Source organism: Capra hircus, chromosome 17 (genome assembly GCF_001704415.2).
Source record: "Capra hircus breed San Clemente chromosome 17, ASM170441v1, whole genome shotgun sequence".
Classification (NCBI taxonomy): domain Eukaryota; kingdom Metazoa; phylum Chordata; class Mammalia; order Artiodactyla; family Bovidae; genus Capra; species Capra hircus.
This window is the reverse complement of record NC_030824.1, coordinates 30345560-30489738: the sequence shown is the minus strand read 5'-3', so window position 1 is coordinate 30489738 and position 144179 is coordinate 30345560. Positions and strand designations below refer to the sequence as shown.

General features: G+C 39.6%; 1 protein-coding gene and 2 pseudogenes across 2 annotated transcripts; 1 reads left to right on the top strand and 2 right to left on the bottom strand.

Moving 5' to 3' along the window:
- LOC108637862 lies at nucleotides 26641-34565 on the bottom strand (annotated as a pseudogene).
- TMEM144 (transmembrane protein 144) lies at nucleotides 92634-139936 on the bottom strand. Of its 2 annotated transcripts, XM_005691302.2 has the most exons (12): nucleotides 139756-139936; nucleotides 129902-130073; nucleotides 126962-127084; nucleotides 123817-123916; nucleotides 121704-121784; nucleotides 114456-114537; nucleotides 112033-112115; nucleotides 109903-110021; nucleotides 106947-107066; nucleotides 104682-104779; nucleotides 99937-99990; nucleotides 92634-94378 (listed from the first exon to the last, which is right to left on the bottom strand). In XM_005691302.2, exons 2-12 carry the CDS (start codon nucleotides 130008-130010, stop codon nucleotides 94295-94297), a joined length of 1053 nt encoding a protein of 350 aa, XP_005691359.1. In that variant the 5' UTR covers nucleotides 130011-130073; nucleotides 139756-139936; the 3' UTR covers nucleotides 92634-94294. The 2 variants fall into 2 exon arrangements, with proteins under 2 accessions (XP_005691359.1, XP_017916972.1); XM_018061483.1 differs by lacking the exon at nucleotides 99937-99990 and having other exon boundaries at nucleotides 92710-94378.
- Nucleotides 116633-117094, top strand: LOC102189059 (annotated as a pseudogene).

The following is a 144179-nucleotide window of genomic DNA, read 5'->3' as shown; positions in this document are numbered from 1 at the left end:
GAGTGCTGATAAACCAGCCTCAGTTACATCCTTAGAAAAATGAAGGAATTCGTGCAGAAGTATATAGTGTGGCTATATAGAAAGTACTAATAAAGTCAAAATTGGGAACTCAATTAGACAGAATAGTGATATCATTATTGTCACTGTTTTTTAATATTGTTTACAAAAGTGTCTGGGTAAGAGAATGAATTATCCAAAATTTATTACTATTGTGGAGTGAGTGAGTGAGTGAGTGAGTGAATGAAGTCACTCAGTCGTGTTCGACTCTTTGCAATCCCATGGACTGTAGCCCACCAAGTTTCCCTGTCCATGGGATTCTCCAGGCAAGAATACTGGAGTGGGTTGCCATTTCCTTCTCCAATTACTATTGTCGAAAAACAGCTAAAACTTCACGGTTCCCTCATTTAATGAACCGTTGACATATCTGACTAAGCCATATGATTATCTCAATAGATGCAGAGAAGGCCTTTGACAAAATTCAACGTCCATTTATGATAAAAACTCTCCAGAAAGCAGGAATAGAAGGAACATACCTCAACATAATCAAAGCTATATATGACAAACCCACAGCAAACATTATCCTTAATGGTGAAAAATTGAAAGCATTTCCCCTAAAGTCAAGAACAAGACAAGGGTGCCCACTTTCACCGCTACTATTCAACATAGTTCTGGAAGTTTTGGCCACAGCAATCAGAGCAGAAAAAGAAAGAAAAGGAATCCAAATTAGAAAAGAAGAAGTAAAACTCTCACTGTTTGCAGATGACATGATCCTCTACATAGAAAACCCTAAAGACTCCACCAGAAAATTACTAGAGCTCATCAATGAATATAGTAAAGTTGCAGGATAAAAAATCAACATTCAGAAATCCCTTGCATTCCTATACACGAATAATGAGAAAGTAGAAAAAGAAATTAAGGAAACAATTCCATTCACCATTGCAACGAAAAGAATAAAATACTTAGGAATATATCTACCTAAAGAAACTAAAGACCTATATATAGAAAACTATAAAACACTGATGAAAGAAATCAAAGAGGACACTAATAGATGGAGAAATATACCATGTTCATGGATTGGAAGAATCAATATAGTGAAAACGAGTATACTACCCAAAGCAATTTACAAATTCAATGCAATCCCTATCAAGCTACCAGCCATATTTTTCACAGAACTAGAACAAATAATTTCAAGATTTGTGTGGAAATACAAAAAACCTCCAATAGCCAAAGCAATCTTGAGAAAGAAGAATGGAACTGGAGGAATCAACTTGCCTGACTTCAGGCTCTACTACAAAGCCACAGTCATCAAGACAATATGGTACTGGCACAAAGACAGAAATATAGATCAATGGAACAAAATAGAAAGCCCAGAGATAAATCCACACACATACGGACACCTTATCTTTGACAACGGAGGCAAAAATATACAATGGAATAAAGACAATCTCTTTAACAAGTGGTGCTGGGAAAACTGGTCAACCACTTGTAAAAGAATGAAACTAGATCACTTTCTAACACCATACACAAAAATAAACTCAAAATGGATTAAAGATCTAAATGTAAGACCAGAAACTATAAAACTCCTAGAGGAGAACATAGGCAAAACACTCTCCGACATAAATCACAGCAGGATCCTCTATGATCCACCTCCCAGAATTCTGGAAATAAAAGCAAAAATGAACAAATGGGATCTAACTAAAATTAAAAGCTTCTGCACAACAAAGGAAAATAAAAGCAAGGTGAAAAGACAGCCTTCTGAATGGGAGAAAATAATAGCAAATGAAGCAACTGACAAACAACTAATCTCAAAAATATACAAGCAACTTATGCAGCTCAAGTCCAGAAAAATAAACGACCCAATCAAAAAATGGGCCAAAGAACTAAATAGACATTTCTCCAAAGAAGACATACGGATGGCTAACAAACACATGAAAAGATGCTCAACATCACTCATTATTAGACAAATGCAAATCAAAACCACAATGAGGTACCATTTCACACCAGTCAGAATGGCTGCAATCCAAAAGTCTACAAGCAATAAATGCTGGAGAGGGTGTGGAGAAAAGGGAACCCTCTTACACTGTTGGTGGGAATGCAAACTAGTACAGCCACTATGGAGAACAGTGTGGAGATTCCTTAAAAAATTGCAAATGGAACTGCCTTATGACCCAGCAATCCCACTGCTGGGCATACACACCGAGGAAACCAGAATTGAAAGAGGCACATGTACCCCAATGTTCATCGCAGCACTGTTTATAATAGCCAGGACATGGAAACAACCTAGATGTCCATCAGCAGATGAATGGATAAGAAAGCTGTGGTACATATACACAATGGAGTATTACTCAGCCGTTAAAAAGAATGCATTTGAATCAGTTCTGATGAGATGGATGAAACTGGAGCCGACTATACAGAGTGAAGTAAACCAGAAAGAAAAACATCAATACAGTATACTAACACATATATATGGAATTTAGAAAGATGGCAATGACGACCCTGTATGCAAGACAGCAAAAAAGACACAGATGTGTATAGCGGATTTTTGGACTCAGAGGGAGAGGGAGAGGGTGGGATGATTTGGGAGAATGTCATTGAAACATGTATACTATCATGTAAGAACTGTATCGCCAGTCTATGTCCGATGCAGGATACAGCATGCTTGGGGCTAGTGCACGGGTATGACCCAGAGAGATGTTATGAGGAGGGAGGTGGGAGGGCGGTTCATGTTTGGGATCGCATGTACACCTGTGGTGGATTTATGTCAATGTATGGCAAAACCAATACAGTATTGTAAAGTATAATAAAGTAAAAATAAAAATTAAAAAAATAAAAACAATTGCATGGCAAATAAACAAATAAAAGAAAAAACACATTGGGAAGGAAATATTTCTATCTTGTATTTCTAATTTTTAAAGGGGGTACTAAAAACAGGAAAGACAGATACCAACAGAAATATAAAAAGGGGTAAGTAATCTGACATTTCAGAGGTAAAACTTGAGTACTGAACTGAAAGATCCTTAAACTCACTTACAATAGAAGAAATGCAAATTAAAACTATATTGAGATGCTAGTTCCCATTTATCAGGTTGACAACAATCCAAATGTTTGGCAGCACATTCTGTTGGCAAAGTTTTGATGAACTAGACACTCTTATACAGAGCTGGTGGAAATGCAAAATTCTTGTATTCCCCTGGCAATATTTTTCCAAATGAAACATTTATTTATTCTTTGATCCAGTGTCCCAATTTCTAGGAGTATAATCCAAGAATGAAAGTGAAGTGGCTCAGTTGTGTCTGACTCTTTGCTATCCCATGGACTGTAGCCCACCAGGCTCCTCTGTCCAAGGGATTTTCCAGGCAAGAATACTAGAGTGGGTTGCCATTTCCTTCTCCAGGGGATCTTCCCAACCCAGGGATTGAACCCAGGTCTCCCGCATTGCAGGCAGATGCTTTAACCTCTAGCCATTGATATAAATAGAACTGGTGTCAACAAAAGCTTATTCACTGTTATTTGTACATATAATATGTGTTATGTATGTGTAATATAGTAAAGAATCACATATACATATACAAGTAAATAGATACAAATACAATTGCATATATACATAGTAATAGTAAAAAAGAAAAAACACAACCCAAATGTATGGTGTACCTCACTATGGAATCTAAGTAGACATAAAGGAATGAGGAGAATCCTCTACACACCAATGTTGGACGCGACTTAGCACTAAACCACAACCTCTGGGGGAGGGGAATTCCAAACAAAGAAATAGCTGGAGCCGCATCATGGAGGTAAAATATATGATGTGATCTGTGGGCCAGTTAGCCCCACCACATCCACCTACCACAGAGGAGACACATCCTCACTGTATAATAGGCTCTATGTTCATCCACCTCACTTGAACTGACTCAGATGCATTCCTTTTTATAGCAGGGTAATATTGCCTTGTGTATATGTACCGCACCTTTATCCATTCTTCTGTAGGTGGACATCTAGATTACTTCTATGCTCTGACTATTATAAATAGTGCTGCGGTGAACATTGGGGTATATGTTCTTTTCAGTTATGGTCTCCTCAGGGTATATGGCCAGTAGTAGGATTGTTGAGTCATATGGTAGTTTTATTCCGAGTCTTTTAAAGAATCTCCATAGTATTTTCCATAGTGGCTGTATCAATTTACATTTCCACCAACAGTGCAAAAACTTCCCTTTTCTCCACACCTTCTCCAGCATTTATTGTTGGTAGACTTTTTGATGATGGCTGTTCTGACTGGTGGGAAATAATACCTCATTGTAGCTACGATTTGCATTCCTCATTGGAAAAGACCCTGATGCTGGGAGGGATTGGGGGCAGGAGGGGAAGGGGACAACAGAGGATGAGATGGCTGGATGGCATTACCGACTTGATGGACATGAGTCTGAGTGAACTCCAGGAGCTAGTGATGGACAGGGAGGTCTGGTGTGCTGCGATTCATGGGGTTGCACAGAGTCGGACATGACTGAGTGACTGAACTGAACTGAACTGAATAACAAGTGATGTTGAGCATCTTTCATATGTTTATTAGCCATTTGCAAGTCTTTGGAGAAATGTCTGTTTAGGTCTTCTGCCCATTTTTTTGGATTGGATTGTTTGTTTTTGTGGTATTGAGCTATAAAATGTACAATGTTTAAGGTTGATTAAATTCAGCAAACATGAGCTATGGAAACCCTACCTCTTGACAAAAAGTAAACAGACTAAAGAAGATTGAGTTAAAAAAAATGACTTAGGAACTCATCAATGATTTCTTTCTAAGAGAAAATAAGGGGGAAAACAAGGACATTCTGGGTTAAATTCTCTGACAACTGAAGCAGAAAACACACACAACAAAGCGTCATTATTCTGAGCAGCATTTGAGGCAGGTGCTTTCTTGGTTTTGATTAGACACTCTTCTAGTTGATTCTTTCTGTCAGATGACTCATTGGCAATGTTTTTTGTACCACTTAATAGAAGTGAACAGTAATAGCTCTTCCCAGGTGGTGCTAGTGGTATAAATGTGCCTATCATTTCAAGAGATGCAAGAGACACTCATTCCATCCCTGAGTCCGGAAGATCCCCCGGAGGAAATGGCAACCTGCTCCAGTATTCTTGCCTGGGAAATCCCATAGACAGAGGAGCCTGGAGGGCTACTGTCCATGCAAAGAGCAGTAGAAGTGAAACAGATGAATTACTCTTTTCTATTAAGATTTCTAAAATGTTACACATAACCTTGGAACTGCTGAACATCACTGCATGAAAATAACAGAACTGTGAAATTAGCCTAAGTCAATCATACACATTTTCAGCCTCAAACTGAAAAGAGATTAAGCCAGGCTTCAAATAAATAAGGCATTAACGAATTAAGTACAATGGTGGTCCCTCTGTAACCCAGAAGATAAGTTCCCTGAAAACACTTCTGGAAAGAGTTGAGGAATAGAGAGAAAGCAAACAGGATTTGGAGGGTCAAATTAAGATGGATAGTTTGAAAAGACTTCCAGATACCTTTAAGTTCATAAAAATGAAATGATACAAAGTATATTAAAGAAAGCCACAATGGCATTTTGTACATATAAATCAGTAATCGTGGTACTTTTCAATTAAGGCTTCCAACATGATTTCCTTTTTAAAAAAATTCATTGGATATAGTAGCTTTACAATGTTGTGTTAGTTTCTGCTATACAGCAAAGTGAATCAGATATATACGTACATATAGCCCCTCTTTTTGGATTCTTCTCAGAAGATTTTTAGGATCTCCATTCTCTATCTCAATGAGACTGTTGTAAATTTCTTTTTTTTTTTTTTTACAGATAATATCAATGATGAAAGATGATATTTTAGTGTTTGGTCATCCTTGCAAATGTTGAATACCATGATGGTTTTAAGGACATGGATTTTTTTTCCTTCTTCCTGCTTTCCTGGCTTCATTGCAAGCCCAGAAACAGAGTAAATTGGGGTCTCAGGTGCTTTGAGTCATTTCTGTTGAGCCAGCACAGTGATGACTTCCCAGTCCTTCCCAGTACACATGCACAATCTTGTTCCCGTCCTTTGTGCTTCATGCCAAGGTCACACTGTCACTTGCTCCTTACAAGGTTGCACTCCCCTCCAATCGCACTGGTGTGGGCATGCCTGGGATCCAGCCTCAGTGTCCAGGACTGTTAGTATGTTGTCGCTTTTGCTAATTATCTGCCCAGAGAATGTCTGACAATTTGTATAGCCACAGTGAGTATAAATTAGAACCCAAGTTCTCATATTTGATGGAAGGAACCACATTTAAAAGGATGAACATGGCATTGTAACATGTATGCTATCATGTAAGAATCGAATCGCCAGTCTATGTCTGACGCAGGATACAACATGCTTGGGGCTGGTGCACGGGGATGACCCAGAGAGATGTTATGGGGAGGGAGGTGGGAGGGGGGTTCATGTTTGGGAACGCATGTATACCCATGGTGGATTCATGTCAATGTATGGCAAAACCAATACAGTATTGCAAAGTAAAATAAAGTAAAAATAAAAATTAAAAAATAAAATAAAATAAAAAATAAAATAAAATAAAATAAAATGACCAAAAAAAAAAATAAAAGGATGAGCATGTATGCTAGAATGCCACATAAGACATTGTGGTTAGGAAGAGAATACTGTAAAATTAAAAGTAATGGAGTCTTATATATAGTAGTTTGTATTATATCTGCTAATCCTAAACTCCTAATTTATCCCTCTCCTTTTCCCAAGCTACCATATATAAAATGGAGAGACAACAAGGACTTACACTCAATATCTTATAGTAACCTACAATAGGAAAGAACATATATGTATAATACATATATGTGTAGGAAACTAACACAATATGGATAAATCAATGATACTTCAATAAAAAGTAGTCTTTATTCCTTTCAGAGCTGCACAGCTGTGGAATCTTATGGCTTCCTTCTTCGCCTCCCTTCCCCTCAATTCGCTGAGTGACTAACTCCTCTTTATTTCACAAATTCTACCATCATCCTGGAAGGTATCAGTGCTAACTTTTGCAGCCAAACTCAGATTCAGGAAATCATTAATGCCATGCAAACCCATATCTAATCACCTTCAGCTTCCAACACCTATGAGTTTGTCCTAGGCCTTGTCAGCTGAAAGTTCCATACCTCCTGGATTCTAAAAAAAGAGAACAAACTTGTCATTGTTGAGAGAAAGGATGGAGGAAGGGGTAGTCAGGGAGTTAGAGATGGACAGGTACATACTACAATAGTCAAAATGGATAACCAACAAGGACCTACTGTATAGCATCTCTATATCTTAAGTGATTCGGAGAATAATTTTGGTGTTTGTCTTTATTTTTATTTTCAATAACATTGAAAAAATTATTAAAAAATATTAATTAGGCAAGCAGTTTTCATTTCAGTATGTCAACACTTTTTCAATCTTTTAGAGACATAGTAAACATTTACAGGCTCCTCTGTCCATGGAATTCTCCAGGCAAGAATACTAGAGTGTAGGGAAGTGTTAACGGCACCCCACTCCAGTACTCCTGCCTAGAAAATCCCATGGATGGAGGAGCCTGGTAGGCTGCAGTCCATGGGGTCGCTAAGAGTCGGACACGACTGAGTGACTTCACTTTCACTTTTCACTTTCATGTATTGGAGAAGGAAATGGCAACCCACTCCAGTGTTCTTGCCTAAAGAATCCCAGGGATGGGGGAGCCTGGTGGGCTGCCGTCTATGGGGTCGCACAGAGTCGAACACGACTGAAGCAACTTAGCAGCAGTAGCAGCAGCAGGGAGGTGTTAATTGTGTAAGAGATTAGAGTAAAAGGTTTGCAAATAGTTGATAATTGTTCTTGCACTGATGACGACAAGGACTCATACTAGTTCTCCTATTGTTTTTAATATATTTGGAGTTTTCCATCATAAATGTTTTTAATAAAATGTTTTTAAGGTATTTCAACATCTTCCTGTGATTTTTCTCACTGGACCTATTTGCTGGGGCTCCCTTTATCTGCCTGCTTTCTTCTCACCTATCAGTCCCCTTTTACTGTCATCACATGTCACTTTTTTCCTCTCTTAGACTCTGTGGAGCCATTGGAGCAAAATCACACAATGTTCAATAGCAATTGATTTTGGTTCCCTACAATATTCTGGGCAGGAGGTGGGCTATAAAAGAGGCTGGGAAGGTTCTTGCTGCCATGGAGGGTAGATTCTGGTGGGGACAAAGCAGACAGGAATGATTTTACCTGTAAATGTTTTGATATGTCTCTAGAAGACTTAAATACCATTGTCATGCTACAATGAAAACTGCTTCCCTAATTGTGATTAACAAGCAAGCAAGGAGGTGTTAAGAGAGAGAGAGAGAAATTCTACAGAGAGCACGTTGATAGTGAGTCCACAGGCTATTTTAGGTTGATTGAGGAAGATCTCTCTAAGGAAGTGACATTTCGAGCTGGGGCCAGAATTCCAGGATGCTATCAGTCAGGAGAAGGTCAAGGAAGAACTGCAGGGAGAGGAAACATCTGTTGCCAAAGTCTTGAGGCGAAAACCTGCACTGTGTGCTGGATGGCCAGTGAGAAGCTCAGGGGGCCAGAAGGCTGTGCAGAAGGCCATGTGTGCTAATTCATGACCGTCAACCTAAGCTGGACCCTGATAAGTCTGACCATCAAGTTTCCTTCTCCCAGCTCCTCAGAGGGTGTTCAAAATGTTCATCTTTGATCTCCACCCTCTTGGAGCCTCCTACACTTAAAAGCCTAGCACAACTTTACAGACAATGCCATCTTTCATTTGGAAAGTTCCTCAACTTATAAAAATATAATCAGTGCATCTAAACCTACTCCTCTTTTCCTTCCCTCTCAGGAGAAGAGTCAGAAATCTTCTTGCTCAGACTAAAATTCAGCCAGCCCCTGGGCTCGTGCCCTCCTGCTACCTTTTGCTTTCACAAGGATCTTTTCTCTCTCTGAAAATGCTCTTTGTTCTGTTTCCTTCTGCATAAACACACAGACTCAGTTCCATCCTCAAGCCCCCAGATGCCGTTTTCTTGGACCATCTTCCCCAGCCCAGATTTAAAAAAACAGACTTCATATCTTAGAGCAGTTTTTGGTTCACAGCAAAATTGAGGGGAAAGTATAGAGATTTCCCATAAACCCCTCCCCCTACACATACACAGTCTCCCCTATTGTCACACCTTCAGAAGATGGTACATTTGTTAAAATTGGTGAACCTGCTTGAATACATCATCTTCACCCAGGGTCCATAGTTCACATCGGGCTCACTCTGTATATTATATAGGTTTGAACAAATGTATGACAGGTAGCCACCACTACCGTATTATACAGAATATGTTCACTGCCCTAAAAATCCTTTGTGACCTGCCTGTTCATCATCTTTCTCTCTCTGAACCCTTGACAACTAATGATCTTTTCATTGTCTCTGTACTTTTGCTTTTTCCAGAATGTCATATAATTGGAATCATACAGTGTGTAGCCTTTTCAGATTGACTTCTTTTGCCTAGTAATACACCTGTAAAATTGCTCCATGTCTTTTCATGGCTTAATAGCTCATTTCTTTCTGGTGCTGGGTGGACCACAGCTTATTGGCCCATTCTCCTACTGAAGGTCTTCTTGGTGGCTTCCAAGTTTGGGCAATTATCCTGGACCTGCTATAAACATCCATGTACAAATTTTTGTATGGACAGAGATTTTGAACTCTTTTGGGAAAATGCCAAGGAGCATTATTGCTGAATTGTATGATAAAACGTTTAGTTTTATAAGAAACTGTCAAACTGCTTTCCAAAGTGGCTGTGCCATTTTGCATTCCCACCAGCAATGAAGGAGAGCTCACTGCTGTTGCTCCATGTCCTTGTCAGCATTTGGTGTTTTTAGTGTCCCAGATTTTCGCCATTCAATTAGATGTGTAGTGGGATCTCATTGCTTGTTAAATTTGAATTTCCTTGAAGATATAGCATGTGGAACATCTTTTTGTATGCTTATTTGCCTTGTATATATCTTCTTGGATCTTAAGATATTTTCTTCTTTGGCAAGTTGGGTTGTTCTCTTATTGTGTACTTTAAAAATAATTCATTTATTTATTGGCTGTCCTGGATCTTTGTTGCTGGGCAGGCTTTCCGTAGTTGTGGTTCAGGGGCTCTAGAGGACAGACTCAAGAGTTGTGGTGTACCAGCTTAGCCGCTTGTCAGTATGTGGGATATTCCCAGACCAGGGATTGAAGCCGTGTCTCCTGCATTGGCAGGCAGATTCTTTACCAGTGAGCCACCAGGGAAGCCCCTGATTGTATACTTGTAAGACTACTTTGTATTTTTTGGATAACTGTCGTCTTTATCCGATATTTTCGTCCAGTCTGTGACTAGTGTTTCCATTCTCCTGACAGAATCTTCTGCCGAGCAGAAAATTTAAGTTTTAACGAAGTCCTGTTTGTCAGTTCTCTCTTTCACGGATCATGCCTCTGGTGCTGAGAACCAGCCCGTCTTTTTGGAGGTGTGCTTCTCTCTCCAAGTTGCTTCCTTTCCTTACTTCCTGAGATGATCAGTGTAAGGTGGAGCAGGCCCTACGCACCACTGAAATAGCTCTGACAACTGACAAACTTAACAATGATGTCTTTCCCCTAGCTGTCAAATCCAACTGTCCTTTGCAATATTTCCCGACTTGGCCTTTCTGCTTCATTCTATCAGATTGACGGATCATTGCGACAACTCTCTCCTCTGCCTGACACAATGACCCTGTGGTGGATGTTCTTACTCTGGCATCTTTTTCCTGGCATCACCCACAGACTCCCTTTCCTCTGTCCGTCCTTGATGTCAGTCCCATCCTTCTTCCATGTCACTTGGTATCCTCTCATCATTTGCTTTGATCCACCTCTGTGGTTTTAGTTACCAACTATTGATTGAAGACTCAAAAATATTTAACCCTGCCCTGGTACCTCGTCAGAGTTCTAGTTGGTTATAACTAAATACCTAGAAAATATTCTAAGAAGAACTTCACCTCAAACTGAATGGGAGCAAAGCAGAACTCATGTCCCCCATCAACCTGGTCCTCCTCCTTCAGTCTGTCCTGATGGAGCCTCCGCCTCCCAGTCACTCAAGCTAGAATCCGGGCAGTTGTCTTCAACTCTTTCTGCCTACCCTTCACCTCAGAAACATCTCTGTGAGTTTTACTTTCTTAGTATCTCTTGAATTAATCATCTCTCCCCCTTCACTACCAATAATATCTTACTACTGTGCTGGTTCCTGTTTTATCTACCTATAATTTTCATTGTTGAATGATCTTTTTGAAAGATATCAGATAACATCAATTCCTGCTTAAAATGCTTCAGCAGCTCCCCATCACTTTTGGCATAAAATTCCAAACTTCTGAACAGGATTCAAAGCTCTAATGACCTGACACTTGCCTACCTCCCTTCTTTGATCTTCCAATCACCCCTAGGTCCCCCTGTATTGTAATTTTAATATATAACCCTTGCATTGTTGCCTTGGAAATAAATTCTTCGGTTTGACAGAAAACAGCAAAATTCTGTAAAGCAATTATCCTTCAATATATTCCCCTTGCAGTCTCTTGAGTACATCCTGAACTCACTATTGCATAGTGCCTGGGACATGGTGGGGCACTGTGAATATTTGTTGATGAATCAGTGTTAACACTTTATCAAAAAATATCCCTTCACCTTCTCCAGCTGTCTAGTTCCCACCCACCACCTTTAAGACTTGCTTTAAGGTTCCTTTATTCCTGTTGCTTTTTTTGTTTTTTTTTAACTCTGCTGTGCTCTTTCTTCCCTACCAGTTGGAGGTAGTTAGAACAATGCCCTCTTCCTCTAAAAACGTGTCTTCGCCTGAATCCCTGGAGCCTTTGAACATGTTACCTAATATGGTGAAAATGACTTTGTGGATGTGATTAAGGCTGCTGACCCTGAAGTGGAGAGTTGCTCCTGGCTTATCTGGGTGGTCCTGTCTAATCATGGTCCTTAAAAGTAACGAAACTTCCTGGCAGTGGTCAGAAAGAGGATGAGGATGGAAGAAGTGTCAGAGAGAAGCTGCTGATACCTGTCTTTAAAGATGAAGGAAGGAATCAGGATTAGAGAGCAGAGAGAGGATCTGGAGAGGGCAGGGAATTGGGTTCTTCTCTAGAACTGCCAGAAAGGAAACAGCCCTGCTGACATCCTGACTTTAACCTGATCACACCTGGGGTGGGCACTGAGCCTACAGAATTGTAAGATAACACCTTTGTGTGGTTTTAAGCCACTAAGTTTGTAGTGATCTGTTGCAGACATCTTTAGATAGCCAAATATCAAAGTCCTCTTTATTTTAAGATGTAAAATCAGAGGAGGAAGGTCTGAGGACAAATAAAGAAGATGGGTCATTTGTTCTTTCACATAAAATAGCAAGTAATTCCACATAAAATCAACACTGAATGCAATTATATAGTTATCTTGTTTCCAGTCTGTGCATCAGAGTTTCGTTGCAGTGGCACCATCTTATTTTACTTAAATAGCTATGGGCTTTTCTTCCAGACTGTACCAGTGACATTGAATGCATTGACTCACTGTTTTAGTATAACAGAATCACATAAGGGACTATTTATATTTGAACTCCTTACCACTGTCTCAGGGCCCTGCATCCCCTGACCCTTGCCTGTCACTCTAGCCATAACCTCTTCTTTTGAAAGATATAAATAACTTACAATATAGTATTGCTTCTTTGGTGGCTCAGATGTTTAAGAATCTGTCTGCAATGCGGGAGACCTGGATTCGATCCCTGGGTTGGGAAGATCCCCTGGAGGAGAGCATGGCAACCCACTCCAGTATTCTTGCCTGGAGAATCCTCAGGGACAGAGGAGCCTGGCGGGCTACAGTCCATTAGTTTCAGGTGTACAACATGGTCACTGGGTATTTCCATGCATTACACAGTGATCACCATCAGTTCATTTCAGTTCAGTTCAGTCATTCAGTCGTGTCCGACTCTTTGCAACCCCATGAATCGCAGCACGCCAGGCTTCCCTGTCCATCACCAACTCCTGGAGTTCACTCAGATTCACGTCCATCGAGTCAGTGATGCCATCCAGCCATCTCATCCTCTGTCGTCCCCTTCTCCTTCTGCCTCCAATCCCTCCCAGCATCAAAGTCTTTTCCAATGAGTCAACTCTTTGCATGAGGTGGCCAAAGTACTGGAGTTTCAGCTTTAGCATCATTCCTTCCAAAGAAATCCCAGGGTTGATCTCCTTCAGAATGGACTAGTTGGATCTCCTTGCAGTCCAAGGGACTTTCAAGAGTCTTCTCCAACACCACAGTTCAAAAGCATCAATTCTTCAGTGCTCAGCCTTCTTCACAGTCCAACTCTCACATCCATACATGACTACTGGAAAAACCATAGCCTTGACTAGACGGACCTTAGTCGGCAAAGTAATGTCTCTGCTTTTGAATATGCTGTCTAGGTTGGTCATAACTTTTCTTCCAAGGAGTAAGCGTCTTTTAATTTCATGGCTGCAGTCACCATCTGCGGTGATTTTGGAGCCCAAAAAAATGAAGTCTGGCACTGTTTCCACTGTTTCCTCATCTATTTCCCATGAAGTGGTGGGAACAGATGCCCATCTTCGTTTTCTGAATGTTGAGCTTTAAGCCAACTTTTTCACTCTCCTCTTTCACTTTCATCAAGAGGCTTTTTAGTTCCTCTTCACTTTCTGCCATAAGGGTGGTGTCATCTGCATAGCTGAGGTTATTGATATTTCTCCCCGCAATCTTGATTCCAGCTTGTGTTTCTTCCAGTCCAGCGTTTCTCATGATGTACTCTGCATAGAAGTTAAATAAGCAGGGTGACAATATACAGCCTTGACATACTCCTTTTCCTATTTGGAACCAGCCTGTTATTCCATGTCCAGTTCTCACTGTTGCTTCCTGACCTGCATACAGATTTCTCAAGAGGCAGGTCAGGTGGTCTGGTATTCCCATCTCTTGAAGAATTTTCCACAGTTTATTGTGATCCACACAGTCAAAGGCTTTGGTATAGTCAATAAAGCAGAAATAGACCATAGGAAGCCTAATTATCATTTGTCACCGTACAAAGTTATTACAGTATCGATTATATTTCCTGTGCTGTACATTCATCTGATTATTTATCTGATTTATATCTAGAAGTTGGTACCTCTTAATATTCTTCATTTATGTCACTTACCCCTCCACACACTTTCCCTCTCACAACCATCAATCAGTTCTCTGTTTCTTTGAATCTGTTACTGTTTGGTCATGCTTGTTCTTTTGCCATATTTTCAAAAAATTCCATAGATAAGTGAAATCATATTTCTCTCATCTCTGTCTGACATTTCATTAGCATAATAGCCACTCAGTCCTTCCATGCTGCCCCAAATGGCAAAATTTCATTGTTGCCCGTGACTGACTGACATTCTATTGTGCATATACATACAATAGAATATACATGATATATATTATCTTTATTCATTCATCTGTTGATGGATACTTAGGTTGTTTCCATGTCTGGCTATTGCAAATTACACTGCAATGAACATAGGAGTGCATATATCTTTTCGAATTAATGTTTTTATTTTCTTTGGAAAAATACACAGAAGTGGAATTACTAGAATATATGGTAGTGCTACTTTTAGTTTTTTGAAAAAACTTCATAGTTTTCCACAGTGGCTGCATCAATTTACATTCCCACCAGCCATACCTGAAAGTGATTCTGATACAAGTTCAAGTTTGAGAACCAACCACTCTTCTAGCATGCATCATATGATCATTGTCTCCAGAGTGAATCAAAATACAGATTGCTGGGCCCTGCCTCCAGAGTTTCTGAATGAGTAGTTTGGGGTGGACCTGAGGATTTATGTACTTAACAAGTGCCCAGGTGATGCTCTAGGGTGAGGGTCAGATATCTCTGCAATAGCAAGATGGCAAGTATTTTAGGTTTTGTGGGTCCCTTGGTTTTGTTACAGCTCTCCAACTCTGCCATTGTAGGGTGGAGGTATGGAAACAGCCCAGATGCTTTGTAAATAGATGAGTCCCCATTGCTGGGATGAATTTGGCTGGAAGCCATGGTTTGCCAGCTCCTGTGCAGGGCCTGGGACCCAGGCATCTTCTCAGACAGTGGTTCTGAGTCTCGGATGCACTATGGTAAAATCACCCAATGAGATTTTAAATAATCTTGATTTCCTCAGATCAATTTAATCGGTATCTCTGATGGTAGGGCCCAGGCATCCAGGATTTTAAAGCTCCACATTATTTGTGATATGCCTCCAGGCTTGGAAATTACTGGCTTGAAATGTTGGTTAACCCTCTGAATTCTAGCACTGATCTTTCTTTGATTGGATTCACTGGAATCTCTGATCGTTGCTTTGTTTGTGACCCTGACTCCCTTAGGGAATGTTAACTAAATATAAATCATGTTAGGCAGACAAGTTGCAAAAAAGACATTAGAAACAGCGTGAAGCACCCCAAACCATGAGCTTTTAAGATGAGCATAAGTGGTAAATAATATGTATTGTCAACAAAGAGATAACTTATGAAAATGGACTGAGTCCTAGTGGTTTGGGGTCTGTCCAGCTGTTCCCTATTGTCTCAGGGTAGAATTTCTGTGGGTCAGTTTTCCAAAGGCTCATCTTACTCATTCATAAAATATATACAACGTTAGAATGAAAGGAAACTAAAGAAGTTAAGGAAGAGCAACAATTCTTGGAACAATGAAGACCCAGGAAGCAGGATGGTTCTAACCATCATGAGTCCTTTGGTTTGTAGGAAAGAACACAATCTTCTGTTTGTAGAAAAGGGACTGTGTGTATGTGTCCTCGTGGTTTATAAGAGTTTGTTTTGGTGGATATTTTCTTTCTCCTGTTTGCTTGGTGCTAACAGTCACTTTATTGAAGCATATTAGAAGCAAGGATGCTGTCAAGTCAGGATTTTCTTGTGAAATTCTGTGGGCTCCTGAGATGTAGTGGACTTCCTCTAGAAGGAAGTTGACTGCATGCTCATGTGTGTGTGTGGGTGTGTGTGTGTGGTATGACATTGTGCATGCATGCTCGGTGGCGTCAGTCATGTCCAGTTCTTTGCAACCCTATGGACTGTGCCCCATCAGGCTCCTCTGTTTCCATGGTATTCTGCAGGCAAGAATACTGGAGTGGATTGCCATGCCCTCTTCCAGGGGATCTTCCCTACCCAGGGACTGAAGCCACATCTCTTATAGTATGACACTAGTCCAGTACTATTCAATAGAATTTGTGATGATGGAAATTTACTGTCCAGTGCATTAGCTGTGGGCTACATGTGGCTAGTGAACACTTGACATATAGCTTGTGTGAGTGAAGAACTAAAGTTTTAACTTTTTGATAGCCACATGTGAAAAGTGGGTATTGCATTGGACACTGCAGCTTTTATCCAATGCAGCACAGATTATTGACATTTGATCTTCCCACTGCTCCTATGTGAGAAATAGCCCCTTGGGCTCAACATCACCAGAGATGGGCTTGGGATACAAAAGCATCTACTCCTAGGGTGAGGAGAGCACATGCCCTTGGCTTAGTTATACCTATTTCAGTTCAGTTCAGTACAGTTGCTCAGTAGTGTCCGACTCTTTGCAACCCTATGAACCGCATCACACCAGGCCTCCCTGTCCATCACCAACCCAAACCCATGTCCATCGAATCGGTGATGCCGTCCAACCATCTCATTTGTCCCCTTCTCCTCCTACCCGCAATCCCTCCCAGCATCAGGGTCTTTTCCAATGAGTCAACTCTTCACATGAGGTGGCCAAAGTATTGGAGTTTCAGCTTCAACATCAGTCCTTCCAATGAACACCTTCAAATGATCTCCTTTAGAATGGACTGGTTGGATCTCCTTGCAGTCCAAGGGACTCTCAAGAGTCTTCTTCAACACCACAGATCAAAAGCATCAATTCTTCGGTGCTCAGCCTTCTTCACAGTCCAACTCTCACATCTATACATGACCACTGGAAAAACCATAGCCTTGACTAGACAGACCTTTGTTGGCAAAGTAATGTCTCTGCTTTTGAATATGCTATCTAGGTTGGTCATAACTTTCCTTCCAAGGAGCAAGCGTCTTTTAATTTCACCTATTTATTTTGTGCCAAGTATCAAACAAAAATCAGTAAGGACTATAATGGTGTCCCACCAGCCACATGGTGATTAGGCTGGAGAGGTGACAAGCACCATTCTGGGAGGAGCTAGTTACTCTTTGAGAGGGAAACTAGTTGGTGACATGATCACAACTAGGAAAGTCTCAGCGGTGAGGGAAAACTGCCAGTGAAAATTCAAGGACACAAAAACAAACTTTAGTTTGGTGAACCCAAGAGTTCCTGAAACTTAACTGAGTCTAGAGCTCATCCTATGCGCTCATGTGTAACATCTCCTGGCAACCACAGAGCTGGTGTGCTATGGACGTGCTCTGGAGAAGAAAGCTCTCTAGTGGTTGCTACTTCTGCTGTAAATCATATTTCCAGTCACTCCACTGGTGAATTTTTTTGCTGCTTCCCCGTTGCCTTCTTCCTATCTGTATCTGACACTATGTCAAGGGCATCCCGGGCACTTGTGATGAGACAATTGTGCCATAGGATTGACGACGTTGCTCACAGCACCTGCCTTTGGCTTTAGTGCCTGTCTGAACTCCATCGAATATTTGCAATGTCCTCTTGGTGATGGACCACACATCCAGTCTGATGGCTCAGTGAGTTATAGAACACTTGGTTTGTGATGGATATCTCAGGTAACTGAGTGTTTACCCACCCAGGTTGATTTCCGAAGCCCACAGATTTCTAATCTTAGTTCATTTCACTTAAAAACTAAACAGAAAAAGAGTAAGTGTTGCCTTTTAAATGTGCAAAACCAAAGATGCCAGTGAATTCCACTTCTCTAGTTTGTAATCATTTTATTATTTCACAGGATAGTCAACTAAATGGAGCATAGTTTTTCACATTAATATCCAGCTTTTCTATTAATATCCAGCATATCTTCTCATTTTCTGTGTTTAGTTTATCTCATGCATGCAGAGCAGTTTCTTTCTCACCCTTGTTCAGCCAAGCAAGATAAGGAAATAAAATTATAGCGAAATGTATCCTTTTTAGAGTCACAGTGTCCCCTGCATTTTTTTAAATTCAGAAAATAGATGCAACTACAAAGTAAGCCATTTACTGTTAACTTTACGAAATTATTTATCAAAATTTCAAAGACCATGCTGGGCTAAACCAATGTGAAAATGAATTTGATTTCTCTTTAAAAAATCATAGCTTACATCAAAAATAAACAAAATTTATTGTGTTGGAAGAAATTTTAGTACCAGTAAAATATTTTTTTTGTTTAGCTAAAGTTAAGATTAAAGCTATGATTATAATAGAATACTCACATATTTTTATATCTCATTATGCTTATGAGAGATTAAGCAAACGCTTTTCCTTCCCTAGTGGCTCAGAGGTTAAAGTGTCTGCCTCCAATGCGGGAGACTCGGGTTCAGTCCCTGGGTTGGGAAGATCCTCTGGAGAAGGAAATGGCAGCCCACTTCAGTATTCTTGCCTGGAGAATCCCATGGATGGAGGAGCCTGGGAGGCTATAGTCCATGGGGTCGCGAAGAGTCGGACACGGCTGAGCGACTTCACTTTCACTTTCATGCTTATGAGCGATTAAGCAAACGCTTTTCCTTATTTTCCATATTTACTTACATTTTTTCCCTGATCACCAATAGCTCAAACAAAGAACTTCCTGACAAAGCTAGCAGAAACAAAATTCTAACTTTATCTATGTGCAGATTATCCAGAAGACTTATTTTTTTAAGCTTCTCATTTGTTTCTTACATGTTCTTATGATGTTGATATAGCAGGTCAGAATTCATGCTTAGTTGTCATAAGACTCATAAAAGATTTTAGATTGTCTTTTTACTAGAGACAGGGCTTCCCTAGTAGCTCAGACGGTAAAGCGTCTGCCTGCAATGTGGAAGACCTGGGTTCCATCTCTGGGTGGGGAAGATCCCCTGGAGAAGGAAATGGCAGCCCACTCCAGTACTCTTGACTGGAAAATACCACGGATGGAGGAGCCTGGTAGGCTACAGTCCATGGGGTCGCAAAGAGTCGGACACGACCAAGCAACTTCACTCACTATTACTAGAGACCAACTTTTTATTTACCATCAATCTTGAACCCTGATAATTTTGTGATTTAAAATTTTTCTAAAAATTTAATTTCAACAGTGTCTATATTATTTTATGGGACTTGGCAACCAAGTAATATAAAACATTAATGAAATCTTTCTTTATGAAAAATGTGAAATAATGTAGATTATGTGTAGCAGTTGAAAACAGAATAATTTTAAGGCTGTTCTGGCAAGTGACTTGCAAATGATGTTTACACTTCTGCCACATGGTGGCACCAGTTCAGCTGATAAACAGAAATGCCCATTAGGTGGGCTTCCTGGGAGCCCAGCTCCCACGAACAATATGTTCATGCAATATGTCCATGAACGATAGTTTATGCAATGGGGACTTTTTTGAGGGACTGTGGTGACTGCTTTGCTGTTATTTTACCATTCACTGTTACCACGAATCAAAATATGTTTAGATTACACAAAAAGCATCCAAATACTATTTAAGTGGTGATACTCTTTAGTGATGAAAAACAAGCTTTACTATCAGTAACTTTGGAAAGGAAGTTAGAAGTGATGAAGTCCTGTGAAGAATTCTTCATAGTTGTTATATGTTAGGCATATTATGCAACATTAAGTCCTAAAAACATAAAATAGAAGAGTTTTTTTACTGCATTGACAATAGAGTGAATTCTTTAAAGGGAAAGATGGATGACAGATCCAGGTTTATGAAGCCAACAACCCCATTAGACAGGCATGCAATACATAAAAGGAAATCTCTCAGAATGTGTTTATCTTTAACATCTGGATTACTAAAGATTGACTTAACCTTTCTTTTATGTGTTATATGCAATTCAAGGGGTTTCCTGGTGGCTCATTAATAAAGAATCCACCTGCCAACTCAAGAGACACGGGTTCGGTCCCTGGGTCGAGAAGATCCCCTAGACAAGGAAATGGTGACCCACTCCAGTGTTCTTGCCTTGGAAATCCCATGAACAGAGGAGCCTGGCTGGCTATGGTCCATGGGTTCACAAAAGAGTTGGACATGACTTACCAACTAAACAACAACAAATATGCAATTTAATGACTCAAAATGTGCATTGCTAAGGAAGAGTAGAAGATGGCAGTGAATGGAAAGTTGGTATCTTTACTGTCTTAACTCAGTACCCTCTTTATCAGCAAAGGCTCTTGTTGAATCTGATTTGTATACTGGAAAAATAATGCTTGTGAAATCTTTTGGCTACTAAATATTTGGAGTTATTTATTATGGGTAATAAAACAAATTGACCCTTTAGATTTTGTTCTGTTTTTATGTTCTTTTCCATGAAATGAAAAACAAAGTCCATTTGGCTATACTCTGTGGTATAAGGAATGACCAGTGGAGACAGTCAAAATACATTCTGTCACAATTATTCCGTCTCTGAAGCAGGACACATGCGAGGCCTGGATCTTCTTTTCCCTATGGTGCACCATCACTGAAGCTGCTACTTAGCCAAACCCCTTGCTTGTGTTGTTTTCCATTACTATTCACATAAATGAGGCTTCCCTGGTGGCTTAGACGGTAAAGAATCTGCTGCAGTGCAGGAGACCTGGGTTTGATTCCTGGGTCAGGAAGAACCCCTGGAGAAGAGAATGGCAACCCACTCCAGCATTCTTGCCTGGAGATTTCCATGGACAGAGGAGCCTGGTGGGCTATGTGTGTGTGTGTATAAAATTATCTGTACCATTGCTAGATTGAATTCCTTACCTGCTTTTAAAAATCTTATTATTATCAAATTTAAGAAGATAAACACTATATCAAACCCTCTATGATCTATATGATTTTGCCTCACTTATCACCCAGTCTATGTCCCTACAAGATTTTGGCCATTCTCTTTCCAGACTTTTCGCATTGCAGGCTTGTGCCTTCTTCTTTTTGTCTTCTATCATTTTGCTTCTAAAAATCTGAAAGGAGCATCCTCTTCTGTCTGAAGTTTCAGCTTAAGTTCTCTGTTTTCATTGACAACTTCTGATATCAGCCCGTACAGATTTGTCCTCTCTCAATTTACTTCTTGGTTATTGTGCACTCTGTATACTTACAAGAAGCATCTGGTACTTTTCCTATCTGCTAATCATTTAAATGAGATCCTCAAATTTTAATGTGCATGACAGTTACTTGGGAAGCTTGACTTGCTCACTGCAACGAGGGAAAGCTTGCACACAGCAAAGCAACCAAAATAAAATAAATAAAATAAATATTTAAAAAGTTTCATTAGAACAGAACAACAACAACAATATGGCAGCAAAGCTTCATCTGTGTTGTATTAATTCTGTAATTTTTGTGTAACATTAGGTCTTTTGAATTCACTTTTTTTGGACCATGTGTTCTGATTTTGTGAAATTAATCAGGGAATTAAAGTCTTTTGCTTTTAGTCTGGAACAGCATTGGCCAAAGTATTTGCATCAGAGAAGATTATGTACTTTTAGGTGAAAGCATTGCCCCAGTTTGCTTGGTTTGACAGCTGACATAAATCATTCTAGGCTGGGGCTGGTTAATGACACTGTGACCAGTCCAGGCACATTCATATATGTTGTGATTTATGAAAACAAACGGAAGTGGGGTTAGCCCAGTAATTCCCGTGTCTTCCAGCAATAAAATCTGGAGTGGCTGCTTTGTTTTGTACGATCTAAGCACACACACACATGTTAAGTACAAGTCCTTATTAGAACCAGACTGAAGCAATAGGCCAGGAATTACTTACCAGTTTTTTAAAAAATCACAATAAAGCAAAACAAATGATACATTAAAGGCATTCCAAATTGGTTGGTCTTGAAAAAGTGGACCAAGTTGCTTAGGGACTTTTAAACTAAAATGTTTATGTAATGTGAAAAGGGTTATTCAGTGATGACATCATCAAGAAATGTATAAGTTAATAAAGCCACCTTGACATCTTTGGCAGGACAAACCCGTAGACCTCTGAGGAGCTATGATTAAATAGCAGCTCCTGAAGTAGTGGGCATCCTGAGGCATATTTAACAGGAAGAAAAAAAGGAATAATAATCTTCTTCCTTTAGCTTACATTTAAATAGTAATGGAAGACCCAAGGAAGAAGTAATACTTGCTCTTTCTTTTTAATACTCTTCAAATGAACCGGTAAAAAACCATCCATCTTACTTTTGGAGGATGGTGCTGTTTGATGGGCACAATGGGCATGAACTTGGGTAAACTCCGGGAAATGGTGAGGGACACGGAGGCCTGGCATGCTGCAGTCCATGGGATCGCAGTCGGACACGATTTGGTGACTTAACAATAACAAGAAGGAGCAAAAGGTATGACTTTTCCAACCTTCATTCACTTATTCTTGCCTGCTTCTTCAGGTGTCTGTGCAGGAAAGAAAGCTGGTGGGGTTTGAGATCAGCGAGCAACACAAAGGCTAACTGGCTCACTTGGGATTCAGTCTATGAATTAGACTGAAAATAATGCACCCCACACAGTGATGGCAGCCTTGGTGGAAGCACATCCAATTCCTACCGAACTGCTTCCCTCTGTGGTGAAAGCTAAGTGGAGGAGAAGCAACGGTGGGATGGACCCTGCCGCCCCCAGGACCACATGCTGCAGGATCAGTTAGTGATTTTAATGAGCATAAGAGAAAAAAAATAACGTTTGCTGAGAAGCAGGCAGCCTTCCCAGGTGGCTCAGTGGATAAAAAATCTGCTTGCAATGCAGGACACACAGGAGAATTGAGTTTGATCCCTGGGTCGAGAAGAGCCCCTGGAAGAGGGCATGTCCACCCACTCTGGTGTTCTTGCCTGGAGAATCACATGGACAGAGGAGCCTGGCAGGCTACAGTCCATAGGGTCACAGAGTCAGATATGACTGAAGTGACTTAGTGCACATACAGAGGCTCACCCTAGCAGAAGAGTGTGGGCCAGGAGAACTATAGCTATCCATCCAAATACCATCTTCTGTGTGCAGTGGTAGGGAATCCCTGCGGCAGACTTATCATATGTATTTGACAGTCCTCATGTTTATTGAGCATATACTGTATGCCTGGCAGTATTTCAGACACTAGGGATAGAGAATTAAGTAAAACATAGCAGAAGTTCCTGACCTTGAGGAGCTAAAGTATACTTGCAATGATTATTTGCCCTCTGTCTTCCCTCTGGTCAATATACAATCTGAGAGCAGGAGCCTGTCTCAATTATCCTTGTATTCTTTGTCTGGCCCACAGCAGGAACTGAACAGCTGTTTACGACTTCTTAATGAATAACCTTGAACTAGTTTCCAAAGAAGTTGAATCCAAGAGAAATGTAGTAAATGTCAAAGGATAGGCTTTGTTTCAAAATCCTTGTATCAAAGATTTCCTTTTAACATGAAAGTAAAATATTTCAATGATCACTTACCCTAAATCAATCTCTACATGATATTTTTCTCTTTCTTCACATTTATATTACTTTATCTCCTTTCCAGAGGAATTCATGCATCATGCTGCTATTTCTAGGAAGAAGTAGAACTTCTAAGCAGAGACGGTCTCAGGAAAACCATGAAGGAACAAATTCTATCTTGCACATCTCCAAACGCTCCTCTATCCCAAGCAAGCTATCTTTTAGAGACCAGTATACCCCTTCCTCCATAGCTAGATTTGTTTTTAGAGAAAACTCTGACATTTTTATACCAGCTGATTATTCACACTTCAGTGAGAATTTGTGAGTATATTAAAGTACGTCACCTCTTTCACTGAACTTGTCTTTTATTCTAGTGGACAGAGGGAAAGCTGTAATTCTAAGATACTTTCAACCAATGAATGAGATGTGAATTTTGATAAAAATTCTCCCTAGTTTCCTGAAATTACAAAAGATAAATGTTGACACACATATGCTTAGGACCTGCCTATTTGACTTTAGTGGTTGCTCTTGGCAATTTTGAATATGAGTTGGTGGCTGCTGCTGCTGCTAAGTGCCTTGAGTTGGTGGCTGGTGGCACCTAAAAAATTAAACAACTAAAAAAACCTACTCCATCTCAACATTGAAATGCATAGACATACACATGAGAATTGGAGGCTTGGGTGGAGTCAGCATGTAGCTGCTGAAGGAGAGAGGCAGGCGGTGGTCATAAGAATCGTTATAAGTTACTATAGTTGTCTCTTTTTAGGAAGATGTACACAGGTTTGATTTGCTGAAATGATTCTAAATATTTTTAGAGAAGAAAGATTTAGTCTCTCCTTGAACAAAACTACTGTGGGGTTATTGTTTCAAAGTTTTAGATTGTAATGGTTCCATCTAGAGCAGAATTTCTGGAAGGAAATGGCCATATAATCCTTTTCAGTGCTTTTATTTAGTGATGCAGTTTTGTTGTTCAATTCACTGCAGTTTATGACATAAACCGCTATAGAGCTTCCATCGTATAAAACAATAGCTATTAAAATTTGACTTGTTGAGCTCCTATTTTATTTTCTTTCTGTGTTGGGAATATTGTTTATTCTTTGAGCTCTCTGTGTTTTATCAGAAACAAGTACATTGATTTCCAAAACTGAAAGTACATAAAAGCATGTACTTTCTGGGCTCAGCAGGTGCAGTCTTGCTGAGAACATCGCAATGGTGCAGCTGTCTTGTAGTTATCTTGAAGAGGGTGATTTCAGTGTCCTGTGACCTTAAGAAGAACTGGAAATAGACATCCAAAAACAACTAGTCATTCATCCACCAGCAGATATTGGTTGAGCACTCATGATATATGAATAGATCTTGCTTAACTTCCAGATAGTCAGTGGTAGATAAGATAGTCTCCTTCTTACCCTCATGGGCTTCCAGGGAAAAGGCAGATGTGAAAAAGACCCCCACTGGCATATAAAGTATATAATAAAGTGTAAAATAAATACTATGAAGAAGATCCATATAGTCAAAGGTCCATAGCTAGTCAAGCTATTTTTCCAGTAGTCATGTATGGATGTGATAGTTGGACCATAAAAAAGGCTGAGCGCTGAAGAATTGATGCTTAAGATTCTTGAGAGTCCCTTGGACTGCGAGGAGATCAAATCAGTCTATCTTAAAGGAAATCAATTCTGAACATTCACTGGAAGGACTGATGCTGAAGCTGAAGCTCCAATACTTTGGCCACCTGATGTGAAGAGCATTAGAAAAGATATTGACTCTGGGAAAGATTGAAGGCAGCAGGAAAAGGGGATGACAGAGGATGAGATGGTTGGATGGCATCACCAACTCAATGGGCATGAGTTTGAGTAAGCTCCAGGAGATGGTAAAAAACAGTGAAGCCTGTTATGCTGCATCCATGGGGTCACAAAGAGTCAGACACAACTGAGTGACTGGACAACAACAACAAATGAAGAAAATACAAATATAAAAATATTAGCGTAGATTCTCAAACCATCACATAACCTGTTTCATCTTCTCCTTTGATCTTGGAACTATTTGACATTCGTGTGTGTGTGTGCATGTGCACACACACTCCTTTGTTTTCTTGTTTCTGTCTCTAGTCCTGGAAGGTAGGTTTCATGAGAATAAGTATGAGCCCACGACATTTACCCAAGAACCTAGAATAGCATTTGGTATGTGAACATTTTTATGACTCTATCTAGAACTGTCTCTGAACCATATATGCTAGGTATAGCCAAACTTGGCCAATACTTTCTTAAAGTTTACCATCCAGCTTGAATCAATGATCAAGCAGGAGATTTAGCTTCTGACCGATATCAATTGATAACTTCTTGGCCAGTCACATAATCACATTTTTAGGAGATGAAATTTAGTGTAAAATCCCAGTAGTGCTAGATCCACTCAGGAAAAGCAATCTCCAGAACAAGCAGCAGAGTTATAATGTGGTTAAGACATACATTCAAATTGCACTTTCAAAAAGAACATTCCAAAGCATCTCATTGCAAGTTCTAGTCTGTCTTCCCAAAACTGAGCAAGGGAATTACATTCTGAGCTTAACCTTAAAATATAGAAAAAAACTTCATATGAAAAATTCCTAGAGTTTGCTCTACAGCAGGACATGCTAATTTCTCTAGAAAAATTACTTAGTTCTTTATATATTGACTGGTATTAAGAACAGCAGCAAGAACAAATGCTATTTTAACTTTGATGCATTTGTGTTAGTGGTGTAGTCCTTAATTTAGCTTTATATAAAGGTGGCTAAAGTATATCTACCACCATTTTTTAGACTGTCAGCACACCTGTCAATGGACCTGTAGCTGGTAAATGTCAAAACAAAGAAACTAATTTTTGGGAAAAATATTCTCCAGTTTCCCTGTCCATCGTGTTTTACTTGATTCTAGCATTTTTAGAAGACCAAGAAGAAAGAGTGAGCTAATGTCTACAAAGAATGAAAAGAAGAACAACAAAACAAAATCAGAATAGAAAATTAAGAAAAAAAATCTGTAATTTAAAACCTTACTATGTAACTTGCTGCAGACACATGGATTAACGGTAGAAAGGATGGATTATTCCTTCTTCTTTTTTTTTTTTTTTTACTTTTGAATTCTTCCATGTTTCAACAGTCGAGCAGCAATGGGTCTACAACTCAAGCTGGAAAATTAATCCATAAATTCCAAGTTCTGATAGAAAAGTCTTTTCTTAAATAACTTAAAACATACAGACACCCATACACTCCCAACTTAAAACTATTCAAAAGTTACAAAATTTATAAATAAATCACAGGCAAGCTCTGCCTTACACGTACCACGAATTCACTCCAGACACAGACCAAGATACCATGAAAGCTGATTCATAAGCAACGGACTTAAATACTAGATGACACGTGACAGACGATACCAGCAGGAGATGCAAGCGATGACCTAACCGCACAAGCTCCAGGCTCTGCTTGTGTGTCACCAGCTACTGGTTGTTGCAGCCACGGGACTTGTACTCAGTGTCAAAGCGCGGGTCGTGCTCTCGCTGCACGTCCACTGGCGCCAGCGAGGCGCCCAACAACACGTCTTCGCTGTGCCAGGCACGCAGGTACTCGCGGCTGAGGCGCAGGTAGCGCACCAGGTCAGCAGAGAGAACGTAGCCGCCACCAAGCGCGTAGGGTAGGTAGTAGTCGCACAGCTGCCAGGCGGCCTCACGCCAGCGGCCCCCGGGCCGGACACGGCCACGGCCCGAGAAGAAGCCCCAGTAGAGGCGGCGGCGGCGGGCAGGGTCACGGGCGCGCAGTTCGGCCAGCACCGCGTCCAGGCGTGCGAACGAGTCGTCGTCCGCCTTGAGCACGAACTCGAAGGCCACGTGCTCGTCTAGCCAGGCCAGCATGGCCAGCACCTTGGCCGTGAGGTTCTCGTACGCGTCACGCAGCCCAGGCAGCAGGTCGCCGTGCTGAGCCTGCTCCCACTCCAGGGCACGCCGTTCCTCGTCGCCCAGCCCGCTGGTGCCCACAGCGAAGCGCGCCCACACGTCCCCGGGGCCGCCGCGCCGCGCCGCCAGCCACGTGCTGCGGACCACGCTGCGCCTCTCGGCCGCCCGCGGCGCGCTGGCCACCAGCACGGCCAGGAAGGCGGCGGCGGCCGCCGGGCAGACGGGCGCTGGTCTATTCCTTCTTTTTTAAAAGGACTCACTGTAGTCATGTGGTGGGGAGAACTGCCACAGGCCCTCTTCCAAGGGTTTCTACGTCACAGAAATGTGTGTGCCCAGCTGGGCTGGCTGCAACTCAGTTTCAGAAACCCTACACAATGCCTGTGGGGAAGACAACCAATCATTGAGAATACATTTGATTGCCACGACAGACTGTATGGGAAATCCTTTGCAAGTTTTCATATAAAAAAATACACAAAATGGATAGAATATATACCTTATCATGGGGTTTCCCTGGTAGCTCAGCTGGTAAAGGATATGCCTGCAATGCAGGAGACCGAGGGGCTCGATCCCTGGGTTGGGAAGATCCCATGGAGGAGGGCATGGCAACCCACTCTAGTATTCTTGCCTGGAGCGTCCCCATGGACAGAGAAGACTGGCAGGCTACAGTCCGTGGGTTTGCAAAGAGTCAGACACGACTGAACGACTAAGCACAGCACATACATTACCGTAAATAAAATAGATAACCACTGCGAGTTCAGTGCATGAAGCAGGGCACTCAAAGCCAGTGCTCTGTGACAACCAGGAAGGAGGCAGGAGGGAAGAATTTGGGAGAGGGTGTTCAGGATGGAGGGGACACATGTACACCTGTGGTTCATTCATACTGGTGTATGGCAAAATATTATGTTATAAAGTAATTATCACAACATTATAAAGTAATTATCCTCCAATTAAAATAAATAAATAGAACAACAACCCTCCAAAACCCATATATACATATATATATATACTTGAACTTTACTTCAAAGCAAGGAGAACCATCAGGTAAAATAATGAAGAGGGAATTCCCATCCAGGTCAGTGAATTAGCTGAGATATGAGGGCTTGCCGAGGGAATTGGGTCTAGAAGTGGCTCTGTGCAGAGAGCTGGAGCTGAACTCCCCATCTAAGTCTGGGCACCAAGGTGAAACTGCACAGAGCTGGTCCTGGACTTGTGAAATCCGCAGGGCTCTTGGAAGAAGAAACTCAAAATTACTTTGTAGCCATTCTCCGGACCCAAGAAACACTGAGCTGCTTTATTTTTTTCCCAACTAAAAATAACTTTTTTTTCCTCTCTTTTAAAAAATGTTTTTACTGAAGAATGGTTGATTATATTATAATGTTGTGTTAATTTCCGCTGTATACCCCTTTATCTCTGCAGTTTGAAGTTTTTCATTTTTGTTTTGTTTTTTCCTTTCATGACAATGGAAATGTTTATAAGCATATAGAAAGCAGAAGTATTAGTTTTAAGTTGCCTCAAAGCAGATTTAACTCTGAACTACTTTGGAAAGTAAGCACCTCCCCCATATATAATAAAAATGGCAAATAGCAAGCAGGAATAAGTGACTTTAACAACACTCAGAAATGCAAAAAATGGGAGCATTTCTATCATAAATACTGTAGGCATAAAGCATTTGAGAAACTATGGGGTCACAGCTGGTCACAGAGAGAACAGGTAACTTTCGAACACACACTCTCTCACCTGCCCAATGTTAAGAATAGTTATATTCATTGAAACTAAAGTTTTAACAATGCAACTAAAAGTGTGAACAGCATAATCATTAAAAGGTTAATTTAAAAACTTCAGAAAAACATTAAGCAGAGATAAAGAAATGAAAAATATGAAAGAGATGCTAAGATTCAGAGAAGAGAAAATAAAAGCATCCATCAACATATGCTGATAAAATTTCAGGAAAACAGAACAAAACTGGAGGGTAGGACAAAGGACATTAGAAGAGATGATGGCTGAGGACTTCCTAGAACTGAAGATGGTTCTGAGGCTGAAGGGATCCACTGAGATCTAGTATGAAAGAGAATAATAAACTATATCTAGAAAAGCCACAGGGAAATTGCAGAACCAAATAAGAGAAAAACTTCATCTGCCAGAGAGAAAAACCAGCCAATTTAAAAGGAAGGCTGATTAGACAGACAACAGATTTCTCAGGGGCAGCAATCAATATTACAAATCAGTGAAATTATAATTTCAATGTTTTGAGTAAAAATCACTGTTGACCTAGAATTCTATACAGCCAAACTCTAACCTGAGAGTGAAGGGAAAATTAACACACTCTTTTGCCACATGAAGATTGAGACGCCTTTTCTCCTCTTCTGTATTACATTAACTGGCCACAGCAGTTTATCTAGATTGTCGGCTGGATCATGGAAAAAGCAAGAGAGTTCCAGAAAAACATCTATTTCTGCTTTATTGACTATGCCAAAGTCTTTGACTGTGGGGATCACAATCAACTGTGGAAAATTCTTCAAGAGATGGGAATACCAGACCACCTGACCTGCCTCTTGAGAAACCTATATGCAGGTCAGGAAGCAACAGTTAGAACTGGACATGGAACAACAGACTGGTTCCAAATTGGAAAAGGAGTATGTCAAGGCTGTATATTGTCACCCTGCTTATTTAACTTCTATGCAGAGTACATCATGAAAAACGCTGGGCTGGAAGAAGCACAAGCTGGAATCAAGATTGCTGGGAGAAATGCCAATAACCTCAGATATGCAGATGACACCCCCTCATGGCAGAAAGTGAAGAGGAGCTAAAAAGCCTCTTGATGAAAGTGAAAGAGGAGAGTGAAAAAGTTGGCTTAAAGCTCAACATTCAGAAAACGAAGATCATGGCATCCGGTCCCATCACTTCATGGCAAATAGATGGGGAAACAGTGGAAACAGTGTCAGACTTCATTTATTTGGGCTCCAAAATGACTGTAGATGGTGACTGCAGCCATGAAATTAAAAGACGCTTACTGCTTGGAAGAAAAGTTATGACCAACCTAGATAGCATATTCAAAAGCAGAGACATTACTTTGCCAACAAATGTCCATCTAGTCAAGGCTATTGTTTTTGCTGTGGTCATGTATGGATGTGAGAGTTGGACTATGAAGAAAGCTGAGCACCGAAGAATTGATGCTTTTGAACTGTGGTGTTGGAGAAGACTCTTGAGAGTCCCTTGGACTGCAAAGAGATCCAACCAGTCCATTCTGAAGGAGATCAGCCCTGGGATTTCTTTGGAAGGAATGATGCTAAAGCTGAAACTCCAGTACTTTGGCCACCTCATGCGAAGAGCTGACTCATTGGAAAAGACTCTGATGCTGGAAGGGACTGGGGGCAGGAGGAGAAAGGGACGACTGAGGATGAGATGGCTGGATGGCATCACCGACTCGATGGACGTGAGTCTGAGTGAACTCCGGGAGTTGGTGATGGACAGGGAGGCCTGGCGTGCTGCGATTCATGGGGTTGCAAAGAGTCAGTCACGACTGAGCGACTGAACTGAACTGAACTGAAACATGTATATAAGAGCACAGTGTGTTGTTCTGTTTCTTGTTTATATTTTGAAGTAACATTCTACGTTAATTAAAAAAAAAAAAACAACTTCAGTTTAGTCAATCAGTTGTGTCCAACTTTTTGCGACCTCATGGACAGCAACACACCAGGCTTCCCTGTCCATCACCAACTCCCAGAGCTTACTCAAACTCATGTTCATAGAATTGGTGATGCCATCCAACCATCTCACCTTCTCTCGTCCCCTTCTCCCACCTTCAACTTTCCCAGCTCAGGGTCTTTTCCAATGAGTCAGTTCTTTGCATCAGGTGGCCAGAGGATTGGCGTTTCAGCTTCAGCACCAGTCCTTCCAATGAATATTCAGGACTGATTCCCTTTGGGATGCACTGGTTGGATCTCATTGCTGTCCAAGGGATTCTCAAGGGTCTTCTCCTATACCAAAGTTCAAACGCATCAATTCTTCAGTGCTCAGCTTTCTTTATAGTCCAACTCTCACATCCATACATGACTCCTGGAAAAAATCAAAGCTTTGACTAGATTGACCTTTGCTGGCAAAAAAAAATCTCTGCTTTTTAATATGCTGTCTAGGTTGGTCATAACTTTCCTTTCAAGGAGCAAGCATCTTTTAATTTCATGGCTGCAGTCATCATCTGCAGTGATTTTGGAGCCCCCCAAAATAAAATTTGTCACTGTTTCCGTTGTTTTCCCATCTATTTGCCATGAAGTGATGGGACCGGATGCCATGATCTTAGTTTTCTGAATGTTGAGCTTTAAGCCATTTTTTTCACTCTCTTCTTTCACTTTCATCAAGAGGCTCTTTAGTTCTTCTCTTTATGCCACAATGGTGGTATCATCTGCATATCTGAGATTATTGATATTTCTCTTGACAATCTTGATTCCAGCTTGTGCTTCATCCAGCTTAGCACTTCTCATGATGTACTCTGCATAGAAGTTAAATAACAAGGGTGAAAATATACAGCCTCGACGAGCTCCTTTCCCGATTTGGAACCAGTCTATTGTACCATCTCCATTTCTAACTGCTGTTTCTTGACCTGCATACAGATTTCTCAGGAGGCAGGTCAAGTGGTCTGGTATTCCCATCTCTTGAATTTTCCACAGTTTGTTGTGATCCACACAACAAAAGTTTTGGCACAGTCGATAAAGCAAAAGTAGATGTTTTTCTGGAACTCTCTTGCTTTTTCGATGGTCTGGCGGATGTTGGCAATTTGATCTCTGGTTCCTCTGCCAATTCTAAATCCAGTTTGAACATCTGGAAGTTCATGGTTCATGTACTGTTGAAGTCTGGCTTGGAGAATTTTGAGCATTACTTTACTAGCGTGTGAGACGAGTGCAATTGTGAAGTAGTTTGAACATTTCTTGGCATTGCCTTTCTTTGAGATTGGAGTGAAAACTGTCCTTTTCCAGTCCTGTGGCCACTGCTGAATTTTCCAAATTTTCTGGGTATGTTGACTGCAGCACTTTCACAGCACCATCTTTTAGGATTTGAAATAGCTCAACTGGAATTCCATCACCTCCACTAGCCTTGTTTGTAGTGATGCTTCCTAAAGGCCCACTTGACTTCACATTCCAGGATGTCTGGCTCTAGATTAGTGATCATATCATCATGGTTATCTGGGTCATGAAGATATTTTTTGTATAGTTCTTCTGTGTATTCTTGTTACCTCTTAATATCTTCTGCTTCTGTTAGGTCCATACCATTTCTGTCCTTTATCGAGCCCATCTTTGCATGAAATGTTCCCTTGGTATCTCTGATTTTTTGAAGAGATCTCCAGTCTTTCCCATTCTGTTGTTTTCCTCTATTTCTTTGCATTGATCACTGAGGAAGGCTTTCTTATCTCTCTTTGCTATTCTTTGGAACTCTGCGTTCAGATGGGTATATCTTTCCTTTTCTGCTTTGACTTTCATGTCTCTTTTTCACAGCTATTTGTAAGGCCTCCTCAGACAGCCATTTTGCCTTTTTCCATTACTTTTTGTTGGGGATGGTCTTGATCACTGCCTCCAGTACAATGTCATCAACCTCGGTCCATAGTTCTTTAGGCACTCTATCAGATCTAATCCTTTGAATCTGTTTCTCACTTCCACTGTATAATCGTAAGGGATTTGATTTAGTCTTACCTGAATGGTCTAGTGGTTTTTCTACTTTCTTCAACTGAAGTCTGAATTTGGCAATAAGGAGTTCACAATATGAGCCACAGTCAGCTCCTGGTCTTGTTTTTGCTGACTGTATAGAGCTTTTCCATCTTTGGCTGCAAAAAAATAATCAATCTGATTTCAGTGTTGGCCATCTGGTGACGTCCATTGTGTAGAGTCTTCTCTTGTGTTGCTGGAAGAGTGTGTTTGCTATGACCAGTGCGTTCTCTTGGCAGAACTCTATTAGCCTTTGCTCAGTTTCATTCTCTACCCCAAGGCCAAATTTGCCTGCTACTCAAGGTATTTCTTGACTTCGTGTTCTTGCATTCCAGTCCCCTATAATGAAAAGGACATCTTTTTTGTGTGTTAGTTTAAAATTTTTTTTTTTTTTTAAAATTTTAAAATCTTTAATTCTTACATGCGTTCCCAAACATGAACCCCCCTCCCACCTCCCTCCCCACAACATTTAAAATTTTAAACTAGGATAAAAAAAGGAAAGATTGAGACATATTCTTAGGGATAGGCTGATTTTTGCTGTCCTGTTTTTGGTACTGACATTTTTTATTTGAAACTTTATTACTATTATTTTTTAATTTCCATATTTAAAAATTTTAAAATTTATTTGACTGCATCAGGTCAAATAGTTGCAGATTGTGAGTACTTTGTTGTAACATGTGGGATCTAGTTCCCTGCTGCTGCTGCTAAGTTGCTTCAGTCATGTCCGACTCTGTGCGACCCCATAGATGGCAGCCCACTTGGCTCGTCTGTCCCTGGGATTCCCCAGGCAAGAGTACTGGAGTGGGTTGCCGTTTCCTTCTCCAATGCATGAAAGTGAAAAGTGAAGGTGAAGTCACTCACTCATGCCCGATTCTTAGTGACCCCATGGACTATAGCCTACCAGGCTCCTCTGTCCCTGGGATTTTCTAGGCAAGAGTACTGGAGTGGGTTGCCATTGCCTTCTCCCTAGTTTCCTAAACACAAATCAAATCCAGAAGCTTCACACTCATTGGGCGTGTGAGGTCTTAGCCACTGGACCACCAGGGAAATCCCTTATTTGGAACTTTAAACATTGGCGGTAGATTCTGAATAATAAGAGTGGACGAAGACGGGTTTGGTGAACTGATGCTGACAATCACTGCTCCCACCTTTTGGTGAACCCTCCAGAACCAAGAGGCTGAAGAAGCCACATGATGTTTCTCAGGCTCCTCTCTCACTTAGTCAATCACATGTGTCCATTCAGGATCTGAATTAGCTGTTTTCGCTGCTTTTGTTGGCAAGTGGAGTTGTGGTACTTTCTTTCCCTTGCTGGAGTGTTAGTGGAGTCCAAGGTACCATGAGGTACTTTTTGTCCATGTTGAGAGGCAACGTGTTTTTTAAATGCAGGTTGTAGTTGTTTGGCTTGAACCTTGAGACAAGAGTAGTGACAGACTTACAGGGACTTTCTGTTTGTGGTGGCTTCTTGTAGGTCGTCTTTTTCTCACTGTGGTGACGCATGGTTGGAGAATTCCAAAACAAGTGATTTCCTGATTGCAGAAGAGATGGCAGCCCTAGTAACCCCATCCCAAAGGTTCAGTTCAGTTCAGTCGCTCCCGACTCTTTGCGACCCCATGGACTGCAGCATGCCAGGCCTCCCTGTCCATCACCAACTCCCGGAGTTTACCCAAACTCATGTCCATTGAGTTGGTGATGCCATCCAACCATCCCATCCTCTATTGTCCCCTTCTCCTCCTGCCTTCCATCTTTCCCAGGATCAGGGTCTTTTCAGATGAGTCAGCTCTTCACATCAGGTGGCCAAAGTATTGGAGTTTCAGCCTCAATATCTGTCCTTCCAGTGAACACTCAGGACTGGTCTCCTTTAGGATGGACTGGTTGGATCTCCTTGTAGTCCAAGGGATTCTCAAGAGTCTTCTCCAACACCACAGTTCAAAAGTATCAGTTCCTCAGAGTTGGCCCAACTCTCACTTCCAAACATGACTACTGGAAAAACCATTGCCTTGACTAGATGGACCTTTGCTGGCAAAGCAATGTCTCTTCTTTTTAATATGCTGTCTAGGTTCCTGAGGGTAGCCATGGTGTTTTCTGCAATGCCCGAATCCTCTTTATTCAACTAACACACCCATGACTTAGCTGCTATGAGTGTTGGCCTCTGACAGATCAGAGCTGCCCCTCTTATCTGAAGAAATGCCTAGGTCACCTAGAAAGCTATCTGCCCTTTCCAGGGGCAGTCCTCAGGCAATGTCTGATGACAAGAGGATGCAAAAAGCCAGTCTTCTTACCTCAAGGGTGATAAGCCCCATAGGGTGATATATGCTCTCAAGCTTTCCTGTGGGATCAGGCTGAAACCATGTTCCTCTTAGTTTTGTATCCCCTTCCTCATGCTGTCTTCTTTCCTCTCCTCCTGATAATATTCACTCAATGAATCTTGAACAGGAAATTTTCAATCAGGTTCTGCTTCTTGGGAATCACATCTGAGATGGTTGGTGCTATGCTGGGCCTATGAAACAGACCATAAAGATAGGATTTGGTTAATTTCAGTTGGATGGCAGAAAGGAATCACATTATTGGTAATGGAGGAAATACTGATGCCTGCTTTTTAAAAAAAAAAAAAAAAGACTTTATTTTCTTTTAATTTTTGGCTTCTCTGGGTCTTTATTGTTGCCTGTGGAATTTATCTAGTTGCAGTGAGCAGGTGTGTGGGCTTCTCACTGCAGTGGCATCTCACACTGTGGAGCCCAGACTCCAGGGTGCGCTGTCTCAGTAGTTGTAGCACACCGGCTTTTTTGCTACATGGCATGCAGAATCTTCTCAGACCAGGGATCAAACCCATGTCCCCTGCACTGGCAAGTGGATTCTTAACCACTGGACCACCAGGAAGTGTCCTAGCCTGCTCTATCGATTAGGTTTGCAAAGACTTTTACCTGTGGTGGATTGGGATAGGCTATAGGTGAAAGAGGATGTATTAGATATTGAAACTTTGCAAGCATTTGAAAGTCTCAGTGGAATAGTACCTATAAGAACAGAAGAATTGGATGTCTGCTGCTAATTGTCAATGATTTATTGCCAAGAAGAAATGGCAGGCTTGGATATATTAATTAGCAAATTCAAGTTTAGTGTGACATTCAAAGAAACTTTTTGACAATATTTTAAGAGACCTTCCTTTGCAACTAATAATCCTGGCAAACCATCGCTTAGGCACAGGACTTAACTGTACAATTGGAGAAGACTTCAGGAGGCTGAGTTTTCAGCTGAAGTAAGTCTCCATGCCAAAGTCAGGGCTCTTTTCATGGAGAAGGGAGTCATTGGATATGAAACAGGTCTATCAGAGTAGATGTATTTGAGAGACTTTAACCCACAGGTCCCCTTGCATCCTCTGCAGAAATGGCCCATTTCCTCAAAAGCTGCAGAAACAAATGCTGTCATTAGTATTTGTCTTTATTTCCACCTCAACAACCAAACCATAAATAAAGTCAATGTTAGCATAACTCGATTGAGTGAAGTGATGAACCTTCCAAAGAAGAAGCGATTATAGGCCTGATGAACTGCACAACCTGAGGACTGGTGGGAAGCAGGACAATATGGATAAGAATGTGCCTTGGGGTCCCTGATAGATGCAGGGGATCTTGTCAATGCAGGGCATTCTTCTGTGGCACTGACTTTGACTCTCTGGCGTGAGCAGTTGCAATACCTTTTAGATTATCCCCTAGAAGACTGGAAAGTTATGACCTGCACTAAAGAAATAAAGAGGAAGAATGAGGAGGAAGTCATTCAGAGAGGAATTCAGTAGGGGAATTCAGAGCCTGAGGAAAGGTAATATCTTTCTTTGAAGACCTGGAGGGCACTGTTGAGCAAGTCAATCAGGAAGCCGCGGATGAGGGGAAAGAGCTTTATGGAAGATCCACGGTGATGGCTTTCTCCGTGTTAGAGCTGACAGTGAGGCTTGCTACAGACAGGGCTCCTTAGTTCCCATGGGAATGGCAAAATCCAGAGAGCAGAGGTTAGGCAACAGTTTTCAGCCATCAGATGCAACCTGGAGCTCCTGAGAAATATCTCATCATCCCCTTGACAACTGGCAACTGAAATACAAAAAAGGAAAATCACAAGCCAAACTTGCCTACCAGCTAAGAAACCAAAATCTTAAAAGAGAAGATGTGGTATTTATATAGAATGGAATACTACTCAACCATAAAAAGAATTAAATAATGCCATTTGCAGCAACATGGATGGACCTGGAGATTATCATCCAAAGTGAAGTATGTCCGACACAGAAAGATAACACCATATGATATCACTTACATGCGGAATCTAAAATGTGATACAAGTGAACATATCTATGAAACAGGAGCAGAGTCACAAATAAAGAATAGACTTGTGGTTGTCAAGGTGGGAGGGAGTCAGTTCAGTCCAGTTCAGTTGCTTAGTCGTGTCTGACTCTTTGCGACCGCATGGGCTTCAGCACACCAGGCTTCCCTTTCCATCACCATCTCCTGGAGCCTGTTCAAACTCATGTCCATTGAGTGAGTGATGCCATCCAACCATCTCATCCTCTGTCATCCCCTTTTTCTCCTGCCTTCCATCTTTCTCAGCATCAAGGTCTTTTCCAGTGATTCAGTTCTTTGCATCAGGTGGCCAAAGTATTGGAGTTTCAGCTTCAACATCAGTCTTTCCAATGAATATTCAGGACTGGTTTCCTTTAGGATGGACTGGTTGGATCTCCTTGCAGTCCAAGGGGCTCTCAAGAGTCTTCTCCAACACCACAGTTCAAAAGTGTCAATTCTTTGGTGCTCAGCTTTCTTTATAGCCCAACTCTCACATCCATACATGACTACTGAAAAAACCAAAGCTTTGACTAGACGGACCTTTGTTGACATAGTAATGTCTCTGCTTTTTAATATGCTGTCTAGGTTGGTCATAACTTTTCTTCCCAGGAGTAAGTGTCTTTTAATTTCATGGTTGCAATCACCATCTGCAGTGATTTTGGAGTCCAAAATAACAAAGTCTCTACTGGGATTAGTAGACGGAAACCATTAGACAGAGAATGGATAACAACAGTGTCCTACCGTATAGCACAGGAAACTGTAGTCAATATGTGAATACCTTGGGATAAACCATAATGGAAAAGAATATGAAAAAGGATATACATATATACACATATATGTATGAATCACTGGGCTCTACAGCAAAAATTAACACAACAATGTAAATTAACTATACTTCAATAAAATAAATTTCATAAAAGAAATAAAAATCTTTAAATATCACTAAACTGAATCTAATGATGTTTGTGAAATTAGTATGTGTATGTGTGTGTGTGTGTGTGTGGGGTACATATATTCACAACAAAATGGATTTTTTTCAAAAAACAAAAGATTACCAATAAAAAATCAACATAAGTTACTATACTAAAAAACAGAAAAAGTAAAATCATGTCATTTCTGATAAAAAATTCATAAAATACAAAAACTCATGAATGAAAAGAAAAAAGAAAACCTTAAACAAATTAGGCATAAAATAAAATTCCTTCATCTGATTAGAATAGCTACCAGAAATCTTATAGAAAATGTCATAAATAATGGTGACTTATTGAAAACATCTTTGAATAGTTGTCAGAGTACCTGTTGTCATGAGATACTTTGCTGTCAACAGTATTCAGCATTGCCCTAGAATTCCTATCCTGTGCAGTTAAGAAACTAATAATGAAAGGAATAAGGACTGGAAAGACAGAATAAAAATCACTGTTATTTACAAATGACTGTGTGTTTATACACAAGATAATTTATAGCTGTGTTTTAGAACTGATGAAAATTGATTCAGTTTCTCTGAATATAAAATAAATGCACGAGAAGCAATTGTTTCTCTATATGGCTCAGATAGTAAAGAATCCACCTGCAATACAAGAGACCCAGGTTTGATTCCTGGGTCAGGAAGATTCCTTGGAGATGAGATTGGCTACCCCTTCCAGGATTCTTGTCTGGAGAATTTCCTGGGTGATGTCTGGTGGGTTACATTCTATGGGGTCGCAAAGAGCTGGACACAACTGAGCGACTAACACTAAGACTGAGACCACCAGCAACAGGCAAGGGTGAATCAAGCTCTGGTCCAACAGGAGGAGGAAGTGCTGGCAACCATAGGGGGCGGGTCTGAAAGCTCCCCGGCACAACCTCAGGGCCCCTTCTCAGCTATTCACTGTGCTTCATCTTCAGATTAAGGATGACTAATACAAGTGGTAACTGTCTTAGTTTTAGGGAAGCCCAGGATCAAACCGGCAAAGGCTTTTGTACATCACTGGACATTGGGCTTTCCTAGTGGCTCAGTTGGTAAAAATTCTGCCAGCAAAACAGGAGATCTGGGTTCAATTCCTGGCATGGGAAGATTCCCCCTGAAGAAGGGAAGGGCTGCCCACTGCAGTATTCTGGCCTGCCTGGAGAATTCCACGGACTGTATAGTCCATGGGGTCTCAAAGAGTCGGACACGCTGAGTGACTTTCACTTCTTTCATGTAGCTAAAGTCATCTGTGGAACTTGTTAAACCAGATGAAAACCATTAACCTATATAGCTTAAAAATAGCAAGCAAGTTACTAATACTGCCTCCAGGGGGTCTTGGATTTTGTTTTATTTTCTATTTTTTATCTTCCTTTCCAGTTTTACTGGGAGATAATTGCCATACAGTACTGTATAAGTTTAAGGTATACAACACAATGATTGGAATTACACACATCATGAAGTAATGACCACAATAAATTTACAGAACATTTATCATCACATAATCTACATGAGATCCTACCATGTACACCCTGCTGTATTTAAAATGGATGACCAACAAGGACATACTGTACAGCGCAGAGAACTCTGTGCAATAGTATATAGCTGAAATAGGAAAAGAACTTGAAAAAGGATAGCTACATGTATATGTATAACTGAATCACTTTGCTGTACACCTGAATCTAATACAATATTGTTAATCAAATATAGTACAAAATAAAATAAAAAAGTTTAAAAGGGCCTCAAATTTTAATCAGCGCAGTGTAGATCACCAGCCAGGAAACCTGAATCCTGCCTGGGCCAAGGGTTGCAGCTGACTTGCGTGTGTCTCAGGAGATGACAGCACTGCTCCAACCCAGCTGCAAGAGAAACCTGTTCTTGCACAAGTGTATACAAATATCAGGAACAAAATTTTTATACAATATTGTTGTTGCTGTTCAGTCACTAAGTTGTGTCCGACTCTGCTACCCCATGAACTGTAGCATGCCAGGTTTCCCCATTCTTCACTATTTCCCAAAGTTTACTCAAACTGATGTCTATTCAGTTGGTGATGCCATCCAACCATCTTTGCCACCCTCTTCTCCTCTTGCCCTCAGTCTTTCCCAGAATCAGGGTCTGTTCCAATGAGTTGGCTTTTCACATCACATGGCCAAAGCATTGGAGTTCAACTTCAGCATCAATCCTTCCAATGAATATTAATTTTTGCTAATTCTGTATGTGGGTAGATAAATATGTATTGAATTATTCTCTGTCCTTGTTTATAATTTTTAAACTTTTCAAAGAAAGGATTTTGTTTTATTATTCTTTGTGTTGAGGTTTGTGTTTATATATACACACACATATATATAAAACAAAGAATTATTATTTTATCTTCCACAAAATATATTTATAAATGACAATAATCATAAATAAATAATAAACTTGGTCAACTTTTTACCTTTTAATTATAGGCCAAGTGCTATTAAATTGCTGGGTTCTCAAAGAGTCTCCAGTGTACACCTATGCCTCCTAATATATAACTATAGTTTTCAATATATAATATCTTAGCTGGATCAGAGTTACTCTCATGATTTCTATTACAATTTAGACTGATCAATTAACTGGGAAGAAAAATTTCTTAAAAGTAATGTTGAAATTGGCAAAGTTTCTACTTTCCAGGACTATTTAAACTTCTTTCAAAGAAATTAAAATTTTCCTCGAAAAATGCTTGTATCTTTATTACTTTAGGAAATCACAATGGTGATTGTTTCTACTATTGTTTATTCTAATTCATTGCATGATAAAAAATATAACTGAATAGTCTTTAGTTTAGATATTTGACTTTATATCTCAAAATAAATAAGTCACTTGATTCTTAACAACATTTCATAGATGGTCTCAAGCTTAAGATATCACCTCAGTTGATCTATTGGTTTTTCACCTGTACTATGGAGTATCGTATTTTTATTTATCTATTTTTAAAATTTATTTTAATTGGAGGATAATTTAAAATATTGTGATGGTTTTTGCCATATATCAGCATGAGTCAGCCACAGGTATACATGTGTCCCTCACGATCCTGACCTCCCTCCCCACCCTATCCCTCTGGCTTGTCCCAGAGCACCAACATTGGGTGCCCTGCTTCATGCATTGAACTTGCACTGGTCATCTATAGCGTATCATATTTTTTAAAAGTGTATGTTAAGTGCCTTAAATTTTCAAATAAACCCTCAATACTCCTCAGGCATCATCCTACTAATCTATAAAGAAATTACCTTTCATGATACTAGGCTAGGAGAATTCTGTTAGTGAACCAATATTAGAAGAATTTGTACCTTCTCAGGAAATCAGAGTTCTATTTGGAGGGGCTCTTGCTGCTATAGTTCTTTTTTAAAGATAATGAAACAAGTAAGTGAAGTGATTTGACCTGGTACATCAGCATGAGAGCAGCAGCCAGACTGCTGGGGCTCAAATTACTACTAAATTCTTAGTTTCTGAGACACACTGTTACTTCTCTGGTAAGTATGGGGTGGGGTGGCTGTATTCCACAACAACCATACAGTGCCTTTTACAAAGGAAGCAGCCCACTTGTGTGCTCTTTGTTTGACACAGGGAAATGTTCGGGAATAGCATTGATCTCTAGGTGATTTGTGTTTGGAAATTTACTTCATTTGAAGCCAAGGTTGCAGTAACATGGTGAGAAGAAAGCAGTGGTTTTTTTTTTTTTTTTTAATGACATCTGGTTTGACCTGTGTATTTTAAGCAAGTTTTAAAGCCATTGCCTTTTCTCTATGTAGAAGAGGTTTCAGAGTTTGCCGTGCACAGATTTCTCCAAATGTTGAACATAATTTTAGGCCTTAAAAATTTCAACATATAGAAATAATCTTCAACACATTTGTGAAACCTAACTAAATACATGTTTAAATTGGTACAGTGTTTTGACATCTCTCTTCCCTTTGATTGAATTAAAATGATTTTCTACTAATCCCCCAAAAAACCCTGGGGGAATGGAAGTAGCAAGTTTGGCTTCATAGGTCTTGATTACAATGTGCTTCATCATTCAATAATTTCCAGCAGATCTTCCCAACCCATGGATCCTATTCACGTTTCCTGCATTGCAGGCAGATTCTTTATCATCAGAACCACCACGGAAGTCCCATAATTTATCTTAAAATATAATGATTAAGCAATTGGGCTTATGTGATAGAATATGAGAAATTTTAGCAAAACATTTACTATCACTTCACAATAAATACTGCATTGCAAATCAACAAGACTCCCCATCTTCACTCGGAAAACCACACCACCACCATTGCCACCACTGCTAAAGTAACAGAATACAACTCTTTCAATTCAGTTCAGTCGCTCAGTCTTGTCTGACTCTGTGACCCAGTGGACTGCAGCACACCAGGCTTCCCTGTCCATCACCAATTCCTGGAGCTTACTCAAACTCAGGTCCATTGAGTCGGTGATGCCATCCAACCATCTCATCCTCAGTTGTCCCCTTCTTCTCCTGCCTTCAGTCATTCCCAGCATCAAGGTCTTTTCCAGTGAGTCAGTTATATGCATTAGGAGGCCAAAGGATTGGAGTTTCAGCTTCAACATCAGTCCTTCCAATGAATATTTAGGATTGTTTTCCTTTAGGATGGACTTGCACTCCAAGAGACTTTCAAGAGTCTTCTCCAACACCACAGCTCAAAAGCATCAATTCTTCGGCTATCAGCTTTCTTTATGGTCCAACTCTCTCATCCATACATGACCACTGTAAAAACCAAAGCTTTGACTAGACAGAACTTTGTTGACAAAGAAATGTCTTTGCTTTTTAATATGCAGTCTAGGTTTAGTCAAAACTTTTCTTCCAAGGATCAAGCATCTTTTAATTTCATGGTTACAGTTACCATCTGCAGTGATTTTGGAGCCCCAAAACATAGTCTATCACTGTTTCCATTGTTTTCCCATCTATTTGCTGTGAAGGGATGGGAATGGATGCCATGATCATCATTTTCTGAATGTTGAGTCTTAAGCCAAATTTTTCACTCTCCTCTTTCACCTTCATCAAGAGGCTCTTTAGTTCTTCGCTTTCTGCCATAAGGGTGGTGTCATCTGCATATCTGAGGTTATTGATATTTCTCCTAGCAATCTTCATTCCAGCTGTTGCTTCATCTAGTCCAGCATTTCACATGATGTACTCTGCATATAAGTTAAACAAGCAGGGTGACAATATACAGCCTTGATATATTCCTTTCCTGATTTGGAACCAGTCTGTTGTTCCATGTGCAGTTCTAACTGTTGCTTCCTGACCTGCATACAGATTTCTCAGGAGGCAGGTCAGGTGGTCTGGTATTCCCATCTCTTTCAGAATTTTTCACAGTATGTTGTGATCCACACAGTCAAAAGCTTTGGCATAGTCAGTAAAGCAGAAGTAGATGTTTTTCTGGAACTCTCTTGGTTTTTCGATGATCCAATGGATGTTGGCAATTTGCTCTCTGGTTCCACTGCCTATTCTAAATCCAGCTTGAACATCTGGAATTTCATAGTTAATGTACTGTTGAAGGCTGGCTTGGAGAATTTTGAACACTACTAGTGTGTGAAATGAGTGCAATTGTGTGGCCATTTGAACATTCTTTGGCATTGCCTCTTTTGGGATTGGAATGAAAACTGACCGTTTCCAGTTCTGTGGCCACTGCTGAGTTTTCCAAATTTGCTGGCATATTGAGTGCAGCGCTTTCACACCATTGTCTATTAGGACATGATAGCTCAACTGAAATTCCATCACCTCCACTAGCTTTGTTTATAGTGATGCTTCCTAAGGCCCACTTGACTTCACATTCCAGGATGTCTGGCTCTAGGTGAGTGATCACACCATCGTAGTTATTTGGGTCATGAAGATCTTTTTTGCGTAGTTCTTCTGTGTATTCTTGCCACCTCTTTTTAAAATCCTTGCTTCTATTAGAGGTCCATACCATTTCTGTTCTTCGTTGTGCACATCTTTGCATGAAATATTCACTTGTCTCCAAATATTCTATTGTTTATAGGGCTACTGAAATATTTTAGTAAGAGATATTTTGGTTTGGTCAGTGAAAATTATGACATTATTTTGGCAGGTTATTGGTGGCCTCCAGGATTTAATGGTCATTGAGAGCTACAGTTGTCCATGATCTTGCTTTCAGGTGGAATATAACAACCCCTGTTGTCTCAGGCAAAGTTTTGTCACATATGTAATAATTTATTACCAAAGAAGCCAAAAAAGGGGCAAAGAGTCTGCAAGATGGATGAAGCCCAGCTTACTGTCATTCTGGACACTCTGCCAGAACCACGGATGAAAGGTTCATTTAAGGCAGTGGGAACAATATGCTGACAGCTTCATTCAGCTAAACCTCAAATTGCACTGGGAGACATAGTTTTTCAAGGATAAGTATTCAAAAGATTTGTCACCAAGCTCTGGCTAAGGGTCCCTAACACATCGCCTCACCTATCTCTGTAAAACAAGTCACAAGGCGGCAAGGAAGCCCCCCCCCCCACACCCCCGCCATTTCCAGTAAAAACCTGCTCTAGGCAAACTTGCAGAAAACAAAGTTGTACCTTCTAGCTGTGTTTACGAGACAGGAACAAAGAGTTTAACCACAAGTCATCAGTATAAACAGACTGAACTTCAAAATTGAGACAAAGGTCAGTCTACAGTGCATCATCATCTCATTGCGATAAGATCTCTGTTCACCATGCCGTATTGCTTCCACTTGCCTCAGATCTAGACACCAAAGGGCCACACCACGGCAGAAAGAGGCATTCTGGAAGATCACCACCCATGTCCATCAATGTGGATGACGAAAGACCCCGGCTTTCTATGACCTCCTCACCCTTTTCTGTGCAAAGCTTGTCCCTGTATGTCATCAGGCAGAAGGTACCTTTATAGCATAAGCTCCTTCTCCATCCTCCAGCCATTGAACAAATGTCTATCTTGCTTACACCAAACTCAGTTTCTTTATTGTTAGCAGGCCCCTGAGCCAGAAAGAACTCTTCGACTGACCAGTGTGGGTGGGTTCAGCTAAGGCCCCAAGATGCGGGACCTCCATGTAATTCAGTAACAGACTCAGGAGATTCCTTAGGCCTAGGGAATGACTCTTGAAGATATTAGCTCTTGGCCTTGCTAAATACACTTCCTTCTTGTGAGAATTGATGTACCTGTGTAGTATTTCTACTTGATTCACATCTTGACCACAACTTATTTCACCAACAGGGAAAAATATCTTATATCCCTTATGTTACATAACAAATTCTTTAGTACTGGAGAAAAAGAGACCTGAAACATTTTCAGCAGCTATCTCCCGAGTGTGGGCTTTGATTAGAGTTTTTCAAATATCAACTAACTATACTGAGTCTAAATTAAGACATAGATGCTCACATGTTTATATCACATTGTCTATGCTCAGATATTTTAAAGTTTCACACAATAAACGCTTCTTAAAATAGATTATTATTAATAGCAACTACCAAAACCAGGAGTCATTTTATACTTCAGTAAGCAAAGGAAAAAAATCTTATAAAACATTATTCATGTAGTTCTTATATATTAATACAAATAATATGCCAAAATGTCATTGCTTTAACTGTTTCTGACAATTATTTTTACGCCAGATATAATTTCCATGTTTATAACTAATAGAATCACTTTTCATTACGAGTATGATCACAAAGGCTCAAACTTTATGATCTCATGATTGTATCTGATTACTCTCAACCTGAAATTATGAGAAAAAGCAAAGAAAATTATTTCATATTAATTTATAGAGATGGCTTGACTTATACACTTTCAGAGACTGAAGGAGTCTCTTAAGAATTCACAGACTCTTGGATTCCAAAGAATGGCAAAGCAGGGGAGAATGGCTGACTAGCTTTTGTTTATGATATGGTCATATGATTTTACTCTGTTTTCTCAAAATATTATATATATTTTCCAGACTTTTTTAAAATAAAGCTTTCCCTTCTGTCTACATCAACCTACTGCATCTTTATAGCCATAAATAGAAGCAGCATCCTTAAAGCAGCCAGTTACCCCCACTTCTTCTAGAAACTACAACATATCTCTCATTGAGAATTAATATTTTCTTCCTTGTGTCTTTTTCCCAAAGTTCCACGTGTTGGGTCTCCATGCTTAGCATGAATTACGTATATATAATAATTTCATCTCCTCTCTCTAAATTTGAATTCTGGGAAGATAATCCTTGTGTCATCTGTGTTGTCTTTTGCACAGAACCTGAGAGAAGGCTTTGCCCACTAAAGGTGTCCTACAAAGGGTTGGTAGGTTAAAGCGGCAGAAGGGGCACCTTCCATTACCCAGAAACTTGTCAATATTCTATTCTATTTTCCATGACATTCTTTCTCTTTCTTTCTTTCTGTATGGGTGTGTGTGTGTGTGCACATGTACAAAATATATATACTATTCCTCCTTCAAATTTCACCTTTTGAATCAATTATTACTATTATTATGATGGCTGCCAAATAGTGATTTTCTTTTTATTCCTCTCTTTTATTGAAATATGATAGGCACGTAGCACTATATAAGTTTAGGGTGTACAGCATAATGATTTGATTACATGTATCATGAAATGATTACCACATTGGATGAGCAACTTGATGAACAGGGGCCATATATCATATAAATAAAACATTAAAGAAATGGAAACCAAATATTTTTTCCTATGATAAGAACTCATAGGACTTGCTCTCTGAACAACTCTCATTTATAATGTATGTCAGCATTCATCATCATGCAGTACATTATATCCATAGTACTCATTTTTCTTAAAACTAGAACTTTTTATAGTTTGACTACCTTCATCCAGTTCCCCTCCTCCACCTTCCACCTCTGTTAACCACAAGGCTGACTTCTTTTTCTATGATTTTGCTTGTTTTTGCAGTGTAACTGACCTACAATACTATGGTGTGTGTGTGTGTGTGTGTGTGTGTTAGTCAGTTAGTCAAGTCCAACTCTTTGTGACCCCATGGACTATAGCCTGCCAGGCTCCTTTGTCCATGGAATTCTCCGGCAAGAATACTGGAGTGGGTAGCCATTCCCCTCTCCAGGGGATCTTCCTGGCCCAGGGATTGAAGCCAGGTCTCCTGTATCACAGGCAGATGCTTTACCATCTGGACCACCAGGGAAGCCCACGATGCTATGTTAGTTCATGGTATAATATGTCAATATTTCTATACATTTCAAAATGATCACCATAAGAATAGATGTCTTTCACCATAAAAATGCATAATTATTACTATATTCCCCACACTGTACATTTCATACTTGTTTATTATTTATTTTACTAGTGAAAGCTTTGTACCTCTTAAATTCCCTCACATATTTCTTTCCTTCCTCCACCCCCTCCCCTTTTTTAGTGTCTTAGAGATTTCTGAATACAGGTCTTTGGCTTCCTCAGTTAGATTTATTTTAGCTATTTTATACTTTTTTATGTGCTTTTGCATGGGATTGTTTCTTTAATTTCTTTCTGCTAGTTTGTTGTTACTGTGCACTAATTTTGTATCACACAATTAAAAAAAATCATTGATGAGTTCTAGTAGTTTTTAGGATTCTCTAGGTATGGTCATAACTTTCCTTCCAAGGAATAAGCGTCTTTTAATTTCATGGCTGCAGTCACCATCTGCAGTGATTTTGGAGCCCCCCAAAATAAAGTCTGACACTGTTTCCACTGTTTTCCCATCTATTTCCCATGAAGTGGTGGGACCAGATGCCATGATCTCGTTTTCTGAGTGTTGAGCTTTAAGCCAACTTTTTCACTCTCCTCTTTCACTTTCATCAAGAGACTTTTTAGTTCTTCTTCACTTTCTGCCATAAGGGACCAACCTAGATAACATATTGAAAAGCAGAGACATTACTTTGCCAACAAAGGTCTGTCTAGTCAGGGCTATGGTTTTTCCAGTGGTCATGTATGGATGTGAGAGTTGGACTGTGAAGAAAGCTGAGCCCCAAAGAATTGATGCTTTTGAACTGTGATGTTGGAGAAGACTCTTGAGAGCCCCTTGGACTGCAAGGACATCCAACCAGTCCATTCTAAAGGAGATCAGCTCTGGGTGTTCTTTGGAAGGAATGATGCTAAAGCTGAAACTCCAGTACTTTGGCCACCTCATGTGAAGAGTTGACTCATTGGAAAAGACTCTGATGCTGGGAGGGATTGGGGGTAGGAGGAAAAGGGGACGACAGAGGATGAGATGGCTGGATGGCATCACCGACTTGATGGATGTGTCTGAGTGAACTCCTGGAGTTGGTGATGGACAGGGAGGCCTGGCGTGCTGTGATTCATGGGGTCGCAAAGAGTTGGACACGACTGAGCGACTGAACTGAACTGAACTGAGGTATGGTATCATCATCTGCAGTGACAATTTTACTTCTTCCTTTCCAATTTGAATTTCTTTTGTTTCTTTTCTGATTGCTGTGGCTAGGACTTCTAATTCTATGTTGAATAAAAGTCTTGAGAGTGGACATCTTTGTCTTGTTCCTGATCTTACAGGAAATGCTGTTAGCTTTTTACCACTGAGTTTGATGTTAGCTGTGAGCTTGTCATATATGGCATTGGTTAGGTTAAGGTATGTTCTCTGAACCTGTTTTGATGAGAATTGTTAACAGAAATGGATGTTCAGTTCAGTTCAGTTTTTTTTTTTTTAATCAAGATGATGCTGGCCTCAGAATAAGTTTAGAGCATTCCTTTAACTTCAATTTTTGGGAATACTTTCAGAAGGATAGGTATTAACTCTAAATGTTTTGTAGAAGTCACCTGTGAAGCCATCTGATCCTAGACTTTTGCTTATTCAGAGTTTTTTGATTAGTATTTCAATTTCATGTCTGTTAATTTGTTAGTTCATATTTTCTCTTTCTTCTAAATTCAGCCATGGGAGATTATACATTTATAGAAATTAGTTTCTTCTAGGCTGTCCATTTTATTGACATATTTTTTGTAGTTATCTCTTTTGATCCTCTGTATTTTATGATATCAGTTAGAATTTATTTTTTTTCATTTCTGAATTTATTGATTAGGGCCCTCCCTCTATTTTTGTTGCTGAGTCCGGCTAAAGGTTTATCAGTTTTGTCTTTTTAAGCAATCAGTTTTTGGATTTATTGATTTTTTTCCTATTGTTTTTCAGTCTCTACTCCATTTACTTCTGCTCTGACCTTTGTTCATTTTTTTTTCCTAGTAACTTCACATTTTGTTTGTTCTTCTTTATTCTAAAAAGTGAGTTTTTTGTTTAAATTTGAGATTGTTCTTGTTTCCTAAACTAGGTTTGTATTACTATAAAATTCCTTCTTAGAACTTTTTACTGAATTCCATAGATTTTGAATTATTTTGTTTTCACTTACATTTGTTCCCAGGTTTTTTATTTCCTGTGTGATTTCTTCAGTGATCCATTGGTTTCATAGTAGCATTTGCTTAGCTTCTATGTGTTTTTGTTTTTGCAGTTTTCTCCTTGTTTAACTTCTAGTTTCATTATGTTGTGCTCAGAAAATGTTTGATATAATTTCACTCTTTTGAAGTTTACTGAAGCTTATTTTGTGGCTCTCTTAGAGAATAGTGTGCACTTGAAAAGAATATGTATTTTACTGCTTTTGGATGTAATGTTTCAATGTATAACTATTAAATCATTTTTTAATGAGTCACTTAAGACCATTCAGTTCAGTTTAGTTCAGTTGCTCAGTCGTGTTCGACTCTTTGCGACCCCATGAATCACAGCACGCCAGGCCTCCCTGTCCATTACCAACTCCTGGAGTTCACTCAAACTCATGTCCATTGAGTCAGTGATGCCATCCAGCCATCTCATCCTTTATCATCCCCTTCTCCTCCAGCCCTCAATCCCTCCCAGCAGCAGGGTCTTTTCCAATGAGTCAACTCTTCGCATGAAGTAGCCAAAGTATTAGAGTTTCAGCTTCAGCATCAGTCCTTCCAATGAACACCCAGGACTGATCTTCTTTAGAATGGACTGGTTGGATCTCCTTGCAGTCCAAGGGACTCTCAAGAGTCTTCTCCAACACCACAGTTCAAAAGCATCAATTCTTCAGCATTCAGCCTTCTTCACAGTCCAACTCTCACATCCATACATGACCACTGGAAAAACCATAGCCTTGACTAGACGGACCTTAGTTGGCAAAGTAATGTCTCTGCTTTTCAATATATTATCTAGGTTGGTCATAACTTTCCTTCCAAGGAGTAACAGTCTTTTAATTTCATGGCTGCAATCACCATCAGCAGTGATTTTCAGTTCAGTTCAGTTGTTCAGTCATGTCTGACTCTTTGCGACCCCATGAATTGCAGCCCGCCAGGCCTCCCTGTCCATCACCATTTCCCAGAGTTCACTTGCAGTGATTTTGGAGCCCCCCAAAAATAAAGTGTGACACTGTTTCCCCATCTATTTGCCTGATGGGACCAGATGCCATGATCTTCGTTTTCTGAATGCTGAGCTTTAAGCCAACTTTTCCACTCTCCTCTTTCACTTTCATCAAGAGGCTTTTTAGTTCCTCTTCATTTTCTGCCATAAGGGTGGTGTCATCTACATATCTGAGGCTATTGATATTTCTCCCGGCAATCTTGATTGTCTTCTACATATCTGAGGCTATTGATATTTCTCCCGGCAATCTTGATTCCAGTTGTGCTTCTTCCAGCCCTGCGTTTCTCATGATGTACTCTGCATATAAGTTAAATAAGCAGGGTGACAATATACAGCCTTGACGTACTCCTTTTCCTATTTGGAACCAGTCTGTTCCATGTCCAGTTCTAACTGTTGCTTCCTGACCTGCATATAGGTTTTCCAGAGGCAGATCAGGTGGTCTGGTATTCCCATCTCTTGAAGAATTTTCCACAGTTTATTGTGATCCACACAGTCAAAGGCTTTGGCATAGATATAATAATTTCCACTACTTTGTCTTCCAGTTAATGGACCCATTTTCCCATATTACTACTGTTGATTCCTCCTAGTGAATTTTAATATTTCAGTTATTTCTTCAGCTCTTTTTGATTCTTATTTATATTTTCTAGCCCTTTGTTAAAAAAAAAAACCTATCTTATTCTTTTTATTCTGTCTTCTGAGTTCATTGAGCATCTTTATTATTATTATCTTAAACGTTTTATCCAGTAGATTGCTAATCTCCATCTCACCTAGTTCTTTTTCATGGGTTTTATCTTGTTCCTTCTTTTGAAACATATTTTTCTGTCACCTCATTTTGCCTAACTTGCTGTTTTTATTCCTATGTATTCAATAGGTTTTTTTTTGTTTTTCCCAATCTAGAGACGTGACCTCGTGTAACCAATGTCCTATGGGGCCCAGCAGTGTACTCCTGTTTGGCCGCTAGATGTATATGCTCTAGGGGCGCCACCATGTAGGCTGTTGGTTCCTTCTGTTGTGGTGAGCTGACTACTGTGGGTGCACTGGGAGTTGTGTCTGGCACCTGACCTGATTGATTTGTTTCCAGGCCCTGCTTGTGTAGAGCCTGCTGCTGCCAGTAGTTTGGGACAGGTCCTAGTATAGGTGGCTACACAGCCAAGGGAGATTCAATTTTGGTGCCAGCTCAAGTTCTGTAGGGCTGAGTTGTGATGTGACTGGCTACAGAGCCCCAGGAAGTCCTGGAGTATGTGTTCGTCTAACGATGGGCAGGGTCATGGCCTAGAGAGGTCCTGGGACTGCTGTAGACCTGCTGGTAGGTGAGGCTGATTCTTGATATTGTTGGCTGTCAGGCCTGGAGTGACCCAGAGCTGGTGACTGCCCACTGTAAGTGGAGCCAGATCCTGACATAGCTGGTTGAGGGACCCATGATATCCTGAAGCTGGTGCTAGCCTGCTGTTGGGTATGGCAATGGCCCAGGGTGTCCTTTGGTGATGACTAGACTAGTGGGTGAGCCTTGACACAGCTATAGTTGTCCCATGGCTGGTGTAGGCTCACTCGTTGTTGAGGCAGGAGTAGGTCTTTTCCCTTGGTAGGTGGAGTAAAGTTCTGGAGTCTCTGGTTGGAGGCCTGGCAGCTCTGGAGCTGGCGTCAGCACACTGGTCCGTGGTACCAAGGACCAGTGTGTCCTGAAGCTAGTGCCTGTCCAGTGATGAGTGAAGTTAATCCTGAAGCCTCTGCCTGCAGGGCCCTGTTGTTCCAGAGCTGGGGTCAGCCTACAGGTAGACAGGGTCAGGGCCTGGGGATTCCAGGGCTCGTGCCTCTCTCCTGCTGGATAAGGCTGGGTCCTGTAGCTACTACTGTCCCTCTGTTGGGTGGGGTCAGGTCCCTGGGTGACTGGGGGCTCAGGAGATCTGATAGCAGCTGGTTCACTGTTGGACGGGATATGTCCCCTTCCAGCTGGCTGCCTGGCCTGGGCTTCCCAGTACTTGTGCCAGCTGGCAGGGAGGCAGGGCTGGGTCTTGGCACTAATGAGCTAGAGGAAGGATTCCAAAATGGTGCTTGCCAGAATCAGTATCTTCTTGTTGGAATGGACTCTCAAAAGTGGCTTGTCTATGTGCCCAGGATAAATTTCAATTGACTCCTGCTTCTGGGAAGCTCTTCATAATCAGCCAGTGGGTCTGACCCAGGTTCCTTTCAAGTTACTTCCTCCCTGGGTCTTAGCATATGTGAGATTTTGGGGGACAGCCTTTAAGAGTGGAGTCTCTTTCCCATAGCCCTCTGGCTCTCCTGAAAGTAAGCTTTACTGGCCTTCAAAGTCAAACATTCTGGGGGCTCTTTTCCCAGTGCTGGGGAGCTCAATCTATGGTTCAGGCCTCTCACACTATGGGGAGAACCTCTGCAGTTATAATTATCCTTTCATTTTTGGGTCACTTCTTTAGGGATATGGGTCTTGATTAAACTACATCTCCACTCCTCCTATTTGTCCTATTGTGGTTCCTCCTTTGTATCTTTAGCTGCGGAAGATCTTTTCTGATAATCTTCTTGTGGCTCTCAGAGCTAGTTTCTTGGTGAATATACTATAAGAGCATGTGAGCTTAGGGTCTTCCTACTCCATCATCTTCCAGCTTTGTTTTTCAGTAATTTTCTAATTCCATCATCTCTTCAACATTTATTAGTAAAGCTCTAAGGTAGAGTTTTTTTCTTTTTATTTGTTTACTATTATTTATATCAGTATGAATTTTTATTTTATATAATGAGTTCTAATTCATGTATGTCTTTAATTTGATTCTTGAATTTTGCAGCTTTAGACTCTTAAAGCCTCATTAGATTATCTCTTGGAGGGGTTTTGATATTTTACCATCATTCTTGAGAATTTTCTTATTTTCTGGCACAAGATGGTCTAGTACTTTCCTTTCCAAGATCCTGGAACAACTATTTCTTTAAGAATACCTAATTTCTTTTACTGGATAAGGGTATTTAGAAACTTGTCTTATACTTATCATTGGTCAGTTAAAAGTTGTTAATTTTATTTTAGAATTATTGTATACAATTGATCTCTTATTTGTCCTCCTGTACATTTTCTATGTGAGATAAGCTCTAAGTAAAATCTTTAAAATGTTACTTATAATCAGTAATAATTAAAATAATCCACAAAGTAAGAATACTTAACATTTAAAAATCTGATTGCTAATCCCTGGTTACCTTAGTAATATGCATTCTTTTTTTGTGTCTTAACTTCATGACTAACTTAGCAAGGGTAGAAATGGCAGAGCTTACTGTTTTTCATCACTGAAAAACTCAATGTAATTCTATATTTAGAAAATAAGCTAAAGTTACAAAGATTTAAGTTAAAATACACTTATTTTAATATTTTAATATATCATTTTGCTTCTAAAGTAGTTACCAGTTGCAATTTATTCTACATTAATATGTGTAAAATAACCTACAGTGTGATAACAATAAACCTGTGATAAATAAAACTGACAGCTGAAATTTGCTCACTCCATTTATATATGTTGATGGAAGATCTATTTTCACAAGTATATTTCTATGGGAGACTAATACTGTGAGATTTTTGAAAAGTATAATTACCCTCATGTGGTTCAAAGCATCTTAGATATGTTTAGACATATAAAAGAAGAGATTAATTTTTTGTGTAAGTATTTTTGGCAAAGGTAAATCTCAGATTTTCTCAAAATAGGTTTTAAATTCCATGAGCTAACTGCTGACTTTATTTATGGAATAGAGAGAATACATGAAAATCTTCTTTATCCTGTGTTGGTGTGACCCTCTTAATTAAGTGCTTGGTTCTGCCTGATTTCAACTCATCCCAAGATGCTGGGATGACCAGGCACTTTATGAGTCCTGGCCAGGGTCTCAGTGACTCCTCATCACATCTGCCTTCCTGCTGATTCAGGTCTGACCAGCACTCTTATAACTGGATTTAGTCCTTAATACTAGGAATCTGCCAGGTCTATTAGCTTGATACATTTCTTTCCTCCAGTGCTAAATATAACCAGTATAAATTTCAATAAACTTAGACTAAACCATGTTTAAAAATATTTTGGCAGATTTTATTTAATAGTTCTGAATTCTAGGGCAAAGATGAAAGCTTTCACGTGTGGCGAAGCAAAAACTGTTTTCTACCATCCTAGGTTTGATAGAAGTGTTGATGAAATAAACTAAAAAAAGGCAGATTAACAGGAGAAGAAGTATATAGATTTATCAATGTTTAATATTACATACACAGAGAATCACAGAACAAACTGAATATCCAAAAGACAGTGTGATTTGGAAGCTTATATACATTCTTATTAATTAAAAGATGCTTGCTCATTGGAAAGAAAGTGATGACAAACCTAGAGAGTATATAAAAAAGCAGAGACATCACTTTGCTGACAAAGGTCTGTACAAAGCTATAGTTAGTCCAGTAGTCAGGTATGGATGTGAGAGTTGGCCCATAAAGAAGACTGTGTGCCGAAAAAGTGGTGCTTTCAAATTGTGGTGCTGGAGAAGACTTTTGAGAGTCTGTTGGACTGCAAGGAGATCAAAGTAGTCAGTCCTAAAGGAAATCAACCCTGAATATTCATTGCTGAAGCTGACTCCAATATTTTGGCCACATGATGGGAAGAGCTGACTCATTGGAAAAGACCTTGATGCTGGAAAAGTTAGAAGGCAAAAGGAGAAGGTGGCTGAGGATGAGATGGTTAGATAGCATCACCAACTCAATGGACATGAATTTGAGCAAACCCCGGGAAATAGTGGAGGACAGAGGAGTCTGGCATGCTCCTCTGTGGGGTCACAAAGAGTCAGACATGGAAACAACCTAGATGTCCATCAGCAGATGAATGGATAAGAAAGCTGTGGTACATATACACAATGGAGTATTACTCAGCCATTAAAAAGAATTCATTTGAATCAGTTCTGATGAGATGGATGAAACTGGAGCTGATTATACAGAGTGAAGTAAGCCAGAAAGAAAAACACCAATACAGTATACTAACACATATATATGGAATTTAGAAAGATGGCAATGACAACCCTGTATGCAAGACAGGAAAAAAGACACAGCTGTGTATAACTGACTTTTGGACTCAGAGGGAGAGGGAGAGGGTGGGATGATTTGGGAGAATGGCATTCTAACATGTATACTATCATGTAAGAATTGAATTGCCAGTCTATGTCTGACTCAGGATACAGCATGCTTGGGGCTGGTGCATGGGGATGACCCACAGAGATGTTGTGGGGAGGGAGGTGGGAGGGGGGTTCATGTTTGGGAACACATGTAAGAATTAAAGATTTTAAAATTAAAAAAATAAAAAACTAAAAAAAAAAAAAATTAAATTAAAAAAAAAAGACAAAAAAAAAAAAAAGAGTCAGACATGACTTATCAACCAAACAACAACAATACCATATTGATAGAGGATAGGAGGGTCTAGGCCATTATGGGGAGAGTAAATTATTTCTAGTAGAGTTAGTGGTCCTTTAGAAAAAGACTTGGGAGGTATGATGGCTTGTAGTGAGGTTTGTCTGAAAGTGGTGACTTCTAGTCTCTCCTGTGATGAATCAATCTTCACTGGTTCCTGAAGCTTTTAAGGGTGGATTAATGAAAATTGAATTCCCTTTCTGTCTTTAAGTACATAAGAGGAGTTCAGAGAAAGTCTGTTCTTAAATTTGCTGTTTTCAAAATGCCTTCAGTTCAGAATAATTAATACAACAATGTGAGTCTTAAGTCCTGGACTGTTTGGTTATATATATAAGGAAGAAAATCCTTATATAGGAAGGGTCCTATATATAAGGAAAATCCTTATTAAGGAGGTAATGGTATGTTTTGGCTGGAGGGATTTTTTGCAGACAAAGTGGACATGATGCTTTACTAAACAACTCATTAACTCTTAATTTCTTTTGAATGGAGTGTAAAGTAACCTTCAAGTTCAAAGTCAAGGTGTGATGTTGCCTCCGCTAAAATTGGTGGCCTATGTGATATTTCCTACCAATTTCACCTTTTGTCTATGATTGTTCTTCTCCGTTTACTTCTCTTCTAACCAGTAGCTAATTAATTTCAATGACATTTGTACTAGTCTTGTTTCCCAATACTTTTGGTCTCTTTCTGCATTTTTGAATCATTTGTTAATGTTTGTCTTTATTTTACTTCAATGTTTTTAACTTTTTGAAACCTAAGAAGTGTTGTACAGAGAGGACTTAGTTTAAACCTTGTTTTCTTGCTTCCTTGATTGATTGCAATTGAAGTAATTTATAGGATAATTTAAAAAATTAAATTAGAGTAATTTCAAGTCAGCATATAAAAGCTCTAAACATAATATATACAACCTTAAAAAAAACTAAACCGATTTAAGCACAAAATTCTAGGAACTATTATCTGTTTATAAATGAATCTCCCAGGGAAATAGAAATAAAAGCAAAACTGAAAAAAAGACCTAATCAAAATTATGTTTTTGCACAGCAAAGGAAACCATCAACAAAATAAAAAAAACAACCTATGAACTGTGAAAAATATTTATAAATGAGGAGACCAACAAGGGCTTACCTTTAAAAATATAAAAACAGTTCATATAGCTCAGTAATTAAAAAACAAACAGCACAATCAACCAGTGGGCGCAAGATCTGCAGACATTTCTACAAAAAAGACATACAGATAGATGGCCAATAGGCACGTGAAAAGATGCTCAACCTTGCTAATAATTAAAGAAACTCAAATCAAAGTACCATCACCTCATACCAGCCAGACTGGCTATCATTAAAAAATTCACAGACAATAAATGCTGGAGAGCATGTGGAGAGAAGGGAATCCTCCTACACTGTTGGTGGGAATGTAAATTGGTACAGCCACTCTGGAGAACAGTATGGAGTTCCTTAAAGAAACTAAAAATAGAGCTACCATATGACCCTGCCATCCCACTCCTGGGCATAAATCCGAAGAAAAACAACAAAGTTTTGTTTCAAGAAGACCGCTGAAGTACAGTCTGTAATGCAACACTGTGAAATGATCAGTTTATTTGGAAATGTCCTGAAGGTGATGGAAAAAATTTTATCTTTCTACTCACTGCTGCCTTCCAATTAAGAAAACACTTTATAATGATTTTGTATTATTTTTTTAGTGTTCATAATATTCAAAATGGCCTTAAGCAATTCCTTAAAATTGTTCATGACCAGTCATTTACAAAACAGGGAGAATTCACCACAGCATTATCAGGAACTATGTTTCTACTTTATTTATTTTGTTATTATCACATCCACTTTATGCTGCCCACAGGAAATTGATGCACTCTGAATTTTGGTTGGCATATAGTGAAAATAATTCTCCAAAATATGCTGCTATATCAAGTATGTCATAGTCCAAGTTGTGGTCTCCCAAGTTGATGTTTTGTCCAGAAAATCATGAATGCTTTGATACTTCAGCCAATCAAATAGCCAGAAGTTCAGTCACTAAAAACTGCCCATGTTCACATAGTATGAATAAAGAGTATTAGTGAAATACTATATGGTAATATATAATATAACCATTTTATACACCTATCTATATCTGACTGAGAGGTATATCAACAACCTCAGATATGCAGATGATACTACTTTAATGGCAGAAAGTGAAGAGGAGCTAATGAGGCCTCTTGATGAAGGTGAAAGAGGAAAGTGAAAAAGCTGGTTTAAAATTCAACATTCAAAAAATGAAGATCATGGCATCCAGTCCCATCACTTCATAGCAAATAGATGGTGAAAAAGTGGAAACAGTGACAGATTTCATTTTCTTGGGCTCGAAAATCACTGTGGATGGTGACTGCAGCCATGAAATTAAAAGATGTTTGCTCCTTGGAAGAAAACCTCTGACAAACCTAGACAGCATATTAAAAAGCAGAGACAGCACTTTAATGACAAAGGTCTGTATAATCAAAACTGTGGTTTTTCCAGTTATGGGTGTGAGAGTTGGACCATAAAGAAGGCTGAGCACAGAAGAGCTGGTGCTTTTGAACTGTGTTGTTGGAGAAGACTCTTGAGAGTCCCTTGGACCACAAGGAGATCAAACTAGTCAATCCTAAAGGAAATCAACCCTTAATATTCATCAGAAGGACTGGTGCTGAAGCTGAAGGTCCAATAGTTTGGCCACCTGATGCAAAGAATCAACTCATTGGAAAAGACCCTGATGCTGAGAAAGATTGAGGTCAAGAGAAGTGAGTGACAGACGACTGAGATGGTTGGATGGCATCATCGATTCAATGGCCATGAGTTTGAGGAAACTAGGAGATAGTGAAGGACAGGGAAGGCTGGCATCCTATAGTTTGTGGGGTTGCAAAGAGTCGACACGATTTAGAGACTGAACAACGCCAACAATATCTGTACGTATATATCTAGACGTATTATCTATCCATCTAGCACTCGTATGGTATGTTTTAATATCTACATACATTGCATTTTTTTCATCAGGCCATGTGACACGTGGGATCTTAGTTCACCAACCAGGGAATGAAGCTGCAGCCCCTACACTGGAAGCACCAGAGATGTCCTAATATGTTGCATTTCTGGATCAAGCCACTTCTTATTACTTAGAGCAAGTGCATCGGGTACATTTGCACCCTTTCTTTTCCTTTCCGTGCAGTGAGGTGAGAGCTGGAAGGATAGGCTTGTACATGCAAAGGGCTGTTTCTTCATACAGAGAGTGTCTCCAAATTCAGAATCTGGGAGCTATACAGGAAGAAGACATCTGCCCTGACCCATCTGGAGAGACAAAGACAAACCCAATCTTTCTAATGGAAACAAATTCCATTTGAAAGTAAAAGAGGAAAGTCTCTGGGTTCTTGCCCATTGGAATCTACATAAATGCCCCTACAGGGGAAATACAATAAGCATTTCAGAGTTAGTTTATAATCCAGGAATTTATATTTATAGGATAGAATGAATATTTGGCATTTTCCCAAGAAAGAAGAACTGCAAAAGGTTAAGCCTCTGTATCACTTTAGAAAATGTCCTTTCTTTTCTTTTGTGAATTTTCATTGGTTTATAGTTGATTTTCTTGGGTTCCAAAATCACTGAAGATGGTGACTGCAGCCATGAAAGCTTTGGAAGAAAAGCTGTGACCAACCTAGACAGCGTATTAAAAGGATGAGACATTACTTTGCCAACAAAGGTCCATCTGGTCAAAGCTATGCTTTTTCCAGTAGTCACATACGGATGTGAGAGTCATGTATGGACTATACAGAAAGCTGAGCACTGAAGAGCTGATTCTTTTGAACTGTGGTATTGGAGAAGACTCTTGAGAATCCCTTGGAAAGCAAGGAGATCAGACCAGTCAGTCATAAAGGAAATCAGTCCTGAATATTCATTGAAAGGACTGATGCTGAAGCTGAAGCTCCAGTCCTTTGGCCACCTGATGCAAAGAACTGACTCATTGGAAAAGACACTGCTGCTGGGAAAGATTGAAGGTGGGAGGAGAAGGGGACGACAGAGGATGAGATGGTCACTCAGTGGACATGAGTCTGAGCTTGCTGAGGGGATTGGTGATGTACAGGGAAGCCTGGTGTGCCATGGGGTCGCAAAGAGTCAGACATGACTGAGTGACTGAACTGACAGTTAATTTACAATGTTATGTTAGCTTCTGCTATATGGCAAAATGAATCAGTTATACATCTACATATATCCACTCTTTTTAGATTCTTTTCCCATATAAGTCATTGCAGAGTATTGAGTAGAGTTCCTACACACTACGTGCCTATTAGCTATCAGAAATTGCTTTTTCTTACAAAGAGGCTCAAAGTGTGCCCAGTAGGGAGAGCACTGCCTCATCAGGTTTCCTCATGAGTGATCTCCAGTGACCTTGCATGAGGAAGAATTTCATACTTCCATAGGCATGCGTGGGTCTTCTCTGCTGATTGTCATTTGTTTCACTCCAGTGAGATCACCTGTTTGCCGCTCATCACTAGAGTCAGTGCTTCAGACTACAGATTTGGTCATAATTAGTTTGTCTTTGAGCCCTAGCCTAATGTGCTCAGTCCTTTGCCTGAGGCATTCTCAGGCAGAGCATTTGCAGTGGGAGTCAGATGCCCACTTACCTGGCAGCTCCCCTTTTTTCAGGCTTATCCCTCTGTTGATATATCTGTTCTGTTCACAGAGTTCCTTGCCTCTATACCAGCCTCTGGATTTCTCATTAATTAATTAATACACTGAAGGCTGAGAAAAGAACATGTTCTCACTCTGAGGACTGAAAAAGTTAAAAGGCACAGTTTGTGTGTAGGCATAGGTGGCAAAGGTGTTACAGCAGCTGTGGAGGTGGGCAGGGATGGTAGCAGAGACCTTTATTAGAGTTGGGAGACTGTTTGCAGAGGGAAAAGATACATATTTTTTATCTATGACTTTGAAATTTTAAAAATGCCTTTTGATTTGAATCTCAATCTGTCCATACCCTATTCTTGTTTTCTCTTTTTTAATATAAGCAGTGGAGAAAAAGAAATCACTATTAATGAATGTGATGAGTCTAACTGCTCTTGATTTCTTCCCTACAGCCCCTTCAAAATAAACCTCTTTTGAAAATATTCTTCTCATGAAGCTGTATTCAATATCTTATAATAATCTATAAGGGGAAATAATCTGTAAAAAGAATATATATTATATATACACACACACACGTACAACTAGATCACTGTGCTGTACATTGAAATTAATACAACATTGTATATCAACTATACTTTGATAAAAAGTAAAGAAAATACTCTTCTCCACATTCCTAATTCTATAATCACTGGGACTATTTCAATATGCTCTCAACTTTAAGGAAGTTTGTCTGTTCAACTGACTGAGAAGCAGCTGCAAGGCAATTTGTTTTTTCCAGTAGTCATGTACTGATGTGAGAGTGGACCATAAAGAAGGCTAAGGGTAGATTTAGTGGTAACTAAACTCAGTTAAGAGACTACAATGAGATTAGGCAAAACTTGACTTCCATTTCTCTGGTATAGAGTAGGGGTAAAGATGAAGATAAACTCATTGATGAATACTCATATGGAGGCTTGGTGGGGAAAAAAAATCAATAAACTAAATTTTATCAAATACTAATTGCCAGGTAGTATGAGCAAGTATGTTAGCCAATGCTTGATCATTTCACTAAGGAATGCACTGAAACCTATCAAGGGAAGAAAATAAGACTGTCTTTTGAGAGCTAAGCTGCAAAATTAGGAAAATTTGTCCTAGCCCTACAAGATTATGAAATAGTTAAAAGTACACATGCTTTTCTTCGTATTCTGTGTCAATCAAAAGAGAAGCCAATTAGAAATGGAGGCTTAGACCAAAATCACTGCAGATGGTGACTGCAGCCATGAAATTAAAAGATGCTTGCCCCTTGGAAGAAAAGCTATGACAAATCTAGACAGCATATTAAAAAGTGGAGACATCACTTTGCTGACAAAATCCATATAGTCCAAGCTGTAATTTTTCCAGTAGTCATGTACACATGTGACAGTTGGATCATAAAGAAAGCTGAGCATCAAACAATTGATGCTTTCAAACTGTGGTGCTGGAGAAGACTCTTGAGAGTCCCTTGGACTGCAAGGAGACTAAAGGAAATCAATCCTAAATATTCTTTGGAAGGATTGATGCTGAAGCTGAAGTTCTAATACTTTGGCCACCTGATGTGAAGAGCCAACTCATTGGAAAAGGCCCTGATGCTGGGAAAGATTGAAAGCAGGAGGAGAAGGGGATGACAGAGGATGAGATGGTTAGATGGCATCACCGACTCAATGGACATGAGTTTGAGCAAGATACGGGAGTTGGTGATGGACAGGGAAGCCTGACGTGTTGCAGTCTGTGGGGTCACAAAGAATTGGACACGACTCAGTGACTGAACAACAACAACAAAAAGACCAAGTCAGAAGGATAAATATTGGGGGTGCCCATCTAAGTGTTAGGTAGTTAGAATAGGAAAAAGGAGTCCAGCATGGTGGTGGCTAAAAGACAAGGAAAGGAAAAGCCTGGGGAAACAGAACAAAGGAAGGTCAGAGGACCGGAGTGAGGACCTGGGGTGGGACAAACAGCACTCCTGGCTAGCTCAGTTTACATAGGGCGGGCCCAGGGGAGGAGAGAGACACGAAAAGATGAGCCACAGGGCTGGGGGCCTCTCTCTCTCTTCTCTTTGTGTCTTTTGGGTTGGCATGCCCTCACGCCTTGAGGATGTATTTCCCCTCATTTTCTAAATAAAACTGAGCTGTATGGAGCTGTAACACGGATCTGTCAGAGAGTTGTGACACTGATCTGTCACGGAGAACGGTGACATGGTCTGTCTGAGGGCTTTAACACTGGTCTGTTGCTTCTAATTTTTGTTGTGATGAGACAGAACTGAGGAAATTATAGACTCCCTTGATGCAGGTATGCAGCAGGAGCCCACTAGAGTGGCTGCAGTATTAGGGAATGGTATGTCAACATGACAGACAGAGCCATAGGAAAGACTTCGTCTACCCTCTAAAATTCTGTGGCAGAGCCTGAGAATTAAACTGACAGCAGACAAGTTGCCAGGAGAAAAGAATACACTTTGAATTTGATGTTAATATTTTCCTTGTTCACAGAGATTTTCATATGTGAGAAGTGAAGACCCAAAGAGGTAAATGGTCCGGAAGGTTTATATATATTCTAACAAACAGTGATGATTTGTGCAGATGTGACAAGACACAGATAAAAGGGATTTGGATTAGGGGGTAGTAAGTTGTGTGAAAACAAGTAGGAAATTTAAGGAGAAAACTAATGGAAGATATTGTTACAGGGACGAACAAGATACGATTCCATATTGGACCTGTTTCTTTAGTTTTAACCTTTGCTTCCCATTGCTTTTGTTCACTAAAAGGATTCTGTTTATACATAACGGCCTGCCTTAGGAAACCCTGCCTCTCTGCTTAAATGTTAAATCAAAATGCCTTTGTTCAGGACTCTTCCCACCTGTGGATAGCTTCAGAAAGGAAGAAATTTATACATCCCCCAGGTTGGCCATTCCAGGAGATATTTGCAAGATTAATTGCTTTTTTACTTTACTTCCGCACCTCCTCCGCCTCTGCTCTATAAAAGAACCTAGCATCCAGAGCCTGATAAGATAGTAATTTTGAGACATTAGTCTGCCATCCTCTTGGTCTTCCAGCTTTCCAAATAAAATCAAATTCCTTGCTTCAACGCTTCATCTCTGATTTATTGGCCTGTCCTGTGGCGAGCAGGGTAAGCTTGGACTCCATAACAATGAGGCTCATTTTTGAGGTTTGTTTCTAGAGATTCATCTTGGAGTCAGCTCCACATCTCCAGTGATGAGAATGTTTTTGTCTTCCTGGTATAGGGAGGCCACCCTTCTTGTGGGAAATGTATGCCCTGGTCATAATCTATGTAAAGTCAGAGAGCCCTTCATACATCCACTTTTTCTCAATTGCCTTAGGCTCAAAATAAATACGCCAAAGTGGCTGGTATGTTCTGATCCTTTTCATCACCAGATGATGGAGAAAGATCCCTGCAGTTATGTTATACACTTGAATCCAACCATCAGTTTTCTTGTTCTGATTCCTCCCACAGCAAGAACTTCCTGTTCAGTTGCTTTTACATGCAGATCACTTTTCAGGATGCAGCAGAGAGGTTCACATGGCTGAGAGTGCTCCCTCATTAAAACCAATGGACTAATGTACAAAAATTTATTCTTGTCTCTTCTGTGTTTTGATAACTTGACTCAGAATGACTGGGACCAGTGTACTCTGGGTCCCTATGATTTTCAGTTTCTGAGTTTTCAGGACCAAGTCCAGGTCCCCACTAACTGAGATGAAGGGTACTTCATCCCATCAGGGGATGAAGCTAGAGAGTACCGACCTAGGGAGAGTGTCTTTTATTTTATTCATTCTTTGAACTTCCGTAGGCATTTATTTCTCCATTTTACAAATGAAGAAAGTGAAGGTGAGAAGCATAATATGCCAGAGTTTACCTAGAAAACAAGTGAAGCTAGAAGTTAACTCAGGTCAATAAACTGCCAGTCTGTTCTTATCAGTCACTGCATTGCACATCGTTTCATAAGTGGTGCTGGTGTATCTGGAAGCAGTAAACAGCCCAAAGCCACAACAAATCATTATTCTCTGTGGCCAAATTTGTCATAAATGATTGCTGACCCCTGATCTAATATAAAATCAACTTGATTGCTATATATTCAAAAACAAAGTGCTGGGGCTTGTGCAGGGATGCCCCCAAATATGGCCCAATTGCATACGGATTTCTTTGAGTAGGGGCTTCCCTTGTGGCTCAGCTGGTAAAGAATCTGCCTGCAATGTGGGAGACCTACATTTGATCCCTGGTTTGGGAAGATTCCCTAGAGAAGGGAAAGGCTACCCACTTCAGTATTCCGGCCTGGATAGTCCATGGGGTTGCAAAGAGTTGGACACGAGTGAGCAACTTTCACTTCACTACTGTGAGTAGAAGTTTCTGGAGAAGCAGTTGATGCAAGAGGAAAACTGACCCTTCCCTGTCTCCCAGAAGTACAGGAAATAAACTTCCCCTGAGTAAGGTGCACCCCCTGCATCTGGAGGTCAAAGGACAGCATTACAGTTGGAGACAGAGAATTTGAGCAGAGAAGCCTGTGTAAACAAACTGTACTTCTTTTTAGATTTACTACTCTAAGCCCAGGGTTTATTTAGATTCATCACTAACTGAGCACCCAAAGCCTACAGTTCTTTGTCCTGTCAATTCCTCACAAATGTATTGTCTAAAAGAGATAAATTGTGCCTGTTTTGGCTACTTCTTTTGTCACATTTCTGTGAGACCTTGGGCTTCCCTGATGTCTCAGACAGTAAAGAACCTGAATGTAATGGAGGAGACCAGGGTTCAATCCCCGGGCCGGGAAGATCCCCTAGAAGAGGGAATGGCTACCCACTCCAGTATTCTTCCCTGGGAAATCCCACGGACAGAGGAGCCTGGGGGGCTACAGTCCATGGGGTCAAAAGAGTCAGACATGACTGACTACCTAACACTTTTCATGCATACAAATTAAAATTTGTTTCTTTTTTTTCCTATTAATCTGTCCTGTGTCCATTTTCTTACGAGTCCTGCCACAAGAACTCAAGAGGGGCCGGCGGGAATCTTCACTTTCCTGACAAAGTAAATATCCATCAGAGAAAGTAGAATACGTAAAAATCCTAAATAATAAGCAAGTGCTAAGATTTCATGTTTTAATCCTATTCTACTTCTGTAGAAAAGAGAGCCTCTTAGAATGACTATTAATTTGATTACTACTTATATTTATATTTCTTAGGATAATGAAGTAAGTAAACCTCTCTAATATACATGATTAGGGCACTAAAAGATGATGATGTGAAAGTACTGCACTCAATATGCCAGGAAATTTGGAAAACTCAGCAGTGGCCACAAGACTGGAAAAGGTCAGTTTTCATTCCAATCCCAAAGAAAGGCAATGTCAAAGAATGCTCAAACTATCGCACAATTGCACTCTTTTCACATGTTAGCAAGGCAATGCTCAAAATTCTCCAAGCCAGGCTTCAACAGTATGTGAAACGTGAATTTCCAAATGTTCAAGTTCGATTTAGAGAAAGCAGAGGAACCAGAGTTCAAATTGCCAACATCTGTTGGGTCATTGAAAAAGCGTGAGAATTCCAGAAAAACATCTACTTCTGCTTTATTGACTACACCGAAATCTTTGACTGTGTGATCACCACAAACTGTGGAAAATTCTTCGAGAAATGGAAATACCAGACCACCTGACCTGCCTCTTGAGAAATCTGTATGCAGGTCAAGAAGCAACAGTTAAAACTGGACATGGAACAACAGACTGGTTCCAAATTGGGAAAGGAGTACGTCAAGGCTGTATATTGTCACCCTGCTTATTTAACTTATATGCAGAGTACATCATGAGAAATGCTGGGCTGGAAGTAGCATATGCTGGAATCAAGATTGCCAGGAGAAATATCAATAACCTCAGATATGCAGATGACACTATCCTTATGGCAGAAAGTGAAGAAGAACTAAAGAGCCTCTTGATGAAGGTGAAAGAGGAGAGTGAAAAAGTTGGCTTAAAACTCAACACTCAGAAAACTAAGATCATGGCATCTGGCCTATCACCTCATGGCAAATAGATGGGGAAACAGTAGAAACAGTGAAAGACTTTATTTTGGGGGGCTCCAAAATCACAGCAGATGGTGACTGCAGCCATGAAATTACAAGATGCTTGCTCCTTGAAAGAAAGGTTATGACCAACCTAGACAGTTTATTAAAAAGCAGAGACATTACCTTGACAACAAAGGTCTGTCTAGTCAAGGTTGTGGTTTTTCTAGTAGTCATGTATGGATGTGAGAGTTGGACTATAAAAAAAGCTGAGTGCCAAAGAATTGATGCTTTTGAACTGTGGTGTTGGAGAAGACTCTTGAGAGTCCCTTGGACAGCAAGGAGATCCAACCAGTCCATCCTAAAGGAAATCAATCCTGAATATTCATTGGAAGGACTGATGTTGAAGCTGAAACTCCAATCCTTTGGCCACCTGATGTGAAGAACTGACTCATTGGAAAAGACCATGATGCTCGGAAAGATAAAGGCAGGAGAAGAAGGGGATGACAGAGGATGAGATGGTTGGATGGCATCACCGACTCAGTAAACAAGAGTTTGAATAAGCTCCGGGAGTTGGTGATGGACAGGGAGACCTGGTATGTTGCGGTCTATGGGGTCGCAAAGAGTCGGACAGACTGAGCGACCAAACTGAACTCAACTGAGGGCATTGAAAACACAGTAAAGGGTACTTAATTATTACCAGATGTTAGTTTGCATAATAATACTTTCGTTTGCATTATTCCCTTGTTCCTGCAGATAACTATGTGATAGGCAGGGTTGGTAGCTTTAATTTTTATTCTACACTGTGAAAACTAAGTTTTACATGGTCAGAAATGGTTCTCAGACCCTTTAAACAACGCTGGATATGGAATTTGTTACAAGGCAGTCAGAAAAAATTGTTTTGAGTCTGACAGGTAACATTATCTTTCTTCTATTGTGACTTAAAAAATATTTATTTAATATTGGAGTACAGTTGGTTAACAAAGTTGTGTTAGTTTCAGATGTACAATAAAGTGATTCAATTATACATATACGTATGTCTATTCTTTTTCAAATTCTTTTCCCACTTAGGATATTACAGAATATTGAGTAGAGTTCCTTGTGCTATGCATTAGGTCCTTGTTTTTCTATTTTATATCTGCATATATATATATATATATATATATATGTGTGTGTGTGTGTGTGTGTGTGTATGTGTCAATCCCAAGCTCTCAATTTATCCCTCTTCCTCACTCCCCTCATAACCATAGGTTTGTTCTCTAAATCTTTGAGTCTATTTCTGTTTTGTAAATAAATTCATTTGTATCATTTCTTAGATTCTGCATCTAAGCAATACCATATGATATTTGTCTTTCTCTCTGTCTTAGTATGATTATGACTTTGGTATGCATCAGATGTTACTTCATTATCCTACCAGTTGTTGCTTTCTGCTTTGTCCCTGCAACCTGGTTAACTCAATTTGGAACTTCATCTTTTTCTGAGTTCATTCTTGTGCTAATGGCTGCTGATGCCACTTTGTCTCAGGTTCGTCTCCTGATTGTCTGACCAGCCTCAGAAATTTTGCCATCTCATTTCTGCTGTCCTCAGCGCTCTGGTCAACAGTGTGTTTTCATAACAGACGAAGAAACCAAGGCTCAGGGAGCTTAACTGAATTACCTAGTACTACACTACTAGTGGGCTTCCCTCTGGTTTGAATGGGAAAGAACCCACTTGCAAAGCAGGAGACTTGGGTTGGATCCTTGGATTGGGTAGACCCCCTGGAGAAGGGAATGGCAGCTCACTCCAGTATTCTTACCTGGAGTATCCCATGGACAGAGGAGCCTGGTGGTGTTACACGCTGTGGAGTCACAAAGAGTTGGGCATGACTGAGCAACTATCACATTCACTTTTCACACTACTAATAGGAGACAGGCTGAGGATTTTAACTTCTGCTTTTCTGATATTGTAAGCAGCTTTTGGCAGGAAAGAGCTCCCTGCAGGAGGTTCCTTTGTCTTGTCACTAATCTTAAACGAGAGACATGTGCCCTGCCCCCATCCCCACCCCATGCTCTTCTCATCTTTGGCCCAAGCACATCTTTCAAATCTTTTGATCACAAAATACCTTGCCTAACGTGTTGGTTCTTTCCATAGATCAAAGAAGTGAAAATGAAGAATAAGTAACTAACAGATGATCAGATCTCTTCCCCAGCTTTCCCTTCAGTAATCTTGTGAACAAACTGTGTAAATAAGACACCATATACAGAAAGATCATTAGAATGACAAGTATACACACAGTGGTAGGTGGTGGGTGGCGATGGCTCTGACCCCTCATCTCCATGAATAACTGAGATTACTTCATCTTTTCCCTTTAAAAATGTTCATGGCCAAGCAGAATATTCAGGCTTTTTTTTTTCAGACAAGTGCACCCTCTTCCCAGATTGCTAACATTTTGATTAAAAGCAGTTTTCCTCTCTACCAACAGTTGCCTCTTCTGAGTACTGGTTTTTGAACAGCCATCCGCCAGACCTGAGCTTGGTAATTCTATCAAACTCTACGCTGCTTATCTTATTAGCTACCCTGAAAATTATAGTCTTGACTATGACTAAACAGAGCTTTGTATTAATTCTAATAATGATGTTTCTGGAGCTCAAGCAAACTGAGCTAACTTTTCCATGTCAAAGGCAAAGAGCAGCAGGTTTAGGAAATTGTCAAAGTGACCTCAGTCAGGTCCAAGGATCATCTGTATTCTTGCTAATTGTCCCTTACTCACTAGTTGTTCCATCAACTAGGAGTTGGAACATCATCACATCATGGGTTACCTTAAAGTTTTGTCTATCACAGTTGTATGCAGAGTATTTAGCACAGGCAGCCTTGCTACTGAAGGAATATGTGATTAATTACAGCAAAACAGGCTGCTTGCAAATCAATTATTTAAAATTCCTTGACACTTTTCTTTTGCAAATCTAACATTTTAAAAATGTTGGCAGTACTATTTTTGGAATTATGTCTTTTAAAATGCATATATGTCCTAGAGTATTTTTTTTCCACTCAAAGCAAGTTTGATCCCATTTAAGAACTTTGATCCCTTTGTGATTGGGTGAGTGTTAAGCCAGTTTATTGGAGATTAATGTTGAGCTTTGGAACACTATAGATTAAACGAGTCAGTCAATATATTATTCTTATCACTAAACACAAATGAGAAAAGACATGAATGAAACAATCCCCTGGAAGCAAAGCTTTTAAACATTTAACAAATACCACTTTCATAAATAGTACATCCTGGGAATTCCCAGGCGGTGCAATAGTAAAGAATCTGCTTGCCAAGGCAGGAGATGCTGGATGGGTTGGGAAGATTCCCTGGAGGAGGAAATGGCAACTCATTTCTGTTGTCTGGGAAATCCCATGGACAGAGGGGTCTGGCTGTCTACAGTCTGTGGGGTTGCAAAGAGTTGGATACGCCTGAGCAACTTAGCACGCACACATTGCAATTCCTGAGCAGTGTGGTGACATGAACACTTGCTTCTATTTGCTTCACCCAAAAATGTTAAACAGGGCCATTCTTTGACCAAGCTGTGAAGTCTCTTAGATTTGTTTTCTGTGAAGGTACTACTTTGGGGAATGATTTGATAGTCAGAATCAATTCTTTCTCATTCACAAACAATTCTTGTTTTTAGCCAGGGACTTGACTGTAAGACTGCTGACTCTAAATCATGAAATAAAAGGTTTGCCCCTTATTACAGGCATTATTAAGAAAGACATTCAAGTAATAGCATAGTTAGTTTCATTAAGTGCAATAGGCATCATGTACTCATAGTGATTAGGTACCAACAGGCAAAAAAAGCAGCAGTTAAACGCAGGCATTCTGGAGTCAGACCAGCTGAGCTTAAATCCTGGATCCGGCACTTACTAGCTGTATGTTCCTAGGCAAGCTGCATTTTTATGCCTCAGTTGTTTAATCTGTAAAATGGAGAAACAGATAGCAGCTTTAGACTCATTGTGAAGATATGTGAAAAGCATTTGGGATACAGATCGGTGCATGGGTGAGCACTCAGGAAATGTTAATTGCTATTATAGATGACTGTGCTAGGTTAACATGGTCAAGAAAACCAATAAAAACATAGTGAACTTATACTACATTTACTGATTTTGACTCACACTCTGGAGTTTGCCACTAGTTCTTGTCTTTTTTCCCCTCTTGCTTACATAAATCTGTAGGCCAAGTATAGAGCCTAGACTGACCCATTCTCTAAGATGGGCAAATTTCTGAGCTATGATGCCAAATGTAATCACCACTAGCCATATGTGGCTATTAATTAAAATTAAAATTTATATTAATGGAAATGGAATAAAGCAAAATTCAGTTCCTCAGCCAATTAGCCACATTTTCAGAGCTCAATGCCCAGATGTGGTTAGTGGCTACCATGGTGGATAGTACAAATATTGAGCATTTCCAACTTTGCAGAAAGTTCTATTGGGTAGTTCTGATAGAGTTTGGAAATGTACCAGCTCTCTTGCTCCATCCCAGCCTACAGCTAATATAAATAGCCTCTACTTACAAATAAGATGCCTGCTGAAAGCTCATTTGAAAATTGGTTGGAACTTTGAATCAGTCCCTATGGACCCATTATATCAAGATTATGGCAACATAAATTCTATGAAAAGATCAGTCACTAACAAACATATGAAAATATTCAAGCTTATTAGAAACAGAAATTAAGACAATGGACTTACTTTTGATTATCCAACTAGAAAGATTAAAATAGTGGTCAGGTTCAATGCTCGTAAATGTTCAGTGAGGCAAAAATTTGTGGGTGTATATTTTGGTAACATTTATCTGTCAAGTAATTCATCAATGCATATTAAAAGGCTTAACATTGTCTATATTATCTGGCCTTATAATTGCACTTCCTAGGACTTTAATATAAGAAGATAGACATACTTGCAAGATTCAACACAGAGGTTCTCACAACAACATTAATTATAACAGCAGTTGAAAACAACCCAGGTGTCTCACAATAGGAATAGAGTTAGGTCAGTTATGACTTGGATATATTGGGATGCTGTATATCCTTTGAAATGCTAATGTTAATGAAAATGTTCTTGTTTTAAAACATAGGACATACTCATGTAGAAATAAATGAAGAATAATATTTAATACTGCATAGCACATTTAAATAAAATATCTTTAGGAAATGCTTGAAACTAAAACATTAATAGTGATAATATTTTAATAGTAATAAAATATTGATAGTGATAAAGTTTTAAGGGATAGCATATGATTTATTTTTTAATATTCTTTTATACTTTTAAGTTGTCTACAGTGTACATGTGGTGCTTTTGTCATCAGGAAAAAAACTACAATAATACATGGAAACTGTTTAATGAAGATAGTTGAAAGTGAATCTAACAGTACTATAAATACAATCAATCAGAAGAAAGGTTAAAATAGTCAATAACTATGTATTGGACACATCCTCCGTACTATGTCCTGCTTGAGATGCTTAGTTTAAAAAAATAGAACTGGACATTAAATACAATTACATTAGCATGAATAAGTAATCTGATTAAGGTTTTCATCTACAATATTGGCATATCCTACTAGGTTATGCTGTAGAAACAGATGCACCTGGCATTGTAGTCACACACAGCAGAGATTTATTTTTGTTGATGTTACTTGTCCCTTCAGGGCTGGCTGGTATCCATGCCCTCTTCACTGGGGAACCAAGGCTAACAGAGCATCCCCTAACTGGAACATTGCTGACCTAAACATGGCATAGGGGAAAAAAGGAAGATGGAGCTTCTGCTATGACAGAGCTTCACACCCGTCATGTTTCATTGGCCAGTGCAAGTTACAGAGGTAAGCTTCGTGTCAGTGGGGTGAGGGGTACAATATTTCTTCAGGAGAGGCTGGAGATGGAAGTGACTGATGTGGAGAAGCCTGAACCACTTTGAAGTTGACACATTCATTACACCCAGCAGTGGAGACTTTAATTCTACAGATAAGTCTCAGGAAGTTGAACTTTGAACAGTGGTCTTCAGAATTTTTATGAGTTCAATGAAGGGACCCAGGTTTAGGAATAAATAATTAGAGTATAAAAGTTATTACAGGACTTCCTTGGTGATCCAGTGTTTAAGAATCTGCCTTGCAATGCAATGGACACTGGTTTGATCCCTGGTCTAGGAAGATCTCACATGCCATGGGGCAACTAAGCCCGAGTGCCGCAACTCCTGAGCCTGTGCCCTGAGGCTGCCATACTGAAGTTGCATGCCACAGAACCCCTGCTCCACAATGAGAGACCACCGCAGGGAGGGGCCACCGCAGGGAGGGGCCACCGCAGGGAGGGGCCACCGCAATGAGGGCCCGTGCACCACAGCTAGAGAGTAGCCCCCACTCCCTGCAACTAGAGAAAGCCCACGCAGCAGGGAAGACCAAGCATGACCAAAATGCTCAACATCACTCGTTATCAGAGAAATGCAAATCAAAACCACAATGAGGTACCATTTCACGCCAGTCAGAATGGCTGCGATCCAAAGTCTACAAGCAATAAATGCTGGAGAGGGTGTGGAGAAAAGGGAACACTTTACACTGTTGGTGGGAATGCAAATGAGTATAGCCACTATGGAGAACAGTGTGGAGATTTCTTAAAAAACTGGAAATAAAACTGCCTTATGACCCAGCAATCCTACTGCTGGGCATACACACCGAGGAAACCAGAATTGAAAGAGACACGTGTACCCCAATGTTCATCCAGCACTGTTTATAATAGCCAGGACATGGAAGCAACCTAGATGTCCATCAGCAGACGAATGGATAAGAAAGCTGTGGTACATATACACAATGGAGTATTACTCAGCCATTAAAAGGAATACATTTGAATCAGTTCTAATGAGGTGTATGAAACTGGAGCCAATTATACAGAGTGAAGTAAGCCAGAAAGAAAAACACAAATACGGTATACTAATGCATATATATGGAATTTAGAAAGATGGTAACGATAACCCTGTATGTGAGACAGCAAAAGAGACACAGATGTATAGAACAGTCTTTTGGACTCAGAGGGAGAGGGAGAGGGTGGGATGATTTGGGAGAATGCATTGAAACATGTACAATATCATATGTGAAACAAACCGCCAGTCCAAGTTCGATGCAGGATACATGATGCTTGTGGCTGGTGCACTGGGATGACCCAGAGGGATGGTACGGGGAGGGAAGAGGGAGGGGGTTCAGGATTGGAACACGTGTACACCCGTGGCAGATTCATGTTGATGTATGGCAAAACCAATACAGTATTGTAAAGTAATTAGCATCCAATTAAAATAAATAAATTTAAATTAAAAAACAAAAATAAATATTTTTTAAAATTATTACAATTGGCAGCAGTCTTGAAATAAAAGTAATTACAGGTTTTTATTGGCTGAGGCTTGCTAGGTGGATCAATGTAATTGTCAAGACTTCCCCCTTTCTTCACAAAAGTATCCCAGTTTATATGATAAATAGTATGGCCACCCTAAGAATAATTCATTGTTTATTAAAGCAGGAGAGGATATAGTTTCTCCCGCTTTCTTTCACATGGGCTTAGCTCAGTATAATCAATCTTCCCCTAGGCCAATCCTATAAACCATATCTTACTGACTCTGATGGATGGCATGTCACAGAAACTCTAGTCCTGAGACCCCCTCAAGGTTCACTTACAAACTATATCTAGGAGTCTCTAAGGATAGCTCATATTCGCTTAGAAAGACAGCTTTCTGTGTCTTTTTCATTATTGTGATACCCTGTATCACTGGGAAAAACGATTGCCGCCCGTGTCTACAGAAACACTTGCAATCAGGTGCCTCTGTACCCAGCTGTGGAGCAGACACACGTGTCACCCTACTGGCGGAAGATGGGCCGTGACACTTACATGACAGGTGAGCGTGAGTGGGAGTACCACTGCCACTTTAGAACCATCATGCCGCCCTGCTTTCCCACTGTTCCCTCTGCTGCAGGCACAGAGTGTTCCAGATAGAAGATGCCCCTGGATTCAGCCTTGGTCTGGAAACAAGAGGATGTGCACCAAAGCCACACCAAACTTCAAACAAGACAGGGGTCTTTTTGAGTAAGCCACTATCATTCCCTGGTGGCTCAGACGGTAAAGCATCTGCCTACAATGTGGGAGACTCAGGTTCGATCTCTGGGTTGGAAAGATCCTCTGGAGGAGGAAATGGCAACCCACTCCAGTATTCTTGCCTGGAAAATTCCATAGATGAAGAAGACTGGTGGGCTACAGTCCATGGGGTCACAAAGAGTCGGACATGACTGAGCGACTTCACTTTCACTATCATTCTCGGGTTAGCTGGCAACGCAGCCTCACTTAGTGGAAACTGGATGGTGCAGTTTTATTTTTCATTTTTTCTCTTCATGCCAGTTCTCCATCTTGGTCAGCCTCTGATGTCGTGAATATTGCATATGGTTTTGAAAAGTCACCAATACCCTGAATCAGCTGGGGATGCTACATTTGGATTGCCTGTAATCACGCCCGAACGTCTTGCTGCACATCTGGGCCGAGTGGGCATGGTTTACTGCTATTTTTGTGAGGTGCCTCCTTCCTTTGTGACATTGTGTTTGTCTCTCTTCAATCATGTTGTTCTGCTGGGGGCGCCCCTAATAGCTTTCTGAGCCCCCCGTTCAAGGTATTCAGTATTCCATCCCCCATGGGATCAGGTGGTGAGTCCAAGGGTGAGTATGTGTTGAAAGTCTTCTCTGGGGCTTTTGTTTCTAGCTGATGTGGAAGATGCTTTTCTTAAGATATGTGGGAGGTAGTTGGAGCTGCTATGAAACTTCACCACCTTGTGGAGATAGCCTAGATGAGGGCAGGGAATGAAACCAACCAAAGAGGAGTACAGCTGAGAGTAAATGACAGAAAATATGGTGGAGCAGAGGCAGTAAGGACTAAGCTGGCAGGAGACGGGGAGAGAGAAAAACAGAACATCCACCATTCTGAACTGAGTGATGCCTAAGGCCACTCCCTACTGTCTCCCAATTGATATAAATGGAAAAGCTTCTATTTATCTCAAGCTGGTTTGTGTTGGGTTTTTGTCCCTTGAAATCAGAGACACCTCACTACTACACAAGTGTGAAAGGGGGAGCCCTGCAGAAGTTCCCCTGTTGTGCACACCTGCTGATACCATCCACTCCACAAACACAACAGAGCCTATGATTTGTCCTTTTGGAAGCTGGGGACCATCCTGCTCCCCTCAATACTGTGTAACACCAGTTACAGAGAATGGCTGCTACTCCAGTGTCTGACTGGGATTTTAATGGACAGACGTTTTGTTCTTACTTGGCCCTTGTTCTCCTTTTGGTTCAAGCAAGTGACTAGGTGAGATGGATCAGAGGGACAAGCCCCATACAGTACCCAATTCCAAGTTCCAATGCTAGTCATCATATTTTTTTTTTCAACTATTAGCTAATTCCCTTTTGAACAGGATGTTGTTTCTGATTTTGCATTTTCCTTTCTCAAATGAGGCCTCTTGTTATTGTCTTTACAGCTTCAACTAACAATCCTGCAGTAGGAAGGGTGATAACAGAGTGAGCGCAGCCACAGAGAAAGCAGGAAGCATCTCTGCAATGTCATTAAAGACTAAAAACCAAATTAGGGATGGAGACGCAGTAAATGAAGGCCCTAAAGAAACATATTACCAAATTAAATGTGTGAGTCTTGAATCAATCCTGGACCAAAAACACGAAAGCAGCATAAAGGATCTTATTTTAACAGTCAGGTAGCTTAAATTCAGACTGAGTAATTGTAATAGGGAAGACCAACTCTGACTCCATATTGGATCTGTTTCTTTTACTTTAACCTTTTATTTTTGCTATAAGTTAAGAATGTGCCCTACAGCCTGAGAATTACAGGAAGCCCATTCTCAAGGCTCTGACCTTTAGAGGTATTATACTCTTCCAATAACATAGAGATAAAAAGCTGCAGAACACAGAATAATATTTGCCTTGTTGGAGTTTTACAGAAACATCATGACCTAACCCATGAGGACAGCTGCAAGAGCTCAGGATTCTGGCATCAAGAAGTTTGCACCAGCCAATCACCTTCCCTTTAAGTATAAAAGAAGAGTGAATTCTAACTCAGGTGATTCTTTGGGATATAACTCCACAGTCTCAGTCTGTTCTGTGGGGTTTCCTTATAAATTCCCTATTCCTTACCCTAGCACTTCATTTCTCAGTTTATTGGCAGGAGCATATGAGTTGAGGCTCAGTAATATTATCATATATTCATTGCTGTGCAACCAATCCAAGCTAAGTAACTTAAAAAGTAATTTGTCAAGTTTCTGCGGATGGGTTGGGAATTTCCTCTGTTGGCATCGTCTGTACTCATGCAGGCAGCTGGAGGGACCACTGGGTCATGGACTCCTCTGTCCACAAGCCCTTTATCCTCAAGCAGGGTGGACCAGGCTCTCTCTGTGGCTCCAGCAGCCTTCCAAAGGGAATGCACAATGGTATAGTAGATAACACTTTGGGGACAAGGTTAAATTTTATGAATGTATTAGTCATACTGTCATGAAGCACAATATCCTAGTTTTCAGCAAAAAAAGCTGGATTAGTTAAAGGTAGTGTGACATGATTTGTGTCATGACTGGTGGAATTTACTTTCAGTTACTTTAGGGAAGAAAGGAGGGAGGGAAGTGGTAGGTGGGGAGAGGAGTATAAAGAAAGATGGAGAGCGAGAGAGAGCGAGGGAGCAAAATGCTGGCAACTATGCAGGTCAGGAAGAAACAGTTAGAACTGGACATGGAACAACAGACTGGTTCCAAATAGGAAAAAGAGTATGTCAAGGCTGTATATTGTCACCCTGCTTATTTAACCTCTATGCAGAGTACATCATGAGAAACTCTGGGCTGGAAGAACCACAAGCTGGAACCAAGATTGCCGGAAGAAATATCAATAACCTCAGATATGCAGGTGACACCACCCTTACGGCAGAAAGTGAAGAGGAACTAAAAAGCCTCTTGATGAAAGTGGGAGAGGAGACTGAAAAAATTGGCTTCAAGCTCAACATTCAGAAAATGAAGATCATGGCATCTGTTCCCATCACTTCATGGGAAATAGATGGGGAAACAGTGGAAACAGTGTCAGACTTTATTTTTTTAGGCTCCAAAATCACTGCAGATGGTGACTGTAGCCATGAAATTAAAAGACGCTTACTCCTTGGAAGGAAAGTTATGACCAACCTAGATAACATATTCAAAAGCAGAGACATTTTTTTGCCAACAAAGGTCCGTCTAGTCAAGGCTATGGTTTTTCCAGTGGTCATGTATGGATGTGAGAGTTGGACTGTGAAGAAAGCTGAGCACTGAAGAATTGATGCTTTTGAACTGTGGTATTGGAGAAGACTCTTGAAAGTCCCTTGGACTGCAAGGAAGTCCAACCAGTCCATCCTAAAAGAGATCAGTCCTTCCAATTCAATGGAAGGACTGATACTAAAGCTGAAACTCCAGTACTTTGGCCACCTCATGCAAAGAGTTGACTCATTGGAAAGGACCCTGATGCTGGGAGGGATTGGGGGCAGGAGGAGAAGGGGACGACAGAGGATGAGATGGCTGGATGGCATCACTAACTCGATGGACATGAGTTTGGGTCGACTCCGGGAGTTGGTGATGGACAGGGAGGCCTGGTGTGCTGCGATTCATGAGGTCGTAAAGAGTCGGACACGACTGAGTGACTGAACTGAACTGAACTGATTAGCCTTAGATGAGGGGCATATAGCTGTTTATACTACTATTTTTGCAAAATTTCAAACTTGAGTTCGTTGTACAGATTGTCAGTAGGTTTGAAATTTTGCAATGTAAAACTGGGAGGAATTAAAAAGAGCCCCTGGCAAGCTTGAGTGGACCAAGCACACCTCTACTCCATCTTTGAGATCTGGGGTTCAGTAGGTCTGAGATCAGCCTGAGTAATATGGACTAAGGTGACTCTGTGATTCCATGGACCACACTTTCAGAAACACTACCCTACAGAGAAAACTAAGAGAGGCGCACATGTTTTCTAAATTACAAGGAGGACAGAGGGTCAGGGAATACAGATTACACAGGCAAAGATTGGAAAAAAAGGAAGTTATTAAAAATGAAAGACAGAAGATGAAAGAATGGAAATAAAACCTTGTGTTTAAAAGGATAACTATAAATGGATAAAACTCATCCTTAATTAAAAAAAAACTGTTATACTGGATCAAAAAACAAGACTCAACTATATGTGGCTTACATGCAATTCGTCTAAAGTTAAGCGAAAAAGTGTATTCAAAGATAAAAAGATCTTTTATCTTCTGTAATGAAGATCTAGTTAACTAATAAATCTCTTTGAACTAAGTAATATAACATCAGAATTCAAGAAGCAAACCTACATGGAATAAAAAAGAAAGTTAATAAAAAAATAATTCTTTCAGGGAACATTAACTGACAGATTAAACTAAGAAACCAGACTTGTTTAAAGGTGAAGAAAAGGATAATAAATAATGTTGATTTCATAGGTATGCTGAATTTATTAGCTTTAGAACAGTTATGACTTCTTATTTTTAAACTTTTTGTTAAGTATTTATATAAATAAGATCCTATTTAGCACACAAAAATTCTTAAATATATTATAATAAATATAAAAGATATAGGTTACCTTAATTTTTTGAAAAATAGAAATTGTAAAAATTAAAAGCTTTAAACACCTGGAAATTTTTAAATGCTACTTTAATTATTGTTGTGTAAAGGATACTGAAACTCATGGTACACAATTTCTAGAATGAAAATAAAACTAGATATCAAAAATTATATGCCTTGTCTAAAATCATGCTACTAAAAAAATTAGTAGACTAGGAACTTATACTTACTAAAAGAGATAGAACAAAATACTGAATTGGAGGGCTTCAAAATATTGAAGAGAATTAAAATGATTAAAACAGAAGTATAAAAGATAAGTAGAATTCATTAATAAAACCAATATCTGATATTATACTTTAAAACAATAATAAAATACAAGATCATGCAATAGCACAACCAAAATGTTTTTTAAATGTGCAAAGATATTAAATGCTCTTGAATAGAAAGACTCACTATTTGAAGTTTATGTATTGAATTTTTCAAATTTAACATTAAAATTAAATCTGAAAATTCAGATACCATCCAATAAATATACCAGCAGACATCTCATTGCTGTTGTATGTGTTTGCTTGAAACTTTATAGACTTATTCTAAATTCATCCATAAAAATAAACATGCGAGAATAGCCTGGAACAATGTGAAAGAGAATAACAAAGATAATGGACAAGCTAAACAATTTTAATCTATATTGTTAAGACACATTTCTGTGGTCCTAGCACAAAAAATGATTACATGGTCCGGAGGTTGATTCAAGTTCCTATAGGAATCTAGCATTTCTAAAAACATTTCTGAACATTGGATAAAAGGAGAATTATTTGGCAATCAGTGCTGAAATAACTCATGAGGTGTTTGGAAAAATAATATAGGTAAGTCTTCACTCCTTACTCTAAAATTGACTACATGTAGATTAAAATTTTAAATCTGAAACATCAAAATGAAAGTGTAAGAAAAAAAATCACCGAGATTGAAAAAAAAAATTATCCTGAGAATGTGACCAAAATCTGTTTAATAGAGACATTTGATACCTTTACTATATAAGAATTAAATATATGGTAAATATCAACAAACCCAAAATAAACTGGGAAAAATGTTCATCAAAAATTATAACACAGAGATTAATTATGTTGCAGCAAAAACAGAAATGAGTGATTGGTCTTTGTCACACACCAGCCAAATATGCCTGAAAGAATTAAACATTTTGGACATTCTTCAGCTGTTAATAGTAACAAACCCTGGTAGCTGGACTTGTCCTTCACAAGGCTAATTACTCTCTGACTCCATATATTAATAGATTATACTCTGCACCTGGCATTCTTTCCCCCTAACTCCCTTGTGCATGCGTGCTAAGTCGCTTTAGTGGTGTCCCATTCTTTGCGACCCTATGGACTGTAGCCCACCAGGCTCCTCTGTCCATGGGATTCTCCAGGCAAGAATACTGGAGTGGGTTGCCATGCCCTCTTCCAGGGGATCTTCCAAAACAAGGGATCAAACCTACGTTTCTTATGTCTCCTGAATTGGCAAGTGGGTTCTTTACCATTAGGGTCAACTGGGAAGTCTACACTCCTTTGTAAGATTCTGTATCTCAAAAGGAAGCAGCTCAGACAATAACTTCAGGGACACCAGACAGAGTTGCCGAGCCACCTAATGCCAGTTTTTGGCTCTAAACTTGTAGGAAGAAATATATATACAAGACCTTCATGAGGATATAAAACTTCTCCCTATTCCCCTGGGGAGCAGGGCACAGTTCTTGAGGCACTGTGTTAATTGTTCAGTCGTGTCAGACTCTTTGCGAGTCCGCGGACTATAGCCTGCCAGGCTCCTCTGTCCATGGGATTCTGCAGCAAGAATACTGGAGTGGGTTGCCATTTCCTTCTCCAGGCGATCTTCCCGACCCATGGATCGAACCCACATCTCCTGCACTGCACGCAGATTCTTTACCTTCTTGAGGCGCTAGCCTGCTATATATTCCCCTTTGCCAGGCAAAGATAAGGCCATTTTTCCATTTCCTCCAAACTCTGTCTCCATATATATTTTTTTTTAGTTGGGGGACAGGGGGCCATGATTTTGGCAACAATTACATCAAAGAGATGAATTCTTTTACTAAACAAAGGTATCCTACAAATTATGTTTAGACCCCAAAACTTCCTAGGAAAAAAATCAACAACAGGAGCAAGAAGAAATCACAAGAAAGGCAATACAAGGAGCCAATACACATAGAAAGGATTGATCAGTTCTGTCCACATAGTAATGACCACTTAGACACATTTAGTGGTTTAGATGCCATTTTAACCACATTGCGTTGGGAAGTAGGAAAGAAAATCGTTTTAGCAAGTGTATGGAGAATCTTAGCAGTGTTAAAATATAGTTACAACTTTTTGCAAAGTATTATGAAAATATATACAGGAATTTTAAGTGTGTAACTATCTCATAGCACAGTAATTCTACTGGGAATATGCCTTGTAGACAAATGTAAGTGTATCACAATATACAATGTATATGGAAAGACATTAACGGCAGCATTTCGTTTATCTGTTAGTAACAAACAGGGAATGCTAGGACACTGTGTGTGTGTAAGAAAGAAATTGAGAGACTGGGAGACAATGAAAGCGTCAATAAAGGTGCTATTTAATTTACAGTTTTGTACTTTTGATCTTTCACTATTTTAAAAACAAACTTGTTTTACTGATAAACAAACAAACCTCCTTAAACAATATGTCCATTTCAGAGAGAATTTAGATGGACAGCATAAGTTACATGAAGAAAAAAAAAAAAGAACCAGAATCTTGCCCTATAATTAACTTTTAAAAATATAAATTTAAACTCCAACCAGGATGAACAGCAATTTATGTTGATGTGCTTCTCTCTCTTGGACAGGTCTGTTGCAATCAGAATGGACTGTTTTGGCTCTGCTGGATTTTTCAGAGACTTTTCTGAAAAGTGTGTCTGAATCAAGCAGCTGGGGCTGTAGAACCCAGTAAAATCACACAGCACCTGAGGATAATTACATTTTGCCCCTTTCATTCATGAACGTCTTCTCAGGAGGAGAAATCAGTCCCACACAGCATCGGAATTAAGCAGTGATTGGGCATTTAGAATTTCTGCAGCAGTCATGTCAAAGACACCCACATAAAACAGCAGAGCATGTGGAGACAGCCCGGTTTTTGCAGAAAATCTTTCCTCTGCAAAAGTGCCCAATACCAAGTTGCCAACAAAATGCACAAAAACCTATTAGAATACATTGAGTTAATTATATGTATTTTTTCTAACAACATAAGAAATATATCATAGTTCCATGTTAAATTTGAAGGCCTTATTACTAAGATAACACTTATATGTGACTTTGGAATTTCAGACTTGAAGTCTTCTATAGGAAGCAACACAAGATGATGTAAATGAAGAGACAGGGTTCTGAATGACATTTATTGCCTAAATGAAGAGAAATTAGGATGCTGGTGTATAGTCGCTCAGTTGTGTCTGACTCTTTGCGACTCCTTGGACCATAGCCTGCCAGGCTCTCTGTCCAAGGGGATTCTCCAGGCAAGAATACTGGAGTGGGTTGCCATGCCCTCCTCCAGGGGACCTTTCTAAAACCAGAGATTGAACCCAGGTCTCCCGCATTGCAGGCAATACTTTACCATCTGAGTCACCAGGGAAGCCCCAAGATGCTGGAAAATGTCTCAGTTTTTGATGTGAGCATTCGAGGCATGTCCAACTTCCTTATCTCCGTGGAATATATTATGCAGTAATTTTCCACTAGCCATTTTGGAGTTGAAGCAGACATCATGTTCATTTGCTACCCACTTTACGTCAAATAATTCACTTTAGTAAGACATTGTTCTCTTTCCTGGAAATAGAAGTTGATGCGTTCCTGAAGCCAGTCATGGCAAAACCCTTCAGAATCCATCCAAATTCACCATATGATTACTTAATAGCCTATTTGGAAAACATTTCTCTCTCTTGGTTGCAACAGTGTCTTCAAAAACAGCAGGGCAAGTAGTCCCAGGTCTCTTTGACCTAAAATGTCTAACAAAGCTCAGGAATTATTAGAACTTACAGAACCCTGAGACCACTCAGCCTGATGATTTGATAATGATGTTTCTGTCACTGGGGCAGAGAATGTTGAGACTTCCAGCTCAGTATTTGCTGAGCATCACTCATAGTGTTGGCAGCACTGGCTGTGAGAATTCTTCTACGTCCTTAATATTCTTAGGTAACACGTTCTTCTGTTTGAATAACTCTAGGGGTGGATTTATTCTGTGATGTGTTCAAACTTCTAGGAAACCAAATGATAGAGTGCAAATAATAAGTCATAAAGGTGTGAAAACTTTAAGAAAGCAGATGTTACAGTGAGGATTTGATTGATACATTTAAGATATGGGATTGTTGCTCTTTAGTTGCTAAGTCATGTCTTTTGTGACCCAATGGACTGTAGCTCGCCAGGCTCCTCTGTCCAAGGGATTTCCCAGGCAAGAATACTGGAGTGGGTTGCCATTTCCTTCTCCAGGGGATCTTCCTGACCCAGAGGTTAAACCCGCATCTCCTGTATTGGCAGGCAGATTCTTTACCACTGAGCCACCAGGGAAGCAAAAAAAAAAAAAAAAAAAAAAAAAATTTACATTTTTAAAATATAGACTATCACAACTAAACCTACACTGCCCTCTGGTGGTCAAATATGAAAACATTTATACAGTTGAATTAAACGAATGATTATTTTACACATACCAAAACAACTAAAGGCAAGGCAACCAGGTGCCTCATTTTGCATTTTCAACAACTCACTTGACCCGATTTCCCCTAATTATCAAGGTTGAATGGCTTCTTTATGAAGACGTCCCAATTCTTCATTTTTAAACTTCAATACAGAAGCTTTATGTAGTAAATTGTATTGAGTAATACTACTTACATACTTGGGATTTAGGTATTTATACATGTGACAAGTTATGCTGAAATAATAAGAAAAATATGTTCCTCAATTTGTTACACTAAAGAGTAGATGATGAATTATTTAATGCCTTAATTTTATCATGCATATTAAAATGAATATTTTAGGAATACAGACACACAATTATCATGGTACATCAGGTCATAGACTTAATCCAGCAACCAAACCTAGTGTTCTCTGTTGTTAGATAATTTTTCTGATTGACAGTATTAAATTTTTTCTAATTTGAACTTTACTACTTGCACAATAAAAAAATTCTGAAAATATTAAAAAAAATACTTTTGTTTATTTATTCACTAGGCTGCACCAGTTCTTAGTTGCAGCATGTGGAATCTAGTTCCAGACCAGGGATTGAACCCGGGCCCCTTGCATTGGGAGGCAGAATCTTAGCTACTGGACCACCACGGAAGTACCAAAAAATATTTTTTTTTAAAGGAAAAATGTTAAATCAAGAGGAATCAGTTGATATGTCCAGTTTCACTGCTGGTTGTATGTAGGTGTCCTGACACCATCCAGTGGTTTTCTCTATAGTCTTCAAATTCTGATATATTCTCTGTTGCTAACAAAAATGTAACATTTCCTCCAAACCTGCTTTTCATTAAAATATGCTCTTGCAATTTGCTTTCAGTCACATCTCAGATGCTAATTGCTTTGGGTGAGTGCTCAGGTATGGGACTTCAGACCTCAAACCTCAGAATTTCTCAACAGCTGTCCCTGGTTGCACTTCCCAGCATGTCTCAGGGGTCACTAGTGAGTGTCCACTCTTAATGGAGGATGTAAGACAGATGAAGAACTTCTCTGTACATGTGTATACACTGAAAACCAGTGGAGAACTAACTGCAAGGTCAGACCAGGGCAACTACCCCCTTGCTCTCTGCCCACCTTCCTTCCTCACACCACAGACTTTGTTAGGACGTGGATAAGAGACAAGTTGGTCTGGGTGGACTGTGCTGATGCCTCAGTGAAGAGGCATCTGACTTTTCTTAGCCATGTCCTGTCACCCTGCAAATTACATAATTTGCCTCAATAAGAGGAGTCCTCAAAGTCGCCCCAAAGCCTCTTTTTTTATTATATCATATTTTGAACCAAACAGAAACACTACTTTGAACATAGGTTTAATACAATTTCTCCCTCAAAATTTATGGAATTTTATCACATACTGAAACATTTTATGTATTTGAAACATTTATCGAATGAGTTCACCACCAACCTCCTCATGCTGTGACCACTCACATAAATGACAACTTACTCTGCCCCTTTATATTTCAACAGCTTTATGTCAGGTTTCAGCTGAAAGATAAATTACACACAGAGAAAATACTATTTCCTTTTTCATATTGCACAAATTTCTTAAAAGGCTGAACAACATTTTTTACATGGTTTCACGTTTAAATCGGCAAAGTTGAATTTGACTTTAATGTAAGTGAGTGAAATTTGAAATAATATCAGACCAGGTAAGATCCAGAGGAAAACTTCCTAAGAATTGCATACTCTTTTCTGTGTTTACAATAAGCATATCTCAGACATATCATAAGCAATCTCTACCTATCAGTATTACCAAACAATGTATTCAAGTATTTAAACTCAAGTTCATTTTATGATTGAGCGCTAAAATATGACTGAGTACAAGAAAATATTCTCCCATATGTGTGATGGTTAATACTATGTACCAACTTGGCAGGGCCACAGGGCACCCCGATATTTGGTTGAACATGACTCTGGGTGTGTCTTGTGAGGGTGTTTCTGGATAAGATTGGCATTTGAATGGCAGAACGAGTGAGGCAGATTGGGTGGGCCTTATTCCATCCACTGAAGGCCTAAATGGAATAACAGGCTGAGTAAGAGAGAAGCTGGGCTTCCCAGGTGGTGCTAGTGGTAAAGAACTTCCCTGCCAGTGCAGGAGATCTGACAGACGTGGGTTTGATCCCTGGGTCGGGAAGATCCCCTGGAGGAGGGCATGGCAACCCACTCCAGTATTCTTGCCTGGGGAATCCCACTGACAGAGGAGCCTGACAGGCTATCGTCCACAGTGTCACACACGGTCAGACACGACTGAAGCGACCTAACACACACAAGAGAGAAGCCACACTCTCTCTGCCTGTCTCTGGGTTGGGGCAGGGGTCTTCTGCCTTGGGCAGACCTGGACTCAGACCAGAACCTATTAGAACCTTGGTTTTCCTGGTTCTCTGGCCTTCAAACTCAGACTGGGCTTGACACCATGAACTCCTTTGTTTTCCAGGCTTTTGGACTCAGACTGGAATTACACAAGCCCTCAGGGTCTCCAGATCACCAACTGCAGACTAGGGACTTAGCCTCATAATCGTTGAACCAATTACTTATAACGAATCTCTTTTACACAGTTATGTACAGGTAACTCGAGCACCAGTATAAATGAGTGAGTCATAACTCACATAATTAAAATTCTGTGTTATATTTTTCACTAGAATCCTTAAAAAGATAGGAGTATAATTATCTTCCAGAGAGACAGTTTATCTTCAATAGGAAAAAGAAAATGACATAGTTCCCACGAGTACATCAGTAGCTAAAAAATGATTGAGTTCATGTCGATGTCCTGTTTGCTAGAAGGATCTTACTGTCAATATCAAGAAACGTTAGACAAAGTTCTATTATTTTCAATAGAACATAAAGTTCTAGTAAAATGAAGTTCTGTTATTTTTCTTATCTAATTCCTGTTTTCTATATGGAGATGTCTGCCTAAGATGCTTTACACAACATCCCAGATCATCAGGCTTATTTCCTTCTTAAAAATGAAAACCAAACAAACGAAAAACTGCTTGACACATTTCCTTTTTATAGAGGAAGAAAGGTATGCCCCCTCTCACACTAAGATGAAATGCATAACTCTTTCGAGGCAAAAACAGCCTCTTTTTCAGACCTTTACAAAATGTAATTTTCTACTTATTCTATGTTTGCCCTGCAGTTTAGCCAACATCTCTATCTTAGTAGTAGTATTGCCAGGGCTAAAGTTCATAGTTTGCATTTGTGCATCTTATTTGTGCAATATCTTGTATGCTCACTGGGTTAGAGATACCTGAGTTAGTTGCTTAGGGGTGTGTGCTCTCTTACACACATCCTTGGTGGCTATCAAGTCTGAAATTAAGACCTTGGCAGGGCTGTGTCCTGGAGGGTGTGTGGAAGAAGTTCTTTCTGTCTCTTGGTTTCCAGTGCCTGCCAGCAATCCAAGTCATCTCTTGGCCTGTAGTTATGTCTCTCTTATCTCTGCCTCCCTTTTAAAGTATCCTTCTTTCCTGTGTTCCTGAGAATGTCAAATAACCCTCTCCTCCTCTTATAAGAGTTAGAGTCCATATTAAATCCAGGATGACCTCACTGTGAGATCCATAATTTAATTAAATCTGCAAAGACCTTATTGCCAAATAAGGTCACATTCATGGGTACTGAAAATTAGGACTTGGACATACTTTTTGGGTAGTCACACTCAACCTGGTATAATGCCTAATTATTATCTGATGTTGCTGTTTGTGAAAGTGTGACAGAAGAGAAGTTTCAGTAATTTAACCTGCTACAATTTAGTAACAGAATGCTCACCAGAGGGCTTCTGCTTCTGGCAAAGATGAAATAACTGAAGTCACATTAATCTTCACACAATAAAGAAATTTAAACATGAGTAAAATATATAAAATATTGGGCCACAGGCAGGACAAGACTGTGATACCTGTTATAAAGGGAAACAAGTTGAATTCTACAGTTTCCCAAGTTTACTTCCTGGATAGAGTTTGCAGGCTTCAGTGCAGTAACAGGCAAAACAAACAGACCCCAGCAATCTTCCTGAGCTGAGTAGACAGAGATAAGAATTTGGGAATGTCAAGGTAGGTACAGTAAGTAGGATTAAGTACTAAAGTGGGGGAAGGGAGAGAGTGAGATCGAGAGACCCAGCAATATCCAGGGAGTTTCTCAAGTCTTCAGGTCACTAAAGTGTTGGAGACTGGGCAAAGAACCAAAGAAAAGGAAAGAAACAAGTGGGGAAAAAAATCCCCCAAATGACCTAGAGTTTGGGAGATTTCAGGTTCACCACTGCCAAACAAAACAAAAAACCAACCTCCCCCAATACAAAAAACAAAACCTAACAAAGAGCAAAATATCAAATAGCAAAACCACTAAAATTCTTATAATATAAAAGGATCTGAGTATCAGAGTGCACAGAAGGGTAATAAGTTCTGAACTATAACTTAAAGATATTCCTCAGGGTATATGGTAAAAAAAAGTTACTTTCCCCCCCCATGTGTCTATACTGTACTATGTTCTTGAGATATAAAGATGAATTAAACAACATTCACATTTCATAATAATATTAACTATCAATTGCCTATAAAGCTCATATAATTCTCAAATAAAGGGAGACAACACAGCTTTCTGTGTCAGAAAAACTTAGAGGTGAGTTTCATAATTCAGAACTTTATGGTATATGTAAAAGACAAACTTATAAACCTTTTAATTATGGAAGGTATGAATGAGTTAAGAGTACTTACAAGTATCTTGTTGGTAAGAGAAAAAGGAAAAATAGATCTCTTTCTTAGCCGTGTCACCTCATACTGGTCAGAATGGCCACCATCAAAATATCTACAAATAATAAATACTGGAGAGAGTGTGGAGAGAAAGGAGCCCTCTGACACTTTCGGGAGAAATGCAAACTGGTGTACCCACTATGGAGAACAGTACAGAGATCCCTTAAAAAACTGAAAACAGAGCTACCATATGATCCAGCAATTCCACTGCCGAGCATATTTCCAGAAAAGATAAAAACTCTAATTTAAAAATATATACACAACTCAGTGTTTATAGCAGCACTGTTCACAACAGCCAAGGCATGGAAGCAACCTAAATGTCTATCAACAGAGGAATGGATAAAGAAGCTGTGGCCTGTGTATCCAGTGGATTATTACTCAGCCATTAAAAAGAATGGGATAATGCCATTTGCAGCAACATGGATGGACACAGTCCTGAATATTCATTGGAAGGACTGATGCTGAAGTTGAAACTCTAATACTTGGACCACCTGATGTGAAGAACTGACTCATTGGAAAAGACCTTGATGCTGGGAAAGACTGAAGGCAGGAGAAGGCAACAACAGAGGATGTGATGGTTGGATAGCATCACTGACTTGATGGACATGAGTTTGAGCAAGCTCGGGAGTTGGTGATGGCCAGGGAAGCCTAGCATGCTGCAGTCCACAGGGCTGCAAAGAGTCACATGACCAGGCAACTGAACTGAACTGCATGGACATAGAGATGATCAAATTAAGTGAAGTAAGTCAGACACAGAAAAACAAACATTTATAATATCACTTATATGTGTATCTAAAAAATGATACAAATGAACTTATTTACGAAACAAAAACAGACTCACAGACACAGAAAACAAACTATGGTTATCAAAGGTGGGGAAGGGATAAACTCGACATATACATAGTACTATACATAAACTACATAATTAATAAGAACCTATTGTATAGCACAGGCGACTCTAGTCAATACTCTGTAATGACCTGTACGGGAAAAGAAGCAAAAAAGAATGAATATATGACTGATTCACTTTGCTGTACACCTGAAGCTAACACAATGTTGTAAATCAACTATACTCCAATAAAATTTTTTTAAAGAAGAAAGAAAGGCACATAAAAAAGAAAAAATAGCCAGTGTCTTGAAAGACTCTATGAGGTTCTCCAGAAAACCATGCGGAATGCTGTATTTGTGACTTATACCTGTAATACATAGTAAGCTGGGGTCAGGCTTGCAGCCTGCTGTCTCCACACATGAAACAATTTTCACCTTCCTTTCCAGTTCATTTCCAGTGATTTGTTTCACTGGATCTTGCTGCAAAATACCCATTTGGAAGTTGGGATTTTTGTTTGTTTTCATGAGATCTTGTCAATATGAATTGTGTTAGAGGTTTTATTATTAAAGGAAGAAAGAGTCAGTTTGCAGAATCTGAAGTAAAAATAGATGTGGCCACTATCTGGAGATGATTCAACATATGGAAATTAAATGTTTGAACCAAAAATAATAATACAATGTTCAGTTATTATTGTTGGTATTTTTTGCTAAAAATACCACTTAAATGGAATGGTTTTAAGCATTTTGTGTTTTTCTCCCCCAAACCTTCATAAAATTAAATGAATACCTGTTTTTTAAAAATAACTTTTCTCTCTTCCTCTAGAGGTAGAAGACAATACTCTTTATTTTGTAAGAACTTAGTACTTTGAAATTCTTTAAATATCAAGGTATAAGTCATCACAGGTTCAAAAGAATTGAGAGTTCAGGTGTGATAAGAATCACCAAGAGCACTTGTAAAAAGCGCAAATTCATACTGTCCAGCCCCAGAGATAGTAATCCATTGTAGGAAAACCAAGAGTATGCATTTTTTTTCAACATGCAGAAAATGGAGGTAATCTGGTTTAAGCAGCTTAATATTTTGCAGCTCCTCAAAAGAGAACATTAAAGAATGGGGATGGACTCAAAGAGTAGCTAAGAAGTCTTTTTAATTACACTGTTAATTTAAAACAGTGAATTTCTGGAGCAGGATAACAGCACACACTTAAATATAATAATTCCAAATGTTAGTCATTTTTGCTTTTGTTATTTTGAATACACACATATGCTTTCTTCCACTAGGGAAAATAATTGAGAATGAATTATAATTGTTTGAGATCAAGAAAAATTGTTCAAGAATGGCTAGACCATGAAAGAAATCAGATTTGAAGGGTACATTATATATGATCTCATTTATATGAAATTTTAGAATAGGCAAAAAGTAATTCAGAATGACAGAGAACAGATCATTCGTGGCCTGGAGCATAAAGTTAGCTCCAAAGAGGCAGAAGGGAACTTTTGGGGTTGATGGAAATGTTCTGCGTGTAGTGAGTAGTGGTGCTTATATGAGTGTGTATTTGCAAAAGCTCATATAGCACTGGTCACTTAAATTGGGAGAATTTTATGGATGCAAATTATACCTCATTAAAGTTAATAAATAGACTGTACGATATTTGTGTGTGTGTGTGTTTTTTTTTTAATGAGGCCAAATTTCTGAAACAAGCATGTTCGGTAGCTCACAGGATCTCAAGCAGGACCATGGAACTAGGCTTAGATCCTACTGCACGGAGGCTATGAAAGTCAGTTTTTGGCATCCACCTTCAGGAGGTGGGATTCCCAAGCTGGAAATTTTCCCAACTGTCTCGATTTTTGCTGCTTTTATTTGTGTGTACCTGTGTGTATGCATTCTTGTTTTGAAATTTTAACCAGTACCAAAAAGGATAAAGAGGAAAATAACATTCCTCCACACTCTCTTTGCCTAGTTTTAATTACTTCAACATTTAGACATATGCTTCTAAACTATTTTGCTATTGATTCTTTAATACATATTAACAAACATGTAGATAATTCATTGCCATAAAAAGTAGAGTATTACAGGTAATGCTCAAGGTTACCTTGACCCAGTGTTGCCATTTTTATCTCATGTATCCTCATTAGAAGCAAACCTTATGAGTTTGGTGTACATGTTTTTCTAACATGTTGCATACATATGAATTTATAGAAAATGTACATATTACTTTGATTTTTACAATTTTTTAAAAAAGGTATCACAACACCGTGTACATGGTTCTACAACTCATCTTTTTACTAAGTGTGTTTTTCAGAAGCTCTCCCAATATTGATACACAGAAGGGTAAGAGGTAGCAACTCTATCAGTACAAATAAATCAGTATAACAGGGCTAAAAGAAGATTTCGTATCTCAGAGGAAATGCTGTATTATTCATGCTTTAACACTTGTTAGGGAATTTTAGTAATCAGTAATTTTGGTTGTGGTAGTAGAAAATTCTTACTCTGGATGCCAGTCTCACTGGGAATAAGTGCTGCCTCTCTGCACAAAGAGACAGAAAGCAAGGACAAAGTTAACGCAAACAGAAGAAGCTGACCATACTAAGCCCCAAACTCCAAAAGACATGGGCGTTAACTTCCTAAGGCAAGCAAAAAAAGTGGAGATCTACAATTGCCCATTTAGACTAGCCTCTACCTAAAAAGGTGCTGGTTTGGTAAGCATTTCGAAAAAGCTTCTTTTCTCTAACTTTTACTAACAGTACTCTCACTAACGCTGTAGGCACTTGCCTGGTAGCAGAAACTATACAGTGGTAATGAGATTTTTTGTTTTCTTTCATTTTTCCTCTGCAACTGCTCTACTTCACATTTAAAATTTTGCATACAAATTTGCAACCTCAACTAAGAAGTAATTCAATGCCATTAATATAAAAAAATTAAATATATTTAAATGAGAAAAATAGTTTTGCTTCATATCAATTTATTCAAAGCTATCAGGATAATTAGTGACCTTTCAGGTTAAAATTAAATGAGATTTTGGAAGCTGTTAATCAAATATTTACTTATACTTGCAATTCAACAATTAAGCAGTGTCATTTTTAAATTGTACTCATAGACAGGTATAGGTAGTTGTTTGGGTTGTGGGGGAGTGGTGGAGGAAGCAGTTCTTACAATGTATTCTCTGATCTACAGACACAGGCTTTTCCCCTGAAACAAGATGTAGTAATAATAGCTGAGAATTATACCATGTTTGCCAAGTGCCAGACAATCATGAAAATATAGATTTTCACTAATTTGAACTTCCTGGTAACCATGTGAGACAGATACTAGCAATAGCCCCAGTTTACAGATGAGGACTCTGACTCAGAACACTGATCCCAAGTCACACAATTAAGATGAAGCAGAGGTGAGATTTAAACCCACACAGATCAGCTAGAGAGTCACACACATCTTGCCCCTCCAAGTAGCAAAGTAATGTGATATCATCAAGTGGGATCGGGTGAAACTTACACCGCACTATTCCAGTTTTTTTTTTATACTATTATTTTAAGAGTTTGGGAACCACTGTAATAAACATTGTAATAGCAGTTCCATTTCAGTTTTCTTAAAGACAACTATCATGTTCGGTGATTTTCTTTGACCTAGTGTAAACCACCATTTAAAAATTGAAGAAAACCACTGGTTACAAGAGGGGTTTTAGAAAAAATATATTTCAGAAAAAAATTAAATTGTACGTCTAATGGAGTGTATCAGTTCCTTAAAATTCTCACTGAAAAGCTAGAACCCTGCTTCAGCAATTCTAGAATTTCTCCACAAGTTAGAGTACATACATATATGTGTGTGTATTCATGGGTGTGTAATAAGCTAGAATCTTGCTTCAGCAATTCTAGATTTTACCCCCAATTTATAGTAGAACATTCATATATGCATGTGTATTTACAGATGTATACTTGTAAACATACGTATATGTGTTACACACATATTCTCAACAGTGGGAAGTTTTTGTTCTCGAAGGATAGATTTTATCTGGCAATATCAAAGGCATTTTGAGCTAACTGGGTGGGTGATTGAGAATCGGGCAACATTAATTTGAAGTAAAAGTAAGTCTGGGCTGAAAATAATGAAATGGCTTTTTTAACACTCACTTGTCAACTCTGACATTTACTTTTTCTCACAAAGGCTCCAGATATCTTTGGATCCTAATTCCATCATAATATGTCTTCTTCCTGCTCCATCCCCCACGTTTTCATGCCTGTCTTCATCAGTGAGGCTCATATTTTGGAAACGTGGACACATACAAATTCTTGACATATGAATGCCGCACTGTTTGCTAGATTATGCACCAGTAAACACATATTGTGGTCAAAGCAGCATCTTCAGATACAATGAGGTCAAGTCCTACCTTCATAAACAGTTCATTAGAAGAACTTCTCATGTTTACGCTTGACTGAAAGCTCGTTTTCCTTCAATGTCACATTTGTGGGAAAGAAAATCATTTACCCTAATCCAGGAAGGATGAAGATCCGCTTGCTGTGTGAAGACGAACTCTGTTCTCAGCACAACCTCTTGTGTCCAGGAGAGAAGTGTTCTCAAGTGCTGCTGCCATCTGCTGGCCTCGTGGTTGTCAAATTTTAGAAAAAGCTGTGCATAAGGCTCCAGTCAAGATGATGCAAAATGCAAGCATCATCAGCAGGTAGTTTTTTCGACCCTGAGTAATAAAAAGAACAACTGTCATTAAGAAGACTTGAATCAAATATGTGAAAAGCACAAACTCTCAAGATTTCTGTGGACCTTACTAACCATCTGGTCTACCTCCCATATGCTTTTCCATTATCCCTCTGTATGAATCTTCCAGATTCTCAGGCCCTCTGCCATTACCTATTCAATAAATACATGTGCACTCCCACTATCCATCCCCATGTTCTGGGATTAAAATGGAAAGCAAAACGTGCCCCTATTCAGCGACTTCTGTAATGTGGGAGATGGGAATGAGTACCATGTAAACAGCGGTGGCTATTGCGAGTGCATCACATAGAAATCTTAAGAGGCAGATCCAGAGTTGAGTTGAGCTCCTAAGTATCAGTGAATTGGGGGAAGAGGAGGGCAGCAGATACAGATTTTGAGTAGAAGGAATGTGTGTGCAAAGCTCTGTTGTAAGAGAAACATGGTACTTTCCAGGGACTGAAAGGTCTGAGAGGGTGCAGCAGTGAATTAAGTGCGGCTCAGTGAGGCTGGAGGCTATGCATGTGCCTGAGCAGGCGGTATCTTAGAGGCCATGTTATACCTTGGATTTACTTTTCAAGCAATGGGAAGACATGAGAGGAACAGGCAGAGCCAAGTATGTTGAAAAGACAGGCTTGCATTTTGTAAAGCCCACACTTTTGCAGATTAAGAACAGATTGGAGGGGGCCAGAATGGATGTGAGGGGGCCAATGAGGAGGTGGCCGCAGTCCTCCTGGGAAGAGAGGATGAAGTGCAGATGCAGAGACAGAGACCAAGCTAAAGGGCAAGGGAGAAATAGAAACAAAGATGACTCCCCCAGCTACATGTGGGTGCACTGGTCTTAAAGGTGGAACCATGGAGGATGCCAGCCAATCTTCAGATGAACAAACATACACCACTCTGTATTCAGTAGAAATACTGTATTTCTCACAAGTTCCATCTCTAAGAGTACAGATAGATCAATTCTAATCTCTCTCCCACAAGGTAAACCTTCAGACACTGGAAAGTAAGTGTGCTGTATCCCTGAAGCATCTTTTCCCTTGGTCAATATTTTAGCTCCCCTGACCATCTTTCATAGGGAACAATTTCAAGCTCCCACATAGTCCTAGCTGTTCTCCTCTGAATGATTGCCAGGCTAAACAGTCTATATGACTGTTTAAATGTAGACCCAATACTCTGAGGCAAGTGGAACAGGATCTTAATTACACTGAGATCTCCTGGTAGTCAAATCATATGATACTATTATCAGCTTTCAGTAAAACTAATGACAATTAATATATAACCAAAATGTCAAAAATGTATATCCCCATTTTTCATCCGAATAAAGAACTGGGTTAGAGTAGGTGATTCTGCATCTATCTGATGACCAGAGGGGTCTTTTTAAGTTGGATTTGGCTGGCTGAATTGTCTGATTCACTGCCAGCACAAACTCTACAAAAGTCACTCTGGTATAAGTTCTACAAGTGAAAGACAGCATAAAACCTTGCCAAGCACAGGGCAGCTAATTTACTCACACCCACATACAACACACACAGACACATAAACACACACACACACTCCTGAAGGCTTTAAGGTTTCCTGACAACTTTTTCTTAATGGCTGCAGCCTTTGCCTAGATACCAGAACTGGTGCAGAGTAGGCACTCAATAAATATTTGTTCAAGGGTCAATACACTCAATTTCCAAATGTGCTGTGTGAATTAAACAACTGATGAGATCATTGACATAAGGAAAAACAATATATGGGGTCTCAATTATCAGCACTTTGCAACCAAATTATGTGAATATGTTGTAAGCTCTCTGTTTTATTGTCTTTGGAGACAGAAGAACAATGTTCTCAGGGACTAAAATTTTTTCCCTTTTAAGGTTAAGAATCTGAGCAAACTTCCTAGTCTCCTAGAGAAAAAGACCAATTATATTTGGGCAAAAGCAGTAGTTTTACTTTGTCAAAGGTGAATGCTAACTCTTAGAAAGAGCATGCTAACATTCTCCCCAAAGCAAAAAGTGTTTAACGCGGATTTCTGAGACAGGTACTAAGATAACAAATCATCTCATTCTTTATCTGGGAGTCGCTATTGACTTGTAAATTGTGGTAACAATTCCCTGCTTTGGGATTACTGTGGACATTCTGACTGAAGTGTGTTGCTAAAAATATACTACTGGCGGTCTAGCTTAAAATAGCTAAATATGAGATTCTAAAACAAACTTTCCAAAGAGGAACAGATATTAGATATAAAAGAATGTCACAAGGGAAAAGCATCCAACCAGAACACTAATGGCATTGAAATGAAATAAAATCTTTAAACTCTTCCACACAGTGCTCGGATCTCCGATTAAGTCCTCACTGTTGTAGGTTGTGGACTTTTAAATATGTGACTTCAAGGACTGCTTCAAGACATAGCTGACAGGACCTACAAGTCACAAACATAAAATGTTTTGCTAATAAGGGCCTACTGTATAGCATGGGGAACTCCGCTCAGTACGCAATGACCTACATGGGAAAAGAATCTAAAACAGGGTCGATATATGTAGATGTATAGCTGATTTAATTTGTTGCACAGCAAAAACTAATAGAACATTGTAAATTAACTATACCTTAATAAAAACTTTTTAAAAAATTGCTTTTTTTCCCCTCTAGGGTTTTGTTTTTAAGAAAAATAATTTTAAAAATTCAAATAGGATTTTGGTTTCAGTGTCTAGTTAAACTCTTAAACTCAATGGTATATAAAGCATTTAAAACTGTCCCTTAGGTCATCTGTCAAGAGGCAGTTAGGCATCTGCTTTGAATGGTAAGTACTGTGGACACTCCTTAAGTTCTGCTTGTAGACAGATTTGTAAGGTGTTTTAACTAGAGATAAAAGGTCAACAAAACTCATTGAGCTTTCAGCTGTGGCCCTCCAGGCTTCTCTGTCCATGGGATTTCCCAGGCGAGAATACTGGAGTGGGTTGCCACTTCCCTCTCCAGGGGATCTTCCCAACCCAGGGGTTGAACCCATGTCTCCTGCTTGGCAGGCAGATTCTTTATGACTGAGCGATCAGGGAAGCGCAAAAGGTCAACAAAATTTGCTGTGCTTTCAGCTTGCCTTCCCTCTCTCTATTTGGATACATACTTGGCCAAACTCAAGCACTCACCTGCACATCTATAGATGGAACACCCTGGGATTTTATTGGAATTATACTGATGGTGAATGCAGATGCTGCCCAGTAACAACAGGGAGCTGTTCTATCAGGGATATGGTGATTGCTCATTTGTTATGACAATCTTTGACGTTCTGTAGTAAGCTTCTGCAGTATAGGAAATTATTTCATAAATCCAGCACATTTCTTGCTATTTTCTTACATTTTTATCATTTTTGTTGGCATTAATAGCATTTATTTTTTTCTTTTTAATTGGTTCTTGACGGCATATTGGAAAGTTACTAATTTAATATTTATATGTCAGTGCCTTACAAAGTGATCTTATTGGTTCTCCAGATTTTAAGCCAATTCTTTTAAAGAAGAGAATATTATATGCAAACAATATTTTTTCTTAGTTTTCTCTTATGTCTTAATTTTATTTTAGCCCACTGGCTATGATCTCCAGAAAATACTGAGTAACAGCAATGATGGAAAGATCTTTGACTTATAGAGAACTCATATTCTTTCAGTTCTATTGAGATATAATTGACAGAGAACGCTTATGTTTCACTTTAGTTATGTATTTACATAGTTTTTGATAGACATCTTATATCAACTAAGCTTCTTCTTATTTCCTAGTCCTCCTATTGTTAAAGGTTGTTCTCTCAATTAAAAACTGGTTTTTAATTTTAGTAAATACTTTTTGAATGTATACTATTATACAGTTTCTTTTCTATCTAAAAACAGTACAATAAATTACATTATACATAATATGATCCATCATTGCATTCCTGAATTAAACCCTACTTGAAGTGAAGTGAAGTCACTCAGTCGTGTCCGACTCTTTGCGACCCCATGGACTGTAGCCTACCAGGCTCCTCTGTCCATGGGATTTTCCAGGCAATAGTACTGGACTGGATTGCCATTTCCTTCTCCAGGGGATTTTCCCAACCCAGGGATCGAACCCGGGTCTCCTGCATTGTAGACAGACACTTTACCGTCTGAAAAGCCCCTCCTCTAATTGGTCTCAGCTTTTTTTCCAGGTATCCTAAAAAGTCATTTTGTCTTTTACGTGTCTCTTTAAAAGACTCTCAAGAATTAACAGTAGGCCCAATGGTTAGGTATTCTCTTGCTCAAGTAAGTTCCTCTATCTAGGGAAGAAGATTTTTAATTCAGTATTGTTATACTGTAAAATAATTTTTACATGCTTCATAATAAATCTATCCTTAGTTTATGTTTATTTATACCTACAGTTGTAAATAGGCTTGTGATTTTCTAAGGTTTCAGCATGTTATGCTGAATAATACCCAGTTCTTAAATAGGAATCATTATCCTTCATGAAGCAGATGAAATATTTGTGAAGAGATTTAGAGTGTGCTTTGGCATAAAATTATTTTTTTGTGTGGAAAGCAATCCTAACTAAAATAAGTAAAAAACATATTCAAAAGAATAACATCTATAAATGTTTTAAGTTGTCTTGTAAATTTAAAAACACAGCAATCAAGATTGTGATCCAAATATCTTCTAAACAAATTTATTACTTCTTTAACCTGAAAATCTTACTTGTATTAACATCTTATGACTTTCTAAGTCAACACATTTCATTTGAAATGAATGAAATGACTTTTTAAATCTAAAACTGAATAATCATTTTAAGAATTTTCCAGGGACATGTTCACTTTATGGCTCCCAGAGATTAGCAACATCAGATCTTAGAGATAGGAATTATTTGCTTCTTGTTAAGGCAAAAAATATTATATCCATAATGCCTTGACAGTGTCTCTAATTTATATTGTTTTCAGTAAAAACTACTATGAAATATCATTCACATAGCCTCAACTGAAGGCTTTTGCCACAAAAAAAGGTAAAGGGGAAAAATCTTAAAAACAATTTTTAATGAAAAAATTAAACACACACACATCCTAGAACTACTTGGTAAAAGCATTTTAAGTCACCATCATTTACACTTGAGAGGGTGTTCTCCTATAAAGATGCTGGTTGGATGTGGAGGACTTTGAAAGGTATGAGATTCAACAACAACAAAAAATCTATTCTCAAATTCCATTTGCTTCAAGGATGTTTTAATCTGGGGGGTAAAAATCTTCATCTTGTTTATCTAACATTTTTCACTAGATAAAATTTATATCTATCTTATTTTATTGGATGATTTAACCAAAATTTCTTAAGGGAAAATAAAGTCAACTAAAGCATTTTTCCTCTAAGGTTGGGGTGGAGAAAAACACATTCATAATAATTATCATATGGTTAGTATTTTCTTTTCTAATTAGAGACGGTAACACTTTGAATATCTGACCTGTCAAATTCATTCACATGTTTTCTGCTCTGGGCTTTGGTGTTGCAGTTTTCAGAAATAACACACAGTATTAAATATGTTTCTTGACTGGATCTACACCTTTTGTGTACATACCTGTATTTCCTTAAACATGAAGACACCCCACATTGTAGCTATAAATCCTGGACCCTTAAATTAAAAAAAAAATAATTAAATTGGCTATTTTTCTGTGACTGTACTCTACACAAATACAGTAAGTTGGACACTTTTATCAAATAAACTTTGATTGTAAATCAATATAATAACATTGTTAGGAAAAACTATTCATAATTTCAATTCAAACTTAACATTAAGTTAAACTAAGCAGCATTAGGAGAAAAACGAAAACTTTTTTCCTTTTTTTCTTTATGGTTTTCATTTTTATTTTTTTGATGATGACAGAATATTGTGTGCCATAGAATGTTTTTCTTCAATGTGATTTATAACAAAATATTTTCATAAGCAAATTGATAATCTTTTTCACTAGTTCCTCAAGATACTAGAAATGGGCTTAATAGGAAAAAAGTGTATGAATAAACATAACTTCCTTCAGCATGGGATAATTTCAAAGCTGAAGAAATTCTAATATGTTATTTTGGACCTGAAATATAGCACGTACTTTAAAGTTTTCCTTAACTGGAGAAGGAAATAGCAATCCACTCCAGTATTACTGCCTGGAGAATTCCATGGACACAGGAACCTGGGCGGGTACAGTCCATGGGTTTGCAAAAGAGTAGGACACGACTCAGCAATTAACACTTCAACTGATATTACTGGACAGTAATCAGCTGTATCTCACATCTCACTCTAATGAATGCTAAAGATAGAATTATGGCAAGATGGAAAAATCATGATGGAAAAATAAACAGTGGGTTAGTGAGCAGGAGACAAAGATAGGAATGAAATAATATAGGACAAAAGACAAGAAAAGAGATGGAAAAAAGGTTTGCAATTTGAAAATTTTAAGCTCTTAAAGCATATTATTATTATTTTGCTGAGAAAGGAAAACATTGGAACTTAGGTCAATTGCCGTCTTTGTGGAAAAGAAGTATTGCATCAGCATTCTGATGATTCCTTTTCAAGTCCTGCACAAACTCTGGAAGAGTTCCAAATGAACAATCCCAGCCTGTTTCCCCTGTTTCCCAGTTGTACATGACTGGATCAGCAGAGCTGTACTGCACTCCTGACGGGTAAGCCAAGCAATGGGAACACATTATATTCTGTTTATCAGGTTCCAAAGAAGTCAAGATCCAAACAGCCAGAGAAATAGGTCAAAGGAACTGTCTTCCACCCTGATGTATGGTCTTAAGCCTTGAAAATCCAAACCAAACAAGAAACACCTGGGCCCTTTAGCAATTCCACACTGACGTTGGGCAGGATGGGAGGGAACAATAGCACAGGGAAGAAAATATTAATGTTATCATGCCAATCACACTTTATCCTCTTCAATCTGGAAACTCATTTCCCTTTCAGAGTACGTGGGCGAAGGAAGACTATACCAAGAGGCACCGTTGACCTCTGCAGGTTTTTGGCTGATGATTTTTTAAAATATGAGTTTGGACGTGGCCTAAGGGTTATTGCAAGGAGCAATGTAGTGCTTTGCTAGAAGTAATCCAGGCAGAAGTCAATGTGCCTGGCTCAGCTCAGGCAAAGGAGATCCGAGTAAGGCTGTTGTCGGTCCCTAAGTCATACCTGAATCTTTGCGAGGAGGGAGGGCATCTTAAACAAAAGAGACAACTGTTTTGGCATTGGGATCATGCATTTTTCTGCTGTAAATTAACACAAATTACGCATTTATAAATTGACCTTTGAAAAGAAGGTGAGCTGGAGCCATCTGGAGAGGCTGACCCTTCTGGAGAAGCTGATTTGGCTGTTAAGCTCCTTGAGGAAGACTGGAAACAGAGCCCTTTGTCCTGTTACATGGGCTTGTCTTCTTTCTTCTCCTTTTCGCTTTTTAATTGAATATTTGCCAAGGAACTGTATAGATAATGCTTTCAAGGAACGCCCGGTTTAGTCACCAATGGATTCTAACAATGGAAATACAGGTCCTTCGGAGGAAAAGTATGCTGCTGGGATGTGAAAAATGTACTCTTGATGAAACAAGATTACCCAGATCCATACTTCCTAAAGCTGGGTGGTGGGCATTGTCAAAATTTTCCCTCAAAAAGTTAAGCTTAAAGCAAATCTAGCTCTATGTGGAAAATAAAGAGGAAAGTAAGATCCTGGAGGTTATGGCTGAACTTTTTCTGCATGTGGATAGGGCCATCTTTGAACTGAATAATGACAATGAAACTGAGCAAGAGCCCAGTAGCAGTAAAGACCTAGGCCCTCACTTCCCAGAGGTACCTGTCCCTCCCAGGAGACAGTCCTCAGGCACCAGAGGAAGCCACACCAGGGGGCTGAGATGCCTGCTTCCATCACAGTGGTCAAGAGTCATCCTTCTGACAGTCCGTCTCCAGATGCCACAGAGACCACTCCCACCGGCCCTCCAACCACACCCACCTGCCTCAGCAATATATTTCCACTCCATCTGGCTGTCATGTCATGCCCTAAGTCTACACTGTAATTTAATACAAGAAAGAATAGTAAGAAAATCATATCGGTCTACTATAAAATTTTTTGTGAAGAATATTATTTATTATTCTTCCACATCTCCTGTATAAGGACCCACAGGATAAACTCCATTAAGAATTCAGTATTTTTTAAAGAACCAAAAAAAAAAAAAATAGTGTTAGAAAATAATTTGTCTTTTCTGAGGAAATAATGTTACCAGTCAAAAAGAATTAACTATCCCACTGTCTCACCCGCTTCTATAAGCACAAAGCAAAACACTGTTTAAAAAAAAAACAAAAGCTTAATCACATGACTGTTTAGCCTCTGTGCTATTTGCTTACGCTCTCATTTTCCTCAAACTTTGATTTTCTATTTGTGTTTGTATTTCTCTTTGCCTTGTGTGACTTAATTGTATCTGTGTGTTTTACAGAAAGTTGCCTCAAACTCATTTTGTTTTTTTTTTCATTTTTTTTTTCAAACTCATTTTGAAGAATCCACATTTGTTCAAGAATGTAGCTTGATTGAATGACAAGATCACCGTCACATGACCAAGTTTAAGTCTGATGTGATTAATGACTTACCTATTTCAATATGTGCCATTCTTCCTTACATAGTGGGATATGACCTTCACGCGGCATTTGCATCCCTAGTCGAGGTGCGTATCATATTGTATACTTTGCTTAAATTTGTTTAATTTCATTTAAGTATTTCATTGATAAGTTTTATATCCCATTGCCCATTACTATTTTTCCTGTTCTATTGGTCAATTATAGCACTACATATCTTTGAGAAAATGAAAAACAAACACTTTTTGGGGAAAAATTCGGGTTTTTACCACTCCAATGATGAGGACTTAAACTATTCCTTATAATTTGCTCAATTTTGATAACATTTTCCCTCAGTACAGGTTAAGAATGTCAAAATGTGAGACCTTTAAGCTAAAAAAACCCCAAACCTTTATTATGTGAATTTAATTGTACACTAAAGCTAACTATTTTATGAACACAGTAAGAACTGTCAAAAATATGCTATTTGAAACCCAGATTCCTATCAAAATTGAAGGATGTTTCAAACTTTTATGTAGTTGTATTTTAGACTAGACAATGTATTTTAAAAATTCAGTTTTGTATGCTTGCACAGGTGTGCGGCTAAAATGTTTCAGGCAAATTTTATTTATGATTATGATTTAGGAAGCAGGGGAGGCAGGTAAACAACTGAACAATCTAAGATACCAAGAGTAGAAATAAGAGCCATCAATTCGTGTGTAGGCATGTCAGTCCTGGCACCACAAGGAACCTGAAACATTCTAAACTGGATTTTATACTGAAGGCAGAAAGCAGTTCTGCATACAGTAAACTCTACACTAAGAAGCCTTGAGGTGTCCCGTGACTGTATCCCTTCACATGGTGCTCTTAGCTACTGTCTCAATTTTCTCATCTTCAAATCGGGGACAGTCCTATTAATACTAGTCCCATCTATATCAAAAGAAACATTTTCGTTTTTCTGTAACCTGACTATGTGCTCCATGTCTGGCACTCAAAAATATCAGATGAAGCAAATTACATTATGAATTCATGATAAATGGCCCCATCAAGAAACAATACTTTGCTTCAGCACTTTCTGAAAACCTTCTTTAAAACACTGACATACACTATGAAGAGGGGCTAAAGTACTCTCTGTCTCACAAGGATGCCATGAGATTCAAGTGTGACAATATACACAAAAGCATTTTTATATCTATAAACTATTACATAGAGATACATATTGTTATTAATCAGATTCCCAGGTGACTCAGTGGTAAAGAATCTGCCTACCAATGCATGAGACACAGGAGATGTGGGTTTGGTCCCTGGGTCAAGAAGATCCCTTGGAGGAGGAAATGCAAACCACTCCAGTATTCTTGCTGGGAAAATCCCACAGACAGAGGAGCCTGGTGGGCTACAGTCCATGGGGTCACAGAGTCGACACAACTGAGTAACTGAGCACACACATTGCTATTAATAGCAAATTACAATGTACTCCAAAAGAAATTAGGCAAAATGACCAAACAAAAACTGCAAAGGTATCGAAGATGAACAAACTTGTTAAAATGAAGTTAGCAACATTCCCTCACCCATCAAGGACATGAGACTAAAGGTGTCAGTTTATCCACATGAATCTGTTATACTGACTGTACTCCTGAAAAATCAAACTCCATGACAGACTTCAGTGATTCACTAAGAAAGCTTCATAAAAGTGTGATTTACATTTGGAAAACAAAAATTTGGAAATGCAATACAGCTACTTACGGCAGTGATGATTGGAAAACTGACCACAGCACTGAGAGAGCGGTTCGCTATGAACCAACAGCAGGTGGCGATCGCCCAGAGGACTCCGGACAGGAACCCTGAAACACACAGACAGCACACGTTCGCCAACCACATACCTCTCCAGAAAGGCCCACACCACAGGCGGAATGGGACTACTCAAGTGAAAATATCACACACTCCTATCAACACCGACAGCCAGCGTGGGTTTCTGAGTCATGCTTATGACTATTTTGGAAAACAAATCATTTCTCTTTTTGTGACTGCACTAGGTGTAAGGATCACCTTTTACCTTACTGACATTAAATCAAGTATCCAAAGTAATAGGTGCAGTAAAGTCTGGGTAATGGAGCGGGACCCGGGGAAGGTACTGGGTCTGAACCTTTTCTGAAAATACCATTTACTCTAAGCCATGTACGTAAAAATATGTGAAATTCAGAATGATGCTTAAATAAGGGGTGGGGGACTTGGAATCTGAATAAAAATACCAGCTTAAAATGTTCAGGATACTTTAGCTAGACATTCAGTAAATATCCTACCATTCTTCTAAAACTGCATAGTGAAGTAGTGGCACCCTGGCTTAAATGAATCAAGCCCTCAAAAGTGAATCTTTGATACATGCTTTGTTTTGTTCTTTAAAAAATTTTTACTTGTGGACCTACATTCCATATTGAATTATAGTAAATTCTTAAGTGAGAAATTATAATTTCTTATATACAATGTATTTTTATAATTAACTTAAAATATATTAATTTTAATCTTTTAATATATAATACATATTTAAATTGAATTATATATAACTTTTAAATAATTACATATTTATAATTCTTATTATATATAATTTCTCATTGTATATGTGTGAGTGTATATATAAATATATATATATATATGTATGGTCTCATATGGGCTTCTCTGGTGGCTCAGATGGTAAAGAATCTGCTTGCAATGCAAGAGACGTGGGTTTGATATATATATACAATTATATATAACTTTCTTTTTATAATTTATATATTATTTATAATTCTTATTATATATAATTTCTCATTATATATGTGCATATATATATGTGTGCGTATATACATACATATACAAGCATATATGGGCTTCCCTGGTGGCTTAGATGGTAAAGAATCTGCCTGAAATGCAGAAGATCCATGTTCAATATATATATATATATATATATACACATACATTACCATCAATGCCTAATAGATTAAATTCAAAAGCATGTATATTTGACATAACTTTTTTTACACTCTGAAATAATTTCTCCTAACTTTTTTGAGAAAAAAATACTTGTTTTCCCTAGTGACAATATAAAAATATGTGAAATTCAGAATGATGCTAGCTAAGGGGGAAAAAAATCTGGAATTTGAATAAAGATAGTAGCTAAAATTTTCAGGACATGCAGTAAGAATTCTACCATTTTTACATCTACTAGCACACATTATACCATTACTATAATGTCTGAATTATAGTGAACATTCTGTACTATAAAATGGTACAACGGTGGAGTGGTATACTTTGGCTTAACTGAATCAGGCACTCAAAGTGAATCTCTGGCATATGCTTTATTTTGTTCTTTAAAAAATTTTACTTGTGGATCTATATTCCAAATTGAATTACAGTAAACAACTAAATAATTGAGAAATTATAATTCTTCATCATATATATATGTGTGTGTGTGCATATATATATATATATACATATATATATAACCAATAATGCCTAACTGATTAAATCCAATAGCATGTTCATTTGACTTACCTTTTTTAAACTCTAAAATAACTTCTCCTAAATTTTTGGAGAAAATGCCTATTTTCCCAAGTGACTGCAGATTTGTATTTGTGGACACCTTTAAGAATAAAAGAGCCCCAGCACGCTGACTTTTAATGTGCATCCTTAGTGAAGAAGAAATACTGAAGTCTCATGCCCATCACACAAGGTATTTCAGCAGAGGAAACAATCTCAGACTCACTGGTCCAGTTCCAGGTTTAGTATTAATGACCTGGCATTTCAAATCCAGTTTCATAGTTTTTAAATCCTCCATATTTGGTGGTGAACTGAACTAGAGCAATTGAGGGAAGGAACACACATACACAGACATAGACACACACACACACACACACACACACACACACACACACACAGAATGGCTTCATTTCCAGAAGACGAATATTCAAGCTAAATTAACAGGGAATGATGCTTTCAAAGTGTAGGAAGGTTTTCTGTAGTAAAGATTCTTACCTGGCAAGACTGCTTCAGGATGTAGTTTAGGATTATTTTTCATGGCTACACAGTAGGCCAGAAAGTAGACTGTACTTGTGAGGAAGATGCCACTGAAGTGTGCAAAAACGTAGTCTAAATCTGGAAGGACAGATTATAAAAATCTCAAGCATATCATTTTAGTCATTTCAAACATATTTAGAGTTCCAAGAATAAAACAAGCTCATCAAAGTTAACCTTAACTGTAAAGGAAGCATTCATTATATTTTATCATACTATGTTTCTGCATGCTATTTATACAGAATTTTAATTAACATATTTAAAATATAAACAAGTTAGTTACTATAATCAAATCTAAAAGGCTGGCTTTTATATTGTCTTGGAAAGCTAAACAAGAAATGACAAACATTATGTGAATATAACATTAATATCTCATTTTTTAAGAACAGGTATTCAGACTTAATATTACTGATGGCTATAGAAACTAGCAAATCTCCAAGTAGATGGTATTTAGGGGGCAGTATGTAAAAAAATTTGGCAGAGCTGATTTTATAGGTTGTATTGATCAGTCTGGAAACCAGTGTCCAGGCTGCAGCTATACAGAAGGATATTCAGGAAGTTATTCCAGAGGATTTAATTATTTATTATAAAACTAATTACATGGGGAAGTTATTACACAGATGGTGGCCTGAATTCTGAGAAACCCAACTCCACTGACTAAAGCAGATGGTCATTTTCCATAGAGATGGGTGTAGCAGGTTCTTGGCCAGGAAGGTCACTTTGGGCCCAGTGTTTCTCTCAATGAAATCTAGAGGATGGGCAGCCATGCTTAGAGAGGAGAGCTTGAAAGTCAAAGGGCTTGCCTATTCTTCTCAAGTCTTACATCCTGCTTCTGAGTCATATCACAACACGTCTGTCCCAAGACCATCACAAAAGGCAGCTTAATCTAGTGATCAGAAACACAGACGACCTGGTGAGACTCCTGAATCCACTATTTGCTAACTTGGAGACTTGAGTAAACTAACTTGTATCTCTCTGTCTCATCTTATTGTAAAACCAGGATAATAATGGTACCCAAATAGTAAAGCTGCTATGAGGGTCAATCAAGTTATTATAATTAGAAGAGTGCCCAAGACACAGCATATACTACTTATGTGATCATTAAATAAATGAAATAAAAACTATGCCCCCTTGAATTAGTTTTGAATGAATTAAAATAAAGTGTGTTTCTATCAGACTACATTTGAGTTGCCATAAAAAGATCCCTTAGACCTGATTGTACTGTTTATGTGAAGAGATTGTTAAGGACATTGTTCATTATGCTCCAGGACCAAGAACAACTGTGCTTCTGAACAATCAGTTGTTTTTATCTTGTGTTTGCTGAATTCTGGGACTGATCTGATTTCCTTTGTGGCTTTAAGAATCTTAGAGCCAAATTTATGACTCATTACTAGCAAGTGTACAAGTGTGGTGCAGTTTTTAAGACTCGTTCATGGTTACATTTTACTTTGTCATTCATTTTCCCTTCCCTCTTAATTTTTCCTAAGTGATTCTATGTTTATTAGTTTTTATCCTTTAAAACAAAAAGAATAAAAATACAAAAAATATTTGCATAAAATCTTAAAAAACACAGAAGGTAGTAAAAGTACTTTGGGAACTGTTTGTGGGGCTGAACACATAAGGGGGAAAAAAAAAACCCATGGTATCTATTCAAAGTCAATCTGTTCAATTGGAGTTCAGATCCCAGTTTTTCCATCCATCTACCCCTCATGACTTGCCCTCCAAACTTCTCCCTTATCTGAACACAGATGACATTCATTTTCCATGCCACTGAGGTAGAACTGACTTAACCATGATCTCTTCTTTTACCATCATAGATGTGAGCCACATTTCAATATAATCACAGGATCCTGAACTGGACCCTCTCATCTCCTTCTGAGCCTGTAGAAGGCTGTTGCATGCAGTGTGGACGTGACATCTGAGAGATGAATTCTATCACTAGAACCTGAGACAATTTGCAAGCATTACGTTGGGTCTTTCAGTGTACTACTTTGTGCTTGAAAAATAATATCCTAAGCAGGCTATATTTTGACCTTTACTTGATTTGAAAGCACTGTATGCCTCACTTCAGTTTCCTTTTTAAAGAGAAGAACATACTTTTTCCCAGAGATCGTCAAACTGGAAAATAACCTCCAAATCTTGCAGCAAAGCCAGAAACCATATATTAAGATCCAAGTAGCTGAAATGAATCTTGACTAAAATCGATTCCATTCATATGTTGAAGACCATATGAAAATATTGAAATAGTCCTTTATTTCTTTTAGTTTCCAGGGCCCTTCTAATTCACCACTTACAATGACAAAGTAAGATCAAATCTGATGAAAGGAAATTTATACTTTAAGACGGGATGAGAAAGCTTAAGCATAAAATTCTGTCTGTGTCTGTCTGGGCTTTCTCCCTCTCTAACACAAAGTGTGCACCTGCCTTTGACTTTAATCAGAGCTTCTCAAAGATGAGGGCGCTTGCTTGACCATAAAGATCAATTTCTTCCTTTCTTCTCATGCTAGTGATGTATTAATAACTTCTTAAAAGAATAACATTCTTTCCCAGCTCTGCAGGGGGTCATGGTGACTTGCTGTTCACTTTGTACTATGCTTCCCTAGACTATGTGTCCTTGGTGAACTTTATGTGAAATGTCAGTATGTCATTTTGATGTACATCCTTTGTCTCAAAAGTGCCTTCAACTTTTAACAGGTGGAATTGTTCTCAGAGCTTCAGAGAGTGGGTCTCAAGGGTGATAATGCTCAGTTTGGCTCAGACAAAATTTCCCTTTTTTCCTTCTTAACTTGATTTTTCATTGTATTTCCATCAACCAATCTATGTACCAATATCTACTACAGTCCGTTTCTTTTTATAGTCTTAAGTAGAAACACAGGTATTGAGTTTACTTATGAAGTAAAATGACTTTTCCTCTCACCATTCTGGCTTGCCCCTGCATATATACTATCATTTCTTTTGCTGTGGTCCTTGATGTAAATGATGGGCACAAATGTAGATCCATAGAGAATTCCAGATATCACTGCGAGACTGCAGCCCCTTAAAAAACAAATACATTTCTATTCATCTTGGCCCAAAGCAATATTTCTGCCAAACATAAATGGAATCATATCTAAAGCATGCTTCAAAATGTAAATCACATGGCATCATGTAGCAATTACCCATCTATCTCAATCGGGGTGATGAGCAAACGTCCCAGGAATGCCCTGCAGCATCCAGGTACCTTGCTGGGACACAGCTTCAGCCCTTCACTATCTAATGGTGGAAGGACATGATTTACAGACACTGTAGAGGATTATTATTATAAATTGTCATTACATAGCTGAGAATATTGCTATCACAGTCTACAAGTGACATGAAAAAACATGGCTCTCTAAATTAGGACTTCACTGATGGCTTGGTGGTAAAGAATCTGCCTGCAGTGCAGGAGACTCGGGTTCGATCCCTGAGTCAAGAAGATCCCCTATGTGATCCCTGAGTCAGGAAGATCCCTGTAGTAGGAAATGGCAACCCACTCCAGTATTCTTGCCAGGGAAATCCCATGGACAGAGGAGCCTGGAGAGTTACAGTCCATGGGGTCCCAAAAAGTTGGACCATCCTGGGTGACTTGTAGAATCTTAGTTCCCCAGACCAGGGATGGAACTTGGGTCCACAGCAGCAAAAGAGCCAAGTCTTAACCAATGGACTGCCAGGAAATTCCTTAATAAAATAATTTGAATATTTCAGATAAAACATTACTTTTGTAAAAAGAAAATGTTTTGCCTTAAGCAGTAGAGTCATGTTGGGCCTTCATACTTGGGCTATATCTGCTGAAGCAACAGTCTTCATTGACTGTGGTGGGAGGTAATATTTTAGAACAGTCCCTTCAGCTTAACATAAAGGAGAATGGCATGAAACGGGAAAGAGTTTTAGGCAAAAACCATTCCTTTCTAAGCTTAAAAATAAGTTCTTAAAGTCTATTTTAGTGGTGCTTTGAGGAATATAAGACTGTAGGTACTCAAAAGACCAGTGAGCTCTGTTCATGATGGAAACCTCTACATCGTGGTAAAGACCACGAATCCTGGAGGGTCCCAAACACAGACCAGACTAACGGGCTAGGCTGTCCAATGGACAACTCAAAGAGTGAACAAATATTCCCTTAATGAAGGTGATGCTTCATGAAAAACGTTTTGTTGGAGAGATCGATTTTATTTCAAAGCAAAAATAACATATTTCTTGCTTCCAAAGCCTATAGGTTAGTTCATTCTTTCATTCATTTAATTGATTCAAATATTTTTTGAGCATCTGTTATGTGCCCAGCACTGCTTCTTTCCACTGTGAAGACAGTGTCTATACTAACAGAGGACATGCTTTCTGTTCTTAAAGTATCACCACATAAAGTCTAAAATAGCCCTCAATTGAAAAATGCAAGCTACATACTATTATGTATTCATATTTCTTATATAAACATATACAGTTTCATACATAAAACGTATCATTCTCATATTTCTTTGCTAGCCCCCCAAACCCCTAAATATAGGAGCTATTGTTGAGTCTAAGTCTTTCACTCTTTACAGAGACAGTGCAGGGGTGGGGACTAGGACCTACATGGACACAAAATATTCTACCGTATTTGACAATAAATACGTAAGTGGAGGGATTCCTAGGGCACAGTGGTCATCTTGGCTACAGCTGTGGATTGCCTAATTCGACAGTGATTGCTGGGAGCATATTGGTTGTCACACTCTGTGGCCTGTACTTTTCCTTTACTTTGCTTTTTAAAAAATCTTTCCTTTTACTTTAGGCATGAAAGTCCTGCAAAATGAGATTGCTTCTGTGAGTCACTTATTGACTAGAAACACTGCAGGGGTTTGGGAATTCCTTGAAGCACTGAGATCAAGGCCCTCTGTGCTGTAAAATTCCACAAGGGACCAGAAAGTCTCTCTACCGTGAAGTTAAGAAGTCAAAGCTTGTGTTACCATTTTTATCTTGAGCTCAAATGGATACAACTCCACTCTGCTTATCCTTGCTGTAACCATATATGAGACAGAATAACAGAACCTCTTCTTACACTAAGCGGCTTTGTGTGGTAGAAAGTTTATCCACCCAGGAACAGTCAGGATCAGGATCAGGATCTTGAGTTTTGTTAATCACCTAGTGAAAACATTGGAAAAAACAGAAAAAGAAAAAAAGAAAAACAGCATTCAATTAATAGCCACACTGGTGACAAGATTTTCAGTGTTTTTCTCTTCTGTCTTAAATACACTTTAAAATAAAATAAAACCATGTCACCCTGTATTCTGATTCTGTGGGCATCACTAGATCACATGTTTCCGATTCTGTTTCTCTTTTACTCAGAATGGTCTGGTCTCTTTTAAAATGTTTTTCACAGTTTAATAAATGGCTACTTTGATACACCTATCAAAACTAACGAGATTATTAGTGCTTACATTTTATTTGCAAACTTTAATAATCTGTCAGAGGATGAGATGGCTGGATGGCATTACCGACTCGATGGACATGAGTTTGGGTAAACTCCGGGAGATGGTGATGGACAGGGAGGCCTGGCATGCTGCGATTCATGGGGTCGCAAAGAGTCGGACACGACTGAGTGACTGAACTGAACTGAACTGAACTGAACTGAATAATCTGTCAAGAAATTAGAACTTAAGACTCTTCTACTACGGAGTACTTAAGATCGACAGGCATATTTTTATCCAGATTTTTAAAATCTAATTTGGTTGCTTAAACATTTCCAGCCTTGTTTCAAGATTAGCTCATATTCTAACTCAGGAAAAATTTTGCCCAAGTTCATAATATTTCTATCAAAGCAATCATCTTTGTCTCTTAGCTGAGGTTTCCTTGATGCTATACTCCTAATAAAAAGAGATGAGAAATTAGAATTGAATTCTTTGTTATGTGCTAGGTCAAGCTTTCTTCTGACAACGATGCTTTCTTCCCCCATGAAGACCTCTGGATGTATGGCTGCATCATAATCAACACTTTATGCATCTTTAATCTTAGTTGGCTTACCTACTGCCAGCTTGATGGAAAACTCTAAGGCAATTAGACTCCTATGTAGCTTCCCCCAAGTTGCATTTATTTCCTCCGCTCCTCCATTGTTTGAAGGGAGGCTGGTTAGGAGGTATCTGGAACACTAAAGGACACCAGACACCAGACACCTTCTCCCCATCTCTCTTCTCCATCCTGTCTAAAGAGCTCCCTGATTAGAGAGGCCCGTGGATGAATACATCTCTTTGCTCTTACACCTAAGCTACTTATTATTTAACTTAACTCCCCTGGTGACTCAGATGGTAAAGAATCTGCCTGTAATGCAGAAGACCCAGGTTCGATCCCTGGGTTGGGAAGATCCCCTGGAGAAGGAAATGGCACTCCAGTATCCTTGCCTGGAGAATCCCATGGACAGAAGAGCCTGGTGGGGGCTACAGTCCATGTGGTCCCAAAGAGTCAGACACGACTGAGTGACTAACATACTTAGTGTCAATTTAACTAAGGTTTCTGTCACCTTAGTTGAGAAGAGTTTTTTTGTTTGTTTGTTTGTTTATAATCAACTTTATTTATTTATTTATTTATTTAAATATTGCTTTAATAGCATAAAAACATCAATATTTATTATGAGTGATTCCTGTAGAGTTTTGATATGGGAAAGATAAGAGAGGGAAGAAAGATTAATTTTGAAGTAAGGAGTAGAGGCTGTGCCTTCCAGGGGGGCATTGCCTGAATGTGGGGGTGGGATGCGGGATTGAGGCCAGCTTGCTAGCACTGGGCCCTGGCAGGTGGACAAGATACGTGACACAGGAGGACAGGAGTCTGTGCTCATGGCCATGGGGGTTTGCCCTGAAATCGCTTCTGTAAGGTGGAGCCACTGGGACTGGTGCTGTGTGGGCTGTCTTGGAAAGACTGTCCCTGCTTAATTTAGGTTTGCTATGTTCAGACTCATTTAGCTTCTTTAAGGTCAAAACACAGACTCCTTACATAGTTCCTGTCTTCTCCTTTGAGTGGAAGAGATATGGCAGAAAAATGAGAAGAAAACCAAGTCTAATTCCTACATGCATACGACCTGATTTACCTTTTCATTAACTTCTGATCGGTTACCTGCTGCCATCCCTGGAGTTATTAAAACCTGCTCCCTCCTCCTTTCTATGTACTTTTCATACTTCTCTGTAGTATTTAGAATTCCTGTACCACGACATCCTTAAGTTATTACTAAATATGGGCTTGTATGAACATCCCCTACTAGGGGTCTACCATTAATAAAAACAACTAGACCTCTGTGTTCGTTGAGAAATTTTACTGTGGAAATATGGATTGACTGCTACATAAACCTACCCATGATAAGTATGCTAAGATATTTCAGATAGTCTTGATTTAACAACATACCCCACCATCCTCTCATCTGAGTTCAAATCCATGCAGTTTCCTTTTATCCTAATTTCATGTTTCAGATCAAGGTGGTTCTCATTCTGTACTCACATGCTCTGATATCAGTGGTGTGGTGTCCACGGAATATGTGTTATTTGGTATTTCACTTTTGATGAACAAAAATATGAAAGCACTGTAAAGAAAATAAATTTTAGTGACATTTATCATAACCCTGGTTCACATTAAGATGCCTGCATTTTAAGGGAAAACAGAGCTAAAACGAAGACCTAATGGTATTACTTCCAAACTGCCTTTGCAGGGATCTTGCCATTTCTCCAGCACTGACATTCTCTTTGATGTCTCTCTTCAACTTTATTTTAAAGTTAAAAAAAAAAAAAAGAAAAAAGAAAAGAAAGGTGGATTCTTAACCACTAGACCACTAGGGAAGTCTTCTCACTATCTGTATTTGTAAATAAAATTCTGTTGGAACACCAAGGGAAAAAAAAAAGCTAAACTCATAAGCTTCCCTCCCAAATCAGCTCTTTCTCCCAGTTTCCTTGTTTCAGTCAATGACCCCATCCTTCTTTTTATTCCTGCTTAGTGCTGGAATTGCATGGTAAGAAAAATACAAATGAAAACTACATTGAAATATGTGTTTCACCTATTCTATTGACAAACCCCAAAAGCTTAACATGCTTGAACAACCTGGAGGAGAAAAGCACCACTGACATGAGTGCAGACTGTGTGACCCCCAGGGAGGAGACTCTGGGGCCAGGAACCAAGGGCGCAGGTGTGTCCACTCCTGCCCTTACCAACACTGCTCCAGGCCCTATAACACAGGCACAGCCACACTCAGGTGAGCTGATCTGCATGGTCGTGTGATGGAAGACAACACAGCCATACAAAAGGAACGAGGCTACCCTCTATGTTCTGACATGGAAAGACCTCCAGACTATATTTTAAGAGATAAAAACACATGTAAACCTAATGATCTTTTTTTGCCCTTGAACCTCTCTCTGCTAATTTACTAACTATTCATGTCCAGCATCTTTGTAATAAATACCTCAATGACCTTGACTTTTAAACTATGCAGAAATGTTAAAATGTGTTAACGTATTTAATTAACTGAAGGAAAGTGACAACTCTAGTATTCTTTTGCTATTTCTGTTTTTAAAACATTTGCATGGCTCAAAAGTGAAAGCAATATAAGAAGTTTTCAAAGCACACATGAGACTGAGATAGTATAGATAGCTGGGTGCAGATTGGGCACCCAGATATGCTATCATGTGTATAAAAATTAAAAATGTCTAGTGGCTTCCTTATTTCAGTCTCATTTGCCTTATACACTTAACTGGCTCCATACTCCATCCCATAGGAAATTCAAGTTTCCTTTTGATTTTTAAAAAATGTGTTTATTTATTTATCTTGGGCTGTGCTGGGTCTTTGTTGCTGTGTGCGGGCTTTCCCTAGTTGTGGCAAGTGAGAGAGACTCTCGCTAGTTGTGCTGTGTGGGTTTCTCATCGCAGTGGCTTCTGTTGCAGAGCACAGGCTCTAGGTACGTGGGCTTCAGTAGTAGTTTTGACGCACAGGCCTATTTGCCATCTGGCATGTAGGATCTTCCCAGACCACAGATAGAATCGTGCCCTTGCACTGGCAAGCAGAATCTTAACCAGTGAACCACCTGGGAAGTCCTCCTTTTATTGCTCTCTACTTCATGCCACACCCAACCTTCCTGAACATAACTCCCCCATGGACTTCTTTCTCTGACCAGTCCCTGCTCCAAGCTTTCATGTCTTGCTTGCCAGCCTTCCTTAGCTGAGCATACCATATTCTCGCCTCTTATCCAAACTACAGAAGAGGTGACTACTGACTGTGAGAGGGGAGCTCTCCCCAAGCCAATCCTCCCCAAATCCTCTTCTTTTCTGAATTCCTGCAACACTGACAACCGTCATCACACAATCCAGACTATTTTCCGTGCAATCTTTTTCTCTAAAGATGTTCCAATTCCATAGGAAATTGAATAGGAACGACATTTTCTATCTCTTTCAAGGTCCTCAAAGTACTTGTCTATCTTAATTGTTAAATATGTAAACATGTGTGTGCTCATATATATGTTAATTCACAAAGCTAATATTAAGACACTACCTTTGCATTTTCTCCACAAAATTACCATGAAAACTTTCTACTTTGTATAGACCAGTCTGTTTTCTAATAACAATAGAGAATGATATTTTAGAAATACTTGAAGGAGCTTCGGATATGCCATCTGCGGTGGAACCACTGCCAAGATGCAGATTTTCGTGAAGACCCTGATGGGGAAGACCATCACTCCTGAGGTCGAGCCCTCAGATCCCATAGAAAATGTAAAGGTCAAGGTCCAGGGTAAGGAAGGAGCTCCTCCTGACCAGCAAAGACTGATCTTTGCTGGCAAGCAACTGAAAGATGTACTTTGTCTGACTACAACATTCAAAAGGAGTCCACTCTTCATCTTTTGTTGAGACTTCATGGTGGTGCTAAGAAAAGGAAGAAGTCTTACACCGCTCCCAAGAAAAACAAGCATAAGAGAAAGAAGGTTAAGCTGGCTGTTCTGAAATACTATAAGGTAGATGAAAATGGCAAAATCAGTCGCCTTTTATGAATGTCCCTCAGATGAATGTGGTGCTGGAGTTTTTATGGCCAGTCATTTTGACAGACATTATTATGGCAAATGTTGTTTGACCTATTGTTTCAACAAAACAGAAAACAAGTAATTGTATATTGGTTAATAAAGATATGAGCTAACATTAAAAAAAAACAAAACTTGAAGGATCCCGAGAAAAGTCCTTGAATGCTTCTTCAAACACCTGTACAGCTTTCCAACAAATCAGTTAACCTCTCTGACCTTCAGCTGTTTTCATCTAAAAAATGGGGAGAGACCCACTTTACAGAGCTGTGATGAGCAACTGTCCTCCAATAATTATGTTTTGGTCTATACTTCTCAATAGTGTACAATTATAGTCTTTGATAATTAAAAACAATTTAAAAAATGGTCACAAAATTCTCAAGGTACTTATTGGCACATGATAAAAGCTCAAAATTTGTTAATCAGTTGAGAATCTTAACTATAAACTGGATGGAAGAGAAGGGTGCTGAGCGTATGAAAGAAATCAAGACTAAGTCAGCCATCTGAGCCTGGGTGACTAGACACAAAATGGGTAAGTCAGAAAGAAGAATCCCAGCTAAGTCAGGTCAAGAGAGGATATGGTGGCACTAAGTTAGGGCAAGGTAATGAGGTATATCATATATGTCAATACATTAATATGAACATAAAGGTAAATAGATCACGTGGTCTTCTGGGCTACAGATGCAAAAAACTTGGTGCGGTTTGTCAAACACAAAGTTCCATGAGAAAGTCTAGACATCTTGTCAAAAGCATGGGAAGCAAAAAAAGAAAAAAAAAATCAATTATATTACAGGCAAGGGTGCTTTTCTACATTATCAACCTTTCCAGTTTCCCTAGATCTGCAACTTTCTATCAGGAAAACTCACATGTGTGTGTGTTTACACTGGCAACTGATTTCAACAAGCATTTACTCTGAGTCAAGCACTGTCTGATAGTGATGGTGGGGGAGATGGTATGCAAAGAGCAGACTTTGTCCTTCAGGATCCCATGGTTTAAGGATAAAGATGGTTGTGTGAATAATACAAAACAGACCTGGGAGATGTGGATAATATCAATAGAGGAAGGGCAAAATACAGTAGGAATTTAGGAAGAAGAAAACATCATCAGATGGGAAATCTTAGCTGAAATTTCAGGGTGGCCAATGAAACAGAGGAAAGGGCTCTTGGGGCTGAGGGAAGTGCCAGATATGCTGAGATAAGTAATTCCAGGTCAATGAGGTGATAACACAGGAGAAACCATGCTAGAAGGAAGCACTAGATCTGTAACTATGGAGCACGTGCCAGACTAAGGAAACAGATTTATTGTGAATCCAGTGGGGAGCCTTCAGAGGTTCTTAAATAGAAGAGTGATGTCCTGATTTGACAGCAGATACAAGCAAGTCATTCTGACCAAGGAAAGAACAGAACTAGGGAAATGAGATGCGAGATTTTTACAACTGTATACAGGTGAGTAGATAGAAAGGGGCCAAGGCAAAGGAGGGGAGGAACTTGTGAAACATTCAAAAAGAATTTTACAGAATTACATATGGGGGGTTACAAAGGAAAAAAAAAATAAGCCCGAGTTTCTGAATTTGGATGACTGTGACTAATATCTTCCATGCAGAGAAGAAACGCAGGAAGAGAAATCAGTTTTCAGGGAAGGCTAAAGTAAGAAAAGTATTCATTTTTTTAAGACAGTACTTTTACAATTAATTAATTTATTTGAACATACATGATGTGGGAATCTTAGCTCCCTGACCAGGGATTGAACCTGTGCGCCCTGCATTGGAAGAACAGAGTATTAGCCACTGGACCACCAGGGAAGCCCTAAGAAAAGTAATTCTGATTGAAAATGTTGCAGGCAAAGAGAAAGGAAGCAACAGCCCAGGGTTTGCACAGTCCTGGCCTTGTTCCTGACCTGGCAGGGTCCCCTTCCACAGGGAACCCCACCTGAAATGGAGTAGGAGGTGCCCAGAGAGCATCTACCTTAAGATGACTAGCCTGCTCCACAGTTCCATGTAAGGACCACAGCTCTGAAGAAAGGCAGGGGCTGGAGTCCAAGACCTGGGTTTCCTCACAGAGCCATTCTCCAAGGAAAACAAGTTAAGAAAGTAAAGAATGGAGACAGATTCAAGGATAATCCAGAGCCTGCTTTTAACTGAAAAGGAGATCTGTCTTTCTATGAATTCTGACTCCTGGATCTTCACTAAAGCATGTCTAAAAGAGTGTCTTAACTTTGTTTCTTGGCATCAGTTCTGCTTCTCTCCTGAACCATGGAGCCCAGAAGACTGAAAACTATGTTTTCCTAAACTGTGCTTCATTTTGGCTTTGCCAGCAGGAGACACATGAGTAAGGCAAAAGTAGGGAGGCGCTGTATTGCCTTCGTGGGGGCTCCACTGGTGGCAGTAGCTCAGGACAGGGGAGCCTGTCCCCACAGCGCCAGCAGGAACAGGGGCTCTGGGGCTTCTGGTGAGGCCACTTTCCTCCCTCTGCTCCTTTGGCCCTTGTAACACTTTTGTCAACAATTCCCTCTGTTAAATCCTCTGCTGCTTAGGATGCCTGGAGTGGTCCGAATGTGCAAAGTGACTGATCCTTACAATAGATATCATGTAGGAAAAATGTAATGCTAGACCTGACCTAAGCAACCCTTTAAAAATGATGGTCAGGAGGACTGAAGCCATCACTGCAATTTTAAAAAGAAAAGCAACATCCTAAACCAAGATGACCATATGTCAAGTTTCCTTATACTGACCATGAGACTCCAAGGTATTTCAGTGAATTCCACTCAGAATAAACTAATTTATAAATTTCTCTTAGGAAAGCATAAATTTTTTAAATAAACAGAACCTTTACTTAAACAGAGGGAAAGGAAATTTCTCACACCCTGTGAGGACGGTAGAGCCAACAGAAAGGAAAAGGTGCCTCTTCCTTCCCGGCCAGGACTCAGTCAGGGAAAATCCATGCACTCCTTGCTTACTCCAGCCTTCCCAGCTTCATTCTCCCCTCTATAGAATTCTCCTCCCCTTGATGTGGGAGACTGGTGCTGGCTCGTCATGGCTGCAGACCCTGAATGGCAATTCTCTGTTATCCTGAATAAACCCATTTTTGCTGGGGACGATCTGGCCGTGTAGTATTTATTTTAGGTCAACAAAAGAGAGCCAGGATGCACCACAGGCAGAGACCATTGCATCTCCCTGCCTCAGATCAAGCTGCAGGCCAAACTGGGAAACTCCCCAGGCACTCTGACTAGCTGACTGCAGGGATGGACACCACAGGTCCAAAGAGGAAAGAATAACTGAGTATGCAACAGTTACTAACAAAAGAATGACTACCGTAATTTAAATTACCCAACATATTAGCTACGTGCCTACCATATTTTATTTCATTTCATGCTCAAAATGTCATATAAGGCTGGTGCAATTATTATCCACATTTTATCTCCAGACAAGGAAACCAAGATTTAGAGAAATTAAGGTCACACAGGTGGAAGTGGTAAATCATGAATAATCTGTCATTTCAAAGAATGTACACTTTCTAAAGGAAGAAGGAATATGGAAAAAAAAAAACAATGTCTGATGGACTGGGTAAATTGGTCTTAAATTACCATTAAGTCAAGATAAAGGCATGCCACATTCCAATTCTAGGAAGTAAAGAAATGGTTTTTGAGAGAGCTATTCAAAGCTCGAATGCTATGTGAATTGTACAAAATGCACAAAATTGCCTCTAACCAAAAATGTCAAGAATCTGCTATTGTAGAATAATCTATGTTATTTCCTCTCTGATTGGCCTGGAACCACTCTTGAAGGCAACATTTCAATGACAAAGAGATTGTTCCTGAATGTGACTGGGTAAAAGTCATCACCACAGGAGGAAAAGAAATATAGTGTTCTTTCCCTGAAGAATAAAAAAGTACTAAAATCTTCGCAGGCAGTGTTATCCATTATGTGAGGTGCTGACAGGAAATATAGACGGCGTCTAGAGAGGAGAAGGGAGTGAATCAAAGGTGACCTAACTCAGCAATGATTTTTATGGACTGAACGCTGCCATGCAGAGACTCAGAGTCACTTTCACCCTCGTTCATACAGTGACTATAACTAGACATCCCCAAAGAGGTAGCTACAGAAGTGTGTGTTGTCACAGGTGAGAGTGTGCTTATCTGAGCAGGCTGAGGAGATGGGAGTGAGGCCACGGGAAAGCAGAAACTGAGTGGCAAAGAATCTGTATGAAATCAGAAGAGAGCGCCAGTAGCTATTTCAGAGCAACAGGAAGCCAGCACAAAGCTGATTCATATAGGATTTTCTAGTTTGCAAAATGTTGGGTTGGCCTAAAAGTTCATTTGGGTTTTTCCATAACTGCATACGGGAAAGTTCGAATGAGCTTTATGGCCAACTCAATACATTAACTGCCATTTCATCCTCATTTATGAGCCATGTTTTAGGACTTTCTGAAAATTACATATAATGAAAGTGAGCTTGACAACAGCCGAACGGTTTCCCGGGGTCTCGGAGCTTTCTAGCTGTGAAGCTGGGGCTCCGGACCCCAGAGCTGACATTTTCTATCCTCTGAAGTCATGGCTGTCAATGCAAATGAAGGATCTGAGGAAAAAAATCATACTGATTGATGAGATGTGGATATAAAACAATGCAAACACATCAGGATCTTTAAAAATGGTTCTTGATGTTGGGAGGAAGAATTAAATGATGACACATGGCCACGTACCTTACTACAGACAGCCCAGCTCCAATATAATTGAGCAGCGGTTTTGCCACTTCTTCTGCGTTCATTCCAAACCAGCCAAACCTGGAAACGAGAGAGTCACAGCAAAGCAGATGTTGCATTGCAGAGACCTGGATGGGTCTAAAGACTGGCACACGGAGCGAAGGAAGTCAGAAGGTAACATACCATAAAAGATCGCATATTAGCTCATATGTGGAATCCAGAGGAACAACACAGATGAACTCTTTGCAAAGCAGAAATAGACACACAGGGGTAGAGAACAAACATATGCACATCAAGAGGTGCAAGGGGGGTGGGATGAACTGGGAGGCTGGGACTGACATATATAACCATTAGGTATAACACAGGTAACTGACGAGAGCCTGCTGTATACAGCACACGGAACTCTACTCAATGCTTTATAATGACCTATATGGGACAACGATCTAAAAAAAGCGGATATTATGTGTAGGTATAACTGATTCACTTTTCTGCACAGCAGAAACTAATGCAACATTATGAAACAACTATCGTCCAATAAAATAAACAAATTGTAAAAAAGCAGATATTTTTGAATACGTGCGCATCGCACTGTTTAAGGCCATGGACTCAATGTCAGATTCCTGATTCAAACCCTAGGTCCATGATTTATTAACTGTGACTTGGATAAGTTAACTCCCTTTATTGTGTCTCAACTTCTCATGTTTAAAATGGGGATAATTCTATCTATAATTATACCTAATTACAGGTTTCTTATGAAGATTAAATGAGTCAGTATATGTAAAAGTATTTGTCTAAAAGAAAACTCCCTTTCACGCTAAGACTAAGAAATAAATAAGAAAAAATAGGTTAAGTGGCTAACTGAAGGCTGATAAATTGAGTGCAATTTCGTACAGAATTTGAAGTAAACTTCAGTGACTATTTGGTTAAAGATCTCTACTCTTTGGCATTGCTTTAAATTCTGTTTTTAATCCCTTGATCTTGCAGTGACCATTACCAATAATCACTGTGAACCATCCAAGGATGAGAAAAATGGAGACAAGAAGAAGAAGAAGAAGAAGAAGAAGAAAACAGCAGGCTGGGGGTGGAGAAAGGACAGGAAAGAATGTCTTGGAGGTTAGTTTGTTTCATTATTACTGAGGTTGCTGTAGTGCTTTGAGTAGGAAGAGGAGCTGGAAAAGTAAGGTTAGAATAAAATCCTCCTTCTATTTATCATCCCAAACTCAACTGGAATGTTCATCTTAAAGCTGACAGAGGGTGGTGCAGTCCAACAGGACTTCTCTAATGTTCCATGGCTGTTCCATGGTTGCACAGGGCAGCTTCTAACCAGATACAGTGATGGAGCACTTGAGAAGTGGCCAGTACCACTGAGGAACTGAATGCTTAATTTTATCACATTTTAAGGAATTTAAATATACACAGCCACATGTTTTGTGGCAACCCCATCTGACAGCTCAACTCTAGAGCTGAGGGGTTGGCTACCTTTCCCATAAAGGGCAAGAGAGTAGATATTTTAGGCTTTGTGGACTGGATGGCCTCTGGTAACTGCTCACCCCTGCCTTTATGGGGTAAAAATAGCCATGCTGTAAATGTTTCTAAAATGGATGTGTTTGGCTCTGTGCCAATAATATTTTATTTACAAAGTGGAAGCTGGGCAATGATTTGCTGACCCTGGCTCAGATCCCAAAGGGAAGAATACAGGCTCTAGAGCTACTAGACCTGGGTTTGAACTTGGCTCATTAGCTCTGTGACCTTCAACAAGTCACTCATCTTTTTGCGTGTCAGTTATCTTCTAAGACAGCACCTACCTCATTTGTTTGAGGATAAGATTAGAATGATGATGTATACAACACTTGAAACAAAACAGTCACACACAGAAAAGGAAAATAAATATCAATGCCCTTTCTTTCTCCCTGTTTCATTCTCTAAAGAAAATTATTTATCTTGATTGGCGTGTTAGATCACTTCTTTAGAATTAAGGCAAACAATTCAACGTAGCACATGTTACGTTTATGTCTTACAAGAAGTGACCTTTGTGAGGGCAGGAATCAGTGTTTGCCTTACACAGAATGTGAGTGAAGAGAATCTAAGTTGAAAACACCCTGTTTTGTGTTACCTTGAGCTTGCCCATCCAGTTAAGGCATTAAATGATCCCCAGATTAAGATTCCAAGGCCCAAACCAATGGTTTTGATAATTGGGACAACAGCTATGTTACCTGTAGATGAAATATACAGAAGAAAGGTGTTATTTTTCAATACAGAAAATCTATTTATAAATTAAATTAGTTTTAATTTCAGATGAAGCTTATGGGATTTGGACAAACTTAGTAAAGCCTAATTCCTCATTTTAAAAATAAAACAACCAATGTTTGGCATTAACCTCATGATTATGATTGCTAAAAGAGCCAGGCTTAGGGCAAAATCCTATAAAGCAAATGTTAAATTAGCTCTTTGCTTAACTGCACCAATGTTCTTCATCTTCAGTGTAGGTCTCCATTATGACTTTTTTGCAGAAGTTGGCCAATGATAAAATTAATGGTGACCATCCTCTTAGACTGGAACTAGACCAATCATTGGCAGATGTCCTTGGCTCAATATGGCCCCAGACTTTGCTCTCTCATGCTCATTTACTTGTCTTTTGGATTGCCCCACCCAGTGCTTTGTGCTCTTGAGGGTCACTCAGGACCAAATTCATGGTCATTTTTTTTTCCCCCCAGTTCCTGACCTGCTATCTGACTCAATCAATATCCTCTTGAAAGGTTTTCTTTCTTGGCTTTCAAGATGCCTTCATCATCAGCTTCCCTCCTGTTCCTCTCATTCTTTGGCTGTTCTTTCTCATCATACCATCTGGACAGAGGTACCCTCTAAAAATTATCCCTAAAATACACTCCTCCTCTTGCTATATTCTTTGGGCACTTGACTAGTTTCATGATTTCAGCTATCAGCTAGAGACACATGCTTCCAGCACTAGCCTGGACCTTCTCCAGAGCTTTAGTGCCAATAAGAGATTACTGACCAGATGTCCCCCATTGTGGGAATATTAGGAACTTTAAACTAAAAAGGTTCCAAGCTGAAGTCATCATTTTCCCTTTCATCCATGTTCTTTTCCCTTTTCTCCTCATCCATATCAATGATACTGTCACTCTCCTAATCACTTACAATAAAATCCCTACATCACTGTTAACTCTTCCCCTTCCTCTGCTAACCATATCCAGTCAGCTACTGTGCCCTACACTGTGAGATGGTTAGATAGCATCACTGCATCAATGGACATGAATCTGAGCAAACTCCAGGAGATAGTGGAGGACACAGGAGCCTGGTGGGCTGCTGTTCATGGGGTCCCAAAGAGTCAGACACAACTTAGCAATCAAAAAACAGTACTGTGACCCACATCATCCCAGCCTGCAGCAGTTTTCAAATTAAACTTTTCCCACCAACTCCTTGGACCATAAAGAAGCCCGAGGGCTGAAGGACTGATGCTTTTGAACTGTGGTATTGGAGAAGACCCTTGACAGTTCCCTGGACTGCAAGGAGATCAAACCAGTCCATCCTAAAGGAAATCAATTCTGAATAGTCATTGGAAGGACTGATGCTGAAGCTCCAATACTTTGGCCACCTGATGCTAAGAGCCTGACTCATTAGAAAAGACCCTGATGCTGGGAAAGATTGAAGGCAGGAGGAGAAGGGGACAACAGAGGATGAGATGGTTGGATGGCATCACCGACTCAATGGACATGAGTTTGAGTAAACTTCAGGAGATGGTGAAAGACAGAGAAGCCTGACATGCTGCAGTTCATGGGGTCCAAACAGACACAACTGAACGACTGAACAACCACAACAACCAACTCTTAGGGTGAACAGCCGTTTGAATATAAATACTGCAGTGGTTGTCAAGATCTGCAGGATGAATGATTGGTCTCTCTGTTCCCCTCTCCTATTCAAAATGATGATCACAATCGTACTAAAGTAGACATGAGGTATAATAATTATAACTCTAGCAAGGAAATGGCAACCCACTCCAGTACTCTCGCCTGGAAAATCCCATGGATGGAGGAGCCTGGCAGGCTGCAGTCCACGGGGTCGCTAAGAGTCGGACACAACTGAGCAACTTCACTTTCACTTTTCACTTTCATGCATTGGACTAGGAAATGGCAACCCACTCCAGTGTTCTTGCCTGGAGAATCCCAGGGACGGCAGAGCCTGGTGGGCTGCTGTCTATGGGGTCACACAGAGTCGGACACGACTGAAGCGACTTAGCAGCAGCAGCAGTAGTGCAAATTTAACTCTTTTGTCCTTCAACTCATCATCTTCACTAAATCACTTAATTCTGTAGAGAGTCAAATTAATTAGGAGCCCAATAAGTTTTTTTTTTTCCTATTATTTTTTTTCTTTTATTTTTATTTTTACTTTATTTTACTTTACAATACTGTATTGGTTTTGCCATACATTGACATGAATCCACCACGGGTGTACATGCGTTCCCAAACATGAACCCCCCTCCCACCTCCCTCCCCATAGCATCTCTCTGGGTCATCACCGTGCAGCAGCCCCAAGCATGCTGTATCCTGCATCGGACATAGACAGGCGATTGGATTCTTACATGATAGTATACATGTTTCAATGCCATTCAATAAGTTTTTAACATTTAAACATCTATTTGCTTTTAATCAAATTACCTCTAGAGATCCTTGATTTTCTTTGTTAAAGAAAAGAAAACTCTCCTGGGGTTATATTAATAGATGAAAAATATTCCTGATAGGCCAAGCAAAGGCATAAACTCTAGTTCTAAAATTTCAGTCAATAGTGATAAGGCAACAGAAGGAAGATTTTTGTTTGTCTTTGTTTTTCTGCCAGTGCTTTTGAAATGATACTGTGTTTGTGTTTGTCTACTTTTAAGGACAAGTCCGAGAAACACTATTAGTAGAGAGGATTATTTAATACGTACTTTCTGATAAACATGCTAGAGAAAGGGAAGAGCACTTATGCTTGAACAAATAGCAAGTGAAACATTTTTCCTATAATAATTTTATATAATAATATGAATATAATAATTTTGCTATAATTTTCTAGCAGGAACAAGAAAGAAATCATTAAAAGGAAAGTGTCAGGAAAAATATCTGAGTCAAAAATATGAACCAAAAATATTTATGGAGCATATAAATGAAAGAAACAAAATCATTAATTTCTAGTATCTATCATCATTTCCTTCTATTATGATCATAGTATCAAATGATTAAAGGATAAGTTATATCATACATTACCTGTTGCCCAAATGCAGCCCCCAACCATTGCAAAAGGCCAAAATTTAGGGCAATGTAGTATCAGATTTACCACCAAGGCAACCAACCATATGGCAGCACAAAGTACCCACTGGAGAAACATTCCTAGAAATAAAAAAATCAGTGTCAGGGGGTCAACCTGATATAAGAAAGTTAGTGCTTAGGAATATCAATGAGATGTTATAATAACAGTCACAATTTATTGCATACCTATATTCCAGATGCTTTACACCTCTATTATAACACCTGTAACTACTACACATCATACTTAACCCTAGTTCAGAGACAGAGAAAACAAATCTGAGATGAAGCAACTTGTCCAAATAGCTAACAGTTTGTAAAACTAGAATTCCTTACTTGGCTCCAAAGCTAGTTCTACATTGTGCATTCCTTCTTAACAGGGATCAAGAATATTCTGCCAAAGAGTAAGGGCAAGACCAAGTCAATATAATTTTATTCAGATGTCATACTTTGTGCCATTCCTGACCAAAGAGAATGGCATTAAGAATTTCAGAATAGCACAATAGTAATTTGAACCTCTGGAGATCATATGAGTCACTCTGAGATAAACATAAAGTCCTTTATGGCCACGTGTAGGATCCATGCTCTTGCAGCTGAGTGTCTGTGATGAGGCAGACATTCCAGACTGAGAATTAGCCTCTCTACTCCCCTTCCTATGCTCTTGGCTGCTATCTGCCAGTTACTGGAAGGTCATGCGGTAATATGGGGTATATCTGTACCTTTCTGAGGCTCAGAAAGAAGGTTCAGGGATTAATAGGACACAGAAACATCAACCTTGGAAGAAATACTAAGGTTGTTATAACTCAATGGTATTTATAGCATTTCAGACTCTATTGGAAGATTTTTGCTTATTTCTACTCAATCTCATGGTGGAGGAGAGAAAAACATCTGTTAACCTCTAAAATTAGGAACACAGAGATGAAAGGGAACTTCATGTTATAAGTCCTTCATTTTACAAATCAGAAACAGAACAAACGAGCTGATCAGGCTTCCCGGGATCACATGGTTCTTGTAAAACCTCGAAAGCCAGGTCCTCTACCCTTTAGCATCGTTTTTGTTCTTTTAGTACTTTTCATTCCTGTTCTGACTCCAGTGGGAAAAAGAAAGGCTATGGAAGGAAAGGCTCTGCAACTCTATTGTCCAGGTAGTATAAAGACATGAGAAATTGGGGTGAGAACACAATGCTTCTCACCAGACTTTCACCATAACATCCTCAATTCCTTTTCTTGGCTTTAATAGGAAAAGCAAGTGGATAAAAACAACTATTGCTTCTCCTCCCTTGAATTCACATTACAGTCAATTCTATGATAATGTGACACATGTTTCAAAAATCACTACACTAGGTAAAATAATGTGATAAAACCCACAGAGCTCATGGGGGAAATGGGACTAAGGACACAACACTTGAAAATTTCATAAAAAAAGGTATTAAAAAAGATAGGAGGGCTTCCCTGATGGTTCAATGCTAAAGAATCTGCCTGCCAATGCAAGAGACACAGGTTTGATCCCTGGTCCAAGAAGACCCCCACATGCTTTGAAGCAATTTAGCCCATGTTCCACAACTATTGAGGAGAAGGCAATGGCAACCCACTCCAGTACTCCTGCCTGGAAAATCCCATGGATGGAGGAGCCTGGTAGGCTGCAGTCCATGGGGTCGCTACAAGTCGGACACGACTGAGTGACTTCATTTTCACTTTTCACTTTCATGCACTGGAGAAGGAAATGGCAACCCACTCCAGTGTTCTTGCCTGGAGAATCCCAGGGATGGGGGAGCCTGCTGGGCTGCAGTCTATGGGGTTGCACAGAGTCGGACACGACTAAAGTGACTTAGCAGCAGCAACAGCAGCAGCAGCCACAACTATTGAGATTGTGCTCTAGAGCCCAAGAGCTGCAGCTACTGAAGCCTGCACGCCCTGGAGCCTGTGCTCCACAAAGGAGAACACTGCAATGAGAAGCGCTCACACCATAGCAAGGAGTAGCCCCCGCTGCTGCACCTATAGAAAAACCTACCCAGCAGCAAAGACTGAGTGCTGTCAAAAATAAATAGATAAAATAATGGTTTTAAAAGAAAGCCTAACAAAAAATGGTAGTACAGCTTTATACTGGTTAAGTGATTAAGAAATTCACAAATTCTGTAATAAATATGGCACTTTACCTTGTAAAAGACATGAAGTTTACTTAAGCAAATAAGTGTCAAAGGTGTTGCAGCCCATGAATTATTTGCAAAGGTTGGGAGGGTTTGAACACCACATGTGGATGGGTGTGGTGGTTTGGGGCAGAGGGTGTGAGCACATTTTGTGCATTGCTATGCACCTTTATCCATCTGGGTGCAGTTTTCTATGTTTGTCAGTCAAAATTGTGTATGAGCAAGCACAAAATTTGTGTTATGAGCAAACTGCTTCCTTTTATATCATGTGTGTTGGATTTTAAAAAGCAAGTATTACTACAGAACTGACTAACTTTCTTCCTTTGTAAACATAGCTTTTGTTGCTGTAGTTGTTCAGCTCCTCTGTCCACAGGACTGTCCAGGCAAGAAGCCTGCAGTGGGTTGCCATTTCCTTCTTCAGTGGATTTTCTCGGACCAGGGGTCGAATCTGTGTCTCCTGCCTTGGCAGGCGGATTCTTTACCACTGAGCCACCAGGGAAGCCCATATACATAGCCGGTATAGCTAAAAAGCTTCCTTCATCTTAGCTTCACCATGAAACAGAATATTAAGGTTATCCTATACTGACTAGCACTTAGATAACCTGGCATGGGCATTATCAACTGCTTTAAGCTCTATTCACTTGGCATCTGGAACAGCAAAATTCATTTTTACAGTCATCATTTAAAGAAGACCTAAACAGTGAACTTCACATTTAAAATTAACCTAAGGTTAACAATGAAGAAAACAGAATTACCATCTCCAGTCTCATATTTTTTAAGTGGCACAAAGTTTGAGCCGAATAAAAGAATGGCTACAATAGAAGCGATGAAACCGGTGGTGAGGTCTGTCGCATTACTGTTCATGGCTCTGGGGCTGCCCAAGAGCAAGCTGATTCACTTTTGACTTGATCTTCTTTTCAAGAACTTCTGAAATAAAAGAAACAAAAATGAAATAATTAAGAAGTTGTGAATCTGTGAGCACATTATGATCAATACATGATACTATTCAGTTTTTCAAAAGTATGGTAAGAGTCCTTCATCTCGATTAAAAACTTAGGACATTATGAATTTATGTCCACACCCCACATTAATTAAACCTAACTTCTTCCAAGATCTGGCTACAATTTGTATGATATTTTAGAGAAATTCTCCTGTGTGGGTAGACTGGTATAATGAAGACTTGTGGACCAAAATTCTATTCATTTCAATTGGGTCTTATGACAATTAAGTGACAGCACATGTGAAGACAGGAGTACCTTCTGAGCACAAGCTCTTCTGCTATTTGAAACACAAGCTTAAGGGCATAATTAAGTTGTATTGTTGCTACATACTCAGGATCCCCTAGAGGTAAAGTCATTTTTCTTCATCAGTAGCACCCTTTCAGTGTGCAATAGTTCAAATAGTTTAGTTCATCAAACTATCTTTTATGACTTAAAAAAAAAAAAACAAAACTGAACAGATAGAAGAATCTCCTACAGACCTCTTCAACAATCTCCTAAATCTCTTGAAGGTGGCCAACACGGTGGAGCGGGAAGACTCTGAACTCACCTCCTCTCATGGACACACCAAACTCACAATTATTTACAGAGAAACTATCAATGAAAGTGACCTGAATACTAGCAGAAACAATCTTTTACAACTAAAGAAATAAAGAAGAAACCACAAGGGGATTTCCTGGTGGTCCAGCGGTTAAATCTCTGTGCTTCCACGGCAGGGGGCATGGGTTCGATCCTTGGTCAGGGAACTAAGATCCCACATACCATGAAGTGCAGCAAAAAAAAAAAAAGAAAGAAAGAAAAAAGAACCCAACAGGGATGGGAGGAAGGGTGGAGACACAGTAGAGCTGAGACCCATACCTGTTTGTAGGTGACCAAAATAGAGTATGATAATCATAATTGCTGGGATTCTGCCAAGGTGAGGGGCCCAAGTCCCACAATGGGCTCCCCAGACTGGGGCTCCTGCATGGGGAAGAGGACCCCATGCTTTGGAGAGGACCCTTCCAGCTTTGAAGGCCAGAGAGACTTGCATATGGGAAACCCAGAGGGCTGTAGAAAACACAGACTCTGCTCTTAAGAGGACACACACAAAATCTCACATGCTCCAAGACCCAGAGCAGAGGTTGTCATATGAAAGGAGCTGGGTCAGACCCCTTGCTAATCTTAAAGAGTTGCCTGGTGAGGAAGGAGGCAACTAACACTCACCCTGGGGATGCAGATGTTGACAACAGCCATTTTTGGGACCTCAGTCTGCCGGGAAGATGCTGGAAAGCATTATTTTGAAATCCTCCCACTAACCCGGCCTCACCCAAAGGTCTGCTGGCACCATTCCTGTGATGACCCAGGCCAAGCAACCAGCAAGGCAGGGACATAGCCTAACCCACTAGCAGACTAGCAGCCATAGGTAGGCCACTGCTTAGTCCCCAGTATTCCCAGGACTTGACCCTGCCTACTGACACCAGCACTGGGACCACCAGGACCTGGCCCTGCCCATTGGCAAGTCCAGACTAGCTCCAGAACCTCTTGGCTTGCAGCTAGCTACCACAGGACTTGACTCAGCATTAGGGGGTCCTAGAGCTAGTCCTAGCCCACCACTAGAACACATGAGATTTTGCATTCACCTTTCAAAAGCAAAGTCTATTTCCAAGAGTGCAGAGCACTAGCTCCATGATCTCCTGGTCCATTTCAGTCAGCTGCGTTAGGACCTGGTCTCACCAACCAGCAGGTGGGCAGCAGCCCTGGGATGACCTGGGCCCCATAGCCAGCCATGCTGGGACTTGGCCCCTCCTACCAGTGGCCAGTAGTCTATGCACTAGGCAGGGCCTGGCAAACAACTGATCTGAGGGCCAGCCACACCTAGCAGTGTACCCACAGTAGTTGGCTCTAACACAACAGAAGGGCTCATGCAGTCCATATAGGGGGCACCACCAGAGCTCTGGTGATCAGAGAGGAGTGTTATGCTGGGATGCATAGGATGTCTACTACTTATGGCTACTTCTCCAAGATCAGAAAACATAGCCAACCTACCTAATATGGAGTAACAAAAACAAAGAACTGGAAAAATGAGGTGACAGAGGAATAGTTTCAAAATAGAAAAACAAGATAAAACTAAACAAGAAAAGCTAAGTGAAGTGAAGAAAGAAATTTACCCAATGAAGAATTCAGGTAATGATCAAAAAGACACTCAAGGAACTTAAGAATGGATGAAACAATAGGAATTTTAACAGTGAGCTAGAAAATCTGAAGAACCAAAGAGAGGTGAAGAATACAACAATTGATATAAAAAGTACACTAGAGAAAAATAACAGTTAATGATTAGATGATACACGGGACGGGATCAGCTAACTGGAAGACAGAGTAGTGGAAATCACCCGAGCTGAACAGAAAGAAAAAATTGTAAAACTAAGGTTAGTTTAAGAGATCCTTGGAACAACATCAAGCATCTAACATTCACATTGGGCTCAGTCACTTCAGTCGTGTCTGACTCTTTGCAACGTTATGGACTGTAGACCCCCAGGCTCCTCTGTCCATGGGATTCTCCAAGCAAGAATCCTGGAAGGGTTTGCCATGCCATCCTCTAGGGGATCTTCCTGACCCAGGGATCAAACCTGCACCTTTTATGTCTCCTACACTGCAGGCAGATTCTTTACCTCTGAGCTACCAGAGAAGCCGGGTACTCACATTAAGCAGTGCCAGAATGAGAAGAGAGAGAAAAAGGGTAGAAAACGTTATTTGAAAAAATAATAGTTGAAATTTACAAACAGCTCATGTAGCTCAATATGGGGGAAAAAAAAAAAAAAACGGGCAGAAGACCTATAATATGATCCAGCAATCCTGGGCAGAGAAAAATGGGGTTCAAAAATATACATGCACTACAATGTTCACTAAAACACTATTTACAAAAGTCAAGATATGGAAGCAACCATCAACAAACGAAAGGAGAAAGAAGATATGGTACGTATATACCAAGGAAGATTACTCAGCCATAAAAAGAATGGAATAATGCATTTGCAGCAACAGGGATTGGACCTGGAGATTATCATACTAAGTGAAGTAAGTCGGACAAAGACAAATATCATATGATATTGCTTATATACTCAATCTAAAAAAAAAAAAAACTGATACAAATGAACTTATTTACAAAACAAAAAGAGACTCACAGACTTAGAGAACAAACTTATAGTTACCAAGGGAGGAAGGTGGAAGAGGAGGAATAGTTAGAGTTTGAGACTGATAGGTATACATTGCTCTCTTTAAAATAGATAACCAACAAGGGCATATTTTTAAAAAAATAAATAATAATAATAATAATAGCTGAAACTTTCTATCACCTTGGAAAAGAAACAGAAATCCAGATCCAATAAGCAAAAACATCCCAAACAAGATCAAATCAGAGAAGTCCACACTAAGACACGTTGTAAACAAAACAGTAAAAATTACAGATAAAAGAGAGAATATTAAGAGCAGCAAGGAAAAAGCAACTAGTTACATACAAGAGAAATTTGCAGGCCACAGGGAGTGGCATGATATATTTTAAGTGATGAAATCAAGATGGCTTTATTCCAGGGATGCAAGGATATTTCAATATCTGCAAATCAGTGTGATATACCACATTAACAAATTGAAGCATAAAAACCATATGATCATCTCAATAGATGCAGAAAAATTTTTTGACAAAATCCAATATCCATTTACGATAAAAACTCTCAAGAAAGTGGACAAAGAGAGAGCAAACCTTAACATAATAACAGCCATATATGATGAAACTGGGGCTTCTCTGGTGGCTCAGAGTTAAAGATCCGCCTGCCAGTGGAGAAGACACAAGAGATGTGAGTTTGATCCCTGGGTCACAAAGATCCCCTGGAGAAGGAGATGGCAACCCACTCCAGTATTATTGTCTGGAAAATTCCACGGCTAGAGAAGCCTGGCAGGCTATAGTCCATGGGATCGCAAAGAGCTGAACACGACTGAGCATACCTACACACTCAGCTAGGTGGTGGTATGTGCAGCAGACACACAGGCAAGAAGAACCTACAGCTAACAACACTCAACGGTGAAAAGCTGAAATCATTTCCTCTAAGAATAGGAACACGACAAAAGATGCCCACTTTCATCACTTTTATCGAACGCAGTATCAGAAGTCCTAGCCATGGCACTGTGGACAAAAAAAGAAATAAAGGGAATTCAAATTGGAAAGAAAGATGTAAAACTGTCACTGTTTGCAGATTACATGGTAATATCTGTGCTGCTACTGCTGCGGCTGCTAAATTGCTTCAGTCATGTCCAACTCTGTGCAACCCTATGGACAGCAGCCCACCAGGCTCCTCTGTCCATGGGATACTCTAGGCAAGAATACTGGAGTGGGTGCCGTTTCCTTCTCTAAAAATGCATCAAAAACGTGAGAACTAGTATACGAATTCAGTAAAGTTGCAGGGTACAAAATTAAAATATAGAAATCTGTTGCATTTCTGTACACTAGTAATGAACTATCAGAGAGAGAAATTAATACAATCCCATTTACAATAGCATCAAAAAGAATAACATCTCTGGGACTAAATCTAACCACAGAGGTAAAAGATCTGTACTTGGAAAACTATAAGACATTGATAAAATTGAAGATGACACGAATGGAAGGATATACCACGCTCATGTATTAAGAGACTTAATGTTGTTAATATGACCATACTACCCTGGGCAATCTACAAATTTTATACAATTCTTGTCAGAACAGCATGACATTTTTCACAGAAATGGAACAAATAATTCTAAAATGTGTATGGAAACACAAAAGACCCCAAATAGCCAAAACCATCTTGAGAAAGAACAAAGTTTGAGTTATTATGCTCCCTAATTTCACACCATTAAGCTGCAGTAATCAAAACCACATGGTACTGGCACAAAACTGGCACACAGATCAATGGAACAGAATAGAGAGCCCAGCTATAAACCTACAAACACATAGTAAACTATTTTATGACAAAGGAGGCAAGAATATACAATGGGGAAAAGAAAACCTTTTTGATAAATGGTGTTGGGTAAACTGGACAGCTACATGAAAAAGAAATATCAAATAACTGTGTTGTGTACCTAGAAATAATAGAGTGATATAGGTCAACAAAGCTAGTGGAGGTGATGGAATTCCAGGTGAGCTATTTCAAATCCTGAAAGAAGATGCTATGAAAGTGCTGCACTCAATATGCCAGCAAATTCGGAAAACTCAGCAGTGGCCACAGGACTGAAAAAGGTCAGTTTTCATTCCAATCCCAAAGAAAGGCAATGCCAAAGAATGCTCAAACTACCGCACAATTGCACTCATTTCAGACGCCAGTAAACTAATGCTCAAAATTCTCCAAGCCAGGCTTCAGCAATACATGAACTTCCAGATGTCCAAGATGGTTTTAGAAAAGGCAGAAGAACCAGAGATCAAATTGCCAACATCCGCTGGATCATCAAAAAAGCAAGAGAGTTCCAGAAAAACATATATTTCTGCTTTATTGACTATGACAAAGCCTTTGACTGTGTGGATCACAAGAAACTGTGGAAAATTCTTAAAGAGATGGGAATACCAGACCACCTGACCTGCCTCTTGAGAAACCTATATGCAGGTCAGGAAGCAACAGTTAGAACTGGACATGTAACAGACTGGTTCCAAATAGGAAAAGGAGTACATCAAGGCTGTATATTGTCACCCTGCTTATTTAAGTTCTATGCAGAGTACATCATGAGAAACGCTGGACTGGAAGAAACACAAGGTGGAATCAAGATTGCCGGGAGAAATATCAATCACCTGAGATATGCAGATGACACCACCCTTATGGCAGAAAGTGAAGAGGAACTAAAAAGGCTCTTGATGAAAGTTAAAGAGAGTGAAAAAGTTGGCTTAAAGCTCAACTTTCAGAAAACTAAGATCATGGCATCTGGTCCTATCACTTCATGGCAAATAGATGGGGAAACAGTGGAAACAGTGTCAGACTTTATTTTTTTAGGCTCCAAAATCACTGCAGATGGTGATTGAAGCCATGAAATTAAAAGATGCTTACTCCTTGGAAGGAAAGTTATGACCAACCTAGATAGCATATTCAAAAGCAGAGATATTACTTTGCCAACAAAGGTCCGTCTAGTCAAGGCTATGGTTTTTCCAGTGGTAATGTATGGATGTGAGAGTTGGACTGTGAAGAAGGCTGAGTGCCGAAGAATTGATGCTTTTGAACTGTGGTGTTGGAGAAGACTCTTGAGAGTCCCTTGGACTGCAAGGAGATCCAACCAGTCCATTCTAAAGGAGATCAGTCCTGGGTGTTCTTTGGAAGGATTGATGCTAAAGTTGAAACTCCAATACTCTGGCCACCTCATGTGAAGAACTGACTCATTGGAAAAGACTTTGATGCTGGGAGGGATTGGGGGCAGGAGGAGAAGGGAATGACAGAGGTTGAGATGGCTGGATGGCATCAATGACTCAATGGACATAAGTTTGAGTGAACTCTCGGAGTTGGTGATGGACAGGGAGGCCTGGCATGCTGCAATTCAGAGGGTTGCAAAGAGTCAGACATGACTGAGCGACTGAACTGAACTGAACTGATAGGTCAACTATATCTCTATTTTTAAAAAAATTAGCCACTGGGAGGAAATATGTCAAAACAGCAAAGACAGTTACCACTGGAGTGTAGGGATTATGAGTGAATTGTGAATTTTTACTTGATGCTTTTATGTGTTTCTAGTAGAACATATTGGCTTCCCTGGTGGCTGAGCTGGTAAAGAATCCGCCTGCAATGCAGGAGGCCTGTGTTAGATCCCTGGGTTGGGAAGATGCCCTGGAGAAGGGAACGGCTACTCACTCCAGTATTCTGGCCTGGAGAATTCCATGGACTGTATAATTTATGGGGTTACAAAGAGTCGGACACAACTGAACGGTATAGCAGAACATATGTTGCTTACAAAATGAGAAACAAAACAATGTCATTAAGAATGAAAAAAATTAATCTCTTAAATCCCTTCAAGAGTAATGTTCTTGAAAAATACCTTCAGGGCCATCTGAAAATCCAAGGTGAGCAGTTGTGTCCTGCACGATACTATAGCCAGCCACTAGAATAAAGGGAAGCAGCTCACTAGCTGTCTGTGCAATCAGGTAGCCATGGGTCACATAAGGATAATTACATTTTCATTAAAATTGATTAAATTTAGCAAAAGAGAAAAATTCAGTTCCTTAGTTAAGTTAACTACATGTCAAGTGCTCAATGGCCGCATAGAGCCAGTACCTATCACAATGGACAGTGCAGATTGTATGCAGAACATTGCTATCACTGCAGAAAGCTCTACTGGACAACACTCCTAAGCTTATTAAAAAGCTCTGGTTTACTATGAAGAAAAGGACCAAAACTCAAAGAGCCAAGATCCAGACATTTTTCACAAGATAATATCTGGAAAAGGTTATTGAACATTATTCACTTTTTAGCTACAAAAGCTACATGAGAAAAATACAACAGTCATTTTATCAGAAGAGGTAACCAGAGTCATGCCACAATACCACTCTGAAATCATATTTGGCACACTGACCTTTTGTTTCACTCACTTCTGTATATAAATCCTCTGGAATGTAATTTAAAACAATCCACCTCTTCCCCCCCCCCCAATTTAATATTATAGTGATATCTTCCTATGAATATGTAATGAATAAAGCATTTGATACATCTAAAATCACTTTTATTATTTTATTTTACAATAATAAACATTTACTTTCAAGGTGTTTCATTTTGTTCACTGTCAAAGAACAATGCTCTTTGCAGAGAATATTTTATATACAACTATCTACTTATCTTCTTTGGTATTATTACAGGGACAACTTCAATACTGATCAATAAATTTTAGTAAGAAAGCTATTTGAAATTTTGTGTGCTTTCTTAAAATGAAACAAAATGCTGGTTGGACAATATCCTCCATGAGGATGTAGTTGAGAAAGAGGTGCTGACATATTTAACACTGACAGACTAAAAAAACGTCAATAAAAATAATACAAATCTTCTGGTTAGATGCAAAGAAAGTTTCAGCCCTGTGGCTTCCATCAGTGGCTTACCTGAGTTTGGTTCAAAGATCAAGCTGGTGGATTGTTGCTAAATATCAGAGAGGCAATAGTTCAGAGAAACAGGAGATATCCAGGAAGGATATCACAGGACTAAAGACACATGATTAGTTTCAGCTAAGAAAGCAATTTTGTTTCCATTTTAACTAAACTCAAGGAAGGGGCTGGGGTGGAGAGGAGTCTGAATCCTTGATAAGCACATTGCAAAGAGAATGCCCACCCTTAAAAAACAGCAAAGTGAGCAAAAAGATGGTTCTATTGAAGAATACTGAAAGCCCAAAACCGCTTAGATTTCCTTGAAAGAATAACCTGGTATGCTAATCACAATGGATACACTGCATTTTGACTGCTGGATGAACATTAACTGAGTTCCTTAGTTATTATGGGCAGATGCAGACAAATGAAGTTTACTGCCTGCGCCTCTGGTACATTGCAGAAAGCATGCGATCTAATCTCATCGTGGGTTGGCAATGTTTATTATCTTTAAAGAAGAGTCTATTCTTTCTAAATCAATGAAATTTTTTGTGGAAAAGAAAACACCACTCTAGCACATTACTCCCAGGTTTTTTTGGTGCAAACAGCGAGTTAACCGGAGAAGGCAATGGCACTCCACTCTAGTACTCTTGCCTGGAAAATCCCATGGACGGAGGAGCCTGGTGGGCTGCAGTCCACGGGGTTGCTGGGAGTCGGACACGACTGAGCGACTTCATTTTCACTTTTCACTTTCATGCATTGGAGAAGGAAATAGCAACCCACTCCAGTGTTCTTGCCTGGAGAGTCCCAGGGACAGGGGAGCCTGGTGGGCTGCTGTCTATGGGGTCGCACAGAGTCGGACACGACTGAAGCGACATAGCAGCAGCAGTATCAGGTTAACAAGGCTCAAACTTTTAATTATAATGTTTAATTTAATTTAAATAATTGAAAATATTTCAATTAACATACTCTCGACTAAAGTTTCTAAATGGCTATCTACTGATACATTGTTAAACCATATTTATTTATTTTTGTTGTAGTACTTTTGATTTACTGAATAGTACTTCTTTAAATCTCTCATGGTAATTTAAACTTTTTCCTCTAAGTCCCTCCTAAAAATTGAAAGCTTTTCCTCTAATTCTCTCCTAACAATTTAAACGTCTATAGAGACCTTTTTTTTTGGCTAGTCTTTGGTACGCTCTGATCAATTTTGCTTGCTCCACTTCACCTAAGATTTCGGTTTTAGTTTCATGTTAATTTCCTCAAATCTCCTGGCAGGCTGCGCCGGTGTCTTGGCTAAGATTAGCAGTCTTGAATTTACTTACTCTGAGGCTTGTTTTTTATTTCAATCAGGAGCATGTTCTAAAAAATCATCGGACCCTCCCCTGCCCAGCTACCCGGGTTTCCTCAAATTGCTGTCCCCACGCTGCTCTGTGCTCCGGGCTGGGCTGAAATCCCCTGGCGCTCTGCAGCGGCACAGCCGCCTCCCCAGCGCAGAAGCCGAACCAGCACCGCCTTACTCTTCTGGCGCCCAACCAGCCTGGACTTCCTGCGCGACCTTCCTTACCTGTTCACCTGCAGAAAGTGAAGGCAGGGCTCCTGCACCCACGTTCCCAGGCTCGTCTGGCCTCCTTTCCTTCCCGGGAGGCAATGACCTGCACACCTGGCCGCAGAGGACTGAGAAGAACTTAACCAAGGAGATCCCGGACCTGCGGGGAGTTAGGTTGGGAAACACCTTCCTTCAGCTGCCTGGGAAACACCTTCCTTCAGCTGCCGGGCAGTGCAGGTCACGTGACTTTGTTGTGAGGTCAACAGGCCCCTTGTCAATCAACCAGCAAACTAGAAAGGCTTTTGTGTATTTTAAAACGTGATTGTTTTAGGGAACTCAAAGAGTCACCCTCGCTAAATCTCCCAGAGCATGGTATGATTGATACTGTTAATGGATAAAAGGACAAGGAATTTCACAACTGTTAAAGATTATCTAAAGCTGTGTTTTCTTTTTTACAGAATGTGAAGAAATTCATCTGAACCACCAATGTCGCTAATATCTCTTGCAACATCACAAGATTTTACTTGACATCACCACCCTTTATAAAAGCTCCCAGACCATTTATCTGTATATTTATTGGGTCTGTTTTGAGGAGCAGGTGAGAACGCATCTACTAGACTCAAGCTTGGCTGCCCATCACAGTCCTCTGGGGAGATTTTCTGTTTTGTTTCATTTTTTAAAAAGACTAATACCTGGGGGTTTTCCTCGTGGCTCAGTGGAGAGGAGTCCACCTGCCAAGGCAGGAGACATGGGTTTGCTCCCTGGTGAGGGAAGATCCCACGTTCCATGGAGTCTGTGCACCACAACTACTGAAGCTGTGCTCTAGCCTGGGAGCTGCAGCTACTGGAGCCTGCCCTGTGCCTACAGCTTGCACTCTGCAACAAGAGAAGCTACTACAAGAAGCCGCCCCTGCTCATTGCAACTAGAGAAAAAGCCTGCACGCAGCAACAAAAACCCAGGGCAGCCAAATTTAAAAAAAAAAGAACAAAAACTAATACCTGGACCCTGCTCCAGGCCAATTGAAGTATAATCTCTAGAAGTGTGATTGGGACATATTTTCTTTTAAAACTTCCTTCAGGTTAGTCTAATGTGAAGCCAGGATTGAGAATCCCATTCTAGATCAATAATTGTGAAATTACATTGAATTACCCAGCGAATGGGTCACTAAGCATCTTAGTGACATCTTGATTTAAGATTTTGAGAAACACGGCTCTAGTCCCCCACTATCAGAGATGTGACCACAAGCTGAATTTAGCTATTTAAATTTAAATTAGGATAAAAAATTCAGTACGAGTAGCCACATGTGTGGATTACAGACCATTTCTATTCCTGCAGAAGTATCTAGTGGACAGCCCTGTCCTGGACTGTCTGTCCTGGGGATCAGCCGTGACTTGTGCCCAGTCTACCCTCGTGAAGATTCCAGAATAGCAAGGGACAGAGCTATGAACACACAGGTTCGGAAAGAGGAAGTTCAAGGAAGGCGTCTCTGAGGAAGTGGCTTTGCACTGAGACATTTCAACGGTTGGTAATGGTTGTCGAGTTACAATGAGAAAGTCTAAGGACAGTTCAAAGACAAAGGAAACCCTGGAAGGAAGTCTTGTTTTAAATATCAACCACATTTATAAGCTATCATTGTAATTAAGCAGATGGGAAGGTAAAGTGTCATCCCATTTAAAGAATTAAAGAAGCTAAGGCTTTTCACTTCAGGGAAAGAACAAATTTAACAGTTCAGAAAAACTGTGGAGAAACAAGTTCCCCTTTCCACATATCCATAGTCACAGATACACATATACAAACTGTCTCTCTTCCAAAAATGCAGAGCCTAAATATAACCTAGAATTGCTTCTTTTTGTGATTACAAAAGACCTCAGTGAATGATCACATGATTAGGTCTTGCTCCAAATTCACTGAGAAACTGAGACTCCCATTGTTGTGAATTCCCTAAAATCTGAGTATGAGTTAGGGACTGAGTCAGGCTTGAGGGATATTATGGAATATCCCTCTCCAGGGCTTTTTACGTCAGGCTGCAGAGACATCTGAAACATGGACAATCCAAATGCTTTTTTCAAGTTGTTTCGTGTGCATTAATGCCCGAGCATGAAGTTTTGTGCTGAAGGAGTCTTGGTAACCTCTAGAAGATGTGGCTTACCTTCACCTTCTGACCCTTTATTTTGGCAAAGTCATTCATTCTCTCTCAACTTCAGTTTTCTAGTATGTAAAATGCCAATAATAAGACCTGTGTACTTTGCCCTTGTGAAATAAAATTCATATTTTATGGCAAGACAGGAATTCCCAGATAGCTTAGGGGTAAAGAATCCATTCTCTTGCCATTGCAGGAGACCATCACAGTCCTCTGGGGAGATTTTCTGTTTTGTTTCATTTTTAAAAAGACTAATACCTGGGGGTTTTCCTCGTGGCTCAGTGGAGAGGAGTCCACCTGCCTCCTGGGTTCAATCCCTGGATCAGGAAGATCCCCTGGAGAAGGCAATGGCAACCCACTCCAGTATTCTTGCCTGGAAAATCCCATGGATTGAGGAACTTAGCAGGCTAAAGTCCATAAAGTCACAAAGAGTCGTACATGACTAAGTTGCCCACACATACACATACATGGGAAGACAAGAAAATTTTAAACATAAAATTTCTCCCCTGACCATTGACTGCTCTGCACTCTGCATTGTGGATGTGCATTTATGCATGGACCAGACCTCCCAAACCAGCAGGAACGCTTCTGTTCAGTTCAGTTCAGTTCAGTCACTCAGTTGTCTCCATCTCTTTGCAACCCCATGGTCTGCAGCACACCAGGCCCCCCGGTCCATCACCAACTCCTGGAGTTTACACAAACTCATGTCCATCAAGTCGGTAATGCCATCCAACCACCTCATCTTCTGTTGTCCACTTCTCCTCCCAACTTCAATCTTTCCCAGCTTCAGGGTCTTTTCAAATGAGTCAGTTCTTCACATCAGGTGGCCAAAATATTGGAGTTTCAGCCTCAACATCAGTCCTTCCAATGAATATTAAGAACTGATTTCCTTTGGGATTGACTGATTGGATCTCCTTGCAGTCCAAGGGACTCTCAAGAGTTTTCTCCAACACCACAGTTCAAAAGCATCAATTCTTCAGCACTCAGCTTTCTTCACAGTCCAACTCTCACATCCATATATGACTACTGGAAAAACCATAGCCTTGACTAGACAGACTTTTGCTGGCAAAGTAATGTATCTGCTTTTTAATAAGTTGTCCAACTTTTCTTCCAAGAAGCAAGTGTCTTTTAATTTCATGGCTGCAGTCACCATCTGCTGTGATTTTGGAGCCCCCCAAAATAAAGTCTCTCAATGTTTCCACTGTTTCCCCATCTATTTGCCATGAAGTGATGGGACCAGATGCCATGACCTTCGTTTTCTGAATATTGAGCTTTAAGCCAGCTTTTTCACTCTCCTCTTTCACTTTCATCAAGAGGCTTTTTAGTTCCTCTTCACTTTCTGCCATAAGGGTGGTGTCATCTGCATATCTCAGGTGATTGATATTTCTCCTGGCAATCTTGATTCCAGCTTGTGCTTCATCCAGCCCAGCATTTCTCATGATGTGCTCTGCATGTAAGTTAAATAAGCAGGTGACAATATACAGCCTTGACGTACTCCTTTCCCGATTTGGAACCAGTCTGTTATTCCACGTCCATTTCTAACTGTTGCTTCCTGGCCTGCATAAAGATTTCTCAAGAGGCAGGTCAGGTGGTCTGGTATTCCAATCTCTTTCAGAATTTTCCACAGTTTGCGGTGATCCACACAGTCAAAAGTGTTGGCATAGTCAATAAAGCAGAAGTAGATATTTTTCTGAAACTCTCTTGCTTTTTTGATGATCCAGCGGATGTTGGCAATTTGATCTCTGGTTCCTCTGCCTTTTCTAAATCCAGCTTGAACATCTGGAAGTTCACAGTTCATGTACTGCTGAAGCCTGGCTTGGAGAATTTTGAGCATTACTTTACTAGCGTGTTAGATGAGTGCAGTTGTGCAGTAGTTTGAGCATTCTTTGGAATACTTGCTCAATCATAAAGAGTAACATTCTTCCAGCATTGATAAGACAACTCCTTAAAAGATAACATTCTTCTCAATCTTGTAAAGGGTCACGTAATCTACTATGATGATGTTTAGTCTGGATTATATAAACTGTCAATAAGATGTCATTTGATATATAGCTCTCTGTCTCAAAAAACTTACATAACTATGCCTTGACTTCTGAGATGCTCTTCCTGGTTGTAATCCTCAAACTGGGCTCAAATAAAAATTTTCATTTCTTTCTTTGATTGACTGATTAATTGTCCATCAACACCCTTTTGTGTGGTCAAAAGATATAATGGATATAAAATATTATTATTACGACTTTTGGTTTCTGCTCTGACATATGAAGATCTTGGAAATTGTCACTACTGCCACAATAAGAAAAAA

Excerpts from the sequence above, each read along its gene's own strand:
- TMEM144 (XM_005691302.2), bottom strand. The coding sequence starts at position 130,010 with ATGAACAGTAATGCGACAGACCTCACCACCGGTTTCATCGCTTCTATT. Across the intron at positions 127,085-129,901 it reads AAAATATGAGACTGGAGATG|GAATGTTTCTCCAGTGGGTA; the intron begins GTAATTCTGTTT and ends TTTTATTTCTAG. Across the intron at positions 99,991-104,681 it reads GTTTTCCAATCATCACTGCC|GGTCCAGGATTTATAGCTAC; the intron begins GTAAGTAGCTGT and ends TTTTAATTTAAG.